We start from the raw sequence: 131463 nt of genomic DNA on the forward strand, positions 1-131463 counted from the left end.
ATTATCCAACTTTCTAGCACTTGACATCCAGCGGTACTGGGGGGGCATTCCATCTAGCCAAAAAACACATTTGCAAACTGAATCACATCCAATGCATGAAGAACTATAATACACACTGAATCCCTGATACATCAACAAAAGTATTAAATCACAACAATGTACATGTGTGGCTTCACTACTCGGTGAAGCCGCCTTGCTGAAAATTTTTAGGAATTACAAATATCCACTAAGCACAAAATATATCCAGAGGTTACTTGAAGCAATTTCTTCTGATTCATGAGCCCAGAAGAAATTGCATGCTTCAAGTAACCTACACTCCACTGTCAGCATTTGAATGCTATTGATCAAACATTGTCTCTTTACAGTTCAGAGTGAAAGGTGAAGGACCATAACAAATAATGCTTCCTCAAAATACTCTCATGGCTTGTAAGACGCATGTACCTAGCACAATCCAATAGCTGGTAATCAAGCGGTTGTACAAATGTATCAATTGCACATTATCCATTTTTGACTTGTGTGACCATATGTATTTGTTAGATTATGTTGGCTTCACACCACACTCCATTTTTGAAGCTCTGCATCATTTCTACAGTCAAACATTTACTCAATCTTTGTCTATCCTCCAAAAGGTGTGGAGAGTTCACGGAGTTTTACTAATAACATAGCACTGTAAGGTGCACACAGACACTAAATCAGAAGGAATACATAATCATATTTGTCAATATATGTCTATTTTGGAACATTGGAAGAGTAGCCAAGAACACCTCACCTTTCTGTGACAGAATTGTAGTTAAAAAGCTATTGAATCATGTGTGTGGCATGTGGATTGCAGAAGAGAAGATAGCAAATCACGGAGCTACATTTTCATCTACAATTCATGCTAACCTTTGACAAAAAAAGGAAGTGCTCACATGAAAAGTTAGAACATATACCTTTGAATTCTAATAAAACCATCTAGCTGTGAGCATCTTGCCAAAAGTATAGCTTTAAGCAACCACCTAACTACAGACAAATATATACTCTCCCACACAGGATAGTATGCTACACAACAACTTGTGTCCTGGTATCATAGTGATACCTTTTATTGATTTGTAGTTAACACTGTAACTGGGCAAGCATCTGAAGAGCAAATAACGCTACGCTACACAGCAGCTTGTGTTTTTGCATGCACGAGTTGCCTCATCACTTCTGTCAGTCTTGAGATCCATTCTTAGTGAATACAACTAAAATTTGAGGGCTATACTAATGTGCACTACTTTTGTCACAATTTTAGAACAGTGAATCAACTTGATTGCAATTGTTGTTTGGCACTTGGTAAATTGATGACCACACATGCACATGTTCACTTTGCTTTATGTAAGGCCACTTATTGTAATTTCATGTTTCAGATCAGAAACTCAGCCTAAAACAATGCAGTTGGGCAGCTCATTATTCATTTATAATCTTACATGCACCTGACTGTTTTATTAGAGTTAGCTGAATGCTCTATTACAGTATCTAGATCTGTCATAAATCATTATCAAGAAGTGAAAGTTTTAAATTTATTCTCCTGACGTTGTTGGTCTTCAGTCCATCTAGCCTACCTTTCTCTATGGCTAGCTATGTAAGCAAGTTCATTTATCACACAGCACAGAGTACTGTACATTAGGGATCATGCAGAACTGGGCTTTCTTACCCAAAAATATCACCCTAAAACGAGCCTCAAATTTCCTTCATAACAGCTTGGCAGTATTGGCTAGGCACAGCCAAGCCCAAAATTGGCAAGCCCAAAATTGGCAAGCCCAAAATTGGCAAGCCCAAAATTGGCAAGCCCAAAATTGGCAACCCCAAACTCTTCCAAAAAGTTTCTATGGAATATTAAAAAATATATATTTAACAGAATTTTATGCTGACTAACCAACTGATGCCTTTACCAAAGTATAACTCAACAATGGATAAGGCTACAGGCTTGATTTCTTTACTGTTTGACGTCACTTTATCCCGAGATGTGCCTTTTCGCCAACTGTAGTATGTAGCTACAATGCACACAGTATGGACTTGCCTTTATCCTCCTTTGTGTTCTAACAACTGGATCAGCGTTGAAACTGGGTCGGGTCATGGGTCACATTTTGTCCGGATCAGACCTGCTTTAAAAATTATCTGGGTCTGACCTGGATTGGCGAAGCTAATTGTTTAGTTGGACAGTTCGGAAGTGTATAAATGCGTCATAGTCAAGCCCTGATGTAACTCAGCTTCTTTCGCAAGCCACACCCACTTATTGGACGACTGCCTGCAACCATGCATGCAGCCACGCCCATTTATCGGTGACATTAAAGTCCACAGGTTTGCACAAAACCATGCTCATAGCTGCCTGCTGGTTTATGTGGAGCCAAGCCCACTAATCAATTGTTGTATGAAATAGGTCAAGGACAGTTTCTTTCGTGAGCCACACCCACTTTATATCGGGAGTGTGTCATACTTTTTAAATTATGGTGTGTTAGGTATGCACAAAGCTACACCTACTTGCAGGAGATGTATCTTGCTTTTTGCAAACTTATGTGGAATTGTACCCACTGACTACCATCGTTAAGTATAGACACCCTCGTGCTTAACATGCTAGTTGGCACTCAAAACATAGCAGTTGGCGCACGCCTCACCTAAATTAATCCGAGTCACATCCGGGTCAAATCCAGGTCAGCGGATCATCCGGGTCAACAGTAGTGACCCAGTTTCAATGCCGAACTGGATTGATTGCAGAGATACTTTTCTTCATTTGTAACACTGTGTGACAGGCAAAGCATAGCTCAAAATAAAGCGTAATGGCCACCTACCTTTCCATTACGTAATTGATTGTTGGGGTGCACCTTCTGATACAAAATTACTTTTAGGAAATTATTTCTTTTAGTCTGGTATGCACTGGTTTACTTGGCATAATTATGTTATAAAAAAGAAAACAAACAAGTAGAAGGAAAAAAATAGCTGGATTAGGGATCAAAGGAATAAACTAGTGAAACAAGGGAATAACTAAAAAGTGGTGAAACATGGGAGGTTGCCTCTACCTGCAGATATACTAGTGGATATTTAATCCCTACTTCAGTCAAGGGTATAGACTGAAGTTTAGGGATTTAATGAGTCCTTGTTATTAGGGTTAAGTAATCCTAAGGCTGCAGCACAAGTTGCTGTCAGACCTTCAGTGCTGGTTACTGTAAAGTGTTAATGATAATAAATACTTTAGGTTTAAAGAAGAAAATCCATTCCTCCTGGAGGAAGACTGAGTGTGGCCCCGACTAGACATTGGGTGACCTACAGTTTGAATCCTGGGGTTGGAGGGTTTTTTTTCCTTACTTTGGCCCATTTTCTGTTACACCTTATTAGCTATAAGTTGTTGAAGTCTAAGGCTGTAGCACAAGTTGCTGTCAGACCTTCAGTGTAAAGTGTTAACAATAAAAATAATGTCTACTAGAGATGCAACAATATATCGATATATCGTATCGTTTTAAGACAATTAATATCGCTGTATCGATACAAAATCAAACCGTATCGATATGTGATATATCGACATGTCGTGGCTTGTTAACATGTCTGACAATCAAATTATTGTACATTGTGGTTAAACTGAGTAGTATGTAATGCTTCTCAAAGAAAAGTTAGCTCATTTATTTCTCTTAAAAAACAAATAACAACATTAACAAACAACATAGACCATTGCTTAGACTCCACTTTGTATCGCACAATATATCGCTGTATTGTGATACACCAGAGGCAATATATCGATACGTCAATACACTGTATCGTTGCATCTCTAATGTCTACTAGTAGCTATATCTGCGGGTATAGGCAACCTCCCTTGTTTCATTACTTTTTTTCTTCGATCCCTAATCTAACTTAAAATTCCTAACTTTCCCTTCTACTTGTAACTCTTATACAATCATTAAACATTGAGATAATGAAATAATTGTCAAAGGTAGGCGGTGAGACATAGCAACGCAGGTGATGGATCTGAAACATAAACAATAAGTGGCCTAACTCTTACACATGGGGGTTGTGGTATGTCTGATTACATCATTCACAATGTAAGCAATCAGACTTCATAGCCCCACCGTTGATAAAAAAATTGTTATGCATGACACCTCATTAGCTATATGTAACTACCTGAAAATTAGGCGGTACTGGTATGGCTGGCAGTGCCTGGCCAGCAACTCCTTTGAAATTTCATACAGCCTCTTTGAAATCTTGTTGAAATCTAAAAATCTTGAAAAATTATTGCAAAATTCTGTATATTTAATGTATACTTTTGTATATTCAGCATTACATATGCATTAATCTGGAACTTTCATATGGCTTCTAGAGATTACTCCAAGTTTATGTACATTTCCGCATACTAAGCGTCTCATGATCAAATTATTCTGGATACCACAAAAATTTTGCTCTGAAATTTTGACATCTTGCCCTGCAATCGAAGGGTCATTTACCTACAAAATTCATCGACGATATTTTGAAATATGGAAATTTGCCAACTCAAATTTCTAATTTCTGGATAAATTTCTATCAAATTTCTATCAAATTTCTGTCTTGGAAATTCTTGGGTGCTACGAAGTTGTAGATTGAGTTGCAGTATAGATTCTGTGTCTTAGGCTAATGTATTAGATGAGCTGTGATTTCAACATGGGTTCAAGCCTACCCGAGCGGTCTGGTCAGCCGTCATGACTCTATTGCGGTTGGGGCGAAGGTGCCAGTGCATGTGACCTCTCAGCCTTTTTCAACCTTTGACAAGTGACTTAGCGACGATATTTCAGTACTTTTCGATTGTGGGTTGGAAGCTTTTACCCTTGACCGTTGAATTAACACAATATTGGTGGCCTTGACCTTTGACTTAGACTGTGGTTGCAGATCTACCTACAGTGAGTGCCTGTATGTCACCCCCTTGCGTAGTCATCAACGACATTTCTGGAAGCCTTGCCGGCAATAAAATCTTTGAAATCTGGGGAAAAGTTGAAGATTTGAAGGATTTTCACAAGTTGCAAACCCCTCAGGCGGTGGTGGTTAGCAGTGTGGGTAGGATGGTATCTGACTGGCCATATTGAAAATAGCCATTGGGATTTCGAACTAATAAAATTTACTGAATTTAGCGGAATTCCGCATATCTACAGACATGATAAGGTAAAAAACACACAAGAAACCCACTAAAAGTTGGCTTGGGAAACATGGTGTCTGTTTATATGGGCCTACAGAAACTAGAACAAAGCCATTCTAAACCAAGTTACTCATGCGGCACTATTCTCGAAGCGGCTCTCCTTAACTTTTGTCTTTAAACTAAATGGCCCGCTCTAGGGCAACAACTCTTCGTACACAATGTTCCGGGCCGTTTTTTGTGTTTAAACTACTTAAGTTTAAGGTGAATTCCCTAACGGGTGAATCCCACAATAGTGACAATGCACTACGCATTGGGCAAAGTGACAAACCGGGTTCAGAAACTGTGCTGGGCCCACGTATCCGCTGCAGCTACAGCCATGAAAATAAGGTGTATTCTTTAGAGGTAGGTGAGTAATTAGCAGACTGTTTTTTGTGGGTACCACTACGTAATGTTGTGGGCGCTTCAAAAATACACGAAAATCACTGTGTTTTTACACCATTTTAAGCATTTTACTGAGGGGTCCGACACCACCCAAAAGTCGCATGTAAGATTCTGAATCTTGCCGTTTCTTTTGTAAAGATTCCAGATTCCAAATTTGGAAATTTACATAGCTAGCAACACATATAATTATTAACATTTTCTGTGCATTCAGCTGGCTTCCAGGCTAATTGGATCATTGGGAAGGCCTGTACAAACATGTCGAGACATGTACACTGTGCTCGCAGTCTAAGCTGATTGCAACACAGCACACGAGATAATATACAGTCTCGTATACAGTATAATTTACTAGAAATATGCGGAAATAATCGGACTTATAGAACATTTGTCGAGATTCCAGATTCCAAATTTTTGCCCAATTTACAGACTCCATTGTGGGATTCCAAGTGATTTGCGTCGAATTCCAGTTGGTGTCGGACCCCCCGAATTTTACGTACTTTTGGGGGCGTGTCCCTAAATTAAATATAAATGCATCAATTTTTAACCAAATAAATTTAATATGCGCCAGCAGGGATAAACAACACTAGCTAAACAACAACACTGGCCATGGAAAAGTACTAAAACTTCATCAGCAATTAGACAATTTTCAAATAAACGTATCGTCTAAAGATGCTTATAGCTGTGGAATTAATGGCGTGGCACCCGGGCTGTATGGTGGCACTAAGGAGGAACCCAGCTAGGCCGTGAAGGATACGCATTATACTAAACGTATGTACAAATCAAACTGACCTCCTTAATGAAAACGTATGCACAAATCAAACTGACCTCCTTAATGAAACACACCGGAGTACCTCCTGAAGTAGATCTACGTACGCTCAACAAGAAAACTTCTTTTGCCGTGGGCGGTTCGCTCTCGTGATCAGTTGTCACGTGTCAGCCATGTGTAAATAGTGTGCCTTTTTAATAGTACATGCAGTGATTTTTCTTTCCTACCTGACCAGCACCCCTAGCACTAGAGAGTGCTATATAGACAAATACTGGAATCAATTTGAGCTGGCCCCTCAGCTAGTGCAAGATCAAAATAATGCTCCTAGTGAAAGTGGATAGCTAGCCCTGAGTCTCAAGCACATGCAAACAGAGACTGACAATTAGTACTTCTGGACAAGAAGAGGGAAATCTTTTGTAAAACACAGCAGCAGCATGATCCATACCACCAAAGCTACAGGAGAATAATGCATTACTTGCACTTTTATTTTTTTCGCATCAAAATCATGTCGATAAAGTGAGGATATAGTTACTTGTGTATGATGGAGCATTAGCATTGAACACCAAAACACTTTGACACTATAGAGATCAAAAATTCCTTTTGACATTTATGGCTACATCTCCAGAATCCTGCAGCAGAATTCTAAACATCTCCACTGATCCCTATAGTATTAATTTTAGTAGTTGCAAATAATTATGTCAGAATAAACCTTTGATTAATCATAGTGCAAAAAAGACATAAGTTGCTGCTGTTCTGAACTTGCCACAACAACTTCCCTTCATACCGACAGTGCCATCAGCAAGTGTCAGGTAGCATTATAATAGTGCGTTGCAAGGGGTTAATTAGTTCAGTTTTGGTTTCTCCTTCACCCAGTAGGATCTATGGTTTTATTAGCTTACTCATTATTAAATTACATTGATGAGGTAGAAACTATAGGGGGAACTTTTGTCCACTAAAATTTCTGACTTCCCCTAAAATGTTAAGAAACAACTATTATACTGTTAAGCTTGTTTTTTAAAAGTGATTGATTACTATTCACCGTCACTATTATGGATCTTTGTAAATTAGTTTTTCTTGTAGATAGCTATAGCTACCTTTTTCAGGTGTAGCTGGCCTTGCCTGCATGTTCATCAGGTGTAACTGGCCTTACCTGTTCATCAGGTGTACAGCCTTATAATAATAATGATAACAAAACTCATCAGTAAAATACCCGCAGATTTAATTTGATAAGTGCATATACATAAGTACACAACTTTAAATATCCTCAGTCTCAGATGGTGAAATTTCCTGGTACACAGTACGATGACGGCTATTCAATATCTGAGAGCCTAAGTTTGCCCAGTTTCTTATTAGTCCATAGTTTCAGTAATATTATCCTCATACAAATTTTCAAGGGGAATAATTTTTGTGTAGATTTTGCAGTTGCTTAGGTGTCTGCATAATTTGAAAATGAACAATTATCAAGATTAGCTCTAGATCTATGCTATATAGGCAACCTGAGTGAAAATTAACAAGTGATTCACAGAAACAAAACCGTGAAAATCCTGAAATTCGTTAATCTGTGAAAAATAATTTTGCATATCCCTATGGCAGTTTATAAGCTTGTTTTCAAATTAGCAAACTAAACTCTCAAAATTGTAAATTTAATCTCAGAAAGTGTGAGCATCAAAAAAATTTTGCTTTCAAAACAGCATAATATTATAGTTATACAGAACTGAAAAGTCCTTGCTTTGAAAATGGCTCTATAGCTAAAAATAATATTATCAACCATGTGCACCTCATGTAGTCACATACAGATGTCTTCATAGAAAATTGACTATCTTTCACAGGAAAAAATTTCAAATTTCATATTCCCTAGAATGTATGCAGGGCCGCCCACAAGAGGAAGGGCAACTGGGGCATCTTTCCCCGGGACCCAGCCTGAAAGGGACCCCAGGGGGATCAAGGGCCCCTTGAATACCTGTTTAAAAGATCGATATATTCTAATAGAGTACTAGTTAAGATCTAGATACTCTAATAGAGCAGTCACATGCAGTAGGAGCAGTGTAGCAAGCTTATAAATAAAGAGATATAGAGGGATCAAAGAAAGATCAGCATACTAACAACTTTGCTGACACTTCTACATGTAGCTAAGTGAGCAATACATGTACATGTATTATATTAAAGTGTACAGGTGTGTACAGAAATCCATAGATGATAAAGTACAACTAAATATAGTTAGCTACATACATTTTACTATGATTTGAAATATTTGCTTGAAATGATTGTGTGTGTTGTACTATATAGGATTTTCTTCATCCACAATCATGTTCACACAATGATTAAACAAATGTTTGTAATACGAACAACGTGGGCTGTGTATATACGTACATAAAAAGTGCAAAAAGTTTCAGTTCCTTAAAATACAAACCTGATCTCCTACGCTATACATAACAACACTAAGGTAACACAAGGAATACTCTCCAGGTATCCACAAGGTTACATCCCCTATCTTGGCTTGTACACGTGAATCTTTCAAATAAATACATCCCTCTACCTCCTCTCCTAATGGGATTTTATTAACATTGTCACTGTCACTAACCACTTCATCAGCAAAACTCTCATAAGACAATCTGAACCTTGTCTTGCTTTTGTTTGAGCAGGATTGAAGGTACAAGATAAAAGCCACAGGTTGATCTTCTATTAAGAACACTGGAGCGATACTTTTGGTTTTCTTGGCATCAATACTAGTTTTTGTAAGCAAGGTCCCTTTAGCTGTATGTTGAACAAGTATTCCGGTGTGAACTGAGCGATCAAAATCAAAGTAGTGTTCTCTCAATCTTATCTGGTCTTGTGGCCCATCAAATTTGTTAGTGTTGTGATATTCCAAAGCAGCTTTGTAAAGATCTGGATCAGCTAACTGTGTAGGAAACACTTTGTCAACCAAGTCAGCCTTACGAATTAGTGGGTATCTAATATGTCGAAATGCTGATCTCATGTCTTCTGCACTAAATGAACCTTTTCTCTGCTTCGACCACTGCACAACTGCAAGAAACAAATCTAATTCCTTAACTTCAAGATGAGAACACTCTGTAAGGGCAACTACAGCTTGCAATGGCAGGGAAGAGAAATCTGCACTAGTAAGTACTTCCTTAAGATTATCTTCCATGAAATCAACACAACATTTTAGCAAATACTTACACTGACATTCTACTGCAAAGACAGCAATATCACAGTAGTTGTGAATGTTTATAAATTCATCAATGATTTCAACACACGTTGATTCAAGGGCACCAATATTGAGATAATCTGCAGCTTGCAACAACTCCAGACTCTTTGCAAAATTTGCCTCCACACAGCCAGTATAGATGAAACAAAACACCTTCTTCAGTGTACTGCTGTCTATATTGGTTAGTTCAATCTCCTTCTGACTACTCTCTTTCATGTTACCATACAACATAGCATGGAACACTGGTGAACCAGCTGCTACTATTACCCTATGAGCACTCACACTACCACCATCAGATGTCTTGAATGTCACATCATGTGTACTGGTGTCTTGTAGTAGAGTTGAGAATGTAGTGCCACACCAGTATGAGCAACTGTGTCCTACAATCTCATCTGTTCTTGAATCTATTATGACATTGTAGATGAATAATCTCACATAAACAGAGCATTTATAACTTTACAAGCTAGTAGGAATTACATTTTAAAAGGCAAGGGAGATCATCACAAATTTAATTCCTATTTTAGCCAATATTGTGAAATGCCATGATTGATGCATCTCTGAGGGTGATAATAAAGTAAAACTAATACACTATTGTTTCAAGGTAAAATTTAGCAGTATAACAAGTAATAGATCACAATAATATGTTCAATATTGTATCCAGAAATAGTAACGCATTACATGGGCATGTGGAGGGGGATTCCTGGGACTGGACACCCCTCTGAAATTAAACTATGCTGGTAGCAGGTTAAAGTTTTGGTGGTACAAAGAAAAAGCAGTAAAGACAAGAACAGTGCAATATTGACTTATATTGATCTCTCAGAAGTGGATAGAGAGAACAGAAACTCAATGGCAGATCTAGATGAGTTTGACAGAAACCAACCTCTTTTTAAATTTAGCTCAGTGACAATCTAACTAGCTTCATTTATTGCTGCATGTATTGTCAATTTATAATAGGCAAGCCCCTCTATGCATCACTGTAATGCATGCAATAGCATTTATTAACTAACATTCATTATAGCCACTAAACCCTCAGCAACACTTTACTTTCTAACTCCCACTGCTAAAATAATTGAGATACTCTAATAGAGCAATCAAAGCTATGTATAGACTGCTAAGTCATAACTTTCGCCCTACAGCTACATAGTTTATTTCTTTCACAGCTTAAAGCATTGGCTAAAATAGTTAATCAGAGCTTCTAAAATCTCATGTCCTTAGATGCCTTATTTTACTCATAATACACTTTACATTAATCCCCTTTTAAAAATTCTAGATACGCCACTGGAACTACATGTCAAGGAAGAAACCCTTTATAGAGATTAAGATACAGTGAAACTTCTCTATTATGGACTTTTTGGGACCCAACATTTTTGGCCACTTTTTGCTGTGATACAGAGGTTTTCCTATTTCAAAGATAAAAATGTAGTGACCAGACCACTTGGGACCAAAATTTTGTTCTTCTTATAGAAGTTTTTTTCAATTGTGTCCTTAATTCAGAGAGGTTCCACTGTATTCTAATAAAGCAGCCAAATGTATTCTGCGTAGCGCATACTCAACAAGTGCTAGGATTGAGGATTCAAATGTTTTGATAAAAAACTATAAGTAATTGAACATTTCTAATAGTTAAAACTAGGGCTGTGTGATATTGAAAAAACTTATATAATAAGTTTTGATAACAAAACCCATTTAATGATATTATCTCGATAATAAAATATTGTCATAGTGTACTTATACAAGCACAGTTTTGTGTATTAATAATTGAGATAATATAATTACTTAAGGCTAGTATCTCTTGCCCTTTTCAGCATATCACAGCTGATTGTGACCTTACTCATAAGAGAACCATCTGCCTGCTTTATATACAATAGTCTACAGAGATTTGCTATTATCTTGAGATATCGACAATTATCTTTATTGCGATAATGACATAGGTATCACGGTAATCACGTTATCACTATTATTGCACAGCCCAACACAATTAAACTTTTTAATTGCTGCATAAGACCTGTATAATGTTGTGAGGTTACTTTCTTGTTTAAATACAACTTGTACAAATGGCAAGTGTAAACAATATAGTGACACAAGCACCAACTGTAAACAACTGTAAAGCTGACACATGTAGTGCTTTTACTACTGGCACAAGTAATGCCAGCTGCATGTACACCTAATTATAGACAATGGGTGCCCACCAACAGGATTTGAATATCATTTGAATGCAAATGAACCTTCAAATTTCAGTACATTTGCTTATACACTAATTATCTAATTGAATAGTTGTAACCAGTCTGTGGATTTTGTACTCTGTACCAGTAAACTGTTGTTCTTGTCAGTGGTGAATCCAGGGAAGGCATGTGCCTCCCCTTCCCCAAAAAACTGTAATGCAATCAGTTAAATTTATACTCTAATAGAACAGTCACAGCATGTAATAAGGATCATCACATTTGCTACGTATGAAAACTTGCATCTGCAGCACCAGCACAATTGTGACCAGATCTGCAAAAGGGGATCTTATAGCCTTTCTGATTGCATTTACCTGGCCACCCATAACTTGGCTTGTGAATAAGGTACCAGCTATAGTTTGGTCACATTATACCCCTAACATGTTGGCTACTACTGTGTGGTGTAACATAAAGGTGATAGGTTAAAAGCAAATGAAACTTCTCTACTTTGAAGTACTTACAATACTTGTCCTTGCATTTGAGAACTGCACTTTTCAAGGTCTTCCGCACCATCAATTAATGGAGCGATGATGCATATACCAGACAGGAAAGATATACTTCGACATTACAAAAAACATCATCCTTTTAGCTAACTGTAAGTCAATCCATGCATATCGTGCTACATATAGTCAGCCCCTGTGGTTGAACCAACCCAACTCTTCAAAAGATTTCACACAGCATTCGTAGGTAACTGCTACAAAAAAACATTGTATTTTTTTGTTTGTTTCCCTACTTTACCAGTTCTGTAGTGAATTCGAAAATTTGGGCTTATAGGATAACAGTTGGGTCAGTCCTAGACTGCATGGTATAGCTAGCTAAATCACTTACATGGCACCAAGCTGACCCTAGATATACGTAGCTTAGAATTGCTGTCTTCAGTAAAGCCCCTTTACACACTGAAATCCTTACAATGAATTACACTTGTCCATGCTTTAACACATGTGATTACTCAGCTAGACAATTCTCCTGTGACCACACCATCCCCACTGTGAGTAAATATGAACACAGCTATGGTGCATGGGTATATAGTACTGTCCAGAATTAGATGCAGTCTGTTGTTATACACTATAATCATGACAATTTACTTCACACCCGCAACTGAACTATTCATGACTGTCACTGATCCCTACAGCCCTTGATCAATGCAGACCACTTCTGTTCTACATCAAATCTGTAGGCGTAGCAATCTGGGTGGCAAGGGGGGCTCCCCCCTGCAGTTTTCTGATTGTATAAGCTGCAAAAAAATCAAGATACTCTAATAGAGCAGTCAATTAGGCCATATCTATTTGAAAAATTGTTGCTCGGACCCAACCGACCCAATTTTGCACAGATTTTAATTAAGATTAGAGATCACGTGAAACCTAGAATTTAATTGGTAATTGGTGCAAAAAGATCAAGATACTCTAATAGAACAGTCAGTGTGTAAAATCTCGAAATGTAACATTATCTATATGGGCGTAGTTCCCTTAAAACCAGTATACCCCTATACTTCCCGGTTAACATACTTCAGTGTCATCCATGACTCATTGGGCTAAATGTAGCTAGCTACTAGCTACATTTTGCAATAGTATAGCTACGTAGCTTGTAAATAGAAAGCATTTGACATGTCTGCAGACCAGTGCAGTAACTACAAATATTTTATCTGACTTACATATAAATTTTTGAAGATCATTTCTAAATTATCCTTTTTTTGTTTTGTTACTGACTGACCCATTTTGTTGTAAAAAGCAACAACTTTTCAAATAGGTATGGCCTTACTCTAATAAAGCAGTCACAGTATTCAGAGAAGCAGGGTAGTAAACTATGAAGTTGTAAATAATGATTTTTATGTGCTTTAAAATTATCAGTGAATTTGGTGGAGGGCAGCAGCAATTCTTAGCAGGTATTGACCTTTTTTTGCTCTTCAACACTGGCCCTACCAAATCGTGAGCTCCTCTTGCTACACCTATGAAATCATTTTCAGTCTTGAAATGCCTTTAGCTTCTAGGGGCTGTGCCCCCAGATCCCCTTACTCCATAATTATACCGGACCTCCTGCTCCATATATTTACTACCATATAGCCTAAATATTTCAAAGGGGGGAAAAATTTTTCGCTTACTTCGTGGTTTTAGGCCACTCCAAATAAATTCTCTGTTTCCCATCCACCACCCGCATCTGGTCACTACCAGCTCTAAATATTCCATTATTCCGTATTCTTCCATTATTTTCCGGTTATTCTTGCATACTGATAGGCTCAGTAAAAGCTATCTTGAAACAGTGTCAGCTTACGTGTCAGCAGTGCTAACAAGTCAGCACAAACTTCACGTTTGTTATTTTTGCAACTTACAAAGGAAAGGAACAAGCTTTTATGCAGTCTTTTTGGCTGTGCCAGGCAAATAATGGCTTGAAAAGCTAGCCAATCTTATAATGAAATAATGGAAATGGACCGCTCGCCCGCATGCAAATATGCCTGAGTCCAGGACGGGAAACAGAGAATTTATTTGGAGTGGCCTTAGCTAGGGGTTGCTGCGAAAATTTTATCCTTAGAAGACTAATACATTTTTGGAGTGGTTTGCAAATCCGAGAAAAGACTGAATTAATTTTTAGCAACACTGATTGCTCAACCTCGAAAATTTGCCCCTCAAACTACACGGTACTTTGGTGTGCCCCCTTTCCAAATCCCATACTGCTTGTATCTTGAACGAGACTCTTGTGCAATCAGTGCCCAGGTTTTATCGACATGTTCTCTAGTTACACAGCTTAGATATTTACCTTCAGATGAAGCTTCCTTGATTTTCATTCGCTTTGTGGAGAGTTCTTCTTCCATTTTTAGCGAAGAAACTTGTAGACTAATGTAGAGATATGATGCCCGCCCAGAACCAGCTGCAACTATTAAACGCGTGAATTGAATTAACTGGCACTGCGCGTTATTTTTACAAGACTGGCCTTTCAGATCTTTCAGAAAAAGCAAACAAGCGGGTGCTAATTTACTATTGGATTGTTTGTAGCATTGATATCAGCATATTAATTTAACGCTGTGCCTAGAGTCACGGCACCGTGACTGGTGCTAAAGTCACGGCGCAGTCAATTCACACAGTAGTTGTATGAAGGTAAGTTTTTGTTGAGTTTGAGGCGAGCTAGGGTTGGCAGAGTCTAGTATTCCCCGAGCATTCGACTTTAGGGCACGCGCCTAGTAGTATTCCCCGAGCATTCAACTTTAGGGGATGCGCCTGGTAGTATGCCCCGAGCATTCGACTTTAGGGGATGCGCCTTGTACTTTAGGGTTAGGGTAAGGGTTCAAGTTTAGTTTCTTCTTTATTGGTGTTATTTATATAGGCTTCTTCATGAATGACATATATAAGGTACAAACTAAGGGAGTAGGGTAGCTGGAACCGCAGTGATACACTGGTAGAGCGCTGGGCTAGAGAATGAGACGTCCTGGGTTCGATCCTCGTTTTAGCCAAACTTTTTTTTTTCGTTTTCTTAGGTTTTTGTCTAAGGTTTTTTTTATTCACGTGATTGCCGTGACTCTAGGCACAGCCTTATAAATCTAAACACGTATTAAAATAGCCATAGTGGTCACGTGACCAAAAACTCCATCATTAGCTACATTGGACAGTCTATTCAAAATTCATTGTATTTTAGGGTGATCTAAGACTATTCTATTTTCTTACCTAAATGAACTAATGAAGACTTCTACACTTGTATAGTGTTATATAGCTACTATGCACGAACATATCCTATAATAGGTGTTAGCTATGGAACTGTAAATGTGACCGGGCCTGCAATAATAGGGCATGTGGGCACAAACTACACCCTGTCACACAATGGATCATATCTCAGTACTGGAATAGAATATCTGCATTCTACTACTTACATTATAAAGCCAATTAAATGTGTAATATACATACTGAAAATTTCATGGCCATACCTTAATGGTATCAAACATTATGAGCCATGAAAGCTTGAAAAATTTGGCAAATTTTGTGTGCCCACATGCCCTATTTTTGCAGGCCCGGTACAAATAATATGAACACTTTTGGATATTTATGCATGTTAAGACTACACTGATATTTAAAGTAATAGGCAGAGTTATAAATAAATTAGTACTTGTTTATTTAACATCTGCATATCACGTGTGCTGAAATCACCAGAAACAATGAAAGATTTAAATTATCAGACCAAGGACAGATGGATCTAGGATTTTTCCAAGGGGGGGGGGGGGGGGGGGGGTTAGAAACATATAGGTGACTAGCAAAACATTCTGTGATAGAATGGTATGGCTACACATAAGCTTAATTAGGCCACATAAACTTAGTTATTAGTTTCTCATCCTCCTGTACTCAAAATAGCAGTGTATGCAGATGGATATTAGCTAATTAAAATGACTCAAAATGCAATTTTCTTAAACTGCTCTAGCAAGGCACCGACTATAAAAGGTACTAATTGGCCTCCCTTAGCCACCAGTGGTACAAAAAATCCTGTAAGAAAAATGGCGATGTGGGAATGAGAAACTAATAATTTGGCTTTACTTGCAATTGTCTCTCATTCGCAAAATTTGGATTTTTATGTGGGCAAGTGCAGTCATTATTCATTATTAAAGAATGATACTCCAAATCAAGGTGTCTGTACTGGAACTATAATGGTTAGCTGAAGCCTTTTAAGAATTAGTATTTATGTTTTACCACCATTTCGAAGTGCAAGTGACATTTGCTGTGCTGTAAAATGATAGCCAGTCTTCTTAGCATCAAAATATGTGTGTATATGTACATGACTGATGACAGCAATAATGAAAGAAAGTGGTTACTGAACCAAAAGGTTTTTATTTTGTGTCTAGTAGTTGCCTGAGCATTCGACTTTAGGGGACACGTCTAGTATAGTTTCCCTGAGCATTTGACTTTATAGGGGATGCAAAAAGTAGCAGTAGCAGTAGCATTAGGATTAGGGTCGGGTTCAGCTTTGGGTTCTTCTTCACCTTTAGGTTACATTCTTCTTACTGTACATGTGTAGATTAGATTACTACTACTACTATACTACGTGAGTAACATTTATAAGAAAAGTAGAGGTAGTGATGAGTAGCTAGCAGCAGTAGCACAGTGGTTAGCACATTGCCTACAGTTCCAATAGATGGCTGAGTTTTGTGGTTTTTCGTTCAGTGACCCTTTTTTGTCTAAGTTTTATGTATTCAATAGTGAGTCCAGCTTATTGAACCGACTTTTGGCTGCCATAATGAAATTAGAGGTGGTGGGGTAAAAAGGACTGTGGGTGCATGGGGATGAGAAACAATTAATCAAGTTTGTCTGATCTACAGTAAGTGTGCTTTCACTAGCATGTGAAACATGTCAACCTAGGGGGTCTGGGGGCATGCTCCCCCAGGAATTTTTGAGAGTTAGGCTCACTAATATTGAATTTGAGAGCATTTTCAGCATGATTTTTTTATCTCTCTATAGCTTGATACAGTAGCTATACTAACCAAGCTGTGGATATAGCTATGCCATAATGGCATTATTATAATGAATCAGCTCCTCTTCTAATTTAATTTGTGAGGTAAAAACAGGTAAACTTGAAAGGTGATATTGACGCTTATAGATTGGACACTCTGTAGCTATAGCTGCATCTTGCTAACAAACTTCTGATCCATGGTCTGGACTACTGTAGCTACAGTATTATTATGATGCATTCTTCTATCTCTTGTTTAAAGCAAAATTTGCTGCTGTGACAGTTCCAGACAACCTAGCTCTGCAAAACCATATGGGGTGATATCTGGTACAGAAGCGTGTCTCCTGCACATCAAAATGTCACAATATGCACACCAACTGGCAAGTGGTGTGTATATTGGTGTTTGCCAGTTGGTGTGCATACTGCAACATTTTGGTGTGTCAGACACACTTCACTTTTTCTGAAACACCATGAAATGTGCAATATACATGCCAACTGGTGCTGGCAGGTGGTGTGTATATTGTGACATTTGGTGTGTCAGACACACTTCATTTTTAGTAGACAAAAGTGGCTAAATAAATTATACCTTATCGGGCTGTTGACTACCAAGATTTTTGCTAGATGGCTGAGCCTTATAAATCAGACTATGAGTGTAAGGTGTAAGCACTAGCCAAACTAAGCCAGTTACCATTATAATTCCTTTTAAATCTAATACATTCATTATCATCATTGTTCAACTATCTCTATAGGGACCTGCAGGGAGGTAACAAGTTAGCCTGTGGTACAGGGAGTCAGAAACATGAACCTGAAAACTATGCTGAATGCAGAAAAAATCCCAGACCAGGTGGTGACTTGATCCACGGACAGCTTAATTGCAGTCTAGGCAAGTGCCTGCATGAGGAGCCACACAGCCTGGGATCTAGGACTTCTTCCACATTCAGCTATAAATAATGATCATACTTTGATTAAGAATTACTTCTAACATAATATTTCCAAATTAAATAAGAAATCATTATTTTGGAGTGAAGTACAGGAAGGAATTTTACACTTGTGTAGGAACATGTTAACATGCTTCCTATATACATTTGTAGAGCTTTATTGAGAATTTTTGCAGAATTTTGTAGGAAATACTCCCACTCTATTGATTCAGAATTTGTAAACAAGATTCCTACACAATGAGCAAAATGAGTCTGTAAAATATCTTCTTGCGGTGTAGGAATAATTCCTGCAAGTGTAGGAATCATTCCTACAAGTGTAGAAATTGTTTCTACAAATGTAGGAATTATTCTTACAATGTCCTACATGTGCAGGAATCTTTCTTACAAAATTCAAGTGTGGGAATATTTTCTACAAAATTTCTTAATAATTATAGTCCTACACATGTAGGAACCATGCTTCCTACACAAGGGTAAATTTTGGTACATCACATAAAATTTGAGAAAAACTTGCCACAACTATTCAAATTTTGGCTTCTTATTTAGTTTGGAACATGTTCTCTTGTAGCCATAATCGATAGTACTGGCCAGGCAAAGTTGATTTATAGGTTCTCATCACCCACCCACATCACATTCCACCCTGCCTCCTCTATAAAAATAATTCATTGCTGCTATAACTGATCACCTGCTCTATAGTGTTTTGATGTTTCAGACCAGCTAGACATTAAATTTTCAGCTAAGGAAAATGTTTTTCCTGCTTCAGAAAGATGGTTAAGTATAAGAATAAGTTTAAGGCAATCCTTGTAGTGACAGATAACCTGCTGTTGCTGTGATTTTGGGTGCTTCCTTCAATAGCTAATTATAATGAAAAATAACCACCCACCTCCATTAAAATTGAGGAATTGGCTGATGAGAAACTAGCAAATCTACAGCATATCTTAACCACAATTTAAACTTTTGCAACTATAGAGATGCATGCAATCCACAATTGAAACATTTCTTGAAGACATCTTGAGGAGAAAGGAGTTGATCCCCCTTCTGGAGCAGTGTTAAAGAGGTATAGTTACATAGGCATCATTTTATATTGCTAGTGCCATTGGCGTAGCCAGGAAAAAATTTTTACCAAGGCAAAGTTTGAAGTAATTGAGAGACCTAGGGTATGCTTCTGACTCAACTGATTCACAAACGCTTTGCAATTGTGTACTAGCATTTGCAGTTTGATTCTCTGGTTGGATGGAAGAAACTGTTTCAGAAGACTCTGAGCATTTTTCTACATGTCATGAGTAATGTTTCAGCTTAGTTAATGGTACAGCATACCATACTTCAATTATTAGACTAGTTTAATTGTACTCAACACAAAAAAAACTGACTTACTCTGGAGATATTTCGAGTGTTCAGGCCATCCATGGACTGCAACAGTGGTCATTATCATGCACACTATTGATCTGATGTAATATTTAAGTCAGAGATTATCTCTTTCATGAAATTCTCAACTGCATATAAGTATATCAAGCTAGGGAGTCTGGGGGCATGCTCCCTCAAGGAAATTTTCGAAATAATATATGCTTTGAAATGGAATGTGGGGGCTATATCATGATATACATGATCAATGAGCTCAATGCAATGCCATGCAATTGATTCATTGGAACACTTTTGAAAAGTAATCTAAAGACAATCAACAATGTAAATGTTTTAGACTGAGCAGTGTAAGAGAGTACTGGCTATAATTTACACTGAATGCTCTATTAGATTATAGCTACTACGATGCATATGACTGCTCTATTAGTGTATCTCAATTTTTCCGCATACAAATTCAAGTAGCTGAAAAGTGGTCCAGGACCATGTTACATGGGCTCCAGCCTGCTTAGTACTACATCCAAAGATTCTATTATGTGTGGAACAGTAATGCTGCATATATATAGCGCTGAATTTCATGCTTGTCTTATAAAATAATGATACTTAAGTTGAGATGCATATACCTTAGCTGTGTCCAGTTCCCATTGGTGACACACAGACTAACAGCTGTTGCCTTAAGCCACTAAATGGATATAACACATTAACACTAATAAATTTACTACTGTGGTAGATACCCAGTAAGAGTCCACAATATTTTTGGTTATACAATTCAATAATAATGATGTATTGACACATAGACCATAGTATAATTTCTTGTAGTCATGCGCATATATACAAGAGTTGTACCAGGAAGTTGTCGTGATGTAGTAGACCACTATTTTTGTTGTGTAGACTACATGTTTGAGATTACACATATTCTTGTTACCAACATAGCAAACTGTAGGCAAATATTTCACTTGGCTGATGTTTTCATCTTCTCTTCCTAGCAAGGAAATTCCCAGAATGGTCAGTCTGTGAATACTTAAGGTGGCACTGGGTCAGCAGATAACGGGCGCCCTGGTTATTAGAAACCTTATGCAGGTCTCTGATGTTTTTAAGAAAGAACTTTGTCTGGTTTTAAGGTCAAACTAAGTGTTAAGTCTTGAAGTAAGCCACAGTTTTGTAGAGCCAGTGCCAGACAAGAAAGTTCCTTATGCTATAAGAGATGCTGAGCACAAAGAGCTTAACATAGTGACTGGGCCACACCCTTGGTTGTTGTTCCCAAAAGTTATGGTAGTAGCTATATGTTGACTGTAAACCCAGTGACCAATATCCATTGCCATGCCTTTAACTGGTACTTCAGCTTATCAGCAAAATTAATGTCCTTGCCGAAGATTCACATCCCTATGTCACAGAAAGGGATAATTATACAGGTATTTATGCTTACCTTTGAAATGTCATCTGCTCTGGCAGTGTTTATGGAGGCTATCCTTCAGGGGCTACCACAAGTAATTTACTACCTCGATGATAGTCTTGTGATGGGCTCCACAAGAACACTCGCAAAATTTGTTAGAGAAATTGTTGTAGCATGAACTGAAAGAGGAGAAATGTAGAAGACAGTGTGGACTACTCAGCACAGAGTGTGATTCTCAAGGCTAAACAAAACAAAGACATGGTGAACATGGCAAATATCATTCCTTAAACCCAGGACAGACCATTTGGGTTAGAGATTTTTGTGGAAGTACAAGGTGTGTTCCAGGAGTGGTTGTACAGAATGTTGCATGGTGCTCTAATTATTTACATAATTAAAAGACATGTTGACCACATTCGGAACAGAGTTAACACTCAAGTACCTTCTAGTCACAGGCATTTTCTCATACTCCCATGATTTACATGTTCACATGCTGTGTACCAGTTAACAAAAGTCCTGGAGCCATACCTGCTTTGTAACAGCTAAAAGGTAACCACAGCAAGGATTAAGGATCACATTGTTGATGTCGAGTCACTGCAACCAAAAAAAGATGCCAAAAGATTATTTTACATTTATAGGATGAATTTAGTAAAATCTTTGTTACAAGCACTTGTGCTCGTAGCTACTTCTCAGCCAGGATTAAGACCCAAGCTACAGAACTGCATACAATAATTGTTATGTGTATTCTTTGCAATTACTAAAATTACAGATTCAAACTTGTGACATCAAACTTTTCCCGGAGGAATGCCCCCAGCTGGAGCATGTTACTCATGCTGAGTGCACTCACAGACTCAGAGTGCATGCATCATTTCATAGTCCAACATAAGCATTGCAAGATCTGCCTAAAATTTCTACCTATACCCCTGGTCATTGGTAATTTATCCCTGATATCATTTTTGAATGTGGCACTCAATATTAATATTTTCTCATGAATGAAACTTGTTTTAGAAGGATAACCAGACTAGCACAAGTGTAGGAGTGTATGTAGTGTGTATAGAAACACAATTACTTGAAAAGCTAGGTGTTGTGAACAAATAGCTGTGAAGTTGTCATTCGCAATAATATTGAGCATTGCATGACACAATTCTGCAACAATAAGTGATAACAAACATTATATTGAGACAATTGTAATCATCTAATTCCAAAAAACTAAAGCTTTACCTGACTATAGTCAGTATTGCAACTTTTACAATGGGAAATTCTCAAAGTCACTGATATCATTAGCGCATTTATTGTAATCGGCTGGTCACATCAGGTTTAAGACATTTCACTTTTCAGTACACCCTAGGGGACAGTTTTCTATGTGTATTACTTTCACTCTGCAAGTTGCCTATATTGAAACTGGAGACTCCTGGCCTGCTCAGCCATTTTCTGTTGATATCCAGCTAGCTTGCTGTGGATGCAAATTAGGAAAACACTACTTTGGCTACAATCTTGGTGAAAATTTAAACTCATAGCTTTTGGCCCCTACAAGCCAAACCTGTCCCAAGCCATATGACTTGACATTAAACAATGATATTCTTGGCCTGTTGGTGTTTACTGACTAAATCAAGTTAAAGAAGTGCCTAGACCGAGTGGTCCATGCTTGCGCATGATGAGACAAAGAATTGTGACAGCACAAAATTAAACAACTTAAAGTTGCAACTGTGAAATCTTTGCTAACATTTTCTCTTTCAGCTCTTTATAATGATTTCAGGACAGCTTTGATTTCCGGCTCTAAGTAGTGTTTATCCAATATAATTAATGCTTTGTATTAATCTGAAATCTGCTTGTATATGAATAAAAATAGCATAGACATTGTTGTGAGTAATTTGTTTGAAATTAGTGCACTCAGCGAAAACCAGTCTTTTAAGGTGAAATTTTATGTTAAGTTTGTATTTGCAGCAAAATGGATACAGTTCCAACAGTTTGACACCATAATGCTTTCAAAGAAACTTCACGTAGAAGCTAAAATATATTATTATTGTGTTTTAAAAGCTTTACGTTACCATTGCATAGTTTTAAGAATGAGTCCATAAGCAGGGGTGGATCTAGGATATCAGAAGGGGAAAAAGGACATCATAGGAAGCTAAGAAAACTGTCAATAGTTGATAGGTACAACTATGCGGTACAGTGTGCGAAGTACACTCAACATACTCAGTCTCCTACAGAAATATTTTGCAAATTTATATACAGCTTGCTGAGATTGAATTTGGTAATAATAATATTTTAAGTGAAATTTACATCGTTTTGTTAAAGTGGCTAACAATACCTTTAACCATTGTGAGCCACTAGCAGTCGTAACATACTACAAAGCTGTAGGCACAGCCAGTGGCTAAAAATCTATTTTTACATCTGAAAAAAGAATAGAATGGACATCAGTTACACATGATCGATACCAGGGTTGGGCCCAGGAGCTGGCAAGGGGAGGGGCACAAACAAGATCATATCCATATCATTAAAAGGGGAACTTGCTCTGAGCAGCTAGTAAAGAGCTAACCACAGACTGTTGTATTGTTGATGTGTATCTGGTGTGGCCAAGAAAGAATGTATTGTAAATGCTATACTGAGTATTTTTAACAAAGTTTGAAGATTGGGAATTTTGCACTGATTGATGTTCTGCATCCGGTCATGCTGCTTTCCCTGATATTGAAAATTTAATTGACTGCCTTTTAAAACAGTAATGGTGTGGAGGAAAAAAAGTTGGCCAAATGATTTGCCAATTAGAGTAAAAGGTATTATTTTAAAAGCGGCAAAACTGAATGTAGAACATCAGTCAGTGCCAATCTTCAAACTTTGTTAATCTTACTCAGTAGCATTATAGCTTCTTGGACACACCTTTTTTTACAGCGAAGATGTTTTTGCATGGATATCATTATTAAAACAAATTTGCTAGAATTATGAGTGGATAATACTAGAATAATTTTGTATGCAGTGTCCATGCCCTGGCCATTTTGTAGTTAAATAGCATTAGACAAACCAAGCAATACATGCATATGCATGTATATACAAGGAGGGCTATGGAGGCTGGCCCCCTCTACTTTATTTTAGGGGGTACTTAGCACTCCACCTTTAAAGATCAAGATACTCTAATAGAGCAGTCATCAAAGCAGTCATGTGCTCAAATAAAATATTCAGATGTATTATGTTTAGTAATATAAAGTGTTTAGATTGACTGTTATAGAATATATCGATCTAGCTACGTATCTATTGAGTGTGGTGCACTGTACCTTTTTGAAAGAGGGCAGTTTGTCTAAACCTATACCAACTCTTTCTTCCCCCACACACAAAATTTGGATTGCTATATAGAACAATTTCTTATAGGGATGATTGTGAATTGCATTAAAGTATTCCACATTTTCACAATCTATTTCATGTTATTATGTAATTTACCAATTATGAAACATAAAAGTCAATGTAACAAATTAAATTCATAAGTTTTTACAATATTATTCTACATATTGTGTAAGGTGTTTATATAGAGAACTCTATTGGTGTACCTGATTGAAATTTCCATCCTTTAGAGTTCATGCGTGGACATTACAGCAGTGTTGATATTTTTGGCCACAGGTGATAAAATGAAGAGAAATGCACTACTGGAATTACCATCAAGTGTAACTTAGTCTGACAAGTTCGTCATTTTCCCTGAGTCTCCATAAGACTGTACAGAAGGATGTGTAGTGAACATGGATGATAAGACAACAGGGTCATTAATACTTGTACTGTGCTGGTATTTTTTATTGTGCGTGTGTTAGATTAAATGATTTACCATTACAGCTCAGTCATGAGTGCATGCTAGTACCACAGGCACAGCAATATATCTACTTCAGATACTACATCATGGTAATTAATATATAAGACATGAATAAAATAATGAAGATCATATTGAACTGAGGTCACTAGAGTAGAAAAGCAGGTACTACTAGTGTTCAACAATTGGTAAACTATGGTGTACAGAAATTGTACATAACATGGAAAGTAAGTGGAATCAACTACTCAAACATGCGGAAAGATGCTACCTGCTGGTGAAAATTCCAGAGAAGTTGATTTCCAGGAGATATTAATAAAGTATTTTGTTCAATAATAGGTTGGTTACACAAATGGTATCAACAGCAACTCTGCATCTGCAGTGATATGAGGTTGAGAAGCAAATTGGTATGAGAAAATACATGGAAAGATAAACAAGATACTAATATCACAAGCAAAAAAATCTGTTCTTTTGTGAGAATTTAACACCAACAAAGGAACAGAGCATTAAAAGCAAATGCATGTGACATAGCTATGTACTGTAACTCTCATTTATCAGAAGATTTATCTCAATTGAAGTATCGTTTTTAGTGGCCTTCATCTTACAAGTTCTGTCATGTTAGCTAGTTCCAATGACCATGCTAGATCTGCAATTCTATAAATTTACATATTTTTTCTCTGTGAACCTTCCATTGGAGAGTTGGCACAATCGATTCTCTGCTGTACAAGTGATTGATCAAGATCATTTCTAGGGACAAGGAATATGATGGTGTTGTTAGTCTCCTGCTGCAAATATGTTTTTGTGGTATTTTATGAGATTATTTTGCTACGTATATATGTACCATAATCTTTGCAAGAAATGACCCAGCACATGTTAGTTACACCAAGGTGAACATTTTTGTCCATGTAGTTACTAGAATGCTATAAAAGTCAGAAAATTTGCAATACAAGTAGCTCATCTTTTTTGATGCACCATTTTGGTAGCCATCAAGGAGCTGTATATTAAGAGGAAAATAATTATGTATAAGTAGCTATAAATAACAATTCAAGCAATGTCATCCGTGACACATAATGTGCAGTGCATCTGGTAAAATACTCTAGCAGACAGGTCCAGTCCTAGTAAAGTTTAATTCTGCTGCTTATGTTTCCAACTTACTAAACAATAAAAAGCAATGTCCAAAAGGTATCACTGTGAAACCTGATCTACCTCTGCAGGCCAGAAAAATTGAATCATTACTCTTAAAAGAACGGTGGAAACTCATACAAAATGGCCAAGATAGCAAGACAATTATAGAATAAAAGGTAGTATCATTCTGGCTGGTAAACTATTTGCCACTGTTATCAGTGATGAATCACATAATGAGCACCATTTACAGTACTCAGCCACTCACCAGCCAGCAGTGATCAAAGTACTTCCAAAGATGCTGACAATAACTGACTAGCTCAGAGTCAGTACCAGCTAGTGTCATACTGTAGTTCATCAAATTTTAATCAGTTAAGTATTTGCTTATCACACAGTACAATAGTACTGTATAGTAGGGACCACAAAGGAGTAGGCGTGGCCCATGAAACAATATCACCAAAAAAACAGCCTCAATTTCCCCTGACGACAATGAGGCAGTATTGGTTAGGTGAGACTAAGCCCAAACAAGCTTTCAGATCAACCTGAAACGCTTTCAACAAGTTGCTACAGAATTTTAAAAATAATATATTTAACAGAATTTTCTACTGATTGACTGCCTGAATGACTGCCTGACTGACTGCCTGACTGACTGACTACCTGATGCCTTCAGACAAGTGTAACTCAATAACGGCTAAGGCCACATGCTTGCTTTTTCACTATTCGATGTCGCTTTGGTTCGACAGGTGCCTTTTGGCATTCCACAGTACGTACAATGCATTCTTCATGGACTTACCAGTGTCCTCCTTTGTGTCCCATTCATCTTTGCTGACAGCAAAAAGTGTCTATTTGGTGATAGCATGCATGATGGTTTCCCTTCTCGTAGCAGAAATCGTCCGTATTTGCTATTTTGATAGCAGAGGTGCTTTTTGAACAGTTTTTAATTCGTACTGCTGTGTAACAGGTTGAACATAGCCAACAACGAAGCGTAGTGGATTCTTCACTTTTCAGACGATATTTGATATAACTGGGGTGCACGGCACCATTTCTTTCGGTATACGTGGATTGCAGAGGTGCGTTTCGAACAGTTCTTGATTCGAAATGCTGAGCAATGGGCTGAACACAGCTGACAACAAAGCGTAATGGATACTTCACTTTTCAGACGATAATTGGGGCACGCGGTACCATTTCAGATGCGGTATGCGTGGGTTCACCAGTCATAATAATTATTTACAAAAAAAAAGTTAACAATGAGTACACAGAAAAATTTGGAATTTTCAACTAGAGTAGGGTCCATAACACATCAATAAAAAGTATTGAAACAAACTGGAGTAGTGCATGATATTAAATCACAGTAAAACAATAAGAAGTGTTATATCCCTACTGTCCATTATGGTATCTTGAGCACAGTAGGGATATAACACTTCTTATTGTTTTACTGTGATTTAATATCGTGCACTACTCCAGTTTGTTTCAGTACTCTTTTTATCGGTGTGTTATGGTCCCTACTCTAGTTGAAAATTCCAATTTTTTCTGTGTACTTGTGGAATGTATGTAGTCAGGTAAACAAACTAATTAAAACCATTTTAGATAAATATTGTTCTGATTAGGTTTTTTCCAGGGACACTATCGTCAGTACTTTAATATGTGTGTATCATTGTTGTTACTTAAGGTTGGTACAAAACTACATGTCAAATGGGTATGACTACAAGTAGCTAGTATTCGTGAGTACTCGATCGTTAACTCTAGAGAGTACTCAAATACTAAAAAACCATGATCGTTTCAGCCCTAGTTCTGATTTCCAGATTGTAGCTATTACTGAGACTTGGTTAAAGTCATACATTTTAGACACTGAAATTTTTTCCAGAGATTGTAGAATTTTTAGGAATGACCATTTCACTCCCGAGGAGGAGGAGGGGTTATGCTTGCAGTAAAAGATAATATTGATAGATAAACATGACAGTCTGGAAGCCATTGTTGTGTCAATTTCATGTAGCAAAAACTAGTACTTCATTATTTGTTCCTCCTGATGCAGACCAATCACGTGAAACCTTACTGGAATATTTGTCAGCTCTATCTTGTTATGACCATCTAATACTAGGAGATGTTAATTTACCTGGAAAACTACCAAGGTCACACAGACTTTTCTTCTCAATTTTGTGACACAGGTTTTTGAATTAAATTTGGAGCAGCTGGTTGACAAACCAACCCACATTAATGGCAACATCCTGGATGTCATTCTAACAAACTTTTTCACTAGCCAGCTGACAATATCTGATGTTCACCCTCAAAGCCTCCCATCTGGCTACTTTATAATTAATTTTAGTGTTCCAACATCATCTCACGTTGTGGAACAGAAAGCTTCCTATGCTGCTTATGATTACTCAAGAGCTGACTGGGAAGGTATGTACAATTCTTTGATGGGGTACAACTTTCATGAATATTATCAACTAAGTGATGTCGAAGAAGTTTGTCAATGAGCTACATTAAAGCATGTTTTGCAAACTTCTATTCAAGCTTTTGTCCCTACAACTTTGGGACAAAAACTTGAATAGCAGTTAGCAAAACATGTTTTAATGTAGCCCAAACTGCATGCTTCAACATCACTTAGGTGATTATATTCATGAAAGTTGTAACCCATCAAAGAATTGTACATAGTTAAGAAGAAGCAGCACCCCAAATGATTACATCAACCAGACTTAATTGTATTCACTCTTTAAGAAAGAAGTACAAAAAGAAACCCATAAAACTAAAACTACAAGCAGAAGAAGACAACCTCCAAGCCCTGATTGTAGAAGCTAAGAGTGATTATGAATCAAAACTAATCAGCAGCTATGCTAGTTTCAATAATAATCTAATTTACAAATATAGCTATATCCTCTCTTGCAACAAGCCATGGCTTACCACAACAGATGTATTGTGGTACAGACACTACCACCTGTGACCAGGACAAAGCCACATTATTTAACAACTATTTCTACTCTGCTTTTAATGATAAAGATTCAACTGATGATTCCACAACTACCACTAACGACATTTCTGCTTGCACTAAATCACAACTGAGGATGTTTATGAAGCCCTATAGTCTCCCTTGACCCAAACAAAGCAATGGGGACAGATACCATCAACCCCAAGGTATTAATTAAAATATTGTGCAGACGTCCTCTGTCAGTTATCTTTTTCAGTCAACTATTACAAACGGCCATTTACCATCTGATTGTCATGCACATTGTGTCATTCCCATCTTCAAGTGTGGGGACCATGCTACTATAATTGTCTAACTATCATCCCATATCACTATATGTATCATTTCAAAGGTTTTGGAGATCATTTTTAATGTATTATATCAATCAAGTTTTTGTCTGGCTCTTTTACCCCTCATAACAAGTTACTACACAAAATAAGATATTTTGGCATTACTGGAACACTATTTAAATGGTTTGAAGTACATCTTTCTAATCGTTTTCAATATGTTTGTGTCAACAACAGTTTCTTGATTCCAATGGGGCATAATATATTAGTGATTCCGGGAGAATGTTAAAATTAATGGAAATAGTTTTTATTTAGCATAGCCTTGTGCAGTACTCCCTGAGGATCTCATATACACTTAGTTTTTAAAAATCTGTCATAGGATGGTGGAGTTATAAGTGATTTTGTCCTTGAAAATAGGCTAAATTTTCTCCATACTGTATCTTTCCATTGAAAATAGTCCCAAAAATGGCACAATTGAACAAATTAATGCTTATAACTGAGCTATGCAATAACACTTTGAACTTCTGTTTTCTGTTATAAATACCTTAATACATGGACCACAGTGTAACCTTACTTGTAAGACCCTCTGAATAAAGGTCACCTCCATAGAAGCCACTAAATAGTTGCATGCATTTAGCATCTTGCGGATGGAAAAACAGCATACACATGGTGAAGTGCAACCACTCTGTACCAGTCACCTCCACTCAAAAATACAATGTGCATGCAAAGCAAGGAGTTGTACTGTTGATTTATAGCTGCTTATATGATTATTTTTTCTCTTAATATTTGACAGCTACCAAAATGGTGCATCAATGAGATGAGCTATTTGTGGTGCATATTTGCTGACTTTTAACATAGTAATATTGAAAACTACATGGACAAAAATGCTCACCTTGGTGTAACTAACATGTGCTGGGTCATTTCTTGCAAAGAGAACATAACATTGTGGTGGCTATATTGCAAAATAATCTTATAATTGACATAAAACTCCACACAAACACATTTGTAGCAGAAAACTAACTACACCATCACATTCCTTGCCCCCAGAAACCCTAGAAACAATTCAATTGTTTGATCAATCACTTGTACGGCAGTAAATTGATTGTTGTGCCAACTCCCCAATAGAAGATTCACGGAGAAAATTTTATGCAAAATTTATGGAATTCTGGAATCGCTATTTATATTTCAGCAAGTTTGCACACTTGCAATTCTAGCTAAAGAACTACACTACTGCTACCTACAAGCCTATTGCTACTGTTAATAGTATAAAAGGATCTTGGGATAATTATAGTACAGAACTTGACATGGGAGAGCCACTACAAATCAATATCTGGCTAGGCCTACAAAACACTATATTAATTCGTAGAAGTTTTTCGGGTAGTGGCCTAGTTGTAACTAGAAGAAAATTATGTCATGCACTTGTTCACTTGCAAATCCCCTATTGCTTGCAAGTATGGAGACCTTACCTAATTAAAAACATTAATATATTAGAAAGAATACAGAGGCAAGCTACAAAGTGGATTTTGAACAATTACCAATCATTATACAGGTCTCATCTGGTGATTCTACATCTGTTACTATTTAATAATGCACATTCATGAAACGAATGATATTATTTTCTTTATTAAGCCTTACAAGCAACAGTCATCACATTTCAACATTACTGAGTATGTCCAGTTTAGTACTACTACTAATACTCAATTTGGTTCAACCGAAAAAATGATCCATCACAGATGTACATGTTCTTCCAACATAGCTCAGAACTTTTACTTCCATCGTTTACAATGTATTTGGAACTCATTAGCTACCTAAAATAGATCTATCTCATACAGTAATCTAATGATACTAATGTTCATAGTTTCCATCATTACCTGTGTCCTTGCTGCCACTGTTCAACAGTGTCACCATCACCAATATATGAAGTACTATTGTGACTAATTACTTATATTATTTTCAACTTTGTTTATGTATGACAGCACTTGCCAGTGGCTTTCACTATAATCTTTGTGCACTGAAAAACAAATAAATAAAAATAAAAGTAGGTAATGTGTGTTTCTGGCTTATATAATTTATGTGTGACCAAATTTAGGAAAACCTTCAATCTACACATAATAATTAGATTGTGAGATACGTGATTTTAAACATTTCAATCCAGCATAGTTTGAAAGCTATATTATGAGTTTGAAATTATCACCAGCCAACCAGTGTTTATTCCATTATAGCAAGCTATTGATAAAACCATGATTTTGAACACCTTTTTTCACGGTGGTATCTCTAACAAAAAAGCACGTCACCATGTGGGGTGGTGAGCAGGTGATTGATATTTGATATATGAACAGAAAATGGCCAAGTGGGTCATATGGTGTCTCCAGCCTTAATATTGGACCCTCAAGACCACCTGTACATGTGCTACTGAAAATTAAAGAAATGTATGTAGAAAATATTTGGACTGCTGTCCAAGGCTATTCATGCCTCTAGTCTCGTGTTTCAGCTGGCCAGCGGTATTACAAGGTGCTAGTGGCTGGCACACGTCTCTAGGAATCTACTCCTGAAAAGCAGCCAGATCAAACCAGAAGCATGGCTGTCATTCAAATGTGTACACATGCTGAGTATTGGTGTGGCTAATAAGTATCCATTCATGGAACTTCACAGGTGTGTACGTAGATTGACGATTATCAAAAATTTGGTCACATATATAATTTTATACACATACCAGTACAACCAGGCTTGCCCTAACCCAGCCCTTGGTGTTAAAACTTAATTTAATAATGTTTAGAGGTGACCAGAAGCCTTTTCTAAATAAACACTAAGGTTGATACTTTACAAGCTTCTTTGCAACATTAGAGTGACGGTTGTCACTCAGACACTCGCACACTAAAAACTCTAATAGACCAGTCAAGAATTTGAGGTAAAGATTAGCTATGGCAAGCTACTCTGAATTTTGAAGTTGAAACCAAACATCAGAAGTGTCATGGCAACTATCATAGGTGATCCTGTAGTGTTGTTATCTGTCTATTTTTAAATTAGATTTCCTAAGTAGCTTCGACCTTTATCTTTAATTTGCAGCCTTTATTTGCAAAGCTAATCACTACTGAAAGCTACTATGACACTATACTATGCTGCTTCAACCGTCTTCAAGTATATTAGTCAGCCAACATCATGTCATCATCTGAGCACAAAGCATAATGCCTATACATATATTAAGAGCATTTTGAATTTAAGAATTATAGTAACAGCCAGCTATCTAATTCTGGGGGAACACTATGAATGTGGTCAGCAATGGAAGAATAAAGAGTGTAGTTCAGTACAAGTGGGTGGGTAAAAGGAGCAGCTAATGAAAAATGCATGATTAGTATCATCACATAACTAATGCTACTGCAGCATGTATTTTACATAAAAATGCATCTTCACAGCACTGATGGGTGTTATTCCTAAGCAATGATGCAATATTAATCAGAATAACGAGATGACTATACCAGTATAAATTATTGCTATTTAATCTTGTACCCCCCATGCATGCTAATGGTGAAAATTTTGTGCTTTCGGAGGTGTCCATTGTTTATAGTGTGCATATATATCACTCATAGATTAAAAATTTTGAATAAGTTTTGCTGAATAAAGATCTTTCCTTGAATAGCTTAAAATTCTTCAAGTATTTTCAGCCAGGTAATTAATGTTTTACAAAGGTAGAAGGTTCCTATCGAGATACTGGAGCTGCATCACATGTAACCAACAAGTTCAAGAAGGACTTGTGTTGCATTTTTAACAGCTGGTTCATGATGCATGCATACACAACCTAATACACATGTACAGTAAGAGGGACAGCATACAATCATAATGTTATAGTCATTCTAACTTACAGCAAGAATTTAATTTCATGAATTTCCCCAACATGTTTCATTGGTTAAAAATTCAATGCACCGGTTGCCGCACTTGGCAGTTTTATCAAAAACTTCAGCAAATTGTGCATGTCATGTAAAAAGTGTGACTGTCTATAGCTGAAAACATGCGCTATTATACGTAAATCAGGTATAAGGTATTTAATTTAACACAAATATATGAGCTGTAAATGTACACACTATTCAACTAAAATTCACTCTTTATATTTGTGTACAATGCATAAATGTATCAAATGTTTAACTGTCACACATACAAAATACTATAAAAGTGACCCAGTCTGACAAAACCAGGCTTATCGCCTATTTAAAAGTATCGAGAAATGCCGGTTTTAAGTATTTAGTGTGTTGTAACTCGCCAATGGTTGACGCTATGTGTACCAAATTTTCACATGTTTTACACCAATTCCTTACCTTCCAGAGCATCCACTGTGCAAGTGGCCAACAACTAAGTTCCCACCATTTTAGATAGTTTTTAAACCGAGGTTGACTGTATCAGGCGAGCTGCAAATTGGGTGGGAGGCAGGGGCCTTGGAAGGCGGGCAAGCCGGTGTTCAAAAATTGAAAAGGAAGGCCAAGGGATGAATTAGGCCAAGTTTTGAGCCATTGAGGTCTCAAAACTGGCTAAAATGAAAGGAAATTCACAGCAGAGGTACTTATTCAACACCACAGAGCTGTATAGCCACATACAGTCATTCCCAGGCTGATCAGAGCTCCATTAAGGCCCCACACCACACGTACGTATCACCACTGGGCTCGGGAAAGCAGCCAGCAAAACCAGACCACTCAAGTCTAGCTGATTTTAAACGTGGAATTAGATAGTTTATTCATGTAGCTGTGTGTCCTGGGTGAAAAATCGAATCTGCTGACATGGGCGATAAAACCGGTTTTCTCAGACTGAGTCACAAACTTCATTACACATAAAGAGTTATGTCCTACATAAAGAGTTATGTCCTACAAAAGTGGACTTGATCACCCTCATTATACAGTACAATAATGATGCAGCATTTACATGTGTCATCAGACTCTTCTTTTAGAGGAATGCTCAGTAGTACAGTTCCAACTAAAAGGTCAATGTGACCATCATCAACATGGATATTTCCCCTCACTGTTTCCCTTAATGGAATTTCGTCAAAATCTAAATATTCATAAGAAGATAAGTCTTCATAAGCTAACAAAAGCTTTCCCTCTAGTTTGTCAGCACAGGCCTTCAAGCAAAATGTGAATGAGATAGGTTCATCTTCTGGATGTATGAAGACCCCACTTGCACATTTACCAGCTGGCAACTGAGATTTTGTTATCAGAGTACCTGTAGCTGAATGATCGATTACCAACCCATCAACCGAATCAAAATCAAAATAGAATTTTCTCACTTTGATCTGTTCCTGGGGTCCATCATACTTACCAGTATCATGATATTCTAAAGCAACTTTGTAAAGATCAGGATCAGCCATATTTGTTGGGTGTACTTTCTCGATCAAATCAACCTTACGGATCAGTGGATATCGAATCAGCTCAAAGAGTGATTTGATATCATTAGAATTCAATGTGCTTTTCTGCTGTTCACACCACCGAGCAACTCCAAGGAACAACTTAAGCTCAAGAACATCTAGCTCATCAGACTTTAAAAACATAATCAAAACTGGTAGAGGTATTGGTTCAGGAACAATCCCCAAGTCATCATCAACTATAATGTCAGCAAAACATTCCATGAAGATCACACAAGATGGCAACAGTGAGTCAAAATTATGCTTTACAGCAAACGTGGCAACACTACAGTAGTTGTAGCAGTCCAATGCTTTTTCGACCATATGACCAGACAACTTCACGAGGGCATCAATTCCAAAGTAATCAGAAGCTAGCATCAAGTCCAAACACTGCATCAAAGTTCCTTCTGCACAACCAATGTAAATAAACAGAAATAGCTTCTTGAGAATGGTGCTGTCTATATTGGTTAGTTCAATCTCCTTCTGACTACTCTCTTTCATGTTACCATACAACATAGCATGGAACACTGGTGAACCAGCTGCTACTATTACCCTATGAGCACTCACACTACCACCATCAGATGTCTTGAATATCACATCATGTGTACTGGGATCATTCAGTAGAGGTAAGAAGGTACCAATACACCAATGTCTATCCTTACATCTCAAAATTTTTTCTCCTGTAGAATCTATATAACACAAAATATACTGCTGATTGTATATATAAAGAAGAGACTATAATTGCATTACACCAGGGTAAGCAATGGTATATAGGGACAGAAAACAAGAATCAAATGACCAATGGAAGATGCCTGTCGCCTGATAAAGGTTATTATGTCAATATTTTGGTGCCTGGGATTTTACACTAAAATGCTTTTTGTGGGTATAATTACTATCTTACTGCTAAACAACTGAAACACTCTAATAGAGTATTCAAGGTCTACCTGAAGTCTCCTGGCAACAATTATGGGCGACCTTATGCATCTGTTTTTTTTTTTTTACACTTTAGCTACCCTGTTACTCATACCTCTTTGATTCGCAGCCTTCATATGGTACAGTTTGCAAAGCAACAATTAGTCAATGACTATCAAAAGCTGCTTACAAGTACGTAGTATTACACTTCCTTGGCTACATAACTATAGCAACTATATAAGTATATCGCCTATCAAAAGTCATGCCATCCTCTGATCACAAAGCATAATAATGTCACTTTGGCACTAGATATTTTTACAGACAAGAATAGTAGTAACTGCCATTGTGGCACGCCATAAATAATGTACTCAGCAAGGAAAACGGTTAATATGGCTAAAAGAATCAAAGCTGAACTCCGAAAGTCTTACAAACTTGAAGAAAGTAGAAATTCCCTCAAATGACTGTTTATAACGTCCTTGTGCCTCAACATTGGAAAAACATCTATACATGTGCTATCAGTTAATGAACATTTTGTAAACCTTCTCATCTTTATCCTCACTAATCCGAACAGCTCTGTTCTCAAGTTGACAAAAGTCTGTTCAGATTGGTGAATTTGTTTGGATTAGTAAACCCATTGATTATTATACAGAACCAAGTTCAATTGCTCTAATAGAACATACAATTGTTGCAAAATACTCTAATAGAACAGTCATTTGTACTGTTTGGATTAGCAAGTGTTCGGATTACTGGAGTTCACATTAGTGAGAATCCACTGTAGTTAATATTTAATTATGGTTTTGAGGAAGTAGTTTTCAGTGTTGAAGTTAGCCTGGAAGTCTTGACTGCTCTATTAGGGTATTTGAGCGCAGAGTGATTGTTCCATTAGAATGTTTTGTCGCAAGATCCAGAATGCTATAAGAAGCATTATAAATAGTAAAAGTGACCTAGTTAATCTTCACTACACTTCGTGGCAAATCCCAGTGTAGGTCATCAACCAATCAGTGACCTTCACTGGGATTTATAGTGACAGCTATACATTCATTTATTAAGTCGCCTTTACAGTATGCGGTGTTCTTCATTTTGAGAAGGATGCATATACAAGCTACCATACTGTATAAGTTTGACATCTCTTGTGTGGGTGCATAAAACTCTAGGGAAGTTGGATTGGAATGGAAAGCAGAAACAGTAATGACCAATGGAGTAGAGTATGAGTTGGATTTTACACCCAAAACGCTGCTGTTAAAAACTATCATAGAAAATATCATTCGTGACAAAAAGCATGCATGCAGCAAAACTTCTTTCTCACAATTAAAGATACCATACTTAATAGTGAGGCTAGTTGCTCTCTCAGTTATTCAGCCACAGTATTCATGGCACCAAAGACCTGTCGCATATTGGATTACAAAGCAACATTTACCACAATACATCATCACTTCATTGTACAACACCTTACATCATGTACTTCCGCTGCAGACAAACACAGCTACAAATAAATAAATGAATACACAAAACTGAAAGAAATACAAATGTATGCATAGTAAGTGGTCTCCTCTATAACAGCCAACAACATCAGTACAACAGGAGCTCATATCAGTGAATTATGACTAACTCTCACACAGTGGTCAGTGTATACATATCTAGCTATCAGACAGCTTTTCATTAGTTTTACGACATGCATTCAAAAGCCATAACACTTAAACAAACAACGAATTCCAGTCCTGGACCAACTTCTGCACCGCTATTGCAAAGTTCTTCTGTTATTTTTGTGCTTCCATGATGGTCCAAGAAATAGAAGACTCTTTTGCAGATATCTCTTGGTACATGACCAACAGTGATGCCATCCATGATGACAGCTACTGCATGGTTGTCATGATGATTATTCCATTCCTTCCTTAATGACCAACATTTCATCAATACTAGGTGTCCATAGATGTACTCATGTTCACAGTATCCATGCACCAATGAACTAAGATAAAACATTTCTTTTGATAGGCTCATCCACAAGTTCTACAACTAAGAGTAGAAATGCTTTGTCTTGAAGGAAAAAATGGATGCATTAAAATATACCAGAAAGAACCCCAAGGAGATGTCAAGAGATTTACATAGCAAAAGTGTTTAATTGCAGACGCAAGATGATCTAGGCAATACTGAAGAAAAGTGACAAATAACTGAGGAGTACTAGCAAAATGGTATAGCAATATCTTGAAAGGGGAACAGAGGAACTATAGCAATGATCATCTTAATGATGCAGTTAGCAAATGAACTAGGCAGTGAAATAGTGGCCCCATGATACAAGCTGCAAAACTAATTGTTGCTAAAATAGTGCGCTTATGGCTTCAAACAGATGGCTTGAAATCTTACACAAAAATAAAAGTTTACTCTCTCCTTGGCTTTCTTTCCATCTCTATATCTTCTGTGCTTTTCAGCAACAGGAAGCACTCTTAAAGACATCCCATTTCATCAATATTCCAAACATACTCTGGCTTGAATCCCTGCATTATATGCTTGATTCTTTCATGTCAACTTTACACAGTATATTCTGATATGTCTACTGCCACACTACTGACAGTGACTATATCACCTTCATTGCCAATGCTGCATGGGAGTAAAAATTTGCAATAGGTTGTGATGCTAAGCCTCACTGCTTAAGAATACAAAAAATCAAGAAGCCATTATGAGTGTTTATCTACAGTATGGATGGTATCATGCAGGATTACTCCACTTGAACAGAAGATTGTCAGGGCAAGAAGAAAAAGCATTCTCTTATTGATGGATAATGTAACTCCACATGACCCTTCTTTTGTTCCAACATTTAAATTGCATTTTTCCTCATGACACAACTGCAAAGTTACAACCTTTAGGTGCAGGTATAATAAAATTTACTACAGAAAGCTCCTATTAGTTTATGCATGTTTTCTCGGATGGAAGAGAGCAGTCTTAGCCAGCATTAGTACACCTGACAATATTAACAGTGTAGACGTGTTGAGTGCCATTAGGTGGACCAAGCTTGCTTGGGAAAATATATACAATCAAAAACCATAGTCAATTGTTTTAAACGCTGTAAAGCTGTCCCAGATGTATCTACTGGTGAAGAGTATGAGGGTCCATTTGCTGAATTAGACCAGACCTAAGTGATCTTGTTAATCAAATTCAGGTGACATCTCTGTTGATCAGCTATTTTCCGATAATAATGATCTCAGCACCTGTTGATGATCCAGAGAGAAAATATTTCTAGATGAGGTTTGTAGTGAAGTACATTTATACTACTATAGCCAAGAAAACAGCAACAAATGAGACATTAAAATTAATGAAGACTTGCAGTGAACGAAGAAAATGATGATGTTTTACCAGTCTCTACCATAAACATCATATAGCCATCCCAAGAAAGTTCTTTTGTCAATAGTAAAGCATTAGTTAGAGATGAGAAGGCCGTAAAAGTATCAAACATGGTTACAGAAATGCAGCCAACATACACCTAACGACTGTGGTATATTTGCTATTACAATGATGACTATCGCTGCTTATGACAGTGACACTCACATGATGTGCGACCTAAAGTTTTAGACACCAGTATATTAATTTCTTAATGCAATCATGTTGTGAATATAATCATATGGTAGCTACTGAAGTGACTATGTAACTGAAAATGTACACTCTTCGTAGGTAGAGTGTCAAAGTCATCACTAAAGCTCATACTAACAACAGTTCAAAAAAAAAAAAAAAACATGCAGTGGAAGCATAAACTGAAAATTTTTGTTTAATTTCTCTGGAAATGAGAAAATGGTGACATCCGGCTCCAGGAAAATTCTCGATGTTAAATGTAGCGAAGACAACAACAAAGTATGTGCCGATTGCTGTTGCAGTTTGAGCCATCATAGAGTGGCTATAAGGTGAAGAGTGTATGTTATAGCTAGCTATTGCGTGAATTGTATGCTATAACTATTGTGTGAATTGACTTACGTGAAGAATTGACCTGGTCTGGTCCGGTCCAGATAAACCCTCAAATTCTAGTGATACAGTAGAAACCTAACATACTACCCATGAATCAACACTTACACCATAGTGGAGAAAGAAAAGGGATGCAAAAGAGTTCAAAGATAAGTACATGATCCATGCACTACAGCTGTTGTGGTTGGCATAAAGGGTTGAAGTACTGTCAAAACCAAGCCTGTGAATTGTTAACCATAGTCAAGTTGTGATGGAAGCCTTGGTTAGTCAGGCAGTCAGTTAGTTTATAACTTAATAATTAAAATAGAAATTTGCTAGAAGTGTGTTTCAAGTTACTCTTAAGTCACATTTGGACATGTCTATAACCAATACAGCTAGAAGAAAAAGTAAGGCTGTGTTCAGGGGATATTATTTAGCGGGAAGGTCCAACCCTGCACAGTATTACCGTGATATATGATCAAGACACACGGTAGTGTATCATGCAGCCCAAGAATCCAGAGCGCCACACCGTGAGTATATTAACAGGAAGGAAGGAAACGCGATTTTCACACCTTTGTAACTCCGTGATTCCTTATCTGATTGAAACCAAAGTTGCTACAGAAGTGCCAGCTAGGTAGGGGAGTCCACATCCCAAATTTAAAGAAAATCACTCCAGCCATTTCCGAGATACAAGTGGCCAAAGTTTGGGGTTCTTTTCTTCGTTTTTTTTCTTCTTGTACTTCTTCTTTTCTCACACTTCGCAAAATCCGCCATAAAACACAAATTCGTAGGCTGAAATTTAGCACACTTTAAGGGCTCATTAAGGCAAATCTCAGTACCAAGTTTGGTAGGAATCCGATGAACATTCATGGAGTTATGACTGATTATTTGCGTAAAATAAGGTCGAAGGTCTGTCATGCCCACAGAGTAAACTGCTTGAAGGAATGAGCTGAAAATTGCTATGTAGATGGAGAAACTATCGTAGGAGTGCCTTTTTGTGGTTTGAAAGGAATCTAGTTAAAGATCATCGAGATATGACACAAAATCCAACCTGTGTCACAATTACGCGATTGATTTTTATGAATAAAAAAAAACTATTAGTTTTCCCGCCTACCAGGCAAACCGCTTAGAGCAATGAGCTGAAAATCGGTGTGTAGCTGGAATAATTACCACAGAAAGTCCTTGCAGTAGTACAGAAGAATTGGAGTACAGACCACTTAGTTATGATTCCAAAGTCAACTACATGTAGCATATGCGAGATCGAGATACTCTAATAGAACAGTCACCCTAATAGAGCATTCAGCTACGTTTATAACAATCATTATTCAATGTTAAATATACAAATATTTCATCAGACAAAAGCAATACACACAATTACTTCCTTTGTTCCACAATTCCTGCATTAAAGAAAGAAAAAAAAAGTTAAAAGGAAGCATCAAAGCCAAATGGCCAGCTTTGTGGCTTGCAATACAAAAAGAAGTGATATCTAAACCAAAACAGCCAAGCTGTAAAAAAAGAGTGCGGCCCCCCCAAAAGGCCAAGGTGAAAAAAGATGTGAAATCCAAGGTGGCGGCCAAGAAATGGCTGTGACAGTAGGTTAATGGTAAAAATTTTAATTACGACAATTAAAGTGAATTTGGTGCCGAATCCTAGTGGAGGAGGCAACGCAAATTCACCTGAATTGTCGTAATTAAATTTTTTGCCATTAACCTACCATCACAGCCATTTCTTGGCTGCCACCTTGGATTTCACATCTTTTTTCACCTTGGCCTTTTTGGGGGGCCGCACTCTTTTTTTACAGCTTGGCTGTTTTGGTTTAGATACATATATATACCCTAAGTGAAGAAGAAACCAAACAACTCAACCTCAACTGATTAAGCATAACAACATTTTTCAATATTCGTATGAATACGGTGAGTCAAGGGTTGGAGGGTTACAGTGAGTCATGCCTTGAACAAAAAGTTACCTTTGAACAACTTGATAGTTAAAATGGATACAAATAGTAAAACCAAGTACACAAAAAAATTGTAATTTTCAGCTAGAGTAGGAACCATAGCATATCTATAAAAGTAAGGTAAGGCAGGGAAATTTCGTAGATAATTTGCTTTCGCGCTGATAACTTGTGATCAACACAATCAATTGCTACCAAATGTGGATACAAATACCAAGTGGTTATGCACTCTATGCATACCAAATTGTAAGTGATTCGGTATATCTGTTAGGGAGATGTAGAACAAAATAACGGGAGGCGTCGAAAAACAAGTATGGGGCAATTTCGTATATTTCTGCTGCAAGCTACGAAGATCACCAATCCCAAGAAAACTATCTTACTTTGGTACAAAACATACTACAGAGCACGGTTAGTCCTTAAAACAGCCACAGATACTCTGCAGCACTGCATTTCTTGCTCAGTTGATTTCAATGTGTAATCATTCAGTTGTGTTGGTTAAGCCGCCACAAATTAAGCTTGGTTTTAGAAACTGGTAGCCCATAAATTAATAAGCAGGTAGAAGTATTACAATGGCACTAATGATAAATAAATTTTTACAGCAAAACCGTGCTACACAGCTTCAGTCAAACTGTGCTTTTGAAAAACCAGCAAAGCCAGAACCTACCAATTTAGTGTAAATTAATCCCCATAGCCTAACGTACGTTAACCATAAATGTTGAGTGATTGATAAAACCGTTGAGAAGTTACAGCCCAGTAAAGTTGAAATTACGAAATTGCCCCACCCTACCTTACTGAAACAAGTTGGAGTAGTCCATAATATTAAATCACAGTAAAACGTTATATCCTACTGTGCATTTCCGTTATGGTATACTGAGCACAGTGGGGATATAACACTTCTTATTGTTTTACTGTGATTTAATATCGTAAGGACTACTCCAACTTGTTTCAGTACTTTTCATCGATGTGCTATGGTCCCTATACTCTAGTTGAAAATTCCAATTTTTGTGTATTTGTTTGTTAACCTTTTTTGTAAATAATTATTATGACCGGTGAACCCACGTATACTACATCTGAAATGACACTGTGGATCCCAGCTATATCAATTATCATCTAAAAAGTGAAGTATCCATTACGCTTCTTTGTCAGCTATGCTCAACCTGTTGCACAGCATTTCGAATCAAGAAAAGCACCTCTGTAATCTCTGCATACTAAACGAAAGAAATGGTGCAGCGCCCCAGTTATATCAATAATTATTATCGTCTGAAAAATGAAGTATCCATTATGCTTCATTGTCGGTAATGTTCAACCCGTTACACAGCAGTACAAATCAAGAACTGTTCAAAAAGCACCCCTGCAATCAAAGTAGCCACTATGAAAATACGGACAATTTCTGTTACGAAGGGAAGCCATCACGTGCTACCACCACATCGACACTTTTCGCTGTCAGCAAATATGAATGGGATACAACGAAGGACACTGGTAAGTCCATGAAGAATGCATTGTACATACTGCGGTATGACAAAAGGCACCTCTCAGGCCGAAGCGATGTCGAACAGTGAAAAAATCAAGCCTGTAGCATTAGCCGTGCTTGTCTGAAGGAATCAGTCAGTTACTCAAGACAGTCAGTCACTAGAAAATTCCGTTAAATATATACATTTTAAAATTCAGTAGCAACTTGTTGAAAGCGTTTTAGGTCGATCTGAAAGCTTGTTTGGGCTTAATTTTACCTAACCAATACTGCCTCATCGTCGACAGGGAAAATTGAGGCTGGTTTTTGGGCGACGTTATTTCGTTGGCCATGCCTACTCCTTTGTGGTCTCTACTATACAGTACTATCGTAGTGTATATGTATTTGCACACCAACTGTATGAATAGCACACTCCATTCCTAAATTACATAGTAAATGCAGTTACATGCAGCCTTGGAATTAGGCACACATTGTTTCACTGCCTGACCACAGGAATTAAAGTGTATGACATCAGAAACCCTACTGGGTTGGTACAACCATTTCAACTGTTCTTCATTACAAGGAATTTATAATATACCAAAATTCGAGGATAATGGGGAGCAGAAATTTTTCATAGCACAGTGGGGGGATAGTGGAAGTTTGGTGGTATCCAACTCTTTGCACAAAGTCAATCATAATTTAAGAACCCATTCAACTTTTTCTTAGGAGTTGCACTGAAAGACTTGTTAAAATAATGTTGAAAGGCTTCTTCAGACAGTCACATACGTGTATGCTATGTTCTCCTAGATCCTTACTATACAAATACAAGCAAGGGGCCTGATATAGCCATGCATACTACAGCCTGCGACCACTGTCAAAGCAATAGGTCAATGAACAAGGCCCATGGACAACAGCCAAGCTGGTTTCCAACACAGTCAAAACTGTGTAAGTATAGTGCATGAAAATGGACGATATCTGCAATGACATTTTCTGACATCACAAGACAAAATGGTCGTGCTGGTATGGACAATTTGTAGAGGGAGGTATTGGGTGGGATACTGTTTCCCTATGATAACATTTATAAATTCAAAAACAGTGAGGCATATATTATACTTTTATAATCTACTGGTTCCATTTGTAAAAAAAATATATATAGACAATGTTCTGCGTGCCAAAGTCTCTGAGGCCACCACACTAACAGCCATTCTGTCAATTATAACATCAAATTTCGTCAACGCAGATATCATCCATATAGTGACCAGATCATTGGTTAGTCTTGCATGGTCAGACTGCATTTTTCGGCACATGGCTTATCAATTAGCTTACTATTCTAATCGATAAGTGCTGTCATGTCTAGAAAACGGTCTGGCCACTTGAAACTTGGTCAGTGGTTATTGAATCTCATCAAAATTGAAAATTTTATCCTATCCAGCTTCGGAGATCGTAGTACAATGCCTAGCTCTGGGAGAAAAAAAACCTATTGGAGTGACGCTTTAATACGCAAAAGGTCGGACGCTGCTAGAGAAAGGTGTCCCCCCACCATCACCATCCGGGTACATGCGAGGTTGTTGAACGCTTGTTAGGAAATCACACCCAGCCTCTTTTAAACAACCAGAAAAAGTAGTGACCAGTCAGCAACATACAGTCTAGGTGCGCCTAAGAAGGTGCGCCTAAGAAGGCACGACAACTGGTCACTGATGAATTGGCCAGTACAACATCGATGAAATTGAGGATGAAATGTATAAAGATACCTTCTGGCTCTGATTCTGTTTTCATTCGTTTCGTTGCTGGTCCCTCTTCCATGATCAAACAGCTGTCCAACAAGCGAGGCCACGTTTCGAATACTTTTCGATTGTGGCATTCTAAAAGTGCACATCACGTGCGCATGCGTGAAGGCTGCACAAAGGAATTGCCTACAGCCAGAGTGTCTTACATCAGAGAATGCCTACTAAAAGTATGCATAAGACGAGATAGGTACAACAGAAAAATTTGATAGGATCCAAGCCATGCATTCTCGGAAGCCATTCAATGCTTGGTATTGTGTTTTTTTTTAACTATTTTGGTGTTTTATAATTAAAACTTTATATTAATCTAGAGTATTTCAAGTGACATTAGCTAAATCATATGTCATTAAATTGAAATACTGCATAGCTATTATATTTTTGTGTCAGTTTCGTTTACAATTGTACCTTATATAGAGCAATCGGGCCAGCTTTAACACAAAGATTAGTGCATCACCACTCTGCGTGCTCTTTGCTAGGGTCCGTAATGCGAAAAATCGTTATCCTCCAATCAACCACCTAACTATTGTCATGTGTTAGCAGTGGCAGATCTAGGATTTTTGAAAGGTGGTTTCTGAAAGTTGGTATAACTGAATAAGACATCTGATGATATTTTTCAGAAAGTTTTGAGTTTAAAAGCTCTGAGATTGGATTTTAGGCTACTTTTAGTTAGTAATTACAATAAATCCAATGCAAATACTATAGTTAATTATAGGGTAACGGTGGCGGATACGGAGGGGGCACGTGTCCCCCCCCCCTCCATCCTTTTCAATAAAAATTGCATACTAATAAAGCAGTCACAGTGTTCATGGGGCAGTGTAGCTTAACTATGAAGTTATGAATAAGGATCTCAATAAGGATCTTTATATACTTTATGGTAAATACATTTGGTAAAAGGCAGCCAATGTTATTATTATTAATATTAAATACAGAGAAAAAGGCATTATGCCTGTGAGTCCTGCTCATTACAATAAACAATTACATTAAGAATAAAAGTTATCAATCAAAATTTTAAAGTTGTCAGTAGAATTAGACGACACTACATAATTGGGTAAATTATTCCATGAATTGATGGTTCTTACTGAAAAGAATTTACTTCGAACATTGTTTTGGGCATGAGGTTTAAAAAGTTTGAAGTCATGTCCCCTTGTGGCACTTGACAAATTCAGGTGGAAAAATAATTCAGGTTGAAGATTAACATTCCCTTGTAAGATATTATATAGCATAATCATGTCAGCACGATGCCTTCGATATGACAATGTAGGAAGCTTGAGGGTAACCAGACGTTCATCATACTCCAAACTGGACAGATCCTGAATACATTTAGTGGCTCTTTTTTGCACTCTCTCCATCCTGTCACAATCTCCAATATAATTGGGTCCCCATACAACATTAGCATATTCAAGGTGAGGTCTTACCAGAGCCTTGCAGAGTATTGGAAGGGTCTTTCTATTTAGAGTGTTAAATGATTTTTTGATTAATCCCAATACACGATTGGCTTTGTTTATAGCAGAGGTTGCTTGGCTATGGAACTTTAAGCTAGAATCCACTATTATTCCTAAGTCTTGATGTTCTGATACTACCTGTAGGGGTTGTCCATCCATATAATATGTATGACATGGGTTAGAGTTACCCAGATGCATAACAAATGTCTTAACAATGTTGAAATTCAGCAACCACTTCATTGACCACTCTTTTAGTAATAAGAGATCTTGTTCCAATTGATAGTTACTCTGCTGGTTTACAATTGGGCAAAACAACTTAACATCATCAGCAAACAACAACACTTGGGATGATACTACACTGGGAAGATCATTGACATAAATTGAAAACAAAAGAGGGCCAATCACAGATCCTTGAGGCACACCACTGATCACATTACTTGTAGCTGATTTAACACCATTAATCACAACAGCCTGTTTCCTTTGAGAGAGAAAAGATCTAATCCACTGCAGAACTTTGCCCTGTATGCCATAAGCTTCAAGTTTTAAAAGTAATCTTTCATGTGGGACAGAGTCAAAGGCCTTACTGAAGTCCAAATACAGTACATCAACAGGGACGCCTTTCTCAAGAGATTCAGTCCAGTAATGTAGTGCAGTTAAAAGTTGTGTAACACAGGAGCGTCTTGGCATAAAACCATGCTGTTCATTAGCTAATAGATTATTCCTAAATAGATAGTCAAACATTTTATCTCTGATCACTGATTCCAATACCTTGCAAATCAGTGGAGTCAAACTAATCGGTCTGTAATTAGATGGGAGTTTACGGTCACCCTTCTTAAACACTGGAGCCACGTCTGCTAGTTTCCAATCATTAGGAACTATACCTGTGTCCAAGGATTTCTGAAACAATACCGCTAAAGGTTTTGACAATTCAAGAGCTGCTTCTTTGAAAAAACGGGGATGCCAACCATCTGGACTGGGTGATTTATTAGCATCTAAGTGACATAGCTTGTCATAAATATCGTTATCAGAGATATGAATATCAGCCATTGGTACATCATTAAATACATCAGGTAAAGAAGGCATATTTCTTAAATCTTCCTGGGTAAAAACACTTGCAAAATACTCATTAAGAACATTAGCTTTATCTAGATTTGAAACAGCTTCTCCATTATCACTAGTCCTTAAAGTATCCACAGGTAATCTAGTCTTCATTTTAGAATTGACATATTTCCAAAATACTTTTGGATTTGTTTTGATGTTTGAAACAAGGTTTTCTTCATAATCAGACTTCAGCCTTCGAGTCAAACTACGAAGATCATTACGTACTTTAGCAAATCTATTGTAATCCAAAGTGCTGAGAGTACTACAATACTCATTCCAAAGTGACCTTTTCTTTTTACTTAATCGTATAACATCTTTATTTGTGTAAACATTCTTAAATTTAGGCTTAGAACTAGTTAGTGGAACAGAACGTTTAATAGCTACATCAAATTTAGTAAAAAAGTACTGCCAAGCTGCATCCATTGTCATATTCATCATATCTTCACAATCAATATTTGTTACTTCAGACCGAAGCATGTCATAATCACCAGCATTAAGATTAAATTTAATATAATCCAAGTTTGCATCAGGTGTTACTAAATTAAAGCTAAACTGTAAACATAAATGGTCACTTTTGCCTAAAGGGGGTAGATAATTCAAATTGGAAATCATACCTTCTTCATTAGTTATTACTAAGTCCAACAATGATGGTGACACTCCATGTTTGAAACAAGTGGGCTCAGAGACATGCTGACATAATGCACAAGTAGATAATACTTCTAGGAACTCCTCAGAAGACTGGGGAGCAGAGCTTGAATCATTAACAGTTAATGTCTCCCAACTGATATCATTATAATTAAAGTCTCCCACTAATAACAGATGTGATGGCTGTCTATCACACACTTTCTGAATAAAGTCACTAAGCAATTTGGTACTTTCAGCTTTACTAGCATTAGGACTTCTGTATATACCCCAAGAGTAAGTTATCGGGTAAAATAACCTCTGCCAAAAGATATTCCTCAAATAGACTGTTCGAAAATATAATCTGTTTAGTACTAAAAGCAATAGAAAAATACACTATGATACCTCTTTTACCTGATTTACCTAAGTCAGATGCATTATAGTCAAAATTTACATAAAAATTGTATCCAGGAATTGCCAACTGAGACAAGGGTATAGAATTAGATTGTGCTTTTGGAATCACCTCAGTAAGAATTATAATATCAGGTTTCTCAACACTTATCATCACTAAAAGGTCATCTTTCTTATTTAATGCTTGGTCAGCATTTGTATAAAACACAGTTAACTTCTTACCAGTACCTGTCTTGAGAGAGTCTAGTCAATTAGATGTGGAATTAGGTGGTGGATTATTGGTGTTTGAAGCTGGTGGTGGATTACGGATGTTTGTGATAATCTTGCCTCGTCGAATCACGAGGTTACGTTCTCCCTGAGATCTACGTCTTTGCAATTCTGCTCTCAATTGCTTAGCCTCCTCACGTTCTTTAACAGTCATATCTGGTGAAATGTAGACATTTTTAAAATTCTCAGATTTGCGAAGAGAACTAGCATTCCTTAAAATAGCGCTTCTAGCATTGACACTGGGAACTGTAATCAGCACAGGTCTAACTCTGGTCTGGCTTAATTTGCCTAATCTAATACACTTAGTTACCTCAACATCCCCAATGTGAAATTCAGATTGAAATAGGTGAGCAAGCTTTTCGGAGTCCAACTTAGATCTCTCAGCAACTGACTGCACTGTTGGTTCCTCAAGATTATACACGATGAGATTAACTCTCCTCCTTTCACGGTCAAGATATTCGTCAACAATTGCACTGGGGTTCATTGCCATTACAGGTGGTGAATTAGCCATGTTAGGAGTTGCTGGAGCTCGGTTAATTGATTCTGCAGTTGCCTTGATCTCACTTCCAAGATTTTGATTCATAGAGCAAAAATCATTCACCTTAGATGACAGCTGAGATAGAGCACTGCGAATTTCGTCTTGTTCTTTCACTAGGGATTGCAAAGTATCTCCATTACTTCCAGAGGCAAGGATCGCTTCGACGTTATTAAAAATGAACTGTTTTGAGCGAGTGACACAGTTATTTAGCCGGCAATAAAACATTACATTCTCTATCGACTTGGTCAGCTGGTTAATTGATCCATACTGCTTTTTAGTAAAACCTTCACAATTGGCATGAACCCACACAGAACACAAATCACATTGTAACGCTTCGCTAGAAGGCGAGCATTTTTTGCGGCAATGTCCACAAATATCTACATCTTTACTCAACAACTGGTCCTTAGGATCAGGAGAATCGTTTGGACGGCCTCTTTTATGACGCGGTGGTATATCTCCTTCCATTTCATCTTCCATACTCGCCTGAAGTGAGTTTTCTTCAGTCATGGTTCGAAATAGTGCACACTCAGACCCAAAACAGCCCAAAAATACTCTCCCTAGAGGTACAGCAGGAAGAAAACTGCGATTTAATAATTACCTAAACAAAGAAGCTAGGTTTAAAAGCCAAAAACTGGTGAGCAATTTTGCTTTCAGCAATGACTCTAAAATATTCCAGTATGTGAGAAACCTTACCAAATCTGCTTCCATCCCTTCCACAATATTTTATGACAATACTTCTGCCTCTCAAGACCTTGACAAAGCTAATTTATTTAACAAATACTTCTACTCAGTGTTCTCTCGAAGTACTTATTCCCTTCCTAATTTTGAAAATATGCCCCGAGCAAGTGTGTCCCTCGACTCAATTTACATCTCTGAAGAAGACGTTTACGATGTATTATTATCTCTGGATCCTCACAAGGCAACTGGTATCGATGGAATCAGTCCAGCAATTCTAAAACACTGTACATCTGTTCTAGTCAAACCTCTACACTATTTGTTTTCATATGCTATCCACTACTACTCACTACCTTCTGAATGGCAAATTCACTGTATTACTCCTATCTTTAAATCTGGTGACAAAAACAGTGCCACCAACTACAGACCTATATCTCTGCTTTGTGTTGCATCAAAAGTACTTGAACGATTAATATACAACAAAGTTATAGCCTCCATTTCCAATGTCATCTCTATGTGTCAATTCGGATTTATGAAAGGCTGTTCAACTTTACAACAACTTCTCATATTTTTAAACAGTATTCATGAACACTGTAAAATTCAAACAGATGTAATATACTTAGACTTTGCAAAAGCATTTGACAGAGTTCCCCACAATGAATTACTTTTAAAACTCTGGAAAATCGGTATCACTGGTAATCTTTGGTGGTGGTTTAGATCTTACCTCAACAACAGACAGCAATGCGTTCGCCTTAATGGTACATATTCCACTTTCTTACCAGTCCTATCAGGTGTGCCTCAAGGGAGTATTCTAGGACCACTTTTATTTCTTATCTACATCAATGACTTATTTTTATCTGTCCGTTCCTCTAATGCTCTCTCCTTTGCAGACGACACAAAATGCTATAAACAAATTCTTGAACATCTAGACTCCATACAACTTCAACAAGACCTTGATTCAATGGCAAACTGGTCTAGAGATTGGAACCAATTTTTTAATACCAGCAAGTTTATACATCTATCATTTAATACAAAATTCCCTACATCCTACTTCATAGACGACACTATAATCAAAACTAGTAGTACTCACCGTGACCTCGGTGTCATTTTATCAACTGATTTATCTTGGAAAAATCATTATAACCATATATCAGCTAAAGCCTATAGAACCCTTGGACTACTGAGACGTACCTTCAGCCACTCAGTTGACATTCCAACCAAGAAAACTTTATATTTAGCATTAGTTCGATCACAATTACTTTACTGTTCTCCTTTATGGCACCCCTACCTTATTTGCGACATCTCTGCTTTAGAAAGAATCCAACGCCGGGCAACCAAATTTATTCTTAATGACTATGTAACCGATTACAAAACACGTCTTATCAAACTTAACATACTACCACTGATGTACACCTATGATCTTTATGACATACTCTTCTTCGTAAAATCAATCCAGCATCCATCTAATCATTTCAATATCAGTAACTATGTCCACTTTTGCCGCAATCCTACCAGATCCTCCACCAGTAACAAGCTTCAACACAATTTTACATCAACCAACAAACAAAGTAACTTCTACTTTAACAGATTACCAAGAACCTACAACAGTCTACCAGTACTTGACTTAAATCAACCTTTTCCCACCATTAAATCACAGTTACTCAAGATCTTCTGGCAGCATTTTATAAACAATTTTAACTCTGACAATCCCCACAGTATGCACTTTGTTTGCCCTTGTAGTACCTGCTCCAAGTCTCCTCGCCCACCAAACTTCAGCAGTAATTAATCTTTTTTTTTTTTTCTTCTTCTTGCTCTCTCTTAAAATAAGTACTTAGCTATATAAGTAAGTTTATTATTAAATACACATGTAAGTTTTAAAATTATAGGATAGTTCAACTATATACCAAATGTAAATGTATGTAATAACCTTAGCCAGCTAACTTAATTTGATTGTAATTTTATACATTCAATTGTAATTGTAAGTTGTACGTATACTTTTTCTGGCTGTGGACACCAGTTGCCCACAGACCATTAATGCAGGCCTTGCCTGCATTAAAAAGCAGTTAAAATAAAAAAAAAAAAAAAAAACAAAAGCCAAATTATAAGTGCTGAAATACGCGGGTCCTGGAAGGTAACAACCAGGCCGGTCCCTCGCCAAAATTTTTTTTTTTTTTGCTGTGACCTTTTTTTTTTGGTCTTCAACTTTTTCGGGAAAGTGCACCCCCCTTTTCCAAACTCTGGACCCGCCCCTGAGAAAAGATGGTGACTACAAGCTGTAGCTTTGATTGTTCTATTAGAGTAGTTACTTGACTGCTATATTAGAGTATCTCAATCATTTTTAATTCAGTGGGAGATAAGTGTTGCTGAGGGTTCAATAGCTATAAATGGTGTTAGTTAAGTGCAGCTGCATGCATGCTACTGAAATACAGTGGTACGGCTAGTTGTTTGGCCGATATGACAAATTGTCAATGTCAGACTTCCACAGAACTAAATTTAAAAGGGGGTTTCTGTCGAAACCCCAGAAACCCACCACTGGTTAGGCTAAGTGTAACTTGAATAACACCAGCGTATAAAGGACTTGCACGCGTGAAACAACGCCGGTTGCTAGGCAGACATGTTTCGGGACAACTTTCTATGGCGCATATTGGGTCAGAACGAAGGTAACGAGATTTATTCACTAAGCGCTGGGTATAATGGCCAGTGGCGGATCCAGGGGGGGAGGCACGGGGGGCACATCCCCCCCCCCTCTCTTAAAAAAATGTATATAAGATCGAGATACTCTAATAGAGCAGTCAATCACCAATCACTCTAATAAAGCAGTCACAGTGTAAAAAGTGCTTTGGTACAGGCAGGCCTTAAAAATATCCCATGCATTAGTATGGATGATTCAGACATGCAAGAAGCAAAGACTGTATAATCGAGCCAGGCGCTATCATCGTGACACTGATTGGTCCGAATACAAATTGCTGCAGAAAGAGGTAAACTTTAAACTTAAACACCAGCACAAAACATATGTGACAAATCTTGTATCATCATCACACAACAGAAAATCTCTTTGGCACTACCTGAAAACTCGTAAGCAAGATAACAATGGCATTGGTACATTAATACATCCCGAAAATGGCAATGCTTTAATACACCCAATTGAAAAGGCAACTGTTTTAAATGATCATTTCAAATCTGTATTCACAACTGATGACGACAGGAGTACCATTCCTGACAAAGGTCCTTCATTACATCCATCTCTACCAGCATTTGAAATCACTGAACAAGGAGTTTACAACATTCTAACCAACTGTGATCCATCAAAATCTCCTGGTCCAGACTCCATACATCCACTTGTACTAAAGACAACAGCAGCTGAAATTTCTCCTATGCTCACTCACATATTTAAACAATCGCTAGAAACTGGAACTGTACCATCCCAATGGAAACATGCCTATGTCAGTCCAATATTCAAGAAAGGTCAAAAATCTGACCCAAAAAACTATCGCCCCATCTCATTAACATCAGTAATATGCAAATCAATGGAACACATTATAGTAAGTCAAATAATGAAGCATCTGGAAGATCAAAATATTCTTTCTGACAGACAGTTCGGATTTAGGTCTAAGCACTCTTGTGAGTCAAAATTATTTATCACTATCAACGACATTGCCAAACAAATAGACACAAATTTACAAGTTGATGCTGCAATACTAGATTTTTCTAAAGCTTTTGATAAAGTATCTCACTCAAGACTCCTCTACAAACTAAGGCATTATGGAATAAGAGGGAATGTATTACACTGGCTTGAATCCTTTCTTCATGGTCGCACACAGCAAGTTATAGTATAAGGTTCTAAATCATCCACTTGTGATGTAACATCTGGTGTTCCCCAAGGGTCTGTTCTTGGACCAGTTCTATTCTTGATTTATATCAATGAAATCATTGCCAACATCCAAAGTGAGATCCGTCTTTTTGCAGATGATATCCTTATTTACAAAACCATTAAAACACCACAAGACCATAAAATACTTCAAGATGATTTAAACTCACTGACAAGATGGGCAACTGACTGGATGATGGAATTCAACATCTCCAAATGTAAAATTTTACAGATAACAGCACACCATAACAAGAGTACTTTCACATACAAAATGTCCGACATTCCACTGGCTACAGTATTAGAACACAATTACCTTGGAATCCGTCTCCACCACAAATTATCATGGGATCCTCACATCAATTACATCTGTAACAAGGCAAATCGACTCCTTGGATTCTTAAAAAGAAATCTCCACAATGCACCATCAGAAATTAAAGAACACGTCTACAAACAATTGCTCTTACCATCATTAGAATACTGCTCAACCATCTGGGACCCCTATCATCACACTAGTATTAGTAAACTAGAAATGATTCAACACCGCGCTGCTCGTTTCGTTTTGAACAAACCCTGGCACAGATCTAACCAAAACCATGATAGCATCACAGACATGTTAACCAGTCTTGAATGGCCTACACTTCAAAACAGAAGAACAATTGCTAGACTCACCTTCCTATTCAAGATTGTCAGGAACTTACTAGCAATACCTGATCATTGCTTACCGTCACCAACTCCAGTGTCCTCCACCCGTGCTCAACATCCTCTCAAGCTAACTCAATTGCAAACAAGAGTTGATGTGTACAAATACTCCTTCCTCCCTCGAACAATTATTCAATGGAACTCCCTTCAAATTCCTAACATCGACACAATAGATCTTGAAACATTTAAGAACGCTGTAAGTAATATAATATAATGCGTGATTGTAATGCTCATTAGCGTGTTGCCCCTAGTGGGCTTTGCTAATTAACAATAATAATAGTGTTCATGGGGAAGTGTAGCTTACTTAGGAAGCTATAAATAGGATTTTATTTTACATAACATACGTGATATAATATATTGGTAAGGATAACTAGCTATTATTGTTGTGAACTTTTTTTTTTTTTTTTTTTTTTTGCTCTTCAACTTTTTTTCAGCAAGGTGCCCCCCCTCTTTCCAGACTCTGGATCCGCCCCTGATGGCACTGGGAAGCGGGGCTGTTTCGAAATAGAAGATCTTATCATTAACTTCGTGAAATAGGTGGCTAATTAAATTTCGATACGTTACTCAACAATTCTAACTTCGTCGCCTTTTTTAACGAGCTGGCTAGTATTTACAACACAACTCAACACTGATTCGCTTCATTACAGCCTGTACCAAATACTGAGAAAGCGCTTTTCAGCCAAAACACTGTCCCGAAACATGGCCGACAGCTATGGTTGCTTAGCAATTACGATGATTTACGTCACGCTGCAAGTCCTCTATAGCAACCAAGTTTGCCGGCACTTCTTTCTGGTAGAAAATGAAGGAAATGTCTTGAAATCATGTGATTTTTAGCTGCAGCATTTCGTAGCTTACTTCCCATACCTCGATATTCATGTTCAACTAATAAAAGTTTTAGAAGTCCCTGTGTTCATCAATGCCGCGTGCCCATCTCAGGAGAGGCATCACATGCAGGAGCGATGCGAGATGGACCTACTATTTATTTATTTATTGTTAATCAGCAGGACCCTCCAGGGGTATAATGCTGATGTGCAATTACATGTGTACAATTTCAATTAGTTACTTAACTATATGTGACCGGATTTGCGAAAAGTTACCTTTTTCACACACAAAATTTGACCCATTTTTTGAACTTTAAAGCCTCATAACATTTTGATCATGGCATATAATTGCATGAAATTTTCATTGAATGTACCTACAGTATCTGGCGACAGATTGATACTAGAAGCAAGTTAATCAGTATAAGGAGTCAAGTGGTACATCATTTTGTTTGCTGGTATGTCAAATGTGTGGAAAAGGTACCTTTTCGCAAATCCGGTCACATATAAGTATGTACAATTACGACAAGTTACTTAATTATATACATATGTACAATTACAATAATAAACTATAAAAATATATACAATTACGATAAGTTACTTAACTATATACATAAAAGGGGCTAATTTTTGCTTAAATTCTTCAACACAGTCAGTCTCAATAATCTCAGCATCCATTCTGGTAGCTACAGTTCTTGGGAGGAAGGAATATTTATATACATCAATTCTTGGTTGGTAAGGACTACTTCCACGCAGTATGCACATTGAGCTGACCGATGCCCCCTCCATTGTAGCTGTCTACTTACGGTATCACCAGAACAAGTGGCTAGCTGTAAGGAATCACGGTGCCAAAAAAAAGAAGGGGATTTTCCCACATTGCTGCGGTCCGATAACCCCCACTAGTGTTAACCAGTACGAGTTTGTTCTATTCTTTCATAAGTTCCGGGATAGCAGGAAGAAGAGTCGCGCGTTCTTGTGTTTATAAAATTAAGAAGCCAGATCAGCCAGAGACTCAAGGTTGTGTGGTACTGTATAAAATCATATATAAGAATAACGCGGGAATAATGCACCTATCAATGCCACGCCCCACCTACCTTCGCATCTACCCCAAGTCGGTGGGGATTTATAGGGGATTCGTCATCCAAACTCGTCCCCAGGGTAGGGGTATTTGTAACACGATTAGCCACATTGTTAATGGATCTCGGAATAGCTACTAGCTAGAATAATACGAATTAGGCCAGGCAATTTAATCGATTAATCCCCACCGCTTCACTGAATTTCGATTGCTGTGTTATCAATCACGTGCACACGTATATTTTGATACTATAAGAAGCTTAGCTATGCTTTAACCAATCTTTATAGTAACAGGGAGTCTGATTTGGAAGTCTTTCTTTTAATAATGAATAATGAAAAGTGACCTCCCGCCTGCATGGAAATCAAAAATTTTGTGGATAAGAAGCAAGTAATTGAGTTTTCCTGGGGATTTGTGGCTCGAAGTTGTCTCCAGGGGTGGGGAATTTGTCACCTAGCTTTTGCAAATCGGAATCTCTGCCCAACCTGGGGTAGGTGGAACTTGACATTGATAGGTGCATAAGAGACACCGCTCAAGGAAGAGTGTTATTTATTAATTCATTGTGGAAGAACATTTACAGTAGTCTTGCCCCACAACCGCATGCTCCTGGCCCACAAGGATCTGGTGTCACGGTTGGCCAGACCAAACAAAAGTTGCCAGGGGATCTTCAGCATACGTACCTGTACGTAGCTACCAATCCGTTGTAACCATGTATCATTGTAATTGTGTATGCTGTAAAGTAAAAAATAAATAAGTGTGGTCATCAATTAGATCCGAGAATGCCTATGACATCAGGTGTTTTACACATTTCATGCAACTAGAACTCTCTTTGTTCCTTTCACCATCCAGCTTATTTACTAGTCAACAGTCTTTGATGTTCTTTTACAGTACCGTTATCCAGCTTAAACAGTGCCCCCATCATCTTGTGCAAAGTTATTATGCAATGTGTGATGTCATATAAATGTTATAAGGTTTCACATTGAACAGCCACCAGACCCTTGTGGTCTGGAGTGAGACTATGTTTATAGTTAGTGTGACAAGAGAACCATGAGACATTTCAGCTATGTAATTATTATCTGTAGTTTATTATATTCATGTGAGAGTAATTAGCTTTCATGTGGACTGTTCTATTTTTAATATTGTAGAAGGAAACTATTTTTAGTAAGAATTCATTAACTGTAGGTAGTGATTTCCAACCTACTGATGTTTTGCACATACTTTTGCTAATCCATTCAATTAATTTTTACGAGCTGCTGCTCTAGTATATGATAGCCAACGCTATGTACTCCGCAATGCACTTCACTGAATGAAATTTCATCCAGTAGGATGTGAAATCAAAGTTCGAGAAATAAAATTCCACATAGAAAGCCCACACAAAAATCCTGTACGACGTAATGTATGGGAAAATATGGGATTTTATGGCACCACTTATTGTCAAAGGTTATCGAGTTTTCTGCGAGTTTCTGTGGTCTGTGAGGCTAAAAGAAGTCATCCTGTACATGAATTAACCATCCATTTTTTGGTGAATAAACATTTTCCAGTAGTCCATGACAAAATTATGTTTTGTAAAAAGTATACCGCCATCTAGGAATGTTCAGAATCCTGCATAACAACCAGCCTGGTGTTAAAGACACCCATTCGCATCAATCCAAGTATAGTTTAAAAGTGAGCAGTTTGCTGTGTTGTGAGGAATTGCTTTATAACATGCAACATTTTGCATAACTTTTGAAAAAACAAAGCTAGGCACACTACAATAAAAAGTATATTTGTGCATATGTATGAGCTCTAAATGTGATGTGCATAAAATGTACTTCAGTGGGGTACTTGATGTGTAGGAGATGATGGTTCACATTTGCTAACTAATGAGGCAAATGTCAACTATCATCTCCTACACATCACATACATTACAGGGTGCATGCTATGTGCAACACATTTAGAGCATATCACATCTGCACAAAATAAACACTTTATTGTAGTGGAAGATGATACCTACCTTGTAAGGCTTCTACATGCTGTTATTGTCAATTGTTTTGCAGCTGCGATGGTTGTAATTCTTGTCAGAGACATCTTTTTGTTGTTGATTATTAAGTAGCGATGTCATCATATTATATGATAATTAGTATTCTCCATACATTCAGTGTGGCAAATAAAGTGAAGTAGTATCTAAAAAATGTTACCTTATCATAACACTGAACATTACTGTTGCAATCTGATTGTCATGTTTTTACAAAGTAATTATTAACTATGACCTGTGATGCCAAAGGTCATAATATTGTTCTGTGCAATATTAACTAACTCAGGTACCCCACACATATTTAGAGATAATTAACTACATAAATTCTCCTCAAAACTGTACTGTATCACTTATACACACTACAGTTATGTGGCTAATTGGTATTGTATGGAAAACACAGCACTATGGACCTGCTAATTATGCCTTTTATTTTGCCTACTTGTATTCTATGAATCTTTTTCTGTGATATGTATTTTGACCAGTAAGAATTTGTAGTATTGCTCAAGTATTCTGCCTATTATGCTAGCATCATGCTCAATACTTTTAGGCAACTATTAGGCTCATAATTATGCCAGCATAATAGGCGGGCCCCTAAGCAGCACGCTTCGGCACTTTGATCCTCCCACACAAACTATAATTATAATATTGTTATTTACAGCCATGAGTACATCAGACTGTTGGTATGAACCTCAAACTATTGACAAGATTATGAGAAAGCCTGGTAAGATAGAATTATTATTGATTTACAAATTAAAATACTGTTATCATCAATAGAGTTTGCATTTCTAACCAGACACTACAACTTGTTGTATCAGAGTTTAATACCTAACTGTAAACTGACCATTACAACTCTAAAACAACATTTAGATATTCCTGGTGATGTGGAGAGTTTTATTGTCAATGGGGAAAGTTCAAGAATCAGATGTCAGAGGATTATCAATCTCCTACTGGTTCAGTTAGACACCACAAGAGATTATGATCAATTCTGTCGCTTGTTGAACATGGTATCTATAATGACGAACCTTTCTGCTAAAGACAGGACAGGTAGGAATAATGTGGAAAGTTTCTAAATGGTAATGATTTGAGCTAGGCATGTTTAACTTTTACATTAAAGTGGTAATTCCCTCTATGTGCTCTGTGTGAAGTATATAAATTGTTTGGCCTTATTATGGTTCATAAGAATATAGGAGTACTTTAACAAAATATTTAAAGTTTGTATTTCAATTTGTATATTTGCATAATGGTATGCACAGGGAATTATGCGTAGTTGTAGTACATACACATGAAACCAAATAAGCATAAACACAAAGTAACTGCAGTTGTGCATCAAACTTTTCCTAGTCCATTTATTTATTTATTTATTTTATTAATGCTTTATAGCACAAGTGCTGAAGGTCTATAGGACACCTATGTTTAAAGATGTTACATAAGGTGTGATTGAAAAGTTACAGAAAGGAGAAAATTAAATCCATGACTGGACATCTATAGGCAGCCTCGAACCTGCAGCTGTCCGATTTACGCTCAAACGCTTACAGCAGTCTTCCAGGTGGTCAGGATGTTGTCTCCTTGTTATTTTCATTTATTTGCTTTCTAAGATGCTGTTGGCCAGGAAAGGTGCATAAGGCTTGAGGATGGGAATAAGTTTGTACAATTGTAAGAAATGAAGACCACCTGATTGCCTAGAGTATAATTAGTCTGGATTGAGCTTGTCAATTTTAGAACCTTATATAGCTGGCTCCTAGCCTCAACACCCTAAGTGTATTATGACATAAACATGCACTAAATGTGTTTTGAGTTTGTGCGAGGATTTTTACATATGCTGGATGTTCTAGAGCAATTAATTTTTCAGCTCTAGTGAATATTTCACACTTATGGTTTTCATGGCTGCTTAACATATATGCACAGTACAAACGACCTAGTGAACGTCACTACCTTATTTTTCACTACCAGGTAGCGAATACTTTTTTTAGTGAAGGTTACTGACTTGGTAGTGATCATCACTAACTTCAAAAAATATTTAACAAAATTGTAGTGAAATCACTAACTTGGTAGTGATTTTCACTGCCTGGTAGTGATTTTCACTACTTTGATACTAACTTGGTAGTGAAAATCACTACCTCATTATTTAGTGAATTCTCCTGTAAATTTAACTAGTGAACATCACTACCTCAAGTTAATGAAAAGTAACTTCACTTAAGTAACCGAGTAGTGAAAGGTAGTGAACACCACAGACTGATGAGTAACTTGTACAAACAGAATTGTGATACGTATCTCAATATCTTTAGTCTGCGAAGATTTTCTATGATCATGTCACACAAGATAATAATTATTGTTTTGGTACTGTAACTGCATCAGTACATGTATTTGCATTCTAATTACCTTATCATAACTGTTAAATTGCTTTTCTACAGGAATCACCCATAAAGCTCACTCATCAAAAGTAGCCCCACCAAGCAATGTTTACCAGTTTGACAATTGTGTAGCAGATAATGTCATTGTCCGATGTGTTGATGATGGAGCATCAGAGGACAGAGCAACCAGCTGCTTCTTTAGTAACCACCACCAGGTTACTAGCAGAAGGTGTAGAGTTGTAACTACTACTGCTAGCAAGTGTAAGTGATTTGTGGTTAGAGCTAACTTTCCCTATACAACACAACCTTTCACATTAAATGTGAGCAGCGCTTGGATGAACACTGGAAGAAATCTGGTTACGATAGCCCTCAAATACCTGTGGCCTAACCCTGGCAAATTTTCTTTGTAGGAAATTTCGACCCATCCAATAATAATAATGCTGTAGCTAATGACCACACCCACTGTAAATCAATTGTGAAGATTTTGTTTCCCATTTTCAAAATCAACTTTATCCTAGTGGAGCAGCCATAACTGAATATATTAACTCATAATGACTGTCTCAATTTTGATTGTACCACTTAGGAACCTGCCGATTATGCTAATTTTTTTACTTATTATGCTATGCTGCACTGCTCAAAAATTTACCTATTATGCTTAAATTAATGCTCAACATTTACCTATTATGCTCAAATTATGCTCAATATTTTTATCTCAGTTCCCATATTTTTCTAATAACTTTGCACTTTATGTGAAAACAGTAAGTGGTTGAAGTACAGACTGTAATTCCTTAGCTACTTGTCAAAATGCATGTCACAGAAAAGATTGATATACTCTAATAGAACAGTCAGCTAACTGATAATTTTATTAGAGTTACTGATTGTTCTATTAGAGTATATCGATCTTTTTGTGGGATATGTATTTTGAGAAACAAGGATTTACACAAGTTTTCTGTCTATTATGCTAGCATTATGTTCAATGCTTTCTGGCAACTATTATGCTCATTATTATGCCAGCATAATGGGCGGGTTCCTAGTACCACTACATGTGGTCACCATCTTCACTCAATTTAATGCACACATAAGAAATTATTTTGAGTGGTATACACACAACGGAACATTCAAAAATTAACCCAAAATTTATTTTAATAGTTGCTCTTCGAAAATGTCCCTTTCAAAATTAACTTCTTATACGGTATCTACCAGATGTCCATTACCACTTAGTTACAGTAGCATAAGCGCTTTAAAAATTTAATAATTTTGTGACATCTAAAAATACTGCTCAAAGAAAGTGTTGATACAGAATATTAACACCTTGATATGGTTTCATTGTATGAAGAAAATGAAGAACAGCCTGATTGAAGACAAAAGGAAAGACAGGACACAGTGGGTACACACTCTTTGGAACCCTAAAAGGCACATATCCCACTGTTGAGTTGCTGTTGTGACATAAAATGGTGGCCGTGCAGTGCTTTGTTTTTTCCTCTAGCCTTGTGACTGGTCAGATGGGCAGGAAAGCTGTGAGGCAAACTTTTGAGCTTGAGCATTTTTTTAAAAACTATATCCGGCTACCTATAAGTGTTTTCTGTTTTAAAATGCTGTATATATATTTGATGTTAGATAGACTGATATTATTCCATAAAGGTCATTTTCATCATGTAAGATGTCTCTAGGATGATTTTAAATCTGGCATTTTTGGCAGCACCATCATTATTTTTTTGGGCTATCCCTACTTAATAACATGAAATTTGTTCATCAACATGCTATCCTTCTATTGTATTGTACCGAGCACAAGTTGTGTAGATATGGTTGTTTAAAATCTTTGTTGCTAATAAAATCAGATTCCTCAAAAAAATGAGCTGCTGTACATATGTACATAATGGGTTTTGTTTCAATAAGCAAACAGCAAGAAGAGAATTTGTGCCCAGTGCTTGGTTGATGACTTTCTAAATAAGTTATTTTAAGGCTTTTTCACATTTGCACTTAATGTGCACTAAAACATTTTTGATGCAAATTAACCATTTCACACTTAATGCACATTAGGCCATACGTTAGTTCAACACACATTATAAATAATCCACCTCGCAAGGTAGTTTCGTGCATACTGATGCGAATTGAGTAGGAGGATGCCTCATTCATGTGATATTTGTGGGAACAATGGCACGAGGTGCAGGTTGGAGTGACGAAGCCATGTGTGCTTTGATATGTCTTTGGGGCGAATACAAAACGTACAGGAGAAGTTGGATTAAGTAGCAAGGAATCAGACAATCTATGAAGAGATTGCTGAAGGAATGCAAAAGGCAGACTACATTTATTCGTGGAAACAGTGCTGTACTAAGGTGATAAACCTTACCCAGAAATATTGCAAGGTGGTAAGTGACGAGTCAATAGTGACACTACTCTACCTTGTTAAGTTCTTAAGGATAACAATCGCCAGACTGGCAATAAGCAAAAATCGTGTGCCTATTATGATGAACTAGATGCTATCTTGGCAAGCAGAGCATGTTCTGACCCTGTTTCCATACTGCTGGAGAATTCTGGTGTTGTTAGTGTGGCTGTTTGTAGGTGATAATAAACGTGTACTTAATTAAAAGTAAATTTTCACCATATTGCTGTGTAGACGTTGAATGAGGCTTCAATTGCTGATGACCAAGCAACTGGCCAAGATAGTACTAGTGGGGAAGTGGTTTCTGTGTCTGGTAAGTGTTGCTGTGCACATACGTATAGCATAGTACATAATTACCATTGATAAAGGAAACTCCTCAAGTACTAGTGATACTGGTCCTGTTACACCACAGTCGTCCAGTTTTACAACTGCTGATGCCAGTGTAACATCCACTACTACTACAATGAACCACCTCAAACGCTACGACGATGACTACAAATACACCTCCTGATAGGGCAAAAAAGCCAATTAAACATAAGGGGACAAATTGTAACCTTTGTTTAATGTTGTTCATAACAGGACTTACAAAAAAGAAAGGTAGAGACACCACAGAAAATATTGATAAGATGATTAAATTGGAAGAAGATGAAGATGGAGAAACAAAGAAAAAAGTGGCTAGAAATTAAGGAAAAGATTGTAGACAACATGAGGGAAAGCATGAAGAAAAAGTGATGATGATGTTTGGTTCATGATCATTTATGGGTCAGATGATGCATATTATTATGATGTTCAACCCTAGTTCACATATGTATGTATGGACATACGTAATTCTAATGCGCTTTACAATTGTGGATCAGACTACCCTTACAATGTACCATACTTCTACCAGCAACCACATCCCAGTTTTTATGAGCCACCTGTTGGTGAAAAAAGCAATACCAAAACAGACAGCAGTGCTTTTCAATAGATACAGCATGTTGCACTATTGTGTTATGTAATTATCAGTGGAGCACACATCACATCAATGTGTCCCATAATTATCTCTTGTACATATTATTGTTGGTGTTGAAATAAATAATCCTTTAGGTTACTTCAAATAGTGTTTGCTGCTGCAGTTTCTGTGCTACGTCATGTGGCATCAGTGACAGGAGGTATGCTGTGATTTCGAGCTGAATTATCAAGCCAGATCCAATCAGGATCATAGTTGTCATTGTTTAACTCACAGACATCGTGCAGTGTTACACAAGCAACTACAACATCAGTAGAATACTGGATGTCATAATAGTCCACACGCTTCAGCAGACATCTCCACCTTCCCTTCAGATGGCCGAAAACATTCTCAACAACCATCCTTGTCCTACTCTGTCCGTAATTATAGTGTTGTTGCTGCCTTGTTAAGTTTCCTGTATCTGGGTATGGCTTCATTAACCATGGTAGTAGAGGGTAGGTGGGTCACTAAGTACTAACAAAGGTATGTCAACAGCATTAATGGTTTTCCTCCAATTAGGGAAAAAAGTTTCAGCCTGACTTTTATTATAGAAATTTGAATTGGTAAAAACCCTGGCATCATGAACTTTCCCAGGCCATCCTATCGATGAACAAACTATGGGAATCTAGTACCCCTTGTAAAATGATAGAGTGAAACCCCTTTCTGTTATAATAATAATCTGATGCAGACTCAATGGGCTTAAGTATACAGTAGGTATGTGGAATCCATCTGGCTCCAACTACCTGGGAAAATCCCCATAAGTCTTCAATGATCTCCTTCAACCATTCCTCTGATGGCAGGTTCACACACTTTGGCATTAGGAGTTCTGTCATGGCACGGCATGTTCTATTAACTATGACACACACGGAGTGGATAAACCAATCCAAAATGGTACAGAGATGGTTCGGTACTCGACATTAGTTGCTAGCCTCCAAATTGTCATGGTTAGTTTTAGGTCAACACAATGCCATTTTACACCAATCATGTGTTAATGGTATTGAAATAATGCAATCCAATCACGTAAGTGGTCAACTAATGCGCATTCCACTTGAAATTGTAAAATCATTTAGTGCGCTTTGAATTCACTTAACTTGATGCACTTGATGAATGTGCTTCCAATGCGCATTAAGTGTGAAAAGGCCTTAAGTTTCTGCTGAAGTACTGTAGCTATATAATCAAATTACTAAAATTTCTCTTTAGTTTTTTTAATGTTTTGTATTCTGTAGGTATACCAGTGACTTCAATAGTACTTAATACAGTCCAGTCAACAACTGAGTTGTCTTTTCTTCTCAATTCTATAGGTAAGCATTGTGTATGTTTTTACTGATTAGTGGAGCTTTAACTGTAAGTTGTACTGCAAAGATGTACAATTTGTATATGTACTGTGTATCTTTGGTGAGCCTACACAATGACATGTTTTATTTTATTTTACTGGCATAATATTATGTGACTGGCTGAGCAAAAAATGGCCATTTTCGCACATTTCTCAAATTTCATTTTGTTACATCTCTGTTATCTATAGTAACAAAAGAGTGGGCAGCAAAAGTTTCAGAAGAATGGTTTTGCTAGACAGTTGGAACAGTGATAAACTCAATATGTACAATAACAATATGGCAAATAAATTACAGGCACTTAAATAATCGACCATAATTCATGCCTGAAATAGACTGTGAAGATGGGACTAGGCTCAATCTATGCACTGTGCACTGGCAAAGCCATCAAGGTATAGTGCTTTCCTTGTACTCCTCCATGTTGACAAAGAAGAAGGCCATTTCAACTAAGAAATGACAAGTGTGAATGTTTTTTAACCACATCATAAATAAGTACCCATAACTGATGTATCCTTTAATGTGTGAACATGAAACAAAGATTTTCTTACTCACCATAAACAGGCAAATCCAGTAGTGTATAAGTTTTATTGATTTGAACTTTGTTGCAGTGTGTACCGACGCGATTAAAACATGAGTATTTTTATGTAGCACCCATGGCCATTGATTTCAATATGTTTTTATGTAGCACCCATTGATTTCAATATGTTTTTATAGCAAAATAAAATTTTGTGAAAATGGCTGGTTTTCGCTCAGCAGGTCACATATAGTTAACAGTATGACCATCATTAGCACTTAATAGTGGAAGTCATCAAGACTAATATTTCTGGCCCAAAATACACAATATGAACCAACCTTATAAAACCACAACATGATTTAGAACTACTGTACGTATTGTATGTTACAAACAAGCAATACTGCATCTTTACAATAGTCTGAAACACGGTTTCCTATAAAGTTTTAAAGCAATTTTTATCAAGTATTCTACTGAGCGCCTGACTGAAGTAAGTGATGCCTTTAGCCAGGCGTAGTGGAAAATTGCTGCAATTGTACACCTTACAGTATTTCAGTACTTGAATTTACCCTATTGAAATCATGAAGTATTTTGCATACCATTATAAGTATGAGCTGCACAATTGAACCCGCTGTCAGCAGAGAATGGGAGCACAATACTGCTGTTGCTTTTAAATCCTTTGTGAAGCTGGTATGTGAATATGGTAGTGTTGTTATTATGGGTGCTTCAGCCACCACTTATTTAACTTGATCCAATACAAAAATGGCTGAGAAACTAAGTGAATACACAATTCGTTCACTGCATTTTTGCTGTGAGGCCAGTGTTGTTTGTAATTTACTTGATTTTGGAGGTAGAGGGCCTCTATTGCTGTTTTGTCCAACTTTTGCCACTGCTCCATTGACATACTCCCATTGTTTGAGGAGTTTAAATGATGATGCTTTATTACTGTCCTCATCAATTCAATTAAACTCTTTGGATCTATTCAGAAGAAACTTTCTTGGTGCGATTGTTGACATATGGGCACCTACTTCTTTAGACATCAGACTTCTGAAGAGGGATGGTCTGCTGTTTTGAAACTGTTCCAGAGACATTTTTGTGTTTAATTATATGTATGTTGTATGTTCTGTAGATGTCAAAGAAAAATGTACTTGTGTTATGTTTATTTACTACAGAGTGTACAATACTGGATGAAAATTTTTATCTATTGTGTAATTGTTTACCTGATAACTACCAGTCTACACTGGTCAAGTTGAAAAGCTTACCCCAAATATCAAATGAGGACCACCAACAGCTGGATACTATGGTGTCATCAAGTCCAGTCCAACTGGCTAATGAGAAGATAGTGACTTTCCTCATAGTAAAATTATGTTATAATGGAAGTACTGGTAGTCTAGCAGAATTTTGTGATGTGATGGATAACTTGGTTGAATCTGATGAATTGGCTGACTGTGTAAGAGAAGTGTTATGTGGTAAGCCATACCATGTGTACTGATTGTGCTATGTATGTAGGATAGTATAATGATCAGCTGTTGTTTTTGCAAAGGAGTAATGCAATGTCATGCTCATTGGTATAATGGGATCAGTGTTGGGGTAACTTAGCTATTTGTAACTTAAGCTACTGTAATACTATTACTTTTCAGTGGAAAGTAATATCACTTGGTTACTTTCCATTAATTTAGTGGTAATATAACTGAAGTTACTTTTGATCAAATGTAATATAATACTAGCATGTAATATTATTACTTAGTTATGTAATATTATTGCTTTTCGTCAATAAAAATATACTGTTTTATGTGGCTATACACCACTAGCATATCTTTCATTATGGGTATTATTAATTTTCATTCCTAAATATGCTGTTGTATGTCATTTCTCCAAGTAAAGTTCCCAAATTACGTATATCACCAGATGAAAATATGATAGTTATTTTTAGATGCTTAGTGTACACAAAGGTGCTAGGTGACAGCTTACAACTGGTTTGACTTTGCTTTCAGGTGAGTTTGCAATGAATGGTCATCATCTGCATACTTCTAAGTGATCACTTGATTTTGGCTTGACAAAGTTTAGAAATTCATGTAGAATATATCTATGGCTTCTCCACAAAGGAAGGTGGAGGTATTACCCCGAATACTCCATGCTGAATGTTCCATTGAGCTACCATTTACTACCTAACAACACTGTAAAAACTGAAAGGTAGATTTAACCCAAAAAAATGGGTAGCTTTACCAGAAACTCAGGTAACCAAAATTTTAAGTAGAAGCAACCATTTATTTTAAAGGTTATAGGAACCATCTATGTGAAGAGGTAACTTTAACCTAAGGTTGGTAACATCAACCAAGATCCAAAATGTTATAACAACTTTGTGTGGGTTGAAAGTACCTCCATCAAGGTAGGAAATAATAACCACCAGGTGTTGCTTTAACTATAGCAGGAATTAAAGTAACCACTTCAGTATTAGGTTAAAAAGCCTGCAGTTAGTGGTGGTGTTAACCACAATACCAGTGGTTAGTTACTACTTACAAACTATTTACCTTCCTTATAATTAGCTATGATAACCATCCAGAAAGTTACTTATACCATATGGTTGGTAATAATGACTGTTACAATTGGTTGTGTTGTTGTTGTTTGTACCTAGATGATAACCTGCCTCACCACTGTTTGCTTTCTGTGAATTGGTAGCATATTATAAATCCTTTAGTATTTATCACACATAGTATACAAGTCACAAATCGTCATCAAGGATTAAACAACAGTCTTGTAATTGTTTACATAGTGACAACATAATATTATCTCTTAGTAACAGTAATCATGAACAAATATATAGACTTTTACAACATGGCATATACGTAACATAACTAGTACAGCCTGTAAAGATGTTATATATGGGTACAGTCTTGTTTGTCAATAGATATATTTATGTTCACAGGTTACGTTTAATATCTGACGTGACTGCCAAATATGATGCACTGCGGTCAGTACTATCAGGATAGGAGAAGATATAATCCTGAAGAAACCACATAAAGCTTTTGGTTTGGGTTGAGTACTCAAGGTAAAATGAATAGTATGCTGAAAACGTAAGAAATATGGCATCTGGCAATGTTGAACACTGACAGAGTCATGTTTTCCACAAAAACAAAAAATTGGTCATCTGGACCTACACCAAGGTACCCTCCTATTCGTGGTGCTGCATATGATGTCTGTGACTTTGCTGCATCCTCTACTCTTGTGGATATCTACACAAGAAACAATAAATATCATAGTTGCAGTTTCATTATTCATAGAACCATACTTGATACTCCGTGTAAACAAATTTGATCGTCTCTTTGGCATTTTTCGGAGCTAACAACTCCACTAGTATGCTCAGAGCTAAAATATCATCACCATCTGAAAGTAGAAATAAAAATACATTAATGACAATGGTCATGTGCTTTAGAACATGGCATGCATAGTGTGCTTTGACCATTGGAAGACAAAGAGATCTTAAGTATTAATTAAAGCACCACAAATTCGTGCTGTATGGAAAACACAGCACTCAGGATAGGAAAAATTAAAAATAGACAGTTATTGCTATTTAAATGTACAAATTATACTCTTTAATATGTGTACAATTGCATAACATAACTTACATAGCCATCACCTATATCATCCTTCATATATGGATATTTAAGGATAAGGAGTCTGGCAACCTGCTCACAGTTGCTTCTGGATGGCTTCGAACCCACTTTAGAAATTGTAAGAATAACCAAGGTTCTAACAATATCATTCCGACTTTCTCGTGTTAGCTCCTTTCTCTTAATACAGGCATCCGTCTCTGGTCTCCAGTGAGAAGGTATTTCAAAACTGCTTGCGGACAGACTTCCTGATGTACACGAAGCAACAGACTGTGTTGAACATGTCGAACCTTGATCACTACATGGAGTTGGACTGTACGTATCAACAGATGACAAAGCAGGAATATCATCCTATATAAAAATCATATTTACAATTACTGCAAACTTTTCATGAACACTACATACATAATATTATGTCAACAATTAAACTTCAAGCAATCAAATACAGCCTCAACTCACAATGTATATACGTAGCTACGTGGGATGCCTAAACATCATAAAATTATCATACATGAGTACCGTTTATTGCAAATACAGAGTACGGGTCAGTGCTAATTCTCAAGATCTTGCTAAGTGGTTGTGAAATACATGGTAGTGCAATGATTTTCCTATAAGAGTATTGGACTGCTCTATTAGAACATCTTGAAATCTCCCCTGGTGAAGACGATATTGGTTATAGCTAAAAATTTAACACTGAGAATAGTCATGTATCACCCACTATTACATGTGCTTTGCAAATATTCTAATAAATTAGTGCACATGCAATCTTTTTGATTTATACAAAAATTGTAAGTTAATAGTCTCTCCAGCTTTAGAAGAACCAGATAATGCCTGGTTTAGTATAGGTAAGACATGCAGTGCTAGGATTCTTCAGTGGATAAACAACCCAAAGAATAATCACTGATGCGAGCCGAGGCTGATTATTACATCATTCCTGAGGGAGAATCCTAGCAATGCATGTCTTAGCTGTTTAGACAATGGCCCATGTAACTGAAATCTTAAACTTGTTAGGAATCCAGTATGTAATCTATGTGTCAAAGTTTGTGGCAAGGTGTCTTACCAGAGTAAAAACCCTGTATACCTCAAAGCATTCTCTGCATGCCATTGTCTAATTGTTGAGAGTCTGTTTCAAGCCTAGCCCATGAGACCAGTCACAGATGCAATAATTAGGTAACTTAAGTATGGCTTTACACTGGAATATAGTTTGTTTCTTTTTTCCGATACTGTAATTAATTTTATGGCTTTCAGTGAATACTTGTACTGTAAAACATTAATAAGTAAATTTAAAAATATACCTATAAATAAGACGGCTACTACATACACCTAAAATACCTTTGAAATAAGCCTCAACAGCTTCTTTACAATGCCTATGGCAGGTATCATTTCCTTTAAGTCCTGCTGACTCAACTGTAAGAATTCTTTACCATCAATGTAATTCTCTACAAAAAAAAATAAAAAATCACATTGCTGTATAATGCTGTACACATCAACAAGCTACATGTATACTGACAAAGTGGAAGACACTTGCCGTGAAAGATGGCAAGTTGTGTGAACAATTTTTAAAGCTATGTGACAAGACCGGGTACTGTACAATGTTTTTAGGCAATCCAATCCGTTAATGAGACCTGGAGAGTACAGCCGGGGCATCCAACAGGGCTGCTAGTAAGTTTTGACTAAGCTTAGAACTGCTGTTGTCACTTCAACTAGACAGACATAGTCTGCAGCTACGCCGTTCCTCGCTGTGTGCCAAATGAGTTAACCTTTAGTAGCTAGCTAGTTACGTACCTTTCAGAATTTCACAAAAAGACTCCGGAATGCCTTGGTTTACGTTCAGGTAAAACACAAGTTCGTCAACTGACATACTTTCGTTGAGTTCGTTCGGAATCTCGCTCTGAAGCTGGTCAATGTCAGTGGACGACATCGTCTCGGACATTATTGAGCTACCAACGAGGCCACCAAGCTTGAACAAATCTACCAAACTTGAAAGCACTAAACCAAAAAAGGCGGCAAACACCATATGAGCGCCAAGTTACACCGCCAATTTTTTTAGCTATCACGTGTGCATGGTAGCCTATAGTTACCTGAGAGCAGTGGTGATGATTGTCGTGTTACCGATAGAAACTCCAGATGGCGAGTAGTTCTAGCGCCGGTACCAGCGGGCAATATGCAAGGTTTAAGTGCCCCCTTTGTGTTTTCCAGGCACTTAATATACGACTAGTTTTAAGTCACCTACGACTAGTTCATTCCAGTGATCCACGCTTTTCAGTTGTGTGTGGAATCGGTGGTTGCAGTAATACTTCCAAGTCATATTCAGCTCTCTATCAACATATCTACAAAAAGCATAAAGATTCCGGCATAATTCAGTCTCGAGTTTATAGAGCATCGCAACAGTTGAATTGTTCCGATGAACCTGAGATATCCTCTTTCAATTTTCACGATGACGCTTTCCAACAAGGTTTGTGTATATAGTAGCTATACACTGTATGTCAGTCTCCCATGCAGTAACGGTGGTCTAATATGGTTCCTGCGATAGTGTACACACAATGCACATATATTATAATTTGTGCTTGCTGTACAGTACATTAATTGTGTCAAAGTTAATAGTGGAGTACATTATGCATTGCAACTATTGCTTTATACTGTCATAGAGTTATAAAAGTGGGTCGTAAAGATGATCACATCATATAGTTTACTGTTCCAGTAGCTAGTGGATTTAATGATCCCTTGTGGCAAAACCAACTTTTGTGAATACTTAGCAGCACTCATGCAACTTGTGATGCAGTAACTAATCCCAATTGCTTTAATAAAGGCATCACATTCTAATGAATCATTAATTAAATACCATTGTATATAGGAAATGAAGATTTCAATCCAGATCTGGAGCATTTGCTAGGCATTGATGCGATTCGTCAAAAGAAAGCCAGCGCCCTTTATTTGTTGAAATTAAAAGAAAACCATCGTTTGTCTCAGACAGCGATCGATGATGTTATGGAAGGGTCAAAGACTGTTTTTTCCCACACAGTGCAAACTCTTCACAGTGGTATTCGTGCTAAGCTTGCTTCACTTGGAATAGATGATACACAAATTGACAGTGTGTTTAAAGACTTAGCCGATCCTTTTGTTGGCTTGGAAACAAGATATAAACAAGAGAAGTGTTTTGTAGAAGATCTTGGCTTAGTGGTAAGTTTGAACTAGTACATAATACTCTGTTGAAGCAGTAACTAAGATTACTATGGTAAATGCATTAATGCAAGTATTTTGGTAAATTCACTTATAAACATAAAGTTTTAAGGACGGTGAATGAACATACACCAATCTGTTATTTTACTATAGGAACCAGAGGAGATTTTAGTTGGTGAACCTTTTTATGCTGCAAGGTTTTCAGGAACTAAGAGATCGCTAGTAGAACAACGCGACTCTTTTCAATATATTCCTATTTTCAAGACGCTTGAAAGACTACTGGGAGATTCCAGTCTGTTGGAATTCATTGATAATCCTCACAGGAGATCAGATGATAAACTTGAAGATTTTTGTGATGGAGAATTAGCTTGCAATCACCCATTATTTTCAAATGATCCACTTGCACTTCAAGTAATTGCCTACTTTGATGAGCTTGAAGTTTGTAACCCCCTAGGCACACATACCAAGAAACATAAATTAGGCATCATTTTATTCACTCTCGGTAACATTCCACCTAAATTTCGATCTACATTAAGGAGCATTAATTTAGTTGCTTGTGCAACACATCCTGTAATTCAGAAATATGGTATGGACACTATTCTTGAACCATTTATAAAAGATTTGAATACGTTAACTACGCATGGTATTAATGTTAACATCAGTGGCCATCAGCGCAACTTTAAAGGAGGTTTAATGTGTTTTCTGGCTGATAATCTAGCTAGTAATCTTTTGGGAGGATTCAAGGAGTCTTTTTCTTTTTCACATAGATTTTGTCGTACTTGTATGGTCAAAACTACATCATATAAGGACAAGTTTTTGTCAAGTGATTTTTGTCAACGAACTGCTGAAATACACAAGAGACAATGTGATGAGTTGGATGCAGCTGAAGGAGATCTAAAAGATCATTACTCTAAAACATACGGAATCAATCGTCGTAGTAAGTTGATGTGTGCAAAAAATTTTTCCATGTTTGATGGTGGTTTACCACATGATGCTATGCATGATATCCTAGAAGGTGTTGCTCAACTTGAGGTCAAGCTACTGGTTAAACATTGTGTGAATGAGAAATATATTACTGTAGCTGAATATAATCACCGTACTGAGAATTTTGATTATGGCAAAAATGAGATGGATAGGCCAGGAATAATAACTAGAGAATTGCTGGGGTCTAATGATAAAAAATTTCATTTATCGGCTGCCCAAACATTACTTCTTTGTCAAATTATCCCTTTGATAATGGGAGATTGTGTTCCTGAAGGAGATGAACACTGGCAGTGTTTTCTTTTACTGCTAAAAATTTTTGATATTGTGTTTTCTCCTGTTGTACCCAAGGGATATTGTGCTGTCCTAAAACTACTGATTGCGGAGCATCATTCTCTTTTCAAGTCATTACATTCAAGTTCAATGATTACACCCAAGTTTCATTTTCTTGTTCATTATCCTGACCAAATTGTTGCACTCGGACCAATGACCAGGTATTGGACTATGCGGCATGAAGCTAAACTTAGCTTGTTTAAAAAGGCTTCTCATTTGGGGAACTTTAAGAATATTGCTTACACATTAGCAAGTCGACATCAGCGATGGATGTGTTATCAGTTGGCTTCTGATAACATGCTTCAGTCTTGCTTTGAGTGTGGTCCGGGCAGTAGCCCTAGTACAATTGGACAACAGCCACACCAACTAGGAAGCATCATCCAGCGAGCCATACCTTCAATAAGCAACGATGCCACTGTTTTCCATCCTAAGTGGGTTAAGAAAAACAGTATAAACTATTGCAATAACAATTGCTATGTTATAATAGGGACAGATGGAACTGATCCCTTGTTTGGTCATTTAATTGATGTCTACGTTGTTGGGGGTGATTTGTTACTGCTACATGTGTACCATTGTCAGACTATTTACTTTGACGATCATTTTCATTCTTATGTCATCAGTGACACCACAAATATGTCGATTGTGTGTCTTCAAGATCTTTTAAGTCCTTTTGTACTTCATGGGCACAAACTCTTTGATGGAAGATCTGAAACTTACATAACCATGAAACATTTGATTTTTAGTTAACCGAACTATCATATGAACATAACTTTTAATTTGGTTATTTTGACATTTTTGTAGTTTGTTTTAACCTATTTACACAGTCAAATGTACCTAAGTTATAAGAAGGATAAACAACCAATCTGTTTGAAAGTTATTTCTACTAAGTATGGGTTGAAATTACTCAAATAGTTAAATATATCCAACAAAGTAGATTTAACTCACTTAATGTTGCATTAACCATATATTATCTAGGTAGTTTTTACCATTGTGGTTATTTCTACCTTGCAGTTTTTACAGTGAACTTGCTATGTAACTGGATCATACTGTATGTGTACATCAACATGTATTACCAAATGGATAGTTGAATTGTCATATTGATAGGAAAGAGGTATGGTTGAGGACAAAATACGTATACCCATTTCTGTTTGCATTGAATGGAATGGAGCAAAATTGCTTGTGAAAGGAAAGAATTAGCTGTAGCATTAGCATTTGGTTTGTAAGTGTTCCATTTATCTATAATGCTGCCAGGTACAACTTATTACCCTTTGCTACTTTGCTTTGCACAGCTAATCTAAGCTCGAATTATGCTCCAGCAGTAATAGCAAAATGCTCTTGCAATTTCCCAACGGTGCATATGAGCCAGTAACAACACTATAGTCCTGGAGAAATGCTATGCCACCTGTACCATCAATTAACTCCAGAAGCAACTGTATACGTACATGTCAGCAAAGCAGACCTTTCATCAGTATAGGTATACGTATGCATGGATGTATATATATACATATATATATATATATATATATATATATATATATGCAGCTAGCATTGTGTAAATGTACATACTGTGTACATTTACACTGTCCATTCCACAAAGTCTGTTAAAAGTTTGATCTACTTTCTGCTGTACCTTTTCCTTGCTTGCTCGTTTACTGCTTTCTATGGCAGAAGATGGCTGCAAGATCTCTACCTAATTTTTTAAGACGGCTGGTATGGATGCATTTCTATGTAAGTATATGGTAGGAAACTGTTTACCTATAGACAGTCCCATTTTAAGTCCTTAGATACTCATGGAATTACCAATGTTGTGTTGTACGTATGTATACCTGTAAAAGGAACCATGCACACATACAATGTAATTTTACCCACAGTTACCACAAGGATGCCCATGGAAACATCATCTACTAATAGTAGTGTAGTAAACAGTGATGGTGATAATGTATGCACTAATTCTACTCCAGTATCAACTGAAGTGGCATTCAGTATGACTGAGTCTATATCATCCCCTAATATGCCACCTGTACCATCTACCAACAGCAGTGAAACTGGTGATGCTTTACAAGTCATATCTTTGGGTGAGATGAATTTTTACATCCTAATTAAGCTCCCTTTGTGCATATACATGGTATAATCACCCTTGAAAAGCGGCTATAATAAGATTTGTGGTGTATATGTTGTGTACAATGAAATACTGTTGTAGTGTAAATGCGTACATATACACATGTACTGCTATGTTCATTTGGTACTTACAATATTTATTTGTATATGTGTATACATACTGTATGTGACCATGTGACCATGTCAGCAAGAACCTGCATGTGTATGTAGTTTGCACGTTTTCCAGTATTGATACCACCTTTGATGCATTCTTAAACAAAAATCAATTTGTAAAGCTACACGTATGGGCATAAATGCATCATGCAGTCTTCAGAAATGGATCCTGTCTCAATCATTTTCCCTTGAATAAGCTAATTCATCAACGTATTCATAGTTTTAGCCCAACATATACTTGTTTGTACATGCAAGAGGACATTAACTGTAAAAAGCCACTACAAAAAAATTTAAGACACATACGTACGTAGCTATTGTACACTTTGATGTATTAAATCGTCCATATTTTCCGTGGTGACTGGACTGATTTCAGAGGCAATTCTAACACTGTTCTTGATTTGTAATAGGCTGAACATAGCTGAAAGCAAAGCCTAATGGCTACTGCACTTACAGTAATTGATAGTTGGGGCACATGAATCGTTGTATTTTCGTGGTGACTGGATTGGCAATTCTTCTACTGTTTTTCATTAGTAGCATTGTGTAATGGGCTGAACATAGCTGAAAGCAAAGTGTAATGGCCACTACACTTTGTGATAGCTGGGGTGCACGTTCAGACAAAAACACTAATTCTGATACCATCCTTTCTTTTGATATGGTATGTGTGGGTTCACCAGTTATAATAATGTTACAAAAAAGTAAACAAACAAGTAGGAATTTTAAGCTCGATTAGGGATCACAGAAAAAAAAAAAAAAAAAAACAAGCATAGGGAAGGAAACAAGGGAGGTCACCTACACCTGCAGATATACTAGTGAACATTTATTCCCTAATTCAGTCATGGTCTTGGGTATAGACTGAATTAGGGATTAAATGTTCACTATATCTACAGGTGTAAGCAACCTCCCTTGTTTCCCTCTATGATCCCTAATCGAACTTAAAATTCCTAATTTTTCCTTACACTTGTATACTCAAGGCTCAAATTGAATCAGTCTGTACAGTATCATAAATTGTTTGCTTAAATGAGTTTGAATATCTTAGATGTATGACAGGCATGTATAATGTATGTATTATACAAAAGGTTACACTGTTTTAGCAGATCAGTTACATAATTATGTGTAGAATGTCACATGTTCCCTTTCCTTACAGCCTGCTATGTTTATTATTCTCTCTCAGCAGCCACTACCGGGATATCTACAAACATAGCAACTAGTACTATTGTAGTAACTAGTGATGGCTTTCATTTACATAACAATTCTACTCCAGTATCAACTGAGGTGACATTTGGTAGTACTGAGTCTACATCACTTCCTAGCATATCATCATCTACTGACGGCAGAGCTAGTGATGCTTCACAAGGTATTTGTGTATGTTAGAGGTGTATGGGATAGTAGCTTGCATATATATAATGTATTTATGCAAGCTACGTGCAATATGCACATCTATAGTGCAGTAGAGCATGATTATGAAGATGATTATGATTAAGATTACCTATTAATACTCACAGCAGACAGTCAGTTGCATTGGCCAAGAAATTTATTGTTAATCAAGCGCACACAACAAATGCAATATTAAAATTTCTGTAACTTTTTTAATGCTTTGTTCTTTGTCAAAAAAAGTGACTACTGGTAAAACCTTAATATCATCTTATTTGCCTAGTCAAAAATAGTTCAAAAATCTTTGTCTTAGTGCTTTAGACCAATTAGAACGGCGAATCCAAGTTATGAGCATTTGTGTTTATGTCATGTTGAAGAGATTGTATGTGATCAGATCAGGTGATACAAGAAACACTCACCTAGCAATGGATTTCCCTATTCATGGCAAACATGATGGTGAAGATCTCAATTTCACCATCAATAATAATTTGTAAGGTTCAACCATTTTAATAAGTACCTGTAATTTATTTTCCTTATGTATCTGCGTACTTACTGTACAAATCAATCTTTCTGCTGCTGCTACTTTGTAGGGGCTGTATTTCCAAAACTTTGTAGCATATGAGGCTAAAACTTCACCATGGGATATACTTGGCTAAGTACATTACAACTGTTTAATAATGTAGAATTCAAAGAATACACATGTCCGCTTTTCATGGATCAGGTCACAAATATTTTTTCAGATTCTGTAGCATCACATACTGTAGCATTATGTGAAATGCGGACTCTTATGGGCATCCTACTATGGGAAAGAATAATAAACAGCCTTTACCTAGACTCTAAAAAAAGTTAATGTGGCTCTAGAATACAAACTGAATCTCTTTGTTAAAATTGTGACAAGAGATTCCATAGGGATCAAATGAAGCGATAAGCTGTTAGCATGGTAAAGCCTGATAACATGCTAGCCATTTGTAGTTACATACCTCATGCAAGTAAAATAATAATAGTGCTTGACAATACTAAAGGTAATAAGTGTAAGCCACAAGCTAATACATACATACCAAATATTATTCTGCACGGAATGGAAAATGTGACTATTTTAGATAATTCTTGCTGGTGATGGTGTAGATGTATATAACATGGAAAGCATTTTAAATCAAATCTATCAACTACTTCAACTGGTCACGACACACCAGTTCCAGACCAATTTATAGCACCCCAGCATTAGGTGTGGCTAATAGCTAAATAATCCTGATTTTAATAAATCATAATTATTATGGAGACTAATAATATAGTTATAGCCATCATAGATAGTAGGAACATCTTTTATTTGTGCAGTCATTGTCATATTGGAAAAATAAAATGTGACCGTCTCAGCAAAAACCCAACTTGTTCGCACAAGCTTGCGTATTGAGAAAATGAAATTTTTTTAAAAATCATAAAACTATGCATGCTACCATAAAAAAATTACGCACATTTTTATTGAGCCATTACTCAGAGAAACAAGACTCAAAACAATTTAAACTATATACCATCTTATTTGCCTGCTCATGGAGAGTTCAAAAATCTTTGTTTCATCTGTAGCCCCAACAGTATGCGTGTCATGTGTCTTTGTTTATGATACAGTAGATTGTCAGATTTTTTTTCAGCTAAACCACTTTCATACCCATATGCGCAAATGACTACATGGCTAAAACTATACCTTTGTTGATGTGCCAATCCATGGTGAACATTTTAAGCCAAATCCCAACACTGTAGAGTACTGCAAAAAGGAAGTTATGGATACGAATGTAAGTACAGTACCTGTAGTTGTAAGTGCCTGTAGTTTATTTTTAGTATACAGGTAGTCCCTGTACAAATCAATTTCCTTGCTCTTCCTACTGTCTAGTACTATAAATCCAAAACTACTCACCACAATAAGCTAAAACTTTGGTGATCCATTCCTTTGGCACTGTAAATAATGTTGATAAAATAAAATAAAATGTGAACAATGTGGGTGTTTGCTGAGATGGTCACAAATAGTCTACCATAGCTTAGGGTTGGGCGATATTGAATTTGTGACATGTGATTATTGCATGAGTCATTTAAAACAATTATTGCAATATTGCATATGAAAATTGAAACACGATCACATAGTTTGAAAAGCCCATATGACTACTTGTTTTCACCGAGAATTAGTTAACAAACGTAACTTCTTTGCTAACAAGTTAACCAATTGACATATTTAGCAATAGTATGCACAGACTATGAGGCCTAGAAGAAACACAAATTAGATGATAAATGCGATAATTATTGTAAAATGTGATAAATATTGCCTGTGCAATAATATTGCGAAGGCTAAATACATGCGATATTAGTATTGCAAGGCATTATTGAAATGTTTCCCAACCCTACCATAGTATTACAATTAATAAAATAATAATTAATAATAATACTATGGTAGACTACCATAAATTGGGTTATTTTCGACAGTAATAAATTTTCAAGGTTAGCTGCATCCATGGAAATTTAACACACGAATATAAACAAACATTGAATTTTTTTTGGTCGTGTTTTAATTTTAACTGGCACGTGAGTAATCATCCCACTGGCTGTGGTAAGTCCACTGAATATCTTCGTGTTCCAGTTATTAAACAAGTAATACTACCTCCTCTTCAAAGAAACAGTGAACAAACATGAGACATTTTTCAAGTAACGTGTCCAATATTAAATACTTCCATATTTTATAATGGCTACTGCATATCTATTCTTAGGTTCTCGTGTGCAGGTAAGATTTTCACCAACTGTAGCAGTCCATAGCCAATGATATACATGATATCCATGTACACAGTAGTTGATCTCAATGCATGGCTGTACATGATCAATCACGTGATCAACTTGTTAGCATGGTGTGGACTTGCTCACTGCTGTAGGTATTGTTCCTTGCTGTGCCTGTAAATAAAGTATGGTAAAATATATTCAATTTAATAATATTCTATCAATACACAATTGTTATAGTTTCAGAGTGACAAAATTTTCATGTTAAAATATTTTCGTGGGTACCAGACACCCATGAAATTTATTTACACGAAAATTTAATTTGTGAATATTTTCATACACAAAGATAACCTTATTTATGGTATTTGAAAAAGGCCACAATGTCATGACACCAGGCGTACTCGAAAATATATAAAATCTAATAGATTACACAAGACACAAAGCCTTAATTCACAGATGGGGCTAAAATCCTAACGTAAAATTGACTGTAAGGTCAATTTTGTAGTCAAAATTTACTTCATTAGCCAACATGGATTATTTTCACCTCATACAGCATGTCAAATGTGTGAGACTTGGCTTTATTGAATTGTCAACATCTTCTGGTAGGTGTAAACATAACTAAGACAAAAAGAGCTGATATCTGAGTGCAGCTAAGAATAAAAGCGAAATCAACTTATAAGTCACTTGGCAGCCCTTTTTCTGGTACTATATCTATTTTTAAAAGGAGGCTGAATGTCTATTATATATATATAAAGCTGAAAAGCTGTCCAACTGTCTGACCATCTACAATACCAATGGTGTCTAACAATTTTCTACCAGAAAATGCATGTATCAAAGACGTTTTTGTGCCAAACAAAGTGCTCTTCATCTAAAAATAATCTAGTTTTTAAGCGAAGCTTCCAAACTGCTGTTGTTTGTCCTCCACAACACTTTAAATGCAAGAGTGTAGCTACCCCTAAATCTCACTAAATTATTTTTGTAAACCGCAAGTAAACACCTGTTCCATTACAACTATGCATGCCTGTATAAGTGACTTTAACCTGGAATATGTTTTTGGTTGATCATATAGCTTAGTGGCTAACACACATGGCTGATGAACCAGAGGGCTTGCATGGGTACAAATGCAGCTGATGTTTGCTCTGTGCTATTACAAGTTGATTTCACATTCATTCTTGGCCATGCACTTGGATATCAGCACCAGTTATAGCTAGTATATACGTACATTACTTTCATGCCAGCACCTATTTTTTTGCAGCCAAGCTATCATTCAGTGGTATTAGTATACATTGATTGCTCTTTATAAATTGTTTTAGGAAAATCATGTGTCTGCTGTTTGCATGTTTGTCCACACCCCATGTGAGCACAGAACAGAAGGCAGCCTGTGACAATTAACCCTTATACAAAGCATACCCAGCATATAGAATAACTTGCTAGGGTAAAGGTGTGTCCATTACCAGTGTTGGGAGTAACGCGTTACTTATGTAACGCGTTACGTAATATTATTACTTTTGTGGTAACAAAGTAATATAACGAAATACGCTATAAAAACAGGTAATATAACGCAAGCTACTTTACTTACAAATGTAACGCGTTACCTAAGTAATATAGTTACTGTAACGAGTCTAATATTATGTAATATTATTACTACAAGTAACGAAGTTACTAATCTCGTTAGTTGTCCTTTGAGTAACGGCTAGCCACAACGAAGTAACGAGGCCTACTGAATGAAGCTTATTCACCAGCTTCTTACTTAACCAAAATTTGCATATTGTCCAACAACGCAATCATGTCACGTGATAAGGTGGTAGTTTCATACATGACAGCTTAAGGCTGTGGACACAAAGTAATATAATATGTAATATTATTACAGTTACTTTATTTTATGGGTAATATGTAACTGTAACTAAATAGTTCAGTTGCAAGTAATATGTAATATGTAACTAGTTACTTTTACAAAGTAACTTGCCCAACACTGTCCATTACACAGTGGCTGTAGTGCATTTCACTGCAGCATTGTGTAGGGCTTTCCTATAATGTTTATGAGTATTTTACAAATAAATATTGTTAGTCCCATACCTTAGGAATAAGATCATAGCACATCAATATAAGAAGGTGGCATGACTGGTTCATACATGTGTCAAAATGAAGAACAGCCAAGGGGTGTTAACCAGTAAAAGACACTGTATACAGGCTTCAAAACTTTAAAAGAGGAGTTTCTATTTGTGACGTTGTGATAAAACTTTTCTTAGAGTTCAGCATCCATAATAACTATTTCAAACAAAATTAGAATTCAATAAACAGAATTGCAGATTTATGATTTAGTAATTACATTAATCACTATGGTAATTATTTCAAGCATTCTATATATGTGACTGGATTTTGGAAAAATGATCCAAATCGCACATTAGAAGTTTCAAGATAAGCGGTTTTAAAGAATTCAAGCCAGCATAACTCTCCAAGGATAGCAAGCACGCATATGAAACTTACACTAAAGATGCATCAATCTGTTACCTTTCAGACCACTTCCAGTACTTGTAGCTGCTTGTAGAGTTTTCCGCCAAATAAGATAGAAAATCTGAGCTGTTGGACAAGCGGAGTAGTATCACAAGTGCTCACAAAGGGGTGGAGGGTAGGGGGTGGCATGGTGGCAAGGGTTAGACTTCAAAATGGAGGCACACCACTGTTGGAGTCCAGAGACAAGATTACAGGGCTGTGCTGGCACCTTAGTGGTTGATATGTAGCAAAATCCACAGGAAAAACGTCCAGCCTACATTATCAGGCTGTCCACCAGCAAACCACTGGTTCTTGCCAAGCCAGGTCCTTCACAAGGCCTAAAACCGCCACTCGAGCTCTACACACACCCCAGAAAAGACGTCTGTTGAAACCAGCCTTGAGTAGTTTGAGTGGTACTGGGTGTCAAAACTGCTAGTACGATAGTGTAGCTATCCACTGGAGGTGTTAGTTTGATTTTGCCTGATATGCGATTTGGATCGGTTTTGTAAAATCTGGTCACATATTATACTGAGTGCCTGGTATTTTACATAGATGTACAATAGTAATTGTTTTGAAGTATCCCATGTATGTAGGCACTACCATATGGTTCCAATTTTTCGTAGTCTATAAATCCTTGATTTTGGACAAAAGAAAGTATTTGTAAAAAATATTTTTGTGACCTTAAAAAGTGTGATAGATCAGTCCATTTTCTAATAGAAGCGCACGTAGTGTGACTTGCTATCATGCAGCTACCTTAACAGCATGGCAACCATTAGAAGAATGTTCTACACTTTATCATGAGACACCATGCCAAGATGTATTGTAGCTATGCCGGGTAACAGGGAGAGATGAAACGCTATTGTGTTTTCTGAGGATGAAATCCTCACAACCCATGGATAACAACTGGATATTTGTCACAAAAGATCAGTTCTACTTGTTCTTGTTATTTTAAATGGCAGGTTAATACCCTGCAAGGTCATGGATCCACATAGCTATACGATATGTTAGCTACAAAAACTATTTAGACTACGAGAATTTGAAGCCATACGGTATATGTACTTATTTTAATAACAATTTGTAGCTATAGAACTGGTGAAGTTGAAGTATGATGTTATTGTTCAGTCACTACCCAGTGACTATGAGAAGACACTACAAGTTGTACAGGATCATTTAACTGATAATCAGATTTGTGATGTGCTCACTAGTCCCAACCACACAACTGCTAATAAAACTATATTGAATTGTCTGATGGAAAAAGTCAAGGGTGTAGCTGACCTTGTAGAGTTCTGCGATCATTTGGAAAAGATCACTTCTCTGCTCCATGAACAAGGAGTATTAACTACAATCATTAATGAGTTAAGAACAGGTGATGGCAGAATAGTATTTTGCTATTTAACAGCATAAAATTATATGAATGCATTAATTTTGTCTAAGAAGATCAGTTCATAATTGCTAACCTTAATATAACCAAATTCTTTTTTACCAATAGCTTCCTCACCTCATCAACCTATGTTTGAACAAATAAATCCACCAGCAAAATTGTCCACCAGCAATGGTACGTTCATATGTATATAATATAATATAATCATAATTGTATGGCCTAAGAGTATATTACAATTGGGGGAAGGGGGAGGAAGGAAATGCAGTCATCATCAATTAAAGTATATTCTAAACTTATTCTTAAAATAGTCTATTGAGCTGCAATCAACAATATTTGTTCCAGAGCTTGATTTTGGAAGGGTAGAAGCTGGATCTACATAGACAGCTGGCTGTGTGTATTTAAGATAATTATATTTGAACATTTTAACATCTTTACATAGCAAGCTTGTAGATATAATTTGTGATCACGTCAGCATTGGTATAATGCACTTGATTTATTTTGTAAACTTTTAAAACATCTGTTTCTTGATGAAGTAAGGTGCTGATGCCAGGGTATCCTCTTGTTCTCCATCATGAGAGGAGTTTAAAATATAATCTTATTTTTGTAACTGAAAAGATAGGCAGGATACATATGTGTGAATGTTTATCGTGCATTAAAATAATTGTGCATTTGCATCATTGTTTTCTCACTGTTCTTGCCTTGTGCTTGTCAGAAGATGATACCCAAAAAACATGAGTTTACCTGTTCATGGTGATAAATGGTCCAAGTCCCAACTCTGTATAAGATTGTTCTTTTTTGTATGTCTGTTTTAGTAAGACTTTGTAGTAAATTTTACCTACGTATTACTGCTGATTTCTTACTTTGTAGCTCGGTAACTCTTTAAGAGCTTATGAACTATATAGATAAAATGAAAAAAATTTATGCTAGCTATTATGCATATTTAGCCACATTTTTGATGAACCTAACTACTCTATTGAAGTATCACAATACAGTGTATCTATGAACATTCTATTAGAATAAACAAACTAAAGTATGATCTATTTAATGTATAAGGGTGCAGTTTCTACACTTCAATGCTCTTGAAAACATACCTATTATACTGGAATTATGCTCAATCAACCTAATGTGACTGTCTCTGGAAAAAAAACGGTCTTATTTCCCATCTAGAATGCCGGTTTTAAATATTCAGAGTGTTGTAGCTTGCCAATGGTGGTAGCTACGCGTAACAAATTTTCACACGTTTTACAGCAATTTATTACCTTCCAGATCATCCACTGAAGAAGTAGTCAACAGCTAGATAGATAGATAGATAGATAATAGATAGATAGATAGATAGATAGATAGATAGATAGATAGATAGATAGATAGATAGATAGAGTAGTCATCCATTTTAGATGGTTTTTTTAACTGAGGTTGACTGTATCAGGCAAGGGGTGGGAGGTGGGCCGGCAAGATGCTGTTTAAAAAATTGAAGAGGAATGTGTTAGGATGAATTAGGCCAAGTTATGGACCATTCAGGGCTCAAAACTGGCTAAAATGAAAGGAATTTACAGCACAGGTCATTGTCCAATACCATAGAGCTGTACACCCATACACAACCTGGTTGGCCAAAGCTCCATCAAGACCCCATACCACTCATACAGCTCACCACTGTGCTTAAAATAAAACAGACACGGTCGACTATGACAGTGAAATTTGATAGTGCATTCATAAAGCTTTGTGTTTGTGGGAAAATATCAAACTTCCTGTTTTGGGAGATAAGACTGGTTTTCACAGATCCAGTCACATTATGATATTTTGCACTAGAAATTTGGGGAATGCTAAAAAGGATTGCAACAAGATTCGACAAGCTTTATTAACACAAACTGTATGTCACAGATTCTGATTGATTAATTGATTGATCAATGAATTGATCAATCAATCGATTTAGGGATTGATCAATCAATCGATTGATTGAGTGATTAATCAATTGATTGATTGATTGTTTGATTATTTATTTAAACACTCAGTACTCAGCACAGCTGTTCTTACATACTGAGACCACACAACACAATATAATACAAAGCTACACACAGCGCATACTGCAGTGGTCCCTCCACTATCTGAACTCATTGGGCCCTGGGTATATATGTTCAGATTATCAAAAAGTTCAGATAATAGAAGCCCATACCTTCATATACAGAACTCTGTTCAAATACTCTAATAAAACATACACCTTCTACAAAATACTCTAATAGAACAGTCATTTTTACAGTTCAGATACCTTAATGTTCGGATAATTGATGGTTGGATAATAGAGCAAGTACCGTATTACAATTATTTTAAGACAAGTCATGTAGATACTTTGGTAGACCATTACGAAAACTTGCTACGTATGTAATGATCAATGAATTCCATCACGCTGTAGCCTAGTGACAAAAAGAAGTGCTGACTAAAGTTCTTTTTCAGGTAGAAGATGTCTGCAAACCATGGTGAACACCTAGTTTTGGAGCAATGTTTACGGCCAGTGTTTATTGGTGGCTGAAGCAAAATACCCTTACGAAGATAATGTTGATCAAACATGGTGAATATAGTTTAGAACTGAACAAACTTGAAGATGCAAGGCTTGCCCTATACTGTGACACATGGTCATACTTCCACAAACTGCAAGTTGACTCACAGCTCTATTTTGCATAAGATGTAACTGAGAGATAGAGTCCTTCAGTTCCCCACACAGGTAAGGCATATGTGTATCATGAAAAAACCAAGGATTCTATCAACATCTTCACTTTGTAGTTGAGAAAATTCTGAACATGACATTTGATCAGTGTCACATAATATGACATGCTCCCACAAATCCTTGAAATGTGTGAGGATCAATTCAGCTTGCTATCAAATGTTACCCTCAAGCATTTCTGCTTATCAACAACTATTGGAAGGGCCTAATGTATTTTGCAGACTGGACTCAAGGGCTGGAGTCATGGACTGAGCTGGAAACAGTTTTTTACAACAATAATCCAGGCATTGTCTATCTCTTGTAGTGCTAAAGATACCATTACTGATCTACAACTGCTTGTACTGCTCTTCCTTACAAGCCACAAAGGTCACATGTACACCAATTTGTTAGAATATTTACAAAAATTGCTTAATGGTTGACATTATATATTAGAGTTATAGCTTAATTCATGGGGTGGCATGGCTATTCCTACATGGTTTAGCCATAAGCTATATTGAATGCACAATCGCAGATTAGTGTAAACTTACTAGTCAATATTGAGCGTGAGAGACTAGTCTAGCTACATGGCTGTGTAACTAAGAACAAGTCCATAAAATAATTTGGAATTTTCAACTAGAGTAGGGACCATAGCACATTGATAAAAAGTACTGAAACAAGCTGAAGTAGTGCACGATATTAAATCACAGTAAAACAATAAGAAGTATTATATCCCAAGATACCATAACAGAAATGCACAGTAGGGATGTAACACTTCTTATTGTTTTACTGTGATTTAATATTGTGCACTACTTCAGCTTGTTTCAGTACTTTTTATTGATGTGCTATAGTCCCTATTCTAGTTGAAAATTCCAAATTTTTTTGTGGACTTGTTTGTTAACTTTTTTTTGTAAACAATTATTATGACTGGTGAACACATGCATACCGCATCTGAAATGGCGCCGCGTGCCCCAGCTATATCAATTATCATCTGAAAAGTGAAGTATCCATTACACTTCGTTGTCAGCTATGTTCAACCCGTTACACAGCATTTTGAATCAAGAACTGTTCAAAAAGTACCTCTGCAATCCACGCATACCAAAAGAAAGAAATGGTGCTGTGCACCCCAGTTATATCAATTATCATCTGAAAAGTGAAGCATCCATTATGTTTCATTGTCGGCTATGTTCAACCCGTTACACAGCAGTATGAATCACGAACTGTTCAAAAAGCACCTCTGCAATCAAAATAGCTACTATGAAAACTATGGACAATTTCCTTTACAAAGGGAAGCCATCACGTGCTACCACCAAATCGACACTTCGCTGTCAGCAAAGATGAATGGGACACAAAGGAGGACACTGGTAAGTCCATGAAGAATGCATTGTACGTACTGCAGTATGCCAAAAGGCACCTGTCGGACCGAAGCAACGTCGAACAGTGAAAAAATCAAGCCCGTAGCCTTAGCCGTTATTGAGTTACGCTTGTCTGAAGGCAACAGTCAGTCAGGCAGTTAGTAGAAAATTCCATTAAATAAAATTTTTTTAAATTCCGTAGCAACTTTCTGAAAGCATTTTGGATCAATCTAAAAGCTTGTTTGGGTTTAGTTGTACTTAATCAATACTGCCTCATCAGGGGAAATTGAGGCTGGATTTTGGGTGATGTTATTTCATGGGCCACTCCTACTCCTTTGTGGTCCCTACTATACAGTACATACTGGCTCATCACTTAAGCCTAAGCACCAACGCTAAGTACTGGAACAACAAAGGAATGAATCTATGCTAGAGCAGTAGCCTCTATCACTACTAGTATGCACAAGTACACATGTTTTACAATAAATATATGATTATCGGTACAGGCGTGACCTTTGTGATATGTTTAGAAGAACAGTACTAGCAGTTGTAGATAGGTATTGGTGCCTTATGCCAGGATTATTGCTAAAAAGCTGTTTCTATATAGCTCAGTCCGTGAGTCCAGTCTGCGAGTCCAGCCATGAGTCCAGTCCACAAAATACATTAGGCCTATCGGAAGAGTGTCATCATAGCACTTGTGCTGTAAAGCATTAATAAATAAACTAGTGTCCATTTGGTTCTACTTGGGGTACTTAGAGATAATGAGTTACTCTCTAGAATTCCTATGGATATAATTACATGAAAATAACAAGGCGAAAACATCTTGACCACCTGGTAGACTCCTGTAAGCGTTCGAGCGTAAATCGGATGGCTGCAGCTTCGAGGCTACCTAGGTCCAGTCATGGATTTTTTCTCCTTTCTCCAACTTTTCAAACACACCTTAAGTAGCTAAAGTCTAAGTAGCTAAAGTCTTTGAGCAGGCTGACCAGGTGTCCTACAGACCTTCAGAACTTGTGGTGTAAAGCATTAATAAATAAATAAAAATGTAAAATTGAAGGTGGGAAATAGAAGTTGGTTTATATACAGTATATGGATCTGGCTGCTTTCCTCGTCAAAGAGTTATTGTGTCAATAGGTACTCATGTCACAGTGAGGAAGGAAATTTGAGTGATCTATGATATGTAGTGGTAGTGATGAAGCAAGCAATAGTCCTCATACAATTGGTATGAAGCCAGTGATGTTAAAATAGATTCTTAAGCACCCTGTAACTGAACAGGACCATCAAATAAAAAGCATACTATCGATTCTATAAACACTGAGAAGCATCGCAAAATTACCTTGTCTTGTCTATAAAAAAAGTTTTTCTGAAAACCAAAAAAAGATTACATTATAATTAAATACTGTATGTACGTTATGTTGTATGTATAGCATACAAATGGTATATTGCCTTACTATATGTACTCTGAATGCAATGTGCATAGATTTTGCTCTACTGAAAACACATTATCACACTGTACTACAACTGATGCCTGATGACTATGAACAGAGTGTCGGAAAGTTACAAAATTATATCAGTGATGATCAGATTTGTATGATATTGAGTGTTAGTAACTCCACTACTGCTAATAAGATACTATTGGATTGTTTGATTGAGAAGATGAGCTGTAGAGAAGAATTACTTGATCTGTGTGATCAACTGGAGACTATTAGTACATCACATCAGTTGATGATGGTGATCAGTGAAATAAGATCTGGTAAGTGTATATACAAGTTTTGTTAAACAAGTGGACATTTTACATTTTAAAACTAATATTAATTTTGTCTGAACCACTGATTGATTATAAATCTGGCAATCCATACACTTAGTGGAATAACAAGCTATGATATACTATTTTATCTAAATTAACAAGATAGTATCTCTTTTTTCAAGCAACAGAAGTACAAACCAACTGAAAGGTATTAGTATTTTATACAAACAAAGTTATCAGATGAGTCATATGTGACCAGATCCTGCGAAAAGGAGCTTATAGCCTTTCCAATTTCATGTACTTGGCAACTCATAACTTTTTTGTGAAAATGGTACCACCCTGATATCTGGTCACTACATATCTCTAGCATACCACTATTGCTTGGTGTAATCTTGAAGGTGATAGAATATCTGCACAAAAACAGCCAAGCTGTGAAAAAAGGTGTGGCCTTAAAAAGCCTGGGTGAAAAAAGTTGTGAAATCAAAGGTGACAGTCAACAAATGGCTACAATGAAAGGCTATAAGATCCCTTTTAGCTGATCCGGTCACATATTGCTTTCAAGGTGTGACAAATGTGGTTTAGTGATGGAAAGCCATTGAAACAAGTACCATTGAAACAAGGCATACTTTAGTAACAAAGATGATATTAATGTACTCTAATAGAACAATAATAACGTAGTCTAATAGAACATTCAAACGAAATTTGAATTTGTGCAGTCTTGTTCTGTCTCACTTAATTATTCAGGGGCATACCGAGGGGGGTTTCCAGGGGTTTCAGGAAACCCCTTTGGATTTTTCACACTACTTGAAACATTAAGAAATTGAACTTCAGGTTTCCATAATCTGAAATCTGTCATGGAACAGGACACATTTTTAACTTATATCTTAGTTAAATAATAGTTTGTAACATAATAGCAACACTTATAGCATTGTTCTGAATTATGATTTTGGTGAAAACATCGAGATACTCTAATAGAGCTATAAACTACTCTAATATAACAGTCACTTAGCTGTAGTGGAAATCCCTTTTCAAAATTCCTGCGTACGCCCCTGTTATTAAGTAGCTTTCCACTTGTAATTTAACTGTAACTGTGGTATACACAAATAAAACTTATTATGAGTAAGGATCACAAAATAATGTAAATAAAATCACTGAAACAAGAAACTGAATATACAACAGAGTGGATATGTTTTAATCCCATAAACTCAAAGCTGTGTATAGCTCCGTGACTAAAGTTTATTATGTTATACATTCAGCCTCTTGTTTCAGGTTTGTTATCCATGCTCATAGTGATTTTCCTTACACTTGTGCTATTAGATTTTCAACAGGGTGTTCAGTTTTCAAGCAGTGCATCATCAACTGCCACTATTCAGTCATTATCAAGTGATCATCAACACCACTCAACAGCTGCAGGTAAGCTACAATAATCACATGTACTGTAACTCATTGTATGTTTGTAAATTAAATTAAATTTGTCACATGTGGGCAACCCATTACATCAAATGATCCTTGGAACAGTCAGCGTGAATTCGTCTAAATTACATAATTAAAATTTATATAATTATCCCTTTGATTGTTGAATTCCCAGCAAACCATGGAAAGCCAAATTGCCACATTGTGCTATAGAGATCTTAAGCATGTAAATAGCAACCCACTATAATCTAGTAAAAGACTCAGCTATGTTGTTTATTTATGGTAATAGTAATAACCACAAATAAATTATTACACAACAAAGTCTGAAAATTGGAACTACTAGCAGGAGCAATATACTAAGTGGATATTGTTTGCAACCAGATCTGCAAAACCCGATAAAATGGTGCATTTTTAAGTATTAACTATTTACAATCTACACAGCTAAGTGATGCTCTGAAAAGTTTCAGTCTTGGTTGCTAAGGTCTTATAGAGTCACAGCCCTACAAAGTATAGCAACAACAGAAAGATTGAATTATACAGCAAGAATAAGGAAAATAAATTACAGAAACTTACAAAAATGGTTGCAACTTATGTAACAATGATATACAAAGTTTCAAATTGCACTATTATGTTTATTACTTATTTATATTATTTGTTGATTTATTTGTTTGTTTTACTGTGCCATGTGCCAGAATCACACATATTATAATGCACAGATATAATTTGCCATGAATATATTCTTGTTTTTCCTGGTATCACCTTTCTCCACTATGTACAGAAATGAAATCAGTGAAGAAATATCAATGGCATACATACTTAATGATAATTATTATTATCTTGCTTCACAGGCCTACAGCAAATTATGGAGGCTATAATAAGGGAAAATCTAGCCAATTTTACTGTGTATGTTAATGAACATGAACCCCAAGTAGATCACCTCTTACTTTTGACCCCCATAAGCAGGAAAGATCACAGATGGCCTAGGCTAGGGATGTGCCAATTTAGCGGGAAAATTTTTTTGGAAAATACGATGGCAAAAACAAAAAGCAAAATGCTGGAAAATATGTGAAATTTTGGAAAAGTGGATGCTCAGGAACTGGAACTTAACACATTATGCATGAAAAAATTGAGATACTTTAATTGAGCAGTCATGGACTGTATTAGACCCCTAGCCTCATGCCCAGACCCCACCCAGTTGAGTAGGGTCTGGTGACTTACGCTATGCTTTTGGGCCCGCTGCCATATTGTTTATGCATATGTATCCATGGTTCCAGTCGGCCATCTTCGTCGTTCTAGCCTATCAAATGGCATTACAGCTGAATTAGAACGTCTGATTGGTCAGAAAGGAAAAATGGCATAGGGCCCAAAACTCTTGCGTTTGTCACCAAACCCTACTCTGATGCAGTGGGTGGGGTCTGGGCATGAGACTATATTAGACCAACATATGCAGGAAAAGCAACTACAAATTGAGACACTCTAATAGAGAGCAGTCACTAAGTTTGAAATATTTTAATAAAACAGTGTGATACTGCGGTATATATATATATATATTTATTAATGCTCAGCAATTTAGGAAAATTTTTAGCAAAACATTGAGCAAAATAGGTAAGAAAAAAAAGTATTGCTGGAAAGAAAGATAGGTGGAAAAAAAGCAAAATAGGCTCATCCCTAAAATGGCCATTGTAAGCCTCTGCTGAAGAGGCAGCAAAATTTATAAATTTTCCTGCAGAACATTCTCTTAGTGTTCAATAAATACCATTATAGTACATATTTCGTGTGGCATAAAAGTTCTGTGCTAGCTACCAAGGCTACCTGCCAGATTTGTTCTCAATTTGCATGGCACTTAATAATTAAAACCTACGTATAAAGTGCCTCAATGCCTGGGAACTTGACTACATGGCAAGGCTTACCATTAACAACGAAAGCTGTACATGGCTGTTACCTGTAGCACTGGATCGTGAGTGTATAAAAGAATATACACCAGCTAATCGGCTTGTACTGTAGCTAGTGAGCTTTGGCCTACAGTACACATACCTATATAGCACTCCTGGAGGGAAAAGTTTTGGTATGTAGTTAAGTAATTATTTGAGTATTTAGTGGTGACCACAAGCTAAATCCATAAACGAGTTATAAACTAACGTAAAGGATGTTGATATAAAGCAATGTGACAGATACCCTAGTTAAAGTCTCTGTAGTTGGGAATTCAGTTTATTATGACATTATTTGTGCTGTAAGTTGCTTTTGAGTAGGTTGATGCTGGTACTAAAACAGGATTATATTTTTTGCATTGTACATAAGAATAGGCAAAACCTAAATGCAAAGGAACTGTGTATCTGAGTATTGAGTATAGGTACATGTGTGAATGTACATAGCTTTATAACAATTTATTGCTTTCATTAAAGTTAAATTAATGCTGCTTATCCAAGTATGTCCTTACACATTGTTTACAGAGTTTACTGAAGTTTCCAGTCCACCACTACTCAATATATCTACTACTGTATCACCACATATTAGTAGTATCATCTCATCATATGGATCACACCATCCTACAACACTCAACCAGACAACATCAGATGATTCATCAGTGAGGGCTGGATCAACCCCAGTAGTCAGTACTCCTAAACCATCACAAGGTTCGTAAAGCTGTACAGTATATGCTTGTAATGCATAGGGTACATTAATATGATGTATTATGTGTGTTTCACTGCCTAAGAGTGCTGGCTTATTAATTGTAAAATAAGGTACACAGTACTTTATAGTAGAGATTTACAAATGTCTAAGATGGCAACCGAAAAAATGCAGACAAATATTAAAAAATATCTATCAAAATGAATTGGTGGTATTGGCCTAATCCAAAAATTGAGATGCCAAAAACAAACCATTTTAGAGTTGTAAATACATATACATACGTATTGGTGGTTTTATATGGCCAATCACCCACCTCCAGGCTCCAGCCAGTATGTACAGCATTGTAAAGTTATAATAGAGTGAACTTTTATAGGCATTGTATAACTTGACTGTATACCTTAGAATAGCATTTTAGGCAATGCTTAATACAGGTAGTATGGATTGCAAAGGTGTGTGTTTTTGTTGTCAACAGAAACCATCCTTTCATAATCCTCATGATACCTTGGCAAAATTGTTTGGGTACAACCGAGCCCATGTGCACCGTCAAAGTGACTTGAAATGCTTCCAGAGCATGAGTTGCCACATACAAAATTTTAAAATATATTGTTTTAGCAAGTTTTCTACTTACTGGCTTGTTCCTTAGCTCCCTTCCATGCTCTACCCAACCACCCTCCCTCCCACCATCCTCCAGGCCTAATGGGAATATGGCTACAGTTTTACTTTGTTCAGGAAAGCAGTTCACTTTGCGTTAAGATTAGTTGAATGAAAATACAATCCATGCACCATTGTCTTACTTCTTTTTAACTGACTTCTTCTCCATGGCCTTCAAAGGCATGGTTGTGTGAAAATAACTTTACCTGCTTCATGCCATGCCAAAAATAATATCTGAAAGTTATCATAATCTACACATCCTAGAAACTCTATGGCAACATAAACTTATTGCTTAAAAGCATGATGAATGATTAGTTTATTGCAAACAGTTAACATGACACCCTGTAACAAAAGTTGATATACTCTAATTGAACAACTGCACAAAATATGGTAGTTCTTCTGAGCTCTTCTTTTTCCTTAATAACTCTTGTGGCATGGGTCATCCGCCCAAAACATTTAGTAGCACTGTGAAGCCCTTTACATACCAGAGAAGCACTTTGATATGGGCAAAAACAAGTAAGCTATGAGGCTTTAAAAATATTGGTATGGGTGCTAACATGGAAATAATATGTTTATTTCTGTATAAAGCCAGTAGGAATGTACACATATGCATGTTCACCTCTTTAATTATTCTAATTTTGGTGGGGGCTCAGGTGAACGTGAATCAGCTACAATATATTAACATTTTAAAAAATTTGAACAAAGCTCTGCCCCGTACTTTACAATTAGGAAAGTATCCATCAATGAATAAGTTGTTATACATAAATGTGACAAAATGAAACAGACAAGTGTTAAAAAATTAGGAATCACCAAAATAAAAAACGTGGGACTAAATATGCAACAATCGAAGTGAAATTATTATTAAGTATGGTATTACTTACTTAATAGTAGGGATCATCAAGGTTCACAATTTTGTGCCAAAAATATGCATCAAAACCAGTCTTACAAAGCCTTCATGGTGATCTGGTACTACCGTAAATTCTCTAAAAATTCAGCCCCTCTATTTATTTGGCATCTGTATTCTAACAGTGAAATGATTTCTTCTAATAAAAAATTGGCACGTTAGCTATTTTTGTGATGGATGCTGATAGTGACAAGAACGTCAGAGTTGTCTAGCCTTAATATCGACGATACCAATTATACTGTGACGAGTGGTCGATCGACTAAAATTAGTGGTGATTACTATCTAATTATAGGCCGAAATTCGGCGAGACGAAAATTATTGACTTGAAATATGCCGAATTTTTAGAAGACTTATGGTACTGTATGGTTAAAGCAAAGCACAATATTGTGCCATTAAGCTAGCCTGAATTGTTTTCTATAAAATTTTCATTAAAAAAAAAATTATCAAGGCTTTAGTACTGAAGGTCTGTAGGACACTTGGTCGTACAGCCTGTTTAAAGATACTGTATAAAGTGTGTTTAAAAGAGAAAAAAAGGACCTAGGCAGCCTCGATCCTGTGCCATCCAATTTATGTTCAAACACTTACAAGAGTCTGCCAGGCACTCAGGATGTTTTCTCCTTGTTAATTTCATGTATTTGTAACCCTAGAGTGACTTATTATCTCCAAGTACCCCATGTGGAACCAAATAGACATAAGTTTATTTATTAAGGCTTTTCAGCACAAGTGCTGAAGATCTGTCGGACACCTGGTCCTACAGCCTGTTTAAAGATGTGTGTTTGGAAAGGTGAAAGTTATTTTAGCAAATTTTCTACTTCCTGCCTGACTGCTTGATGCCTTCAGTCAAATGTAGTGGAATACTGGGTATAGTTACAGCCCTACACTTCTTTCCCAGAATCACTTTCAATTTTCTTAAGAAGAAGCCTTTGTTATACCAATCAAGATACAATGCATGCACTATTGTACAACACTCACATTGCTGCATGTCACACTAAAAGTATTCCTTTTCCCCTTGAACATGCCTACTAATTGTAAAAAGTACAGATCTATGAAATTCTAATGCATGGAACTACAATAAATTCATGAAGTAGAAAACAGGCTAAGCAATGTGTTTAAAGGTCAACACAATGCTTTTATATTGCTCAAAAGTTGAGATACTCGAGCAGTTACATGGTTTAGTTCTCTAACTCTAATAAAACATACACGTGGCAATGGCTTATCTCATGTGTAACCATTACTTTTGCCATGAGTAAAACTGTGTGGCACCACAGGAAAATACCACATTTATGTGTTAAGTTATAAGCGGGCTGTACCATAGTTGTTTGTTACACGCCTATGCATGATAATATCCATTTACATACATATACTACATGTAATTAATTATGCACATGATGTAATGACTATTACTACAGAAGTGTATATGTTTAACTTCAGCATATTTATATTATTTATACAGGCCCTACCACATCAAAAATGCAATTACAGAAGCAGTTAAATTATGAGCACAAACGATTAGAGAAAGGTTAGTTTATAAATTGAAAATGTGTTTGCTTTTTGTGGATGAATATCAGTGAGCTTTTCATTTCAGTTTGTTTATTACTGTGTATCATATTTCATATGAATAGTCTTATTGTGTTATAGCCTAAAGTGTATCACATACTTAGAAACATCATATGGTATTGACTTAGCTAAACACTGCACTATGCAACACTTATTTTTATCATTATGAGCTTTTACAACATTGCTTTCGAGTAGGGTGCATCGATACAAGATTTTACCAATATACCAATATTGTGGGCGTGTCCACGTTCAGAAATGTTTGTGAATGCACTGTAAGACTAGTTCTCACTTTAAAATAACATTTCCCAACTTGTAGAACGGCAAGGATACTGAAATGCCTTCATTTGAGTACTTCTTGCAGCAACACTTTAGCTTGTGGTAGTCATCACGTGAGCATTAATTTATTCCCACAATTGGTTTTGGTCTGAGCTTGTATAAAACAAACAGAGGGTGGTACCACTACCTCACCCACATCAAGGCCATGCTTGCTTTGATAAAAGTGGCTTGCTCTTTTAGAAGTGCAACCACTTTCCCAGGATACATTTCAATGTACACCAGTGTACATTTACAGTAGATGTCTCCCTGTAAAGAGGTATAGTGTCAAAGTGTTACATACACAGTATATATGCATTCAAAACATACAGGAGAGCTATGCATTATTATAGTATTGTATGCAGCAATACCTTTTTGGCAACACCGAAGATGGATATTATCCAGCTATGTAGCCAATATACAGTACGGTATCAACTAGAGGTCATGGTAGCTAAATGTGGTTCATCAGTGGTGTGGCAATGGCACAGTGATGTTTACACACTATGGCATACACAACTTGCAGGAGATACACACAATCCTGTACTGTTAGAATATTCAAGTCAGTTGAGCCAGATAAAGGAAAACATCCAAGCCAGCCAGAATTTAGCAAGCCAGGTGAAGGAAAAATGTACAATACAGGCAAACATTAAAACATACCACACTGTTACAGCCCAGCCAACCAGAGCCTGGCAAACCAGATGAAACAATATAAGGCAATAAAAGTAAACAATACAAACAAACATATCACCATTAATCTTGTTCCTAGTCTTGTACAGCTGGCATGGCAAACTTCATTCATATTGGTGTTGGGCGTGGCCACCCTAGTAAGTTTTGTAGGGGTACAAACAATCAAGTACAGCCACTAATGGGACAATCTACTAATAGGGAATGTACAAACAGTACATGCATGGACATTATAGTGTGTGTGGGTGGAAAAGATGCATGTACACTTAACATAAGTGATGCAGTTACAATCCTGAGGGCCTGCTACTGTTATATTGTCTTGATTACCTGACCATGGAAGACCACATTGTCACCCCTCCTGCATGATTCTCACAAGTCAAGGTGCAAGTGCATGCTCTCATATTTATAGTAATGAATCTCACGACTGCAAGCAAAACTGTCCGTAAAATTTGGTGTCTCTACAAAATTTGCATCATTCTCTTCATGTACTACCAATGAAGATGGATCAGGGTACTGGATTAAGACATGGCTGCTGGAGTTGCTAAGAGCAGACCTTAATGATAAAAGAAGCAGAATATTTCAACTATCTGTCACTTGAGTTAATTTTAATATGAGCTGGGCCTTATGTTGTAAAATGATTGCATGATGCCATGGATACAATACAAGATGAATTTTGGGAACAAACAGCTGCATGTAGGTGATCAGACAGTGCCTTCAATAGGATAAAAAATCCAATACCAGAGTATAATGGATATGCCACCAAGAACAAGTATAATTCCAGTGTGTGGTAGTATTGCAGACTGTAACTACATATAGACACAATACTGTGGTTTAGGGTATGTGGGTAAATAGACAGCAGCAAGCACAATATCATAGCAGTTATCTGCCTAAGGGCACATTCTGTGTATGTTGTGTTCAGGTTGCATAGCTAGGATGTAATTATGGCAGTGTTTGTATAGTTTCATCTCAAAGTGCATGTCAGTGATCTCACTCGATCCTGGCACTGAAAGGCTTCAAGTTGAGAACTATAATTATCACAAACTTATCACCTGAAAACTGTGCTTTCACCTCACAATAGCCTGCCAGGCCCAATGGCTTGGCCATGCAAAACTACTGGTAGTTAAATTCCGGTACATCAGTGGTTTGGCAATGGCACAATAATGTACTGTATAACATACAGGAGATGCACATTATACTGTAGAACTGTATATGCAACAATGTATTATTGGCAATACTGAAGATGGGATAATTCATCTAGCAAGCCAGATGAAAGATAAACAGAAGTATACAAAATAATACAAACAAACAAATACACAACAAACAAACAATCATGTTAAATGAAAACATACTCTTAATTTCGTAGAGTGAGCAGGTCCTCTCGCATCTGGCATCGCCTGGCATGGTGACTTGGAACTCACTGTCCCACCTGAGAATAACTTAGCAAACAAAGGGGAGCTAGCCACAAACAATCAGTAGTCCAGTGGCCTTTCTCCATTGTCACTAATCCTTCCACTGTGGTCACCGTGAACAGCGAAGTAAACCAGGCATACACTTAATTAGCTGTTTTGTACTGGGTATTATATAGAATTACACATCCATTCAAGTTATCAGCACGAACTGGCATAAATATTATACGTTTGTACCTTCGTTCACAGGCAAATCTATCCCTGCTTAGTACATGCCTGTAGGCCTCGTAGTTTTGAGAACATTAATATTATTTGTTTATTTTCATTATTATTTATTTATGACATAATGTTAACTGCATTTCTTATTATTCTTAGTACTTGGTTGTATAACGATAACATCTAAAGAGCATACAACATACGAATAATTAAACATTAAGATGTCTCTGTAACAATTTACAGTAGGCCATCTCTCTTCAATACCTGATGTCTAAAGGAGTAGACACCCATATGTCAGCAATCACACCAAGAAAGCTTCTTTTAAATAGATCCAAAGATTTGAATTGAAATGGTGATGACAGTAACAAAGGAACATCATTTAAACTTCCTAAACAGTAGGAGTGTGTCAATGGAGCAGTGGCAAAAGTTGGACAAAACAGCTGTAGAAGCCCTCTACCTCGGGAATCAAGTAATGTACAAAGTAGGTCAACAACACTGGCCTCATGGCGAGATTGCAGTAAGGGGAATGTTTTCTCACATTGAATCAAGTTTAGATAAGTGAGTGGCTGAAGCATCCATAATAGCAACACGACCTTATTCACATACAGATCTTACAAGCAACAGCAAGGCTCCTCGGACCCAGATAATCTCTAACATGCCATATTGCTCCCATTCTCTGCTGACAGCATGTGGTAGGCTTGAGCCTATTATGCTCCAACATTTACCTATTATTCCTTCCAGAATTTCCCAAATTTTCACTTATTATTCTTTTTATATTCTTGTATCTAGCCTATTATTCCAAACTAATTCTCATTTAGTTTCTGTAGCTAGTCACTTAGTTTTCAAGATGCTGATCTACGTAGTTTTGCCAGAATTACTTAATGGCCACAAATGAAGTGCTCCCTCTTTTACATCATTAATTTCTCTAGCCATAAGTAGTTACAACAGGCTTGGAATAGCTATTTGCAGACTGCAGCATTAATTCAAGTGTTTTAAATTATTGGTGTATTAAAGCTATGGCTGTAGCTACATACTAAGATATTGATTAAAGACTTTAAGAAGATACACTGGTATTAGATGTACAAGTTTCAGAATTGCAGATGATAATACAGTTGAATCCCTGATGCTGGCTGCAGATTATTAACATGAAACGATCTGACTGCTCTGTTAGAGTATTTGAACATTCTATTAGAGTATATCGATCTTTTATAGGCTTTCAGCCAACACTCGTATAATAAAGTCAGCTATATATCACTCTTAGTAGCTTAACTCTTTCTTCAAGAATAGACATGTCCCTTAATTCCACCAATTATTCCCATGGACATCCAATAATTCTAAAATTATGCCTTTAACCATCCTATTATTCCGGAATTATTCTCACGAAACTGGTGACCTATTATTCTCAAAATTATTCCGGCATAATTGGCACAAGTCTAGCGGGTGGACATAATATTATGTTCAATCATAAAGTTCCACATCAATCTACGATCAAACTTAACATTTTCAAATTACCAACTTCCTTGATGGAAAGGGAGTCCATAAATAGAGGGGCATGACATTCGACATCATACATCATGCTTCAATGATACACACAGTGAGTGACCATTATCAGGTTCAAAATTTTCCACACCCTTCCCCTGGAAAAGAAATGATTTAAGTCAGCAATTATCTCTTAGCAGTTATTACCTGATCCTCCTTCCTCTTAATCACCTTCACAAGAGATGAGTCATCAGCATATTGAAACAAGTCACAATGCAAAACTTATCTAGCAATGTGACTAATATAGGCTGTACAAATTAAACAATATAGGGGACCAGACACCTCCCTGAGGAACACCAGCTGTAAAGTTTCACTGCAAAGAAGTATTACCATGAGCCACCACAAATAAACCCCTATTACATAAATAGGAGCACAAAAAGCCATATGCCTTACTCTCAACCCAACACTCCAAAGATGTTTCAGTAAGCACCATGATACACTATCAAAGGCCCCGCGAATGTCCAAGGATGCAATACAATACTCTTGACGATATTCCAAGCTTGAATAGCAGTAAATGCTATTGCAGTTCCACAGTCCTGAGCTTCAGTACCTTTCATAAAAGCAAATTTTGAAACTGGAATACTGTAGACTCTGGTTGTTAGGTGTATACACCTAATAGAAGTTTGCGAAACACATTGTGATTAATATAATATATAGTTGTTGAGTGCATGCGCTTAATAAATAAACCTTGCCATGATTACTATGGATTCACTCTCTTGGGGTGATGTGAATTCCAGTCATCACATGTACCAATATTTTGAGTCCAGTTACTGTGCACTGAATCCTTAAGCTTCACATGGAGCATACTACAGAAGACCATTTCGCTTGATAAGTACACGTATTTAGGCATCATGAAATTTCATGCTATACACCATTAGCTAAAACTCGTAGAAATGCTGTACTAGACTTATGCTATACTAGACTTAGCTGTTACAGAGTAGACTGTTACCTATCATCCCCATTTGGGAAGCAGTGATCATGTTGGTTAGTTTATGTAAGCTTATAGGTGCCAACCCCCTAAACACCTAAACGAGTTTATCACTGGGACTCAGCTCCTTGCAATCACATTCATGAACACTTTCAGTGTGTTCAGTCGGATGTGTTGTGGTCTGGAATAATCTCTGATGCAATTGAAACATTTGTTACTATAATCACTAAAGCTCATGATTGCTACACTCCTTCTACTGTACCTACTGTAACATCGCTAAAGTAGGAAGAACAGCAATGGGATGGTAAAAATGGGGATCAGTAACAGTGCCCTTCTGTATGTAAACAGGAGTAATACGTGATAGTTTCCACGACAGTGGAAGTACTCCAGATCTACACACACACACACACACACACACACACACACACACACACACACACACACACACACACACACACACACACACACACACACACACACACACACACACACACACACACACACACACACACACACACACACACACACACATCTGAACAAAATATGCACTGGTAAAAAAAGCTCATTACAACAACAAGCACTTCAACGTATAAGGGCTAACACCTTCCGGACCTACAGCTTTCTTCACATCAAGTGAGCTCAACACATGATGAACCTTAGATAGATTTATCCACCATGATTTCTTACAAGTAGCTGTTGACACCTCTGGGGGAAGTGTAAGAGAAGCAGAGTCAAAGTCTGTAGGAAATGATAACTTGCTTGCAAAATACAGTGTAGGAGCAAGACTATCAACATCAGGAGCAAATCTGGTGTGGGGCCTACAGAATACACTAATGCGTTTAGTGAGGTTCCACCAAAGACGGTTGTTAGATCCAGTTTGTAATTTGGAAAGAGAACTACAATGGTAACGAAAAACAATAGCTTGAGCTTTCCTAGCAGCTGACACAGCAACATGATAAGCTGGCAAATCACGCTTAGCCCAACTCTCCACTTTCCTTTGATATGTGTACTGACAAAAGTGATTCCACCACACAATTGGGTGTGGTGTTTGAACGGGTTGTATATTCAAAAGTATTTATCATCATATATATTTCCCATATACCATAGAGTCTGGTTGTTAAGCGTATGTATATATTAAGCGCATATTACTTGTTAAGCACATACCTGTTTATCATACTTACTCATGGCTGATAAGCGCATGTGGATGAACATGAAGCTGTAATGTGAGATGCAGCTAAACAAGAGAAGAAATGCTATAGGTACCTCTATCAACCAATTGTTGTAGACCAAATGTTTCACAAAACCCACAAACAACAGTACCAATGGAAGAGGTGAACAGACTAACCAGCCATTCATGCTCATGTACATTAAAATCTCCAACAATAGCGACTGGGTGCTGGGTGTGATCTGAACAAAACTGAGTGAGCGAATCAATTAGAGTTGCATCAGATGCAATATACACAAATGACTATAGTTTCTTGAAACAGCACACCAACTATTTCGAGGTTCCAGACACAATTGACAAGAACAAAACACCTCTACCATGTCGGGTTCTGTTCTGACGAGCTGCTACTACATATCAGATACATTTGCAATGAGTCTTCAGCTAGGTGTGTTTCAAGAAGTGCAATAAAGCCTGAGTGTAGTCACTGCACGGTAGCACATAGTTCAGAGAATCCCTGGTAGTACCTGAGAACATTGGAATAGTAGACACTGAGAGTAGCCATTGCGACAACAATGAAAACAACAACAAAAATGCTCTTTAGACATCCCCAGAAAAGAAACAGGCTAATTCAGACAGACTGAAGACAAAATAGCCAAAGTCAAACACCAGAATCAATGAGAGGAAAAAACAGCATGCCACCAGTGTCACGTGAAAAGCCATAAGGAACAAAGGCTTTGTTCCTCTTCTCAATAGGAAAAAAGGTTGAGCACATGTTGCTGTCAGACCTTCAGTGCGGGCCACCTTAAAGCTGTAATAACAATAACATCCCTATGCAGGGAAAGCCAATAATACTGTAGAGCGTGGCTAATCATCTGGCACCTGTTCTACCCAAAGTGCAATTAGCAGTTCATGTGAGCATTGTATGGCTTTAAAAAGAAGTTACTGATTGATAGAATACTGGTAGATGTTTTACTAGCAAGCTTACCCAACCCTGATTGGACTTTCGAGTTTAGTAATTAGTACAGATAGTTAATTGTTTATAGTTTGTTAATGTAGGTTTGGTATTAATAAGCCATGCCCAGGCAATTGTGGAATCTCTAGTAGATCTTCTTATTGATGTAGCTGCCTGTTGAGAGAGTATACATGGGTAAAAGATAATTAAAACTATATATAATCGGTTATATCGGTTGCCATTTATGCGATACCAACATAGGCAAACACTGGCTGATAAACCCTTAACCGATAAGCCGATTAATGTATTGGTGCACCCCTATTTTCAAGCATCGAATAGTGGTCAATTTAAATAGTCTTCAATGGATTTTTGGAACTAAGATAATAACCGCCACGGTGTTTAATTAAGTTATATAATAATAGTAATCATCATATATAGATATGACCTAAGTATTGTAGTTTGTCAGAAAACCTAAATTGCTACAGATTTAGATTTAAGCTGCAGTTATACCAATAATTGAACCAAAACCACCATTATAGCATACTGTATACCCAGAAATTTTTGAAGTTTGTATATTTCATGGTTATGCACTTCATCAGGATTATAGCGCTTTAAATTTTACAGAAGTCTGTTAGCTCAGAATTTTCATGTTTTACTTTCATGGATCACTGTTGTATGTAAAGCTTAACTCAAAGACTCTCATTCTCAGCCGCATGGCTATGAAAGATTGCTTTACTTCAAGCATCATACTGATAGCCAAAGAAACATCTGAATCACCATAGCAGCAATCCTTGTGGGGAGGCAGTAATGTGATAGGTGATTGTATATCAAAGTAATTGATGTGACATCCACGTAGATGTGATATCCAGGCATCAAACTAAACATTGTGGCAATTTCTTCTCTGCATGTGTCAATACTCATGGCTCACATGCACGGAATGTGTACCAGACCAAAAATCTCACGTGATAAAATTTATGGTAGCTTTGCTAACCATGAAAACTGTTAAAATTACCTACTACAAAAATTTTCGGGTATGTGGAAGTACATCCTGGGACCATTCTTGTAAGCATCAGCTATTACAAAACCATGACTGTAAGAGTACGTATATAGTACCCATCTACTTTCAATCAAATGTTTGTGATTACTACTAACATGACTGCTAGTTAGTGAAACAGTCAACAGAAACTGCATTAGAGTTTAAAGAGCAATTGTTTTTTGTAGAACAGTAAAGTGCTGGTATTGTAAAGTATTGGTAATTTGATATTTGATATAGTACTTGCATAGCTGATTCTTCTCTCACTTAATTACTTGGTATTTGAAATTGTAATAGACTAAGTGCAGCTCTATACAGAGTCTTCCAATATGAATGCTTAGATTCATTATGCATATATATATATAACTGTACGTACTAGTGCTGGGACAAATATGAAAGATTTGAAGGTTCATCCGAATGTTGCATAATTTGAATAGAGATACATGTGATTCAAATCCATTATGAGTCACATGTGCTTTCTTTATAACTGAGTAAATTCCATGGCATCTGGTTAAGGTGCTGGCTTGGATTTAGGCGACTCTTCCCAACGTAACAGGTCAGATGTGTGGCAGTACTTTAAGAAGGTGGGGAGCAGAAATGTTATTTGTACCCTTTGTAAGGGCAAGTTTTCTTACCATGGTGGCACATCAAATTTATGGGACCACCTGTAAAGAAGCCATTCTGCTGTATACGCTTGTGATTCTGGGCAGAACAAGATTGATTTGATATGGAAAGTACAGAAGTGTAGCCCAGTACATGTGAATATTCTAGACAACCTGATCGTTGGACTGACCATTCACGATTTTCAACCAGCAAGAATGGTTGAAGGACAAGGATTTCAAGAGCTAATGGAGTACTCTGAGTCTGGATACACTGTACCATCACGGAAACATATCAATAAGCTTATGGTCAATCGATATACAAGTGGAAAAGCATTACTCATTGACAAACTTCAATCAGACTTGTTCTTATTCTTTCTCACCACTGATATATGGACAAGCAGTTCTACAGAACTTAATTGTCATTTCCTTACTTCACAGTGGGAATTTGTTGATTGTGTACTTGCTACAAGATCATTTACTGACCACCACACGGGAGGGAACATTTTTTCTACTATAAAGGAGGTACTAGAATCTTATGAAATTATTGTACATGATCAAGGATCAAACATGAGACAGGCCAATGATCTGTTGCGAATTGAAAAGGGATGGGCTGGAGTGAACTGTTCAGCTCACATCCTAAAACTTTGCATTAGTGATGGTTCTAGAAATAATGCATCTATTGATAGAGCTCTTGGTGCTGCCCATAAATTAGTAGGCCATTTCCATCACAACACATTGGCAACGGCTGAATTATACAAGCAACAGTCTCAAATGAATTTGAATCAACAAAGACTCAAAATAGATTGTATGAAGAGATGGAATAATACCCTATATATGATTCTGCATTAGTAGCTAACAGGCTGTACTTTCAGATACTGCCATTACAAGACCGTACCCTCGATTTCACAGCTCATCAGAGGGCTTTACTGGAAGAGTTAGCTAAATTGCTTGAACCATTGGAAGTAGCAACCATTTTCTTTTGTACAGAAAGAAAGGTGTCATAATGCATAGTGTGTTTACTAGCATGGACAGTGAGGAAGGTGATTGCTGTATTCAAGACTGCTGTTAGAGAATCCATCATGAGAAGGTGAGCTTGGATGGAATTGAACCAGATTCACCACTTGTGTTAGCTGCTGCGTAAGATCCTCAATTTAAGAGCTTGAAATTTTTTATGGATGACTTGAATGAATCAGTCAGAGAAGAGCTGTCACAACAGAAGGATGCTGACTGTGGAAAACCCACTTTTCAGCATGTTGCTGTCAAAGAGAAGGAGTGATCTGAAACTCCACCTGCAAAAATGAAAAAACTGCATTGGATATATTGTTTGGAGATGACAATGATGCAGAGGGCTCTGAAAATGATACAGAACTTGAAGAATTTTTGCTTGAAAAGTTACTACCTCATAATTCTGATGTAATGGTTTGGTGGAATCAAACCTAGCTAAACTTGCTAAGGTTTACCTTCATTTGTCATATCTGCTATGTACATCTGCCTCTTCCAAGAGATTGTTTTCTAAAGCAGAATCATAACAGCTAAGCACCGAATTTGCTCAAAATCCAAGAATGTTGAAGCTATTCTTTTCTTGAACAAAAACTCAAAGTTTCTTAACCAGTAGGCAGCATACTTACTTACTAGTTAGCTGTACTCTTCAAGTTCTTAAGTTTTAATTATGTAGTTTTGTACACTTAACTCACTTACAGTTTTGAACAGCTAGTGTTTAAAGTGTTTTGTTACTGTATATGAAATGTAAGAAACAAATAATTCGAACATTTGTTTACTTTATTTATAGAATATTCGAATGTAGAAAATTGACATTCATCCCAGAATTAGTATGCACACAGCAAAAATAGTGTTACAATACTGCATATACACCTGTACTTTAGTTGTTGAAACAATTAATTCAAAAGCTTCCTATAACGAGATAAATGGACCATAAATCTACAAATGAGTCCAATTGAGGCCTGTGGTCTGATTTTGGTCCAAGCATGGGCTCCAACATCAAATGTAGACAGAAAATAAACACAGGAAGTATTTGTACAGAACTGTAGCAAGGCCGAAAAAATGATCAGAACACACATGCTGGGGGTCTGGGGATGCCTCCACAGCAAATATTTAAAAATTTAGCCCTCTGAGACTAAATTTAAAAGTAATTCTAGATCTGGCTGAAATTATCAATGTAAAATTAATTGTGAGATTACTGTCGCTGACTGTTCCATTAGAGTTATTGCATTGACTGTTCTACTAGAGTAGTGCACTGACTGCTTAGTTAGAATATCTTGATCTTTTGTGAATTTTAAGTGACTAGTGGTCTGGCCAAAACCAGACCAGCTGAACTGTTTGCTACAGCCCTGTTGTATATGAATTATGCTGTGGTATCAAGAGTTCATCATACAGTACGATAGTAACTGTATAGTAGGGACCACAAAGGAGTAGGTGTGGCTCACAAAAGAACATCACCCAAAAACCATCCTCAATTTTCCCTAATGACGATGAGGCAGTATTGGTGAAGTAAAACTAATCCCAAACAAGCTTTCAGATCGACCCGAAATGCTTTCAACAAATTGTTACAGAATTTTAAAATTTTTTTATTCGATGGAATTTTCTACCAAGTAAGTAAGTAACTGATGCCTTCAGACAAGCGTAACTCGATAATGGCTAAGGCTACGGGCTTGATTTTTTCACTGTTCGACGTCACTTCGGCTCAACAGGTGCCTTTTGGCATACCGCAGTACGTACAATGCATTCTTCATGGACTTACCAGTATCCTCCTTTGTGTCTCATTCATCTTTGCTGACAGGGAAAGGTGTCGATTTGGCACGAGCACATGATGGCTTCCCTTCAAAATGGATATCGTCCGTATTTTTCATAGATTGCAGAGGTGCTTTTCAAACAGTTCTTGATTCGTATTGCTGTGTAACAGGTTGAACATAGCCAGAAGCGAAGTGTAATGGATACAGTGGAACCTCTCTTATCCAGGCAGTCTGGTACATACTACTGTCCGTATCTCAGAAATGTCCGTAACTAAGAATAACATGCTATTATGCTAAAGTGACTAACTTAAATACATAATATTATTATGTTGTTATTGCTATCAGTTAGTGCTATGCAGTTAGAGGGGGAAGTCACTACAGAGCATTCATGGTTACTCCTCTGGGCTGTAAAAATGCATTATCACCTAGCAACCAAGTGGTAGTTATTAGTAGTAGAATAAACAAGCCACCAAACAGGTAAACAGCAACCTTTAGGCTCCCTCCTTGTGCTTTTATCTAAACCAAACTTTATTATGGTCAATAGACTACAAGCCACATGACCAATTTGGGCTGTCCGGACAATGGAGGTGCCGGATAATAGAGGTCCAGATAAGGGAGGTTCCACTGTACTTCACTTTTCAGATGATAATTAATAAAATTGAGGTGCGGCACCATTTCTTTTGGTGTTCGTAGATTGTAGAGGTGCTTCTGGAAAAGTTCTTGGTTTGAAATGTTGTGTAACAGGTTGAACATAGCTGACGACGAAGCGTAATGGATACTCCACTTTTCAGACAATAATTGATATAGCTGGGGCGCATGGTGCCATTTCAGATGCGGTATGCGTGGGTTCACCGGTCATGATAAAATTATTTACAAACAAAGTTAACAAACAAGCACACGAAAAAATTTGGAATTTTCAACTAAAGTAGGGACCATGCCACGTCGATAAAAAGTACTGAAACAAGTTGGCCATGATATTAAATCACAGTAAAACAATAAGAAGTGTTATATCCCTACTGTGCATTTCCGTTATGGTATCTTGAGCACAGTAGGGATAGAACACTTCTTATTGTCATGGACTACCCCAACTTGTTTCAGTACTTTTTATTGATGTGCTATGATCCCTACTCTAGTTGAAAATTCCAAATTTTTTCGTGTACTTGTAATAATAAGTCTAAGAGAGTATCTAACTGGGATTCTTTCATCAAATGCACTGCCACTAGTACACCATCAACACCTTACTCTGTCTTTTACAATAGTGGTTTCATCATATTCAACACCAATCAACAGTTCTCTTTTACCACCAGAGTTGTATAAAGTGCTAAGCAATAAAGTAGAGGCATTAATTTAATCAAAAGGTATGTACTTGTGGCAGTGTGTTTGTACAGGATATACTCTCCCCTGGTGTGTGTTTCCACTGTTACTCAGAGCAAGTGACCTATGTGAAACTTATCACTACCATGTTTTGTTAAAGGGATAAAGTGTCCTCCACCTCCACCATTACCAACCAACCATGTAAAGCGGGAACAGTTATTACATGAAATGGTAACGAAATTGTGTCACTCCACTGTTGATCCTGGTAGTTATGAGACAAGTTTAATGGTTTCTGGAGCTGGTGGATTTGGCAAGACTTCAATTGTCACTGCTCTTTGTCATCATCCTGTGATAAAGGAACAGTTTACAGATGGTGTTGTGTTCATAGAACTTGGACCACAAGCTACTGACCCTATTATGAAGCTAAAGGGATTATACAACTTATTAACAGATAAACAATGTGATATAAATGTTGTTGAACAACAATTTAACCAGCTTACAAGTGCTCATTGCCGTAATCTTCTGGTCATTATTGATGATGTGTGGCATGTTGAAGATGCTGAGCCAATTGTGAGGGCATTTAGTAACTGTAAAATAGTGCTCACTACCAGATTGAATGACATTGAACAATGCATACCTACCAAACAGATGGTTATTGTAGGTCCAATGGAGCAAAGTGAGGCTATCTCTCTCTTGACCAGTGATTTGGTTAATGTCAGTCAGCTCTCACCAGAGGATATGAGCTTGCTTAATGCTCTGGCTGAAGATGTCCATCTCTGGCCACTGCTTTTGTCACTTATTAAAGGACATTTGTCTCATTACCTAAAAAGGCATCGATTATGTTGTCATGAAGCCATTCATAATATACAAGCTAAATTACATGACAAAGGACTAGCAGCTTTTGACAAGAACAACATTGAGAGAAGTCGTAAATATGCTGTAAAGGCTTGTCTTGATGTGACATTAGGTCTACTGTCAAAATCATCATCAGATAAATTGAAGACATTGCTTCTATGGAATGGAATTGGTACTTCTCTACAGACAGCAGTATTGAGCAATCTATGGAATGTTACCCAACATGAGGCTAGAGATGCTATTGATGTGCTATGGGCCTATGGCCTAGTCAACTTCATTGATCTTACTCTACCTCCACATAATATTACACAAAATTGTGTGGAGGTTCATGCTGTTATTAGTCAATACATAATTGAGTGTATGGACAGTATAGAAGTGTATTACTTGTCACCACATGGTGAATTAAATACTAGTACATCAATTGGTGATGCATTAGCACAACTATTTCACAGCTATTGTTTTGGGAATGATGCATCATCACTCGGTTCATCACAGTTTTTGCAGAATAAGCTGTTTATGGTAGAATATTGTTTGTTGCCAGCGACACTCAAGCAAGTCAACATGTTCACATCAGTTGATCCACATGCTGCTATTATAGTATTACAAGGTATACAAAATTCCCTAGCAACATTTCCACATATTGCAGCATTTTTACCATCATTAAATAGTGAAATCGATGCACTGGTCAGCAATTGTCACAAAATTTTACATGATACCCATAAATTGTGTAGAACATTAAATCAAAAGTTTCAGCGATGTCTTGCTCAAAGGGACTATAAAAGGTTGGTCCAAACACTAAAAGCTTACATTATTGAATATCCTCTCAGTAAAGTAGCACAAGAAGGAGTTGCCATGTTAAAGAAGGTCATGCTATATTGTGATGGTGAACTATTACAATATGTTATGAGGATGTGTGGAGACTTGCAGATGAAAACTCCAGACTATCATGACATGACTCTAATGTCATTACCTTATATTAAGTTATGGATTAAAGACCACAAGAAAATTATCTCCATATTACAAGGAGGATCACCTGTTGCAGAAAGTTTTCAATACTTACTGTCAAGTGAACAGACTAGGGACATGCAGTTAGTGCTAACTAATCGCCTTCTCAAACGGCAAGAAGTTTCTCCTGACTGGGTACAACGACAAACTTCCCAAGGTGGTGTACAGCTAGTGTAACTGAAACATACACATGCATGAAGTTAGTATTGCATTATATTTATCATTGTGATTATACAGTATATACAAAAATTGCTATATAATGTGAATGCATGAGGTAAACAAGTAATCCCTTACTTTGTAATTGTTTTGGATGTTAAGCATGTCACAAAAGTTTCTCTACTGATACTACACTGTAGATCTATAACCTCATTGATAATCTTAATTGTAAAGTTGGATTTCACATTGAACTCGGCATGCTTTCTGAATAATAATGCATGGGCAGTTCAAATGGTCAACCAAAACAACAACACCTCTGTACCTATATCAAATACTCTAATGTGTTAGTTTCCCAGAGCTTTCACAGACCTAGCTTCTTTTATATAGCCATCCCAACACAATAAGTATGTATTCTAGGTAAGAACTACATAATATAAGAAGCAATTACTAAATAGTCAGTACTTCTCCCAAGTGCATGGAACAATTTTCAGATATCAATGTCAGGTGTGCATGTTTTAGTTATGCAATGATTCTTGGTAAGTACATCACTAGGGTTTACATCTGACCAACCTCTGATGAAACATCAAAGCACATACATTTGTGACTGGATTAGCAAAAAGGGTCTTTCCACACATCTAAATAATTCTTAGAACGTGAGAGACCATAACTTGGTATTCGAGTAACATGTAGACCTGAAATCTTCACCATTAATAAACCCATGTTGGTGCTCACTTTTCACCAAATTTCAAGTAAATAGCCTTTTCCAATCTGAAGGTATACAACAAATTGTCAAAGTTGGTAAATTAGATGTGTGTGTGGAAGACCCCTTATTGCAAATCTGGTCACATTTATGCAGCACATTAATTTTGTGTTTTATGAAATGTTTTACTCAATATTAAATATTAACAGTTTGCATTTCAAACAAATGACGTCTACATGCATTTTGATTGTGACTTTCAATACAAATCGTAACCTGATTTTAAGGGTGCACTGTACAGTTCATGTATATACAGCTCCCATGAAATTACCATAACTCACAAATGGTTTGGGAAAATATACTGTACTTTCTCACTGGATGTAAGCTAACACTAGAGCACACTGTAGTCCAAACCCAACCGCTAATTTGCTGTAGAATGTGAGTTATAATTTTTCCCTTTAAACAAGAACTCACTGCTTGAAGTTTCTTAGTTTACTAGCGTGATATATCCCCAGTATGTGGAACAGTTACATGTAATTGTTTGTTATTTTTGTAGTTTTTCAGTAAACCCACATTCACTGATGTTTTATTGAGAGTTTAAAACTTAGTAAACCAATTATGTTCAATATACTTAAAGTTACTGACATTTTACTATCCACACAAAAACAGCCAAGCTGTGAAAAAATAGTGCGGCCTTAAAAATCCTGGGTGAAAAAAGTTTTAAAATCAAAGTTGGCGGCCAAGAAATGGCTGCAATGATGTTATGCTAATAAATTTTAACAATGCACACAGCCATTATTAAAATTTTTATACTGGGTACAACTACAGTAAAGCAGCTTAACAAATTAGTAAACTAAGGACCTTCAAGTAGTGACTAGTCTTACAGTTTACACACTAGAGCCTTGATACTTTCATGATACACTATACAAAACAGTACAAACTATTGTGCATTTTTATTTTTGCCTTTTAGCTTCTCAATCATCAGATACTCAACTTCCAGTGTGACACTGCTTCCCCTCTTTCTTTTAACTTCCATGATATTTGTCACCCAAAGTTGCTATCAAAAAAACCGCAAGTGATTTTTAAAGCAAAATTACAACAGTAACTCATCCAAAATTCTCATGCTTTTTGGATGAAAAATGACAGACTAGTTCTACTTTAAACATAAGGGTGTAGAATAGCAAGGGGCATGCCCGTTTCCTAATATACAGGTGCTAAAAGCTCAGTAATAAGCCACAGACTAATTAATAACCATAATTATTTCCATCAATGTAAAAGATAACCTGTTTTGCCATGTGACTTGTGAAGCCTTACGCAAACTATACAGAGCACCTTTAATTAGTTTTGATATAGACTCATGTAATGCTCTAACAATGCAAAGTCAATGTGTATATATACCACACTTGTTATCTCTAAAGAGAAGCCTTTAGTATGTGTACGGATGAAGCAATCATGCTAGCATAATTTTGGTTGCAATAGGCTAGGAATGTACAGAAATTAGGAATTATGTTGTAATTTGCACAATTCCATTAAAAAACCAAAATACCCTGATCTGCCAGGAATTCTAATGGAACAGTCATGTATTTATACATTATACTACCCTAGCTGTATTCTTTTAAAGAAGACAGATATATATAGAATGGAGATGAATGGTTACACTCTAACTTAGCAACCAGATGTTTGTAACATCTAGTGTGAGTGGTCACAAGTTATACTAGCAGCTAAGTCACCAATGTTTCATGCCATATATGTTCAATGATAATGTTCACACCAGTGGCGAAATGGAGATACCACTTCCAATCAGAGGATGCAGAGACATTTTCCAGTCTCGTGAGTTACATCTACACAGGCAAGGTGGTTGTGAGCTCTGCTACATGTTTGGATATGTTGGGTGCTGCCATGCACTTCAAGATCACTTTGTTACATGGTGTCAAAGTTAATTATATTCATTAAAGCATTAGATAGCAACAATGTCATCTCTTTGCATGTAAAGAAACTGTAGGCAACTGTTTGAAGTACATGTGTGCCAATGGCCTATTGCTATTGATGTTGTCCATCATTCAGACTTCATTAAACTTGCACATGAAGTTGTGCATAAATGAGTGGCAACATCACACCAGATAATAGAAAAGGCTGTCATCAAGAGAATTTTAGAGAGATCCGTTATCCATTAATTTCAAACACTAATTTACTCTGAAATGTTGCTCCCAATAATGTGGTTGATTCAGGTCTCTATATACACAGCTGCTCTGGAATGCCAACCTATAGAAGACCTATAAGTCAACTTGTAACAAGAAAATGTCACAAATTAAAGTTACCTAAATAACAAAAACATTGAACATGCTGCAGGTATTATTGTATAATAAATTACAGGTATGATCACTTTAATTTTGTGTTTCTACTGTCAGAAAGTCTCCCATAGCCATTATTGAACTCATTGCACACACCTTATAGCTAGCTAATTAACTATTTATTTTAACATGCAATTATTATATACTAAGTCATTTCCATGCTGTATAGTTATTGTATGTAATCAGGTTATTATCTGCATGTTATAATCAAAAACAGACCCTTGTCATAAATGCAGTCCTGCAGCAGCAGTGCTCAAATCTGCAAAGAAAGCAATATCAGAATACAGCAGGGCACACAGCAACAAACAACGATAGCTATGGGTAGCTGTCCCACTCTTACATTGCTTACAGTGGTGTGAATGAAATATTCTCATATAGTGGGCCTTCTCAATCTTTGAAAAGTATAAGAAGGGCAAAATGCACGTGTTCCAACATCACATCCAAGAGGGGATGGCATGCCTGAATCTCCTGTAGGGAGCATTTCTGCCTCTAAAGTGCACATTTCTTTGAATGTGTAATAGTGACCACTAGCATTTGCATTTGGTGAAGGAACAAAAAGTTTCATATCCATTTTCTGTAGCATAGCAAAAAGTTTTTGGCTTTTGGAGAATTTTTTGAGCAGTGAGAACAATAATACTGTTGGAGCATTTCATAAATACTACTTCATTTCAATGTCTTTGAACATGCAGAAGCATTTCTCTCATTTCTTTCTCAATGCTTTTGTATTTTCCTGCTTTGATGTCATGGAGGGGGCTACTTAAAAATGCACAAACATCACCATGATCATTGTACGTAGTACACATTTAACATGAATTGGTGTGACTGGAAATCCATCAAATGAAACATTTGCCCAATGAGTACTACAGCAAAGATCATCAATGGCTCTGTCAAACACTTCACTTTCCTTCTGTTGTCATTCTTGATTGGTTAATCCAGATATTTGACATGGAGGCTTGGTGTCCCCACAAGCTGTGGACGAAAATTGCACTCCAGAAAGCCTTTTGCTCATTGGTGACCACAAATGCTCAATTGGATTATAAGCTGAATATCTTGCAGCATATGAGCAGACAGCAAGCATGTCAAGACTAGCATCTCTCCAAAGGTGAAAAAACAACAGATTATTAAGTAGAGAAGTCAGGGCCACCATCAACTATAATTACTACTGCAGTACATCCCTCTTCCACTACAGCTTTCAGTTGAGGTAACATATCATTAGCATGTGTTTGGCATGTAGAACTGTGAAAACTGAACAAATGCAGGGCCAGTGTGAGGTGTCTTGTAGTGCTCTCGACCAAGTTTGTCAATAGTGAACTCACAAGTGGATGCCGCAATTGTATCTCTGATTCAATGAATGTCATCTTTAGACAATTGAGCATGATCTGTGGCTGGAGTGCAATTGTTGTTATTACCAGATGTAGGAGCATGATCTGTGTCTAAAGTACTATTGCTGCTTTTACTAGATGATGAAGCATGATCTGTAGCTGGATTACTACTGCTGGCCAGGGTTGAATATCATTGCTAGATGATGAATGGCCTGTGGTAGAATTGCTGTTAGATAGAATGCTGCTTCTTAAGTTTCCATTTTCAAGTGAGGAAAGCACACTATAAGGCACAACAATAGTGGCTTGAACCAAAACATTAGAAGTTTCAGTAACACTGCACATTGCATCAGAAGATGAATTTGGTAGTAGTGCTACTGGTCCTTGTGATGTGACCTCAAATGAAATTCTACCATGACTATCAACAGTTATTGAACTATGTACTTCAAGTCAACCTCTAACTTGAATAGATGCAATTAATGTCTGGCTATGATTGGCAGGTTCATTGTTAGATGGGCTAGAAACAAACTGCTGTGGTCCAGAATCACTTTCTTTAGTGAAGTCAACTATGGCACACATGAAAGGATTTGAATTTGTTTGCACATTGCTTTGCTCACTGTCATCAAGGTTTATTGTCTTTTGAGATTGGATAGGATATGGATGAAATTCAGAATTACCAATATCATTAGCTGTGTAATCATTTAAGGATGGCTCAAGAATACACTCATTTGATGGTGAAACATCAACAGGAGCAACAATCCGCATGTATCCAGAATGAATGAGATGATAACCAGGAACTGGAAAGTCATGATCAGGGTAATTGGGTGCGTCTTCTGTGGAAAAAATCTTTCAATTTGATGATATCTGCTGACAGCTAGAGGACCAACTTTGATTTTATTCATGTCATCACAACTGAACAGACCCTTATATCGTGCTGCAGCTATAGTTTTATGCCTAGGGGAATTCATAAGATGTGCAGCAGTATTAACATTGATCCTGTGCTCTTTTAAGCCTGGCACTTTCTCAAGTAGATGATGTCTTATGTTGGTAAGACTGACACCTTGTGTATAGATGCCACACCTTCTCTTCAGCGAACATGTGCTGCATAACCATGGGTTTTAATAAACTCAGAAGCTGTTTCCATGATTGTAGGAAACTTCTCAACAATTGAGGCTTTGATGATTTCCCTATAGCTGAGGTTTCACTAGAAGTGTTTCTCTTCTTACAGCTTCTTTTGTGAGTTGTGTTTGTAGGTGGTTCTTTGGAACTGTGCAGACTCAACAGATTGTCCAACAATCCAAGTAATAGAAGTATCTCACACACATTGACTAACACATCCACTTCACTATAAACACCAAACAGGAAAGTAAGTAATAAGCTACTGGCACACTGTGTTTTTAAACCTTAACAGTATGTTATACATGTGAATGATGTCAAGAAAAGAATAAGACACACTTCCTTCCAAACCCGATCCAGTTTCAATGGAAAACAGTGACCAGGTGCAGTCCCGAAAGAAAACGTCTGGCACGTAAGACTACTACCAAAGGAGGTTAGATACATGTGCGTCACCTTTGTGCAATATGCAATTTCATTAGATTATTTACTGAGGGAGATGGTAAAAGCCATGTTTTTATTATGTGTATACTTTTACCAAGAGTCCATAATATTTATATGGGGGAGAGTATCTAACTTGAATGCATTCACCAAACACCCTGGGTAGAGTAACAGCTCAGCCTTTTGTGAGAACAAAGGCTTTGTCCTCATTAACATAAATCAACACCAATCAACAGTTCTCTATTTTCAGTGAAGGTGATGATTTGATGAAAGGTGAACTTTGGTGAACTTTACCCAGGGTTTTTGTACAGGTCATACTGAGAGTTAGATACTCTCCTCATATAAATATTATCTAGCGTATATAATGTGTCCCTACACTATTATAAACTCTTGATATTATGTACTCTTGCTTATACTCATCAAAAAAGTAATTTGTTTGAGGTTGTGATCACAACTTCCTCCAGAAACAAGTTTGAAAAACATGTCACTCATCGTTTTCTCATTACCACACCTATGTGTTGGTAATGCAGTACACACAAAAAGTACAAACACAAAAACACACTTTGCACTACAAAGTCACACACGCACACTAAAGCAAAGCTTTTGGTAATAGTATAGCAGCCACACACACACATTAAAGCAAAGCTTTCAGCAATAGCACCAATGTAATTCCAAAAACCCAATTCAAGACCTTGCTAAAGAGCACACACTAGATCATCATCTGTCATATTCTTCCCTCTGGTTCTTAGGTAGTCTTCCAACCTTGAATTTCTTGTAATTTCTCTCCTTTCATCAAAGTTCTGATGCCAAGACTATACATGTGAAATTTTCTGTTGCTCATGTTAAACTCTGCCTACACGAAAGTTACAGGAAGGATTCATAAACTAGATATGGCGTTACATTCTCCAAAGTTAAGATTTGTACTGAACCATGAAAACTCTTCAGCCAGTACTTCACGAAACTCAGTAAAACTATACACAAACTTGTACAAATATCGCTCTGAAATGCCCTGTAAATAAGCATCCCCCCTCAAACAACATCCCTATTATTAGAAATTTTGATCCATTTACATTTCCAAGGTCAACATTCGAGGGTGGAAAATGTTAACACCATTTAGGAACATTGTATTAATTCAAAAAAGCTACACAATGGTAAATAGCGTTGAACTCCACAGTAAACAACAAAATAACAGCATGCTAAAACACACAAATAAGAAACTTACCCATCCAATGTACTTCATATAGCCATAACTTCAGCCTTAACGCATGAAGAATACATGCATTGCACGCCTGTTCGAGTGCTAGTCCTATTTGGAGCCACCATTTTTTACTTCACCAGCAAAACAGCGAAACGCTCATTAATTTATGAACACAATCACTTTATAGTGTGTTGCCAATCCCTATTAGAAGTCTAGTATCTATGGTTCTAGCTGGGTCAATAAAACCCTTTTAAACTGATCATGATGACATGAATGGGAAACAACAATAGCCTTGTCATCAGCAGACTCAAAACAGACTAACAAAGGTCTGTGCTTTTGTTCTTCCCAAATGTACAACTCTATTCATCTACAATACTTTGTGCAGCACTCGACACAGATGTGTAAGGTGTTGCTGAAGTAGTTCTCACAATAGAGCTGCCAACAGGAGCAGCGGAATCCTGGAGGGACTTGTTCAACTTCCATCTGTAAACCAGATTGATTTGAAAGCAGATTTCTATTTTTGCACTGAGATAGATACACTTTCCAATTGAGCAAGAGACTTGACTCAACTACATAGGAAATTTTAGCTGATTCATTTACAGCTGATTTCACAAAGTCAGCAACTGTGCATTTGATTTGTGCATTTGATTTGTGCATAGCGTACGTCACCTATTATCAAACAGTACGTATTATCAAACTTAACACACTAGGCGAGCTACTCAACATACCAAAACCAATAAATGCTAACTAAAGACTTTTTGAGCTGTATGGATCACCAATATAACATTTACATCAGTATTCATCAGTGGATTCTACTGGTAAAGGGCTCCAGAGGTTCTATAGCTAGTGGATATGCGGTGGCACGAAGTGAGCAAAATTACAATTATTTTAACAAACATCTATAACTTCTCACCACAGCAACGCATGCACTTTCAGTTTGGACCATTCAATAGAGGAGTTATCCCATAGAAACCTCAAAGTGACAGGGTAATTCCCTAACATGTTATTCATTGGAATGTGTGAACTGTTTGAAAATTGGTCATTGAGTGAAGTACGGCTGTTCGATAATATGTACCAGTGTTTGAGGTAAATGATAGGTTCTGTACTGTTTCGCACAGAACTCGCAGTGTGCTGGTGTGATTTGCTTACAACTTGGTAAGGTAAATGAGGGTAATTCCGGACATTCTTTAGTAAAATCGCTCTAACACTGCACTCACAATGAGTTAAGACAAACTCTAGGAATCGTTTTAAAGCCTATCTCATGGTGTATCTGCAGTACAAATTTCGTTTCGATACAATCAACTGCTGACGAGTTATGAGCCAAACTTTAACAGCATGTAAAAATGCAGCATGCGGCTAATTCCGGACACTTCGAATAACAAGCAATTAGCGCCTTCCACAGGTTATAACAATCCTCTTTGAAATATGGAGACTAAAGTACAACTCATCTGCAGCTTATAAATCAAGTAGAAAGTCCATACCTTTTGGGAGAAAGCAGCAGTGAGTATTTTTATAAGTTTATGTAATTCGCGAATATTTTGTATTTCAATCGAGCGCTGCTGAAAAATTGACTGCCACTCCACCTGTGCTGCATGGATTCTTATGATTTTTAGTATGCAATTAGCCTAGAGTATGATCTTCATATAAATCTTTGAAAATCGAAAATAGGAGCTTGGGCTGCCTGGTTAGATAAACATTTTCAAAGTTTTTGAACAAAACTACCCGTGATTTTGCTACAAATACGTGTCAAACTTCAAAGTTGAATAACGGATTCGCTTCAATTTTGGTTTGTAGATAGGCCATAGGACACTGCATTAGCATACCACATTATAGGCCCAGGGATTCTACCATTGTTGAGAACGATCTAAGTGTCCGGAATTACCCGCACTTACCTTATCCAGAGAGACCAAAGGCTGCTCAGTTGAATAGTCCAAACCAGAAGTCTATAAACTTATGTGTTATTGTGGTGAGGAATTATAAGCGATTAGCTATTGAAATGTGTTCGATAAATGGCAACTTACGCTTAGTTGTTATAGTCTAGTTGCAATACTAGAATATGCCACATTTGGTATTGACTTTGCATGGGAGGAATATGATTTGTAATATCATACTTTCATTCGTAATCCTTCCATTTCAGTTCAGCGGAAAACGCAGGCCACTAGATAATAGACACAACGTCATGATCACATGAACTACTGAAAATTAGTAGACATTGGGTGCGCCGAACCATAGATAATACTATGATATACCTATAGAGATTTCCAACTAAACTTATTAAATAATTAACATTCCATGCATTCATTGGTATGACAAATAATGTGCTATTTTTCAGGGTCATTTTAGTTCAAACCCGGCCCCATCCCAATTGGTGGTTCCTATCAAAAGATATAAGCAAAAGAAGTTGACAGTGTAATGATTTTTGTGTACAGTATTTTCAATGCTTTTTACATATATTGCATGGCACCAACACAATATTCAAAGTGTCATAAATCTAGATAGGAAACTAATAATGACATGAAATTTTTACCACATAACTATTTTATGGAGAACAGCATATGAGCTAGGTAAAACCTCTCAAGAGTGACCACTTCTTTGTAGACTGGCCACTCAGAATATTACATGAATAAAGCAAGTGATTCACAAATAAAACCGTGTGTACTATGTAATACTAAGTATACACCAGTACCTAATGCATTTTCAAGGATAACTAACTAGAAAAATCAGTAATATTATATAACATGGTAAGTAATGGCATCACAAGTCACAATTAACAATACTTCGGAAACATGACAATCAGATAACAAAATGTAAAACCAATATTATTATTATTGTTTGAACACTGTTCAACTTTATTTGTCACATTGTAAGCACTAAGGATAATTATTATTATATAACACAATGACATCAATACTACAAAGAGAAATTATAAATAGTTTCTGACCAAAACTACAATCACTGAAGCTGCTATAAAATGGATCAAAACAGCAGTAAATACACCAGAATATAACATTAGGTAAGTGTGAAGCCATGTAAGGTTGGTATTACAAACCAGTCTCCACTTTTGAAAAGATTATGCTCAACCTTGAACCTTATATTGCAATTCCGCGCAAGACAACAAACTGCTCACCTTCAAATTACACTTGCATTGATGCAGAGGGATGCCTTGAAGCCCAGGGTGATTGTAATGCTGAATTCTGAACAGTGTTGGATAGCGATTTACCTTTAAAAGGGCCATAGTTTCATCGTAATCCAACGTCAATCGTCCTCCAATCAAAAACACACGGAAAAATCGAAATCAGCATGCATATACGGTTTGCCCAGGAAAACTTTCTTCGTCCTCATCTGTCATAGATTCACTCGGAAACTTTGGCTATCATCGGTGCCGTATTCTTCCAATTAGAATTACGTACGCAATTATTTGTATGGGATTCCTATGAGGATTTTTATTTCTCAAACTTTGATTTGACATATTTCAATAAATACCGCGTGGATTTTAATCCAGTAAAGTGCACTACGAAGTACAAAGCACTGACTACCATTAACTGGAACGGCAGCTTGTGAAGCATTTATTGAAGGTGTGTAATTTAAGTAGCAAAAATATGTGTGAAAAATTGGTTGGTTGGAAATCGCTAATATACCTTACCCGAAGTCTAGTAACTATATTCACACAAAGGAAATGTTTCTGCAGGAGAAACTCCAGTACAGTTTGTCTTCTAATGCTAGCCGAATGTTTCAGAATTTCTGTTTTGCATATATTGTACATCCACAAAAGTGTTCCTTAATGGTCCATCATCTTAACTTCAAAAATAAATATAGAAAATTAGTTTTTGGATCATATCAATCCACAATCCACCCTGTAGGAAATAAAGTATATGCATACACATTATATAATACCTTAAGGGATCATAGCACATCGCTTCACTCTACATTGCATGCAACCTTTCTAAAGACTCACTCAATATCAGGTGCAGTGTCAGTGAAGGAAGACATAGGTATAGATGACAGCAGCAGAGACACCGTACTTCAGTATATTGACACACCTCTCAGTGGGATGGACACTGGCAAACCCTTGGGTTTAGGCTGAAAGTGCTTTTACTACTAAGCCTAAGCTTTCTATGACATCTCCAGCTGTCATTTGTAGAGTGGGAATAGTAACCATTGTAAAATGTGTAGCTGTAGCTAAATTGAAATACTTGCATGTGCTTCAAAGAATCGAATATTTCACTACAACAGTACAGGAAAATAGCTTTCAAAGGCATTCTCATTGATTTGTATATGTATGAATTACTGGAAATACGTCAGAAAGTTAGCTAAAAACGTCTATAAAAGGGCCTGTGAATCCGGAACTGTAGTACTGCAAAAACTCTTACTTCGTAGTTCATGCTGTCATTTCACCACAGAACGGCGGAACTAAAGGTTTTGGCTTACATGAATAGATATGCTAACGTCTTAGCTTTCAATCAGTACCATTTACATGGAAAAGAACGCTTCTATCGTGCTCTCAGAGCCCCGAACGATGAGGGTGCGATCTAGTAATCATTTTTGCACAAAACGCGTTCTACGAGATTCGCTCTCGAAATTTAGACGATCATACACCAGTAAAACAACAGTATAACTCTTACCATAATAAGAAATCCTTTTCATCTCCACTTCTAGAAGGCTTATCTACCCTTTCTCTTCGTTCTTCTTGTGCCAGATGAATCCATACCGATCAAAGGTAAGGTGTTGATTATTGCAATGCTGACGGCTCGCGCATTTTGTATTGAATTTACTCCGGTTTCCAATCCCAATTTTTATTTGCACCAGTATTTATATCAATGTATTGCTGTAATCACAAAGTAATATAGCATTGTGAACAATTACATATGGATGTTTCGTATTTAGTTGCCTATGTAAGGTTTGTTGATTTCAACCCAGAAGCTTGCAATGAAAATCCGAGTCCACGAATTGATATGCATGGTTAGACTATTTCTATGAGCAGTGTTTCATGTACGTTCTCTCTCACATTCTAATTTTCTTATGTAGATGTCTACAAACATAGCCAGCAGCATAACAAAGAGCATTGCCCTCACAATGTGGTATAACTGGCTTGGCAATTTTAAATCAAACTGAAATTGAAGCTGTTTTCAGCAGCAAAACACCAGCCATCTAGCAAACAGGCTCTGTGTCACTTCCTTTTGCTTCTATTGCCTCTGTGGACTTAATAATAAAAGCGTTGTCCTCAAAAGTGTCTTCTGCCTTGGCACCTGTAATGAAAAGAACCAGAGACAGTATTATTTTCATTCCGGCAATCATCTATCCCTGATATCACACAAAACACTTAATGATGGTTTACAAATGAGTATTAAGCTAGCTACCTAATACTGTAGTATATATTCAGGGGCAGAGGGAGTAGTTGATATGAGGGGGGCTGGGCTGGGCTGACCAGACTTATGGAAATGATCTACATTGTCTCTGGTTTGGTAAGGTGAGACCAAAAAAAAAAAAAAAAAAAAAGGTCACAGCCAGCTGAGAATAGCTAGCTACCCACCTCACCAGCTACGCATTTATAGCTGATAAACTACATAAAATCCTTATATAGCTCACTACACACTGCTCTAATACTGTGACTGCTTATTAGAGTGACTGCTCTATTAGAGTATCTCGATCTTCATCGTGGTTTTCTTTTCTTTTTTTTTTACAAATTAATGACATAAGATAAAACAGTACATATAAACAAATTATCTTAAATATGGGCCTCAGCGACCTGCACAGCAATCGGTGCCTCAGCAATGGGACAGCGCAAACTGGACCTGGCACCGCGAATGCACATAATTGCAGACCTTTCAGCCACACTCCAAGAAGGATAATTTCGCGTGATATCATTCTGAGGGGGGGGGGCTTTAGCCCCCTTTCCGCCGCCTATGAGTATACTTATCCCTATCATTTATTTACCAACGACAACGGACCGTCACTGTTATTCCCACGCTTCATTTCTAGCGCGAGTTCTTTTCGTTCCATTTAAAATAACACGGAGTAATGTAACGGAGTTACGTTATACTAAGTTAGCTCTTTGCAATGCTGAGTGAATCTGTTGATTGGTGTTAATTGCCTCTGTTTCCAATCCCGGGTAAGGTATATATTATCTATGGCCGAACATACTAACATAAGCCTCAAAACCGCAACCATTGTTTTCGAGCATTGGAACGATGAAGGATGATCGTGTTCGCTGCACACTGTCATTTTCATTGCTTCGTTCTGCTACAATGTGCATCCGGGGAACACGATCCATCCTTCATCGTTCCAACAATGCTTCCCCGGAAATGGGCCATATTGCTGGCCCTAGGGACTTTTAGTTGTCCCCCTTTCAGTTGTCCAGCACACTTGCTCCTTGGTGCTGGGGGTGGTAGGCAAGGGCAGTACATCCAGCCCGGGAGAAAAAAAAAATTGTTTTCGAGCACACATGCCTTTTGTGCTGGGGGTGGTAGCTGGGCGGGAATAAAAAAAATTATATATAAAAAAAATGTTTTCGAGCATGCTTCGCTTCCTCTCTGAGATTTCAAGAACTGGAAATCTCCGATTTGGGTCAGAACGATTCTCATGGAACCTCGCATGGAACCCACAGGCACTGGGAGTTTTTGGTGGAAATACACATTCCGCCCGAAGTGTTCGTGTAGAGTCGACCAAGTCAACATCACAGTATGCCACTCCAGAATCGATGGAACAATTCTGTGAACCTGATTACTATAAGATTATACGCTGTGCAAATGAGCAAGTAGCAGACGCTTTGGCCAGTCCCACCAGATTTCAATCAATCGACGAGAGAGAAGACCGTACAGATGTATCGTCGCCAGAATCGACTTCTCTGCGTGAATCCTATGGAAAGTACATTACAAAATACCGTGGCACTTTCTTGATGAAGAATGCCTACGATCTGACCATTTACTGCCAACTGTTTAACCATGTACAACCCAGGACAGTAATAGAAATTGGCTCTTACACTGGAGCTTCTGCAATGTGGTTCTCTGACACAGCTAAATCATTGGGGTATGACTGCATGATTTATTCTGTTGATATTGAAAATGGATTGCTAGACGAAACCATCAAGAACACTAAACCAGAAACTGTCAATCTTATTCAAGGGGATGCTACCAAGCTTGAAGAAGTGCTGCTTCCATCAATACTAAAACCTCTTCCTCATCCATGGCTGGTAATAGAGGACTGTCATTTTAGCATAGATACTACACTGACATACTTAAACCAGTTTATGAAAACTGGTGACTATCTTGTTATAGAGGACACTAGCCCTTATACATTGAAAACCGAAGAATCAGGGACCAACTATATTGATAAACTACAGATTGCCAAGGAATTCTTAAAGGGACCAATTGGTAGACAGTACAAAGTGGATTCTTTCTTCACAGATTTTTTTGGTTACAATTGTACTTGGCATTGGCATGGGTTTCTACGAAAATTTGACTAATAGTTAATATTTATAACTATAGTTTTTCAGTTCTATAGTGTGTATGTAACTTACCTTTTTCCCTTTTGCTATACATAGTGTCTTGGATGGCTTCATGCATTATAACTTTCCTTGTAAATAGTAGTTGGATGGAGTTGGTATAAGTACAGTGTCAGTCGGTATATATTGGTACATGATCTTAAACATCGTGATAGCTTTAAGTTGATCTCTGCAGTGAGCTAAAGATGGCCATTTCAAGTTTTGCAACATATTTGTGACACTTGCATATTGAGAGTAGTTGCACAAATCTTACACAGCGTCTTTGGACTGATTCAATAGCTAAGATGTCCTTTTGCATATAGTGTAAGGATTCCAAACTACACTGGAATTCGTTTGATGAGAGACTTATAACAGCTCACTTTGACAGAAATTTAAGGGACAGCTTTGAAGGTTACGTTGTAAAAAATTTTTAATGCTATATAAGCCTTGCTAGTTTCATTTATTGCAATTGAGATCAGGAGATATCTGCATGATACATGTGTAATTAAGTTAGGCTATAACTAACCTTCTCTGTGACTATATATCAAGACACACGGTAGTGTGTCGTGCGGCCCAAGAAGCCGGCGCGCCGCACCGTGAGTATATTTACAGGAAGAAAGTAAACGCGATTTTCACACCTTTGTAGCTCCGTGATTCCTTATCCGATTGAAACCAAAGTTGCTACAGAAGTGCCGGCTAGCTAGGGGAGTCCACATTCCCAATTTGAAGGAACTCGATCTAGCCATTTCCGAGATACGAGCGGCCAAAGTTTGGATTTTTTTTCTTCTACTTCTTCTTTTCGCACACTTTGCAAAATCCGCCATAAAACACGAATGCGTACTCCAATCGTGCTGAAATTTAGCACACTTAATGAGCTTATTAAGGCGAATCTCAGTACCAAGTTTGGTAGGAATTTGATGAACATTCACAGAGTTATGACCGATTATTTGCGTAAAATAAGGTTGAAGGTCTGTCACGCCCACAGGCTAAACCACTTGAAGGAATGAGCTGAAAATTGCTATGTAGATGGAGTAACTATCGTAGGAGTGCCTTTGTGTGGTTTGAAAGGAATCCAGTTAAAGGCCATCGAGATATGACACAAAACCCAACCTGTGTCACAATTACGCAATCGATTTTTATGAATAAAAAAACTATTAATCTTCACGCCCACCAGGTAAACCGCTTAGAGCAGTGAGCTGAAAATCGGTGTGTAGTTGGAATAATTATCATAGAAAGTCCTTGCTGTAGTACAGAAGAATCGGATTACAAACCACTGAGTTATGATTCCAAAGCCAGCTACGTGTAGCGCATGCGAGATCGAGATACTCTAATAGAACAGTCACCCTAATAAAGCATTCAGCTACGTTTATAACTTACTCCATTATAGAATTATATGGCATTACAAGTTATTCTGTAGGGAGTTCAGCTACAAACAGTTAATCTTATAGACAATTCAGCTACAAGCAAGTCATCCTGTAGAGAGTTCAGCTACAAATATGTTGCTGTAGAGATTCAGAACATTATAAGTCACACTGAAGAGAATTCAACTATAAACAAGTCACCTTGTAGAGAGTTCAGCTACAACAAGTCACTCTGTAGAGAATTCAGCTACAAACAAGTCACTGCGTAAAGGGTTCAGCTACAAACAAGTTACTTTATGCAATGTTCAGCTACAAGTAAGTCACTCTGTAGATAGTTCAGCTACAAACAAGTCATCGTGGAGAGAGAGTTCAGCAACCAATCAAAAAACCACCATGTAAAAGAGTTCAGCTATACAAACAAGATATAACTCTATAGAGAGATCAGGTAGAAACTTAACAGATCACACTGTAGAGAGTTCAGCTAGAAACAAGTCATCCAGACTGAGTAGAGAGATCAACTAGAAAACATCACCTTGTAGAGAGTTCAAATCACCCTGCAGATAGTTCAGCTACAAACAAATCACCCTATAGAGAGATCAGCTAGAAGAAGTCACCTTGTAAAGAGTTTAGCTACAAAGAAACTACCATGTAGAGAATTCAGCTATGAACAGATCATCCTGTCGAGAGTTTAGCTAGAAACAAGTCATCATGTAGAGAGATCAACTAAAAGAAGTCACCCTGTAGAGAGTTCAGCTACAAATATGTTGCTGTAGAGATTCAGAACAATATAAGTCACACTGAAGGGAATTCAGCTATCAATAAGTCACTCTGTAGAGAATTCAGCTACAAACAAGTCACTGCGTAAAGGGTTCAGCTACAAAAAAGCTACCCAGTAGAGAGTTCATCTAGATCAGTTACAAACAAGTTATTTTATGCAATGTTCAGCTACAAGTAGGTCACTCTGTAGAGAGTTCAGCTGCAAACATATCAGCCTGTAGAGAGTGCAGCTACAAAGAAACCATCTTGTAGAGAGTTCAATTACAAACAGATAACCCATAAAGAGATCAGCTAGAAACAAGTCATCCAGAGATCAGCTAGAAACAAGTCACCCTGTAGAGAGATCAGCTAGAAACAAATCATCTTGTACAGAGTTCAGTTGCAAACAAATCACCCTGTAGAGAATTCAGCCACCCTGTAGAGAGTTCAGCCTGAACAAGTCATCTTGTAGAGAGTTCAGCTACAAAGAAATCACCATGTAGAGAGTTCAGCTGCAAACAAATCACCCTGTAGAGAGTTCAGCTAGAAACAAGTCACCCTGTAGAGAGATCAGCTAGAAACAAGTCACCTTGTAGAGAGATCAGCTACAAAGAAACTATCCTCTAGAGAGTTCAATTGCAATCAGAATACCCTATAGAAAGTTCAGCTAGAAACAAGTCACCGTGTAGAGAGATCAGCTATAAACAAGTCATCCAGAGATCAGCTAGAAACAATTCATCCTGTAGAGAGATCATCTAGAAACAAGTCACTCTGTGGAGAGATCAGCTGAAAACAAGTCACCCTGTAGAGAGATCAGCTACAAAGAAACCATCTTGTAGAGAGTTTAATTACAAACAAATAACCCTCTAGAGATTTCAGCTAGAAACAAGTTATCGTGTAGAGAGATCAACTAGAAACAAGTTATCCAGAGATCAGCTAGAAACAAGTCACCCTGTAGAGAGATCAGCTAGAAACAAATCACCTTGTAGATAGTTCAGTTGCAAACAAATCACCTGTAGAGAATTCAGCCACCCTGTAGAGAGTTCAGCTTAAACAAGTCATTTTGTAGAGAGTTCAGCTACAAAGAAATCACCCTGTAAAGAGTTCAGCTAGAAACAAATAACCCTGAAAAGAGTTCAGCTACAAACAACAAGAGTTTCAGCTACAGTTCAGTTATGTAAGAAGTCACCTTATTAACTACAGTATGTGATAATCATCATTCAATGATAAATATACAAATATTTCATCAGACAAAAGCTATACATACAATTACTTCCTTTTTTTATTTTATTAATGCTTTACAGCACAAGTGCTGAAGATCTGTAGGACACCTGGTCCTACAGCCTGCTCAAAGACTTTAGCTACTTAGACTTTAACTACTTAAGGTGTGTTTGAAAAGTTGGAGAACTTTCTTCCACAATTCCTTACAAGTTAAAAGGAAGCAGCATCAAAGCCATATGGCCAGCTTTGTGACTTGCAATACAAAAAGAAGTGATATCTAAACCAAAACAGCCAAGCTGTAAAAAAAGAGTGCGGCCCCCAAGGTGAAAAAAGATGTGAAATCCAAGGTGGCAGCCAAGAAATGGCTGTGATGGTAGGTTAATGGCAAAAATTTTAATTACGACAATTCAGGTGAATTTGGTGCTGAATCCTAGTGGAGGAGGCAACACAAATTCACCTGAATTGTGGTAATTAAAATTTTTGCCATTAACCTACCATCACAGCCATTTCTTGGCCGCCACCTTGGATTTCACATCTTTTTTCACCTTGGGGGCCGCACTCTTTTTTTACAGTTTGGCTGTTTTGGTTTAGATATAGTATTGCCCAAGTTACATCTCAAAACTGGCCAAAATGAAAGGAGATTTACAGGACAGGTCTTTATAACTAACGTGAGCAATCTTCCAAGATACCTCTGTGAATGTAGCTGTAAACAACTGATTTTATACCAATGCTAGATTACTGCTCCTCCATATGGGACCGGATCCATTAATACAATCATTACAACTCAGCATAGGGATGCATGCACAATCCCATGGCAAAGAGACTATCACGATAGTACCAGACAAGTTAAATTAGCCTAGTCTACAAGGTCAACGAAAGAATCTTTTTATTGAAATTAGTAAAATAATTTACTAGCTTTTCTATCTCTCCCTTCCCCCAGATCTAGACTATTCCTGAATGAAATTCTCTACCTTTAAATATTCTGAGATTTACATATATAGAGAGACATTTAAGTCATACTTATTTGCCATCCCAGTCCAGTGGTCCACCACTGGAGTGCTTTGGTTGGTTGAACATGTTGAAGAATTGTGAATAGCTATAAAGTACTGTAATTACAGTAGCTTTATTTTAGTAAAAAAATATATATTTTCATTGAAAAGTATTTTCGTGATTACCAGTATGTCAATCACTGCTCTATTAGAGTATCTCAATCTTTGAAGTTAAAAAGAAAATTTCACAAGTTTTTGCACACAACCACTTCCTCAACTGTGATGCAGGTAAGCTACTGTATCTATTTCAGGTGTATAGTCTACCAGTTGCAAACAAAGAACAGTATGAGAAGTGCCTCTGCAATCAGTCGCTAGGAAAATATGGCGATTCTTGTAACAGCCAGCTACATTGAAGTCAGCACATATTATTGTAAACCAACACCTATGAGCAATGGAGAAAGAAGTGAGAAAAAAAGGACAAAGGAAAGTCCATGATGCATGCACTACTAGCTACTACTGTTGGCAAAAAGACACATCTCAGGCCAAAACAAAGTTGATCACTTAAATAAATTATGCCCATAACATAACCATAGTTGAGTTATGCTTGGCTGGCTGAAAGCATCATGCAGTTAGTCAGTTAAATAGAAACTTGTTGGACAGGTTTGGGGTTGCTCTGAAAGCATTTTTGTGCACGTGACGCTGATTTTTGGGTGACTTTTTGTGAAAGAAACATTATCCCTACTACTATATAGTACTAGTACTATCATTATACTATATGAAAACTTATGATATTATAAGTGCTGTACACT

At 37.0% G+C, this 131463-nt stretch overlaps 5 protein-coding genes, 1 long non-coding RNA gene and 1 pseudogene across 10 annotated transcripts in view; 2 read left to right on the top strand and 5 right to left on the bottom strand.

Moving 5' to 3' along the window:
* Positions 1 to 6474, bottom strand: part of LOC136241130 (BTB/POZ domain-containing protein 9-like) — a 12217-nt gene extending 5743 nt beyond the window's left edge. Inside the window, exons 1-2 of one of the 5 annotated variants that reach the window (XM_066032301.1) lie at positions 6377 to 6462; positions 4132 to 4222 (exon numbers count right to left, since the gene is read on the bottom strand). The gene's annotated coding sequence lies outside the window, so the exon portion shown is untranslated. Of the gene's footprint in view, positions 1 to 4131; positions 4231 to 6340 lie in introns of all 5 variants that reach the window. The other 4 variants (XM_066032302.1, XM_066032299.1, XM_066032303.1 and 1 more) reach the window with 4 other exon arrangements.
* Positions 6475 to 8490: 2016 nt separating this feature from the next.
* Positions 8491 to 14604, bottom strand: LOC136241090 (kelch-like protein 2). The gene is made up of 2 exons (XM_066032265.1): positions 14493 to 14604; positions 8491 to 9929 (listed from the first exon to the last, which is right to left on the bottom strand). The coding sequence occupies exons 1-2, from the start codon at positions 14545 to 14547 to the stop codon at positions 8707 to 8709; spliced, it is 1278 nt and encodes a 425-aa protein (XP_065888337.1). The 5' UTR covers positions 14548 to 14604; the 3' UTR covers positions 8491 to 8706.
* An 18426-nt stretch (positions 14605 to 33030) lies between these two features.
* Positions 33031 to 44470, bottom strand: LOC136240352 (BTB/POZ domain-containing protein 9-like). The gene is made up of 2 exons (XM_066031303.1): positions 44370 to 44470; positions 33031 to 35070 (listed from the first exon to the last, which is right to left on the bottom strand). Exons 1-2 carry the CDS (start codon positions 44419 to 44421, stop codon positions 33842 to 33844), a joined length of 1281 nt encoding a protein of 426 aa, XP_065887375.1. The 5' UTR covers positions 44422 to 44470; the 3' UTR covers positions 33031 to 33841.
* Positions 44471 to 52675: 8205 nt separating this feature from the next.
* On the bottom strand, positions 52676 to 54286 carry LOC136241540 (uncharacterized). The gene is made up of 3 exons (XR_010694315.1): positions 53639 to 54286; positions 53496 to 53535; positions 52676 to 53431 (listed from the first exon to the last, which is right to left on the bottom strand). It is a non-coding gene; the product is annotated as an uncharacterized lncRNA (long non-coding RNA).
* A 2039-nt stretch (positions 54287 to 56325) lies between these two features.
* LOC136240684 (uncharacterized) lies at positions 56326 to 111887 on the top strand. The gene is made up of 15 exons (XM_066031705.1): positions 56326 to 56404; positions 58587 to 58649; positions 58703 to 58972; positions 60340 to 60540; positions 64877 to 64951; positions 66665 to 66961; positions 75469 to 75672; positions 77040 to 77222; positions 83568 to 83852; positions 83976 to 84041; positions 89392 to 89664; positions 90976 to 91071; positions 93522 to 93704; positions 96708 to 96773; positions 109873 to 111887. The coding sequence occupies exons 2-15, from the start codon at positions 58589 to 58591 to the stop codon at positions 111747 to 111749; spliced, it is 4137 nt and encodes a 1378-aa protein (XP_065887777.1). The 5' UTR covers positions 56326 to 56404; positions 58587 to 58588; the 3' UTR covers positions 111750 to 111887.
* LOC136241210 (uncharacterized) lies at positions 68143 to 72377 on the bottom strand (annotated as a pseudogene).
* LOC136240685 (uncharacterized) lies at positions 72138 to 74568 on the top strand. Its single transcript, XM_066031706.1, has 2 exons — positions 72138 to 72283; positions 72437 to 74568. The coding sequence occupies exon 2, from the start codon at positions 72872 to 72874 to the stop codon at positions 74342 to 74344; it is 1473 nt and encodes a 490-aa protein (XP_065887778.1). The 5' UTR covers positions 72138 to 72283; positions 72437 to 72871; the 3' UTR covers positions 74345 to 74568.
* Positions 111888 to 131463: the final 19576 nt, after the last annotated feature.

This window comes from Dysidea avara, chromosome 12, assembly GCF_963678975.1.
Source record: "Dysidea avara chromosome 12, odDysAvar1.4, whole genome shotgun sequence".
NCBI lineage: Eukaryota > Metazoa > Porifera > Demospongiae > Dictyoceratida > Dysideidae > Dysidea > Dysidea avara.

What these genes read in the sequence shown, in the direction of transcription:
- LOC136240684 (XM_066031705.1), top strand. Translation starts at nt 58,589, where the DNA reads ATGAGTACATCAGACTGTTGGTATGAACCTCAAACTATTGACAAGATT. An exon ending in TTTACAAGTCATATCTTTGG is followed by an intron (nt 75,673 to 77,039) that starts GTGAGATGAATT and finishes ATTCTCTCTCAG; the next exon opens with CAGCCACTACCGGGATATCT. An exon ending in GCACAAACGATTAGAGAAAG is followed by an intron (nt 96,774 to 109,872) that starts GTTAGTTTATAA and finishes GTTTTGTTAAAG; the next exon opens with GGATAAAGTGTCCTCCACCT.
- LOC136240352 (XM_066031303.1), bottom strand. Translation starts at nt 44,421, where the DNA reads ATGGAAGAGGGACCAGCAACGAAACGAATGAAAACAGAATCAGAGCCA. An exon ending in AACAGAATCAGAGCCAGAAG is followed by an intron (nt 35,071 to 44,369) that starts GTATCTTTATAC and finishes TGTGTTATATAG; the next exon opens with ATTCTACAGGAGAAAAAATT.
- LOC136241090 (XM_066032265.1), bottom strand. Translation starts at nt 14,547, where the DNA reads ATGGAAGAAGAACTCTCCACAAAGCGAATGAAAATCAAGGAAGCTTCA. An exon ending in CAAGGAAGCTTCATCTGAAG is followed by an intron (nt 9,930 to 14,492) that starts GTAAATATCTAA and finishes ATGTCATAATAG; the next exon opens with ATTCAAGAACAGATGAGATT.
- LOC136240685 (XM_066031706.1), top strand. Translation starts at nt 72,872, where the DNA reads ATGGACACTATTCTTGAACCATTTATAAAAGATTTGAATACGTTAACT.